A 144,179-nucleotide genomic window follows, 5' to 3' on the forward strand; every position below is an offset into this window, starting at 1 on the left:
GAGAAGTCTGTAGCCTACATAAAGCGAAAATATCTTCACCAACCTCATGTCGGTCAGATGGCTGATCTTCAAAATATACAAAGAACTCAATAACCTTGACATCAAACGACCAAATAATCTAATAAAAAATGGGGCACATACCTAACTAGAGAACTCTCAACAGATGAATCTCAAATGGCTGATAGACACTTAAGGAAATGCTCAACATCCTTAGTCATCAGAAAAATGCAGATCCAAACAACTCTGAGATTCCATGTTATATCTGTCAGAATGGCCAAGATAAAAAACAGTGATGACAGTTTATATTGGAGAGGATGTGGGGTAAGAGGAAAACTCCTTCATTGCTGGTGATAGTGCAAACTGGTACACCCGATATGAAAAACAATACGGTGATTTCTCAGAATATTAAGAAACAACCTTCCTTAAGAACCAGCAATACCACTTTTGGGCATTTACCCAAAGGATGCTCAATTGTTCCAAAAGGACGTGTGCTCAACTATGTTCATAGCAGCATTGTTTGTCATAGCCAGAACTTGGAAACAACTTAGATGCCCTTCAACCAAAGAATGGATATAGAAAATGTGGTACATTTACGCAATGGAGTACTACACAGTAGTAAAAAAAATGACATATTGAAATTTTCAGGCAAAGGGATAGATCTAGAAAAAAACATTGAGTGAAGTAACCCAGACATAGAAAGTCAACTATAATACATACTCACTCATAGTTGGCTTTTAGAAAACAAAGATAAAACAGCTTACAATTAACAACTCAGAGAATCTAGACAACAAAGGGGACGCTAGTAGTGACATACATGGATCTACATAGGAAGAAGAAAAAGACAAATTATACTGAGTACATTGGGAGTGTGGGGGTTACAGAGAGTATAACAGAAGAGGGGAGGGAAAGAGGGGAGCAGAGAAAAATGTACAGCTCATTAAAAACAATTAAAATCTCTGAAGTCACACTAAACTCTTACTTCTCCATAAGTTTCAATATTCTATATGTGGAGATTCATCATACATTAATTCTGTTAGATGTACTGAACATTCTGTAGAATAATAGCACACTCTAAAATTTATGAGACCACTTCTGTAGTAACAACCCAGATAGAGGAAAAAAACTCAATTTGGGAGGATAGAAGCTTCTATAAATAGTAAACTGAAAGTGTTAAAAGCAACAATTTTCCATTTCCTAAATTAAAGTTTTTATCTCATTTTTCTTCAGTTATGAGCAATAAATAAAGACTTCAGCTTTTGTCTGCTGGGAAAATGGAGACTCACCTTTTTCTCTCTTTGCACTTGAGCATACCTGGGCATCTTGCATTGGTAAGACAGTTGGTCAGGATTATTCCCATGAAAAGTAGAATCATTGATCTTGCAATTCCTTGAGTCTGAATTTGAGTTCTGACATATTGTAGCTGAATGTCTGTCCATTACATTTTCCTTTTACATGATAATGTGTGAACAGCAACGCATGTCTTAGTTCCTTAAATGTTCCCTGCAACAATTATGTGGAAATAAAAGTCAAAGGGTGTATTTTGGATACTATGACATATTCTCTGTAAAAATTTAGTCCTAAATTTTAAGAAATAGAAGTGGAATGGGTGCCAAATTATGATATCTGCCTTTCTAAGTTAAATATTAAATGTAGGGAGTGATGCATTTACTTCTATTGATGTGCCACATCTATAATCATGTATGTTCTATCATGTAAAGAATAAATGATCAGTGAATATTGAATATCACAATTTTGGAATTATTATTTGCATTGCTTCCTGTCTTCTCACAAATAACTGAGTGAATTATCCTTGCATACATCAATTTGAATGATTCTCTACTATTAAAATTTTGGTATTCTTTGGATCATCTTGATAATGAAAGCTAGTAACATTTACATCTCTGATTATAAATTGCCATTACTACTTGAGCCATTTTGGTAATAAAAATAGAAACCCCCTGTTGTATCTCTCCACATTTACATCTCTGAGACACACTGAATATAGGAACGAAGATGATAGTACTCTCAGTAACATTATTAGTCTCTGAATTAGAATAATTCATCATTGGCCTTTTCTCAGATCCTCTCCCACAAATTTGAACTGAAAATTACTCGGCATTAGAGTATTATTGGATCTCTCTCTCTTTCTCTCTCTCTCTCTCTCTCTCTCTCTATCTCTCTCTCTCTCTCTCTCTCTCTCTCTCTCTCTCTCTCTCTCTCTTCTGTCTCTACCCATAATTTAAATGAATACAAAAGTTCAGAATATAGTTGAATTACAGAATTACTTCCCTTGTTAATAATAAAATGCTGTCTATGATACACAAAAATATTACACCAAAATTACAATATTACACCCATAGACATTGTTTCTTATATAAAGTCATAGTAGTATATAAAATCATACAAAATAGAGAACAATTACTCAAAATTCCAAAACACTATAATTTATATTCTCTTATTTACAAATATTATTATAGTTTTTTATCTGACTATATATTTCAAGTTGTTGAAACTATATTCTCTTTTTATATATCAGTTTTATTGTGATTCATTTTTAGAATGAGCCCTTTATATTGTGTATACATCTGATTACCACTTTTGCTGCCAACTTAAAATGACTGCCTTATATGCAGATGAGAACTCCATTTTACATTTATTTTCTGTTTTATGAATGAAACTGGTTTGAAGGGTATATAATTTGTTTTTTAAGGGTGTCTTGCATTTAGGTTATAGTTCCATACTGTTTATCAAGTATATATAATTATAAGGTGTCTGGATCAGTGTTTACAGTTTTGAAACTGAATTAAATACACTCCTAGTTCATGAGATGAATTCCAAATTCTTTGTCATAATCACACATGTTCTAATGGATTAGATTTTCCTGTATTTACATAGAAGATGGCTGTTGTTAATTGAGAAACAAATGAAATAATAAAAATACTTGACATTTGACTTTAAAGAAAATATGTCTCTAAAAAATGAAACAGTTTTTTTTTTTGCTTATTAGAATTCAAAGCATATTGCATGTATACCACACAATCCTACAGGACAGGCAGTTGGAGAAAGATCAAATAGACCTCTAAAGGGTATGTTAAATCAACAGCAAGGGATGATAAATATCCCCAGAAATAGGTTGCATAATTCTTTATTAACTTTGAATTCTCTAAATGCTAGTGAGAAAGGAATAACAGCTTCAGAAAGACATCGAATAGAAAAAAAAACCTACAGAATTAAATTAGCCAATATACTTTAAAGATGTACTGGCCTCAGAATGGAAACAAGGACATGTGTCAAGATGGGGAAGGGATTTTGCTGTTGTTTTCACAGGAGGAGGAAATCTATGGATACCATCAAAATTGATACAGATTTGATTTGAACAAGAGACATGTCTTAATAAGAAGAGATTCATCAAAACAGCATGGCCATTTAATCTAAACTAACCTATAAAAGTAACATGCTTTTATTTATCAGATATAACTTGCCAAAAGAGACTCTCTCCAAAATTAGGGTTGGGGAAGGGTTTTGTTTCTGTCTTTTTAGGAGATTAAAGGTATCCAAATAAGGAATCTGAGGACCACTGAACAAATGAGACATCTGAAGATAAAAAACAATTATACAGAAAAAAAACTGTCTCAAGAAAAAGAGTAAATTGGCCTATTGATACATCACATTTCCAACAGGATAAAAATTTACAAATTGTCCCAAACGTTTGTTTCTGCTATTCTCTACAGACATATAATACAAATAGCCTTTCTGTAGTCCCAGTCTAATTAAAAATTAAAGCTGGCTTTGGCGTTAGAGTGTGTCTCTCTCCTAAATCCAAGCATGTTTATTAAAGTGAAATCCAAAATCTCTGTCTCATATCAGAAAAATCACCTGATATGGGATAGAAGAAAAAGCAAATATTTAGGGATTACTTTATTGCCACTAATCTCATAATCATTTGGTTTCATAGTTTTTCTAAGGTACACGATTTGTAAGATTAATAAGTATTTTCAATTTTTCATGATTGTCATATTGAGTACTAACTAATTCTGGAAAATGTTTTCATCTACCTTCCTGTACATGATTTCAGGTTTGAGTCTCTGTAAGTTTTCTGCAGTGAAGTATGAGCAATCCTAACAGCAACCTTTGAAGTCTTCATAAGGAGGATGGGGCCACACAACGATGACTCCTCCAAGACTATGTTAATACCACTAAGCTGAAAAGCACCACCTAAAGATTAGCTTTTGACTACAAACTGCTCAGAGCAACATCGGGTGGCTAGCTGAGATGATTCAGCCTAACAGACTACTCTAGCTGGGACTCAAGACAAGCCCTGCGCTTTCCCATTACACAGACACTACACAAGTGATACAGCTACCTCTTCCCAGACTTGACAATTAATTTTTTCTTTGCAGGTTCCCCAAAGATTTTGTCACCCCCAGACAGTAGGAAGTAAAATTAAGAATACAACACCTACATTCCCAAGAGGTTGGGTGTATGGTTTTTGGTCATTCAATGGGTTATGGATATTTATTGTTGTTGAGGGGGGATTGTTTACATGTTGTTATTGGTAATGGTCAAGACAAAAAGCTAAACAACAGAAATTTGATTCAAGGTTATTGTTTTGAAAAAAAGGGGGCATATAGATATGATAGGATAAAAGGCTAGATTATTGAATCTACTATGAAAAGAAAAAAGAAAGGATATGTATATTGTATAAAATATTTTATATTTATATATTTATACAAATTTAAGATTAATTTTGTTAGGGCATATTTTACATACATTTCTAATCTTGTTCAAGATTTTGTACCTATACAACTCATTTAACAATGTAATGAAAATTTCTAGTCCTTGAAAATTATTATTACAAGCTATTTACGATAACAAGGAGATGCAGGCTAGTAGTTAATCAACTATTACAATCGAACCTGTAGTCTGTAGCACAAATAATAAAAATGCAGAGACAAATATTGGTGTTTAATCTAAACATCCAAAAAGCAAAGCAGCCAGCCAGTGGCTCTTACCCTTACTTCCACCTGAGATGGTGATCCCGCCTCCACAATTCCTCAGAATGAGTCTGAGCTGAGACCTGTCTTCTCCTGTCTTACATTCCTCTCTAGTGCTGGGATTAAAGGTGTGTACCACTTGGCCTCTATGGATACTAGTGTGGCTACTGGGAATAAAGATGTGTGTCACCACTGTCTGTCTTGTAAGGCTCAATAGTGCGGCTACTGCAATTAAAAGTGTGTGCCACCACTACTGGATCTGTATGGCTGACCAATGGATGTTTTACTCTCTGATCTTCAAGCAGACTTATTTATTAAAACACAAATGAAATATCAGTACATTTACCCCTTTTTGTCTAAAATAAAAAAGGTTGTGATTAATATACAAAACTATATACAGTGAATACAATAACTATATAAATTTTGTCATGTAATAAATACATCAATAATATCTAGTCCATTTGCATTTAACAAATTCAGAGAAAATATTCCATATCTATCCTGTCTTAGTGAGTCCTAAGTCTTGTACCTAACCCTTTCTATCCTAATACTTTCTATCATAACTTGCTTTCTGCATCAGATAAAAAAAGAAAAATATAACTACCTAGGCTTCAACTCCTTCAAAGATACAAGAAGGTGATAATCTTAACTGAATAAGCAGGAAATGCATGCAAGTGACTTCTGAGAATTGTGAAAAATGACTGAAATAGCTGGCTGCCTGGACAGTCACCCAAAGTTCCTCGTCAACATTAGCACCTCCATCATCTGCCTACCAGCCTAGAATATCTGACAGACTTTTCTAGGAAGCAGGGTTTTGAAGGACTGTCCCACATTGTCTGGGAAAGTTATGGCAGTTACTCTCTTTTGTGTCCTGCTTTGAGGCAAGGACTTTTTTTTTTCTCAGTGGCTTACTATTGCTTCAGAGAAATCAAACTTTACATGGAATTTCTTTGATTCCCATGATCTTCCATGAAGTAGATTGGTGCTGCCAGGAACAGACATGTCTCATTGTCATAAAAAAGAAAAAGAACCTGTTATTAAAACATCTTAAATGCCAAATTCTGTAGATCTCTGAAATGTTTTAAGATGACCTGTGTATCTAAATTATACCTTTTTTGACTTTGAAAGCATATCTAATGTGACTACAAGTTTGATTATAAAAGGTGATTCACTATTAACCTTAGTTTCCATATTATCATGAACAGTGGGTAATAATAACTTTCAATGAGTAGAAATTTGCATTACATTGTTAAATGAGTTGTTTAGGTACAATACCTTGGACAAGAGTAGAAATGTGTGTATAATATGTTCAAACAAATTTAATCTCAAATTTGAATCAATATAAAAATTTCTATGCAATATACAAAAATTCAATCTAATGTTAAACATTTGAAACTTGTAGTTTCTTTTAAATGTAGATTTAACAATCTACCTATTTATCTCATCATATCCATATCCTCCCAGTTTTTTTTCAGAGTAGGTTCAATAATCTATGCTTTTATCTTATCATATCTATATCCTCCTTTTTTCTTTTCAAAACAAGAGCCTTGAATATAATTTCCTTTGCTTAGTTTTTGCCTGATCATTATCAAACAACCTTTAACTGATTCTCCTAAACAATGACAAATAGCCATAACCCACTGAATGTTCAAAAACCACCCACCCCACCTTTTGGGAATGTGGGTGTTGTGTTCTTACATTTACTTCCTGCTGTCTGGGGGTGTAGGTGTCTTTAGGGGAACCTCAAAGGAAAATTTAGGTTAGTTGTCAAGTCCTGGGAGATGTAGCTGTATCATTTGTTGTTCTGGGTTTGTATAATGAGAAAGAAACTGCAGGGCTCGTATCAAGTTCAGACTAGAGTAGTCTGTTAGGCTGAATCATCTCAGCTAGCCACCTTGAAATTGCTCCGAGTATTTTATAGACCAAAGCCGATCTTTAGGTAGTGTTTTTCATCTTAGTGTTGTTATCATAGTCCTGGAGGAGTCATCATTGCGTGGTTCCATCCTCTTTATGGAGACTTTTAAGGTCACTGTTAGGAGTGCTCATGGTTCACTGCAGACAATGACAGAAACTCAGACTTGAAATCATGTACAGAAAAGTAGATGAAAACTTTTCCTAGAATTAGTTAGTACTCTTTATGATCATTAATAACATGAAAAAGTTTAAAATCTGCATATATTAATCTTGTACCTTGAGAAAAGTTATCAAAGAGTCAATATAAAAACAAAGGATTATGAGATTAGTTGCAATAAAATAGTCCTTAAATTTTTGTTTTTCTTCTGTTCCTTAACAGGTATCTCTTCTGACATGAGACAGAGATTTTGGTTTTTACTTTAATAAGCATAATTGGATTTAGAAAAGGAGAGAGCCACATTCCTACTCCAAAGTCAGCTTTAATTTTTAATCGGACTGGAACTACAAAAATACCATTTGTCTTATATGCCTGAAGAACACAGCAGAAAGAAACATTTGGTAAGGTTTATGAAATTTTATCCTGTTGAAAATGTATTATACCAATAGGCCAATTTGCTCTTTTTTTAGACACTTTAAATGGATGATTTCTCCCTTTTCTTCAGATGTTTTATTTGCCTAGTAGTCTTCAGATTTCTTAGCTAGATATCTTTAATATCCCAAAAGACAGAAACGTCTCCTAGCACTTTGGAAGTTTGGAAGTCTATTAAGAGTCTGCAATCAATCTCTCCTAATTTGCACCTTCTTAGGTCTAATTTTTTGTAAATCTATTTTATAGCCTAAATAATTAATAGAATTTGCTCTTTATAATTTTTTCAGGAACAATTTGCAGTCCCCAACTAGGCAAAAATTTTCTTTGTTTATCCAAACATTCCTTATATAGTATCTAATTTGAGTGAGATAGCAAAATGTCATCTATGCAATGGTAAACTACAGATTCAGGAAATTGTGTAAGTATCATTTCTCATGGCTAACTTACAAAATATTATCACAAGGGGCCTATTTAACATTCCCTGTAGGAAAACCTTCTATTGATATCTTTTAACAGGCTGAGAATTATTATAAGTAGATACTGTGAAGGCAAAATTTTCTGTCTTTTTCTTGCGAATGTATAGTAAAGAAACAATCTTTTAAATCAATAACTATACGAGGCCATTCTTTAGGCGTTAGAGAAGGCAAAGGAGTGCCAGACTATACAGAGCCCATTGAATGAATCACTTTATTAACAACTCTTAGATCAGTTACCATTCTCCATTTTCCAGATTTCTTTTTAACCACAAATACAGGAGAATTCCAAGGGTTGGTTGATTCTTCAGTATGATGTTCTTTATAAAACATTCTAATATTTTTTCCCGAGAAATATTCTTTAATATATGTTTTTTTTAAAAGATGAGGAAATGATAATCTGAGTATCCCATTGCTATAACTAATCATGTCCCCATAAATTCATTGCTATGTTATCTACATATATTTTTAATATTTCTGTCTGTCATTGTGATCCTATGTATTCAACTCATCTCACACTCTGCTTTACCTGAGCTAAAATTCCAATCCCTAAAATCTACATGCTGAAGAAGCCAATTTGGATGACAAGGTTCTGATGAGATCATTATTACATATGGACCTTTGTCTACTTATTTGTATTTTTAATTTTGGTCTTTGTTCATTTATAGAAGCCAACCAAAAAAGTTTCTTTATGGATTCTCTTAAAGTTTTTATTCTCTCTTCTATAACTGTACTACAATCCAGAGCAGTAAGCTTTCTTACAATAAGCATTAGGCTCTTTAATTGCTCTTGGAAGGAATTTCCTCTATAATGGCAGGAAATGATTGTTCCTGATTTGGCATAGGGACCTGTATTAGGCCCCTTGCAGAGTTTCCCAATGGCAAAAAATTACTATTAATATTCCTTATTAGTCCAATGGTTGCCCTTGTCACACCTTCCACAAAATCCATAAGGGAGGGGCATTTCAAGTAGATTATTCTCAAGAAAAGCATTGTTTCTAGGAATGCTGTGTCTACAATCCATTTTATGGTGACCTTCGTTGCTACATTATAACAGTTGCCATTTTGATTTTTTTTCAAACCTCTGCAAATCACCTCTTGTATCTGTGCATCATCATGTTCATGAGATTCAATATTAATGTATCTCAAATCCATTCCTCCAACAATGATGATCTTAGCTTTAATGGCCTATTTAACCTTATGCATAGGGAATTGACATTTTAAAAAGCCTAAGATTCAATTATTATTTGTCTAACTTCTGAATTTTGTATCATTCCATTTACTGGTGAAATCAATTTTTGCTAAGAAATCCGTAAAGGCTTCCTTTGAGCCCTGTATAACTTTAGTAAATTACTCATTTTTTTTCTTATATTTTTTCTCCAGTTCTGTCCCAAGCATTCAAAGTTGCTACGTGTCATAAATCTAGGGTATGCTCAACATATTCAGCTTGATTTTGTATATTATCATATTCTGCTTGTCTTTTTTAATCTTGGGATATTTCTCTACCGCTAGTTTTACTCTGTTGTTCAATAATCTTAGTCTTTTTTATGAACCAGGTACTCCATTGTAATTGTGGACCAGGCTCTGAAATACCTTTCATCAATTCTATCCAGTCTTTAGGAATAATTCTATTACAAACTGACCATGACTTTAACATTTGCTTCACAAAAGGTTAATGGTTGCCATATGAGACTATTGCTTCCTTGAATCTCCTTAAATCTAACATTGGCACAGGAGTCCAGTTATCTGTAACAGAGCCTCTGCCATTTAGCAATTCATGTAAGGTAACTGGATATATTATTGTTGGTTGTCTGAAAACCTTAGGCTCTTCCTTTCTATTCTTAGAATGCAATGCTAAAATTGACTCTACATTAAATTCTTCTGCCTGGATTTGAATATTGCTGTAATCTGTATTATTAGTTTTATTTTTATAAATTCTATATCTTAGAACTCAGTTTAACCAATATTTTAGTGATAAGATAAAAATGATAAATCTTACAATGTTTACAACTGACATTATATAAATTCCATCTAAATTAGATATCCTCTCATTTAATCATTCCAGTATCAAACTGTCTAGCATATTATCATCATACAGAGACCCAAATTGCTCCATTATAATGTTTTTTTTCTCTCTTGTAATTCATTCTTCCCTTTAAGAATTCCCAATTGTCTTATCAAATCTGCCAATGACGTTGATGAAGATGTGAGGCATATTGCTGCTAGATAGAACAGTAAAATACTGACTGGATTTTAAGGCAGCTGCCTAGTTTGTCAGCAGCCTGAGAAGGGGGTTCAGGGAGAACCCTCAACCCATGGTGGAGAGAGAGAGAGAGAGAGAGAGAGAGAGAGAGAGAGAGAGAGAGAGAGAGAGAGAGAGAGAGATCTGAAAATCCACAGGAGAATGTTCAGATAAAGCACATGTGTTAGGTTGCTTCCTAAAGGTTACAACAACAACAAAAAAATCCCAAACATGCTCAGAGGCTTTGGGAAAAAAAGAGAAAGAAGCATAGCTGGGTGGGGCTGTAATAAAGGTGTGAGCCACCACTGCCTTGTCTCTACGACTGACCAGTGTGACTGTGTTACTCTCTGATCTTCAGGCAAGCTGTATTTATTAAAATACAAATGAAAAATCACTACAGTAGTCATATTAGGAATGTTTTTAATGTCAAACAGATATATTTTAGATAGACAGGTCATCTTAAACACCAGAGATCAATATATTATGGTATTTAACACCTTTTAATAAAATAGTTCTTTTTTATGTCAATGAAACATATCTGCTCCTAGCGGCAACAATCTTTCAGAGAAGATAATGGGCATCGAAGAAACTCCACATGGAATTTCTTTGTGGCAAAAGTAAGGTACTGGGCAAGAAAATGCCCTTGCTTGATTGCTGACAGTATGCTGTTTCAATAGGGCACAAAAGAAAGTGACTGCCAAACATTGTCAAGATAAAGCATGGCACCCCTTCAGAATATCCTGCTTCACAGAAAAATCTGTCAGATATGCTAGGCTTGTAGGCAGAAGATGGATGCTCCAACATTGTAGAGGAACATTAGGTGACTCTCTGAACATCCAACTATTTCTGTCATTTCTCACAGTTTTTGGAAGTCACTTATGTGAAATTCCTGCTTAATCAGTTAATTTTCTTTCCTTCTTCGTCTCTGTTTAACTGACCCAGAAAACAAGTTACGATAGAAAGTAAATTAGTACAAGACTTTGGACTCACCAAGATAGGATAGATATGGCATATTTTCCTCTGAATTTATCAAATGCAAATGGAGTAGACATTGTTGATGTATTTATTGCTTGTATATATTTTATACAGTTATTCTACTCACTGTACATAGTTTTTCTCATATTAGAAACAATATTCTTATTTTAGACAAAAGGATAAATATAGGGGTATATTATTTGTGTTTTAATAAATAAAGCTTGTATAAAGATCACAGGGCAAAGCAGTCAAACTAGTCAGATATACGGGCCAGGTCTCTCTAGTGGTTGACTCTTTTGCTTTTCTGATCTTCAGGTTGAATACCAATATCTGTTTCTGGGTTTTAATTATTCATGGTATACTTATCCTTCCATTCTCATTCATAAATTTTTCTTTTATTTACCAGTATATATTTAATTAAAATATAATTTCATAATTTTAGCACTTCCTTTTTCTGTTTACTGCCTCTCCCAAGTCCCCTTCCTTCTACTCCTTTATTGCTCTCTTTTCACTCTCAAACTGATAGCTTCTTCTTTATTGATTATTATCTTTCTCATATATATGTATGTACAAATATATGGATACAACCTTTTGCATACATTTTTATTGTTGAAGCATATATGCTTTCAGGAATGACCAATTTGTATGTAGGAAACTAGTTAGAGGGCTCCTACCTGGAAGATACTATCTCTCTCTCTTAGCAGTCATCAGCTGCCTATAGTTCCTTGTCTAGGGGTATGACACTGTGAGGTTTTCCCTCTTTAGTGTTAGCATTTCTATTAGTACTGCTATTGTTCAGATCTTGTTCATGTAGCTATTTCTATGATAGACTGTTTCATAGTAGACTTCCTTGTCCTCTGGCTCTTGAGATATTTCTGGCCCTCTTCCACAATGTTCCCTGAGCCCTAGATTCAGGCACTGTGATTTAGACCTATCTATTGATGCTACATGTACGTTGTGTCCAATTGTGATTTTCTGTGATGATCTCCATTTTCTGAAAGGAGAGGTTTCCTTGATGAAGTGTAACAGCTGCATTTATCTGCAAGTATAAGATTCAGGGAATTATGCTGGTCTAACAAAGTGGCAGTAGGTAGTCTCTTCTAAGATCTTCGAGTTCTCTACTTTCAGGAGGTTGATTATTTTTCTAGTATTAGTCATAATTTCCCTCCTGTTGCATGTGTCTTAAGCTGTAAGCTACCACCAATATGTGAGTGCCACTTACTATACCTTACGGATGTCCTGGCAGATTGATCATTGTTCTGGTGCATAGGCATCAAAACTTAGTAGGACTACTAATCCTTTTTTCTTTGTCAGGTATTTAGTATTGTGCATGGAATCTAGACCACAATATTCTTCACATATATTTTAAAAATCCTAAAATTCTTGTGGAACCAGAAATGACTCCAGATTGCCAAAGCAATCCTGAACAAAAATATTGATAATAGAGGGATTTTGATTCCAGATGTCAGGATATTATATGGAAGTGTGGTAATCAAAACAGTATGGTTCTGTAAAGAAAACAAACATGTAGAAAAATGGAACAAATCAGCCATTCTACACAAAGCAATTTATAGTTTATACCATTTTCTTTTTAAATGATCCACTGACGGACAAGTGACATGCAAATACCTTACTTGTGTAGACTGTTCTTTCCATGCTACCAATTGCAGTTAATAGACTCACCACATAGACCCTGGATAAGCCAGAATTACAGGAGTCTTACATGGTATCTGTGTCTCCTACATTCTACACACAAAACTCACCATCAGGTCCCATGAGTTTTAATTCTTATATTTTTTTAAACTATTTGTTGTCCCCATCCTTGTAAAGTATATTCTAATAGACAACATCATCTACTATCATGGACTGTAGTAGTACATCCCAACTAGCTTTTTTGTTCCTATTTTCAGCCCTCTGATTCTTACTTGGATTGTACCAAATATACAAATATTTTGGGTGTCGTCTGGTTGGAATAATTTCTCTTATAAAGGAAATTGATTTGAGATAACTGAAGCAAGTGAAAATTCATTAACAATATGGACTGATATTATAATCACTGGATTGAGAATATAGCATAGATACCAAAGGGTGGAAAGATACGCTGTATAATATTAGTATTGGAGGCTGTGACCATCTACAGAACATGCAATGGAAAGACTATGTGGGCTTCGTATTAGAAACAGTCTGATCTAAATATATTTTCTTAATTTGTTCACTGGTGAATGTAATATACAATCTAGAACACCTTTGACAATGATAAGGATGCAGAGAGCCACAGACAAGCACTCCTGGGCTGAGCTCCAGGAGTCCAGTTGAAGAGGGAAGAGGGAAGAGGGATTTTATGAGCAAGGGGGGGTCAAGGTCATGGTGTGGATAGCCCACAGAGACAGTCATGGGAGATCATGGACTCTGAACCAACAGTTATGGAGCCTGCATGGGACCGACCAAAGTCATTTACAATAGTGCAACAGTTTGTAGCTTTGTCTGTTTCTCAAGTTTCTAGCAGTGAGATCAGGATCTGTCCCTGGCACTTAGCTGGCTTTTGGGAACCTGTTCCCCATGCTGGATTACCTTGCTCAGTCTTAATGTGTGTGTGTGTTTGGGGGGGGGGGTGCTTGGTCCTGCCTCAACTTGACTGGTCATGGGAACTTCAAGTCCATGGGAAGACTGCCCCTTTCTGAATGGAGACAGAGAAGGAATGAATGTGGAGGGGAGTAGAAGAGAAGCAGGGTGGGAGGGAATAAGAGGAAATAAGGTGGAAACTGTAGTCATGATATAAAATAAATGAAAAAATAATTAAAATGAAAATGATAAGGAATGCTAATTATAAGTGGGCAAGGAAACAAGGAACAACCAGGGTTGACCCAGTAAAACCAGAATCTTGGCTCAATCTTACAAGTGGCATTAACTCTACTGTCTTGACTCAGAACAACCTGGCTGAGGTATTCCTGAATTCCTCTTCCATCCATAAGTACTGCATAACAGTGCGCCATTTGGTTTTCTGTTATTTGTTTTAAGATAGTATATTGGGAGCAATTTTTATGCATTGGCATATATGTAGTAAAATGTGTTATTCTTGTGACTGATGAAAAGAATTGTTCCCTACTATGCTGCTGCCTCCCTGAGGGCTCAGAGTTTCATTTACTATTGGATCTCCACAACTTTCGTGAATAAATGAAAGAATCAATGGATTATTATAAATTTAACGACATCTTGAGAGCAACTATGCTGGGATTACTAGCTAGTTCTGTTAGACTTTCACAAATTGATGAGCTTGTAAGTTTTTAGAAAAGAAAATATGATAATTGTTACAGAGGGATATTGTATTTGCAATGACTAAATAAGTACATCATACAGAAGCTGTCATTTTAAATTTTGAAGCTTTTGGAAGGAACACACTGTTATAAACAGGTGCTGTGAATAATTCCATTTGAAATAATCACAAGCAAATAGCTAGGTCCAGTTAAATCAGGCTCTAATCTTCTGCTTACAATGTTGATTTTTATGAATGACTTTTGTAGCTCTGGCTTCTTGATCTTCATGCAAAATTAACTTAACTGTCATCAAAATTTCATGGTCTATAAACTAAGCCTCTTCAGCTTGGTGTCACCCATGTGACATATTGAAGTATGACTAGAGATGAGAAAATAAGCTATAACAGAAATGAGAGTATGATGGTGGAGGAACTATGACATATGTGATAAACAAACAAAGTACAGAAAGACAGAAGCAAGTTATTTGCAAGCTAGCTTTCTATTGCAAAGACCTTTTACCCACTGTGGGAAAAATGATTAAGTTGAGAGCAATGTTAAAAATAGGACAGTATAGAGGTCGTTATTTAAGATAGGAAAGACCATTAATGAATAGAATCACTGTCAGTTAGACAGCAGCTAGATTGTTAAGAAAAATGTACCACCAAAGTAATTCTTTTCATAACTAAAGAAGAAAAGCTCTAAATTGGGACTACTGAATACATTAAGGAGAAGTCTCTACTTTACTTCCATTTGTTTCTCATAGCAGAGCAAATCAAATATCCAAAGAAAACAGCCCTTAGAAGGCATGTTAAAATATTTTCACAATATAGGGGTTGCTCCTGTATAGCACCTATCTGACTGATTTATCTTTGACTATTATGTTAATTTAACTGTTACTTTGGAGGTGAGCATTTCTACTTGTGTCAAGTTTAGTTCACCAAAAATCCCTTCAATATCCAGGCCCTCAAAATCCCTTTAAAATGTTATATTTTATACTATTAGTATTATATGGACTATATTTATAAATAAGTATTACTTATTAGCCCATTTCCTCACATAGAAGTCTATTAAATTTCCTTGTCTCTTTATTTACAAATAAAAAGACACTGAGTTCCATATTAAATTATTAATTTGAAACCCAATAGTTTGATTTTCTTTGGCTGATATTTGTAAACTAAAACACCATGTGTTAATTATCATATTTTGAAGATTGGAAAACAAATTCCTATTCTGAAATATTTGTCTTTTAGAAAAAAAATGCAATGTTTAAACCTAAACCACCTCATTGTCCACATATGAAACTATAGTTAATACATAATGTTTAAATACTTTTAATTTCAAAATCATTACTTTTAGCGTAACAAAAACTAAGACTATTCAACTTTGTGATTTCACTGAATATTCAGCATGGCATTTTTCTCCTATAGCAACACAGTCATCTTTTCTCAGAACCCAGCAACCTGGGAGAGATTATGTAGAAACTTGTCTACATGAGACACTTCATGACTTGGCTTACTGCCTGATTAGTGTGAGAGATAGGCGTGTTTTCCTCCTGCATACGTTTGCATACAAAGATATATTATTAGTATTCCCTAAAACCATGTTTTACTCAGTTGTCCATGATCGTTTTCTGTAGAATAGATGGCAAATTTAGGATCGGAACTTCATTTGGTTTTGATTTTTGATGAGAGCAATGCAAATAATTTCTGAATCAAATGTTGGTGATAAAAAGTAGGTGGGTAAAGAAAACTCTTGACTTCAACACCATGCTGCACATATATCCAAACTCGGACTTGGAAAGTCACTGGAGTTCAGAGGAGAATCATGTGGCTCTGCCTGGAAAGAGAAGGGAGCTGTAGAGAGAGCTTTAGATAAGATTGCACAAGGGGGCAAAAGAGGCAGGTGAGCTGACTGTTAAGCAAGAGTCAAGTCAAGTGAACTGGCCAAATGGAAAATCTTTTTGTTTTCCAGAGTGTTTTAGCATTTGGAAACTGGAACTGAAGATTGTGAACTCGTCAAAACTTTATAGACAGACTATGAAAATACAAAATTGCCAGTAACATTTTTCATTTTTTTCTTTTTTTTTATTGAAAAAATGTCTGCCTCCTCCCAGCCTCCCATTTCCCTTCCCCTCCCCCCACTCCTCTCCCTGTCCCTCTCCAGTTCTCCAATCCAAAGAGCAGTCAGGGTTCCCTACCCTGTGGGAAGTCCAAGGTCCTCCCCCCTCCATCCAGGTCTAGGAAGGTGAGCATCCAAACTGGCTAGGCTCCCACAAAGCCAGTACATGAAGTAGGATCAAAACCCAGTGCCATTGTCCTTGGCTTCTCATCAGCCCTCATTGTCTGCCATGTTCAGAGAGTCCGATTTTATACCATGATTTTTCAGTCCCAGTCCAGCTGGCCTTGGTGAGCTCCCAATAGATCAGCCCTACTGTCTCAGTGGGTGGGTGCACCCCTCGCGGTCCTGACTTCCTTGCTCATGTTCTTCCTCCTTCTGCTCCTCATTGGGACCTTGGAAGCTCAGTCCAGTGCTCCAATGCGGGTCACTGTCTCTGTCTCCATCCATTGCCAGATGAAGGTTCTATGGTGATATGCAAGATATTCATCAGTATGGCTGTAGGATAGGGCCATTTCAGGTTCCTTCTTCTCAGCTGCCCAAGGAACTAACTGGGGACATCTCCCTGGAAACCTGGGAGCCCTTCTAGGGTCAAGTCTCTTGCCAACCTTAAGATGGCTCCCTTAATTAAGATATATACTTCCCTGCTCCCATATCCACCCTACCTTTATCCAAACCATCCCATTCCCCTAAATTTCTCCCATGCTCCCCTTCTCACTTTTCTCTCCCCATCTCCCCTTACCCCCATCCCACCCCACCCACAAGTTCTCAATTTTTGCCCGGCAATCTTGTCTATTTCCAATATCCAGGAGGATAACTATATGTTTTTCTTTGGGTTCACTTTCTTATTTAGCTTCTCTAGGATCACAAATTATAGGCTCAATGTCCTTTATTTATGGCTAGATACCAAATACGAGTGAGTACATCCCATGTTCCTTTTTTTGGGTCTGGGTTACCTGACTCAGGATAGTGTTTTCAATTTCCATCCATTTGCATGCAAAATTCAAGACGTCATTGTTTTTTACTGCTGAGTAGTACTCTAATATGTATATATTCCACACTTTCTTCATCCATTTTTCTATTGAAGGGCATCTAGGTTGTTCCAAGTTTCTGGCTATTACAAATAATGCTGCTATGAACACAGTTGAACAAATGCTTTTGTAATATGATAGGGCATCTCTTGGGTATATTCCTAAGAGTGGTATTGCTGGGTCCTGGGGTAGATTGATCCCAAATTTGAGGAGAAACTGCCACACTGATTTCCAAAGTGGTTGCATAAGTTTGCATTCCCACCAACAATGGATGAGTATACCCCTTACTCCACAACCTCTCCAGCAAAGGCTATCATTGGTGTTTTTGATTTTAGCCATTCTGACAGGTGTAAGGTGGTATCTCAAAGTTGTTTTGATTTGCATTTCCCTGATCACTAAGGAGGTTGAGCATGACCTTAAGTGTCTTTTGGCCATTTGAACTTCTTCTGTTGAGAATTCTCTGTTTGGTTCAGTGCACCTTATTTTAATTGGGTTAATTAGCATTTTAAAGTCTAGTTTCTTGAGTTCTCTATATATTTTGGAAATCAGACCTTTGTCTGTTGCGGGGTTGGTGAAGATCTTCTCCTAGTCAGTAGGTTGCCTTTTTGTCTTAGTGACAGTGTCTTTTGCTTTACAGAAGCTTCTCAGTTTTAGGAGGTCCCATTTATTCAATGTTGCCCTTAATGTCTGTGCTGCTGGGATTATACATAGGAAGCAGCCTCCTGTGCCCATATCTTGTAGAGTACTTCCCACTTTCTTGTCTATCCGGTTCAGTGTGTTCAGATTGACATTGAGGTCTTTGATCCATTTGGATTTGAGTTTTGTGCTTGGTGATAGATATGGATCTATTTTCATTCTTCTACTGGTTGACATCCAGTTATGCCAACACCATTTGTTGAAGATGCTTTCTTTCTTCCAATGTATACTTTTAGCTCCTTTATCAAAAATCAGGTGTTCATAGGATTGAGGGTTAAAATCCGGGTCTTCTATTCAATTCCATTGGTCAACTTCTCTGTTTTTATGCCAATACCAAGCTGTTTTCAATACTGTAGCTCTGTATTAGAGTTTGAAGTCAGGGATGGTAATGCCTCCAGAAGTTCCTTTATTGTATAAGATTGTTTTGGCTATCCTGGTTTTTTGTTTTTCCATATAAAGTTGATTATTGTCCTCTCAAGATCTGTGAAGAATTTTGATGGGACGTTTATGGGGATTGCATTGAATCTATAAATTGCCTTTGGTAGAATTGCCATTTTTACTATGTTGGTCCTCCCAATCCAAGAGCAAGGGAGATCCTTCCATTTTCTGGTATACTCTTCAATTTCTTTCCTCAAAGACTTAAAATTCTTGTCAAATAGATCTTTCACTTCCTTGGTTAGAGTTACCCCAAAATATTTTATGCTGTTTGTGGCTATCGTGAAAGGTGATGCTTCTCTGATTTCTCTCTCTGCCTCCTTATCCTTTGTGTATAGGAGGGCAACTGATTTTTTGGAGTTGATCTTGTATTCTGCCACATTACTAAAGGTGTTTATCAGTTCTTTGGTGGAGTTTTGGTCGTCGCTTATGTACACTATCATATCATCTGCAAATAACGAAAGTTTAACTTCTTCCTTTCCAATTCGAATCCCCTTGATCCCCTTATGTTGTCTTATTGCTATTGCTAGAACTTCAAGCACTATATTGAAGAGGTATGGAGAGAGTAGACAGCCTTGTCTTGTTCCTGATTTTAGTGGGATGGCTTTAAGTTTCTCTCTATTTAATTTGATGTTAGCTATCGGCTTGCTGTAAATAGCTTTTATTATAGTTAGGTATGACCCTTGTATCCCTAATCTCTCTAAGACCTTTATCATAAAGGGATGTTGAATTTTGTCAAATGCTTTTTCAGCATCTAATGAAATGATCATATAGTTTTTTTCAGTTTATTTATATGACAGATTATATTGATAGATTTTTGTATGTTGAACAAGCCCTGCATCTCTGGGATGAAGCCTACTTGATCATAATGGATAATTTTTCTAATGTGTTCTTGGATTCAGTTTGCCAGTATTTTATTGAGGATTTTTGCGTCGATGTTCAGAGTGAGATTGGCCTGTAGTTCTCTTTCTTGGTTGAGTCTTTGTGTGGTTCTGGTATCAGGGTAACTGTAGTTTCATAAAAGGAATTTGGCAATGACTCTTCTGTTTCTATATTGTGAAATACGTTAAGGAGTATAGGTATTAGGTCTTCTTGGAAGTTCTGGTAGAATTCTGCATTGAAACCATCTGGTCCTGGGCTTTTTTGCTAGGGAAATTTTTTGATAGCAGCTTCTAATTCTTCGCGACAAACAGGTCTATTTAGATTGTTCATCTGGTCCTGGTTTAACTTTGGTATATGGTACTTATCTAATTTTTCATTATTTTTGAGACTTTGATTGTATCATTTCCCCTTTCCTTTACCCCCTTCAAATGCTCCCATAGAACCAAATTTCTTACAAATTAATGGCTCCCTTTTTATTAATTGTTGTTGCATGCATATATGTTTAGCTATGTACATTCTATATTTCTACATACATAAGTGTGTCCTGCTTAGTCTACAAAATGTTACTTGTTTGTACGTTTTCAGAGATTCCCATTTGATGTTGGATGACCAGTTTGTGTGCTGTTCCCTGGGGAAGCATTTTTCTTCCACTTTCTGCATTTCTTACTTGCCCATCATCCTTTGTGTATTATGCTTGCCTCTGCTCGCTTCCGCATGACTGTTGGTGTTGTCCTAGTTCAACTCACATTTATGCAGTCATATTGGTGAGACCTTATGGGTGTAGCTTCTGATATTACTAGGAGACACAATCTCACAGCAAACTCCCTGATCCTTTGGCTTTTACAAACTTCCCACCTCCTTTCTGCAATGTTCTCCCAGTCTTAGGTATGGAAGTAGTTTTGTAAATGTATCCATTGGGACTGGGGTCCACAGCTCTGCATTTGTATTCTAGTACTAACCGAAGTCACAGTCAGCTCATGTGTAAATTGAAAACTTCTGAGATGAATTTTCTGATTTAATATTCTTATGCCAAGTTGTTGACTGTATTTCAAAACATATGTTTGAACAATTAATAAATGGAGTGATAGAAATATCTTTAATTTGGTAAAAGGTTTACTCTGAGTCTTTAGGTTTTTACTTTGCCTCTGGAGATTATTATCAAAAACAGACACACAAGGTAGAACTATGCGTTATATTCCTTTGTCATATCATTCAGCAATGAAATGCCCATGTTTGTTTTGTTTTCACTTTCATTTACTTCTCTTCTGCTCATTCCCTATTTCAATATTCTCCTGTGCCCATAGACAAATGTTTATGGGTCAAGGTCTACATTTTGGTGTTTTTTTTTTCTGTGCACATCAAAATATGTGTTAATTTGTGTATAGGAATTTTAATAAACTGAAATATTAATTGTATTGTGCAATGAATCTCGTTCTCTCTCTTATTTTTGACACCATAATTTTAATGCCTGTGCAGATGTGCGTGCACCTACCTATTTGCTTCAAACTGATGCATAGTGATATGTCAAACCTGTCTGTCCCATCTTACTCATTCGTTGTACTTCCTGCTGCCTCAAGAATATTGTGATAAGTACCCTATAGCTGTAGTTTTACATACTCTGAGAGAACTGTTTTCACACATGTGTGAAATGAAAGCTTGGAAATGAAAATTTGGGTTTAGATTTTATAGATACACTTCACTAATTTTAGCACTTGCAGGTTATTTTTTAGAAATTCCCTATTTGTGTCTACTCTGTTTTAACAATATGTCCCTAATACAGTTATCTAACTATGACATGATGCATTTTTACAAAGATTACTGCAGGTTTGCATCCTAGACTTTCTTCTAGAAACTTGCTATTTGCCATCCTTATAAAGAGGGTTATTTCTTCCCCTTAAACCTAGGAAGGCTAAAGAAACATGACAAATTAATATTATGTGAGATGTGAGGTCATATCATTAAAGGTCATTTGGTGTCCACCTTGAATTTTGGAACACTTGCCATGGATCCTTGAGCTACCTTGTAAGAGGTTTGACTTTCCTGAGGCCACCATGCCATAAGAAACACCATCATAGCCTTTGTGATAAGCCACAGAAAGAAGGAGGGATGTTAGAAACTAGGATTTGCAGTGCCTTTTAAAATTTTAATGTAATTCATTATTATTATTATTATTATTATTATTATTATTATTATTATTATTATTATTATTTGGTCTTCATGAGGGTTTATATGTGTAGCCTTGGCTGTTCCTGAAGGTGAAAGCAAACAGGCAAAGAGCAAGAGCTTCCTTCTTCCATGTGCTTATATAGACTTTTAGCAGGAGGTGTGGCACACATTAGATCTGGATTAATGATCAGGATTAAAGGTGTGTCTTCCTACCTCAATGATCCAAAGTAGCTCTTCTCACTTCAAATTAAGCATCAATCCCTTGCAGGTGTGGCCTCCATTTTTTAATTTTAGCTATCCCAGATGTTAAATTGACAGATAAGAGGATGGCCAGAGAACACCAGAGATGTATTAGTCATTGCCTTGCAAGCACTGGTATTGCAAGTATGAGCCAGCATACCTGGCTTTTGAATGTAGAGGTGGGTGGTCCTTGGGCTTCCCACAGGTCAGGGAACCCTGATTGCTCTTCGAGCAGATGAGAGAGGGGGACTTGATCGGGGGAGGGGGAGGGAAATGGGAGGCGGTTGCGGGGAGGAGGCAGAAATCCTAAATAAATAAATAAATAAATAAATAAATAAATTGAGCTCAGGTCTTCATGCTTTTTAAAACAATATACCAACTGAGCTGTCTCCCTAGCTCATTTTATAGCTTTACTTTTTGCATTTAAATCCTTGATTTACTTGCAGTCCAATTTCTGTAAGTTGCTGTGTAGAAACCCAAGGCTTCCACCAATTCATCCTTTGTCCTTGGTTTGTATGTCGTGCTGTCTTTATTGAACATTACTCACATAGGTCTATTATGACTCACTCTTCTGCTCCAGTGGTCTATTTGTTCATCTGTGCATGAAAACCATTCTGTCCTTTTTATTATGATGATTAGTGTGCCTTAATATCTAGTAGAGCAAACAATTCTAAAATCATTTTTTTCAAAGGTAACTAAGTTATTTTTATAATTTTAATCTCTGGTACATTTTAAATAAGGTTTATACAAAACAAAGCCAGATTAAATCTTTATTAAAATTACTTTGAATTTATAGGCCAATTTGGATTTTTAAAAAGTCATTATGAGAGATGGTGGTAGCTCATGTCTTTAGTCTCAGCACTCAGAAGGCAGAGGCAGGTGGATGTCTATGAGTTTGAGGCTAGCCTGGTCTACAGAGCAAGTTCTGGGACAGCCCGAACTACACAGGAAAACCCTGTCTGAAAAAAGTAAATTAAGTTGACATTTTTAAATATTAAGTCAGCCAATTAGAAATAAGCAAGCTATTTATATATTCATGTCTTCTTTTATGTTGGTTCATAGAATAGTTTAGCTATAGTTGTCTTACGTAGTTGTAAAGAAAGTCATTATTACTAGAAATTTCTATCAAATTTGGTTTTCTTATTACTGTATCTTATTATCTGAATATATTTTTCTATATGGCAATACAGCATAGTATTATTATTTTATAAACTGATGTAATCAATAACTGCTTGATTCTCTTATTAGTCCGGAGTTCACATGTGATTTGGGTAGATTTTATTAACTTTATCATTAGCATTTGTGAATGATAGATTTATCTGTTCATAAGAAGGTGTGGTGGAATTAATTTCCTGCTTTAGAGCTCATGCATTTGAAATGCATTCCAAGAAAGGTAGCTTGGTGCCTCAGAGCATTATAGTATACAGATGGGCATTTTCTTGTCAGAAAGCTGTTATCTGCCAAAGGAAGCATATTCCACATGTTTCTCAAGAACACACTATAAAGTCCAATATAGTGATGTTTTCTGCAGTTGTGGTTCATAAAATTTAAGAAATCTCTGGAACACAGGCAAATTTGAAAGCTTTGTTCATTGCATTTTCAGCATGTTGTTTATTCCCCTCTACAATCTCTTCTCAGATACACCTGTCATTCCATGCCCACTCAATCTTGTGTCTTTATTTAAAAAAACAGACATGGAGTCCAGCTTGTGTTATCCATATGTTCTTTGGCATGTGGCCATTCACTGAAGCATGTTAGTCCCACCAGGAACAATATCCTTAAAGAAAACTTTGCTTCTTAGTCAGTAAAGATACTTTCTTCTCACTTCCTTTTTCCATGCAAGAATTTTATCTGCCTTGGGTTTGGATAGGTCTTGTGCATGCTATCACAGATACCATGAGTTCAAATTTAGAAAAAAAATTACAAAACTTCATCAATTGCTAATTGAACAATACACTGCTTTAGAGGACAAAAAAGTTTTAAAAGATAAAAGTCCATGTGAGAAATTTAAAGAATGAAGTGAGAGTTTGGGAAAATAGACAATTATCGAACAGAATAAATACTGTAGAATATTACTTGAGCAAAGAAGTGAGTCCCAAACTTTGTGAATATTCGAAGATAGGTCTGAGGACATGTTTACTTTCCTTTCGCTAATAAATCTCCCTTATTACATTTTTGTTCATTTTCTACACAGCATCTATTAAAAATATAAACAACACTTTCATGAGTGTAATATACTATTGATTTTTAGAGACAAAGAAAACTTGGATAAAGTTTTTCCAAACTTTTAAAGATATTCCAAAATATTTCAGATAGTGTGTTGATTCCTAACGTCCAGAATGGAGCATCCATAGAAGTCAGGAACCAAAAATCACTATGCATATGTTCGTCAACGAGTTAGATGTCAAGAGAAAAGATAGACTGAGAACTAATTTTGCCTATACTTTTATACTATTTTTGCTGTTATGGAGGGCTGTTTTCAGATAATTCACAGAGAAAGTAAAACTGATTATCTTAATATCTTAGTTCCATCTAACTTATTCTGATAGGTTAGCATCCAGTAAAAACATACATTAGTGTTTGAAAAGATAACTGAATGTAAAACAGACAACATAAGTAGATGTCCAATAAGGTTATCTAAAAAGTAAATCAATCCCAAAGTGTGAACCAGGTTCAATGACTCTGAGAAAAGTAGGAAAAATATTAAGTATTCCAAAGTATATGTGCTGACCTTGAAGCCCTTATTTATGATGACTACATGGGCATCTATTGCATTAAGTTTCCTTTCCTTTGGGAGTGTATGAGCATTCCATTACACAGAGCCAAATGGCAGTGTTCCCCTGAACTTTTTGCCCTCCTTGATAGATTTGAAGTTAGAATATTTACGCACCTCAAATTTTAGTAATGATAGTTTATTACTTAAAACCATTTAAATATGTCATATATATGAATATGTGTATATGAGATCAGCTTACTTTATCCACTTGGAAATACCTTTAAAATTTTTAAAAGGTTGCAATGTATTTTTATTCATTTATTCAAGCACTGAGTATGTTTGTTTACCTTCACGTATTTACCTTCCAATTAGTTGGCAATAACAACCCATTTACACTGAGGAAGATGTTGACATAAAAGGCAACAATTTAATGAAACTTTTTGCATAATTAGAAAACAGGATTAAACATGGTAATCTTGACATATTTCTGGTGCTGAAGATTATACTCAGAAAATAGCATATGCTAGTCAAGCACTCTAAAACTAAAAGACATGCTCTTCTTGCTTTTTTCTTTTCTTTTTTTTTTTTTTAGATGCTGCCTCATAGCTAAGAGCTGAGATTATGGACTACCAAGTATCACTGTCTCAAGACAAAGACAAAACAAAACAAAAATCTGAACAACCCCTCAATATTTGAGGAAACCTTTATGCATGAATTTGAGGACAGACTAAGGAGGGGAAAATGTCAAGATATATATATTTAGATAGATGCTCTGGGGAAGGATGGCTGAATCAATGGGAAAAGGAGTGCTACTTCATGATCTCTGGTATTTGTGACTATGTGAGACATCTCTGATAGTAGACTGTGCCTCACCCACACCACTTTTTACACACATAGGCATACATAAAGGAAAATATATACATTTTCTATACTAATTGATGTATTGATGTAGAGGAAAGGAACAAGGGGTAATATGGATACAGAAAGGTGAATTAAGAGAAGTATCTACCCAAGAATTTCTTCCTGGGGTCTCAGCTTGAAGTTATTTCTAACTCTTAGATATTGAGCTTATTATGTTTCCAGAAATATTAATGATAATTCTTTGTTGGTTCCAAACATGATATATACTTGAATCTTTATCTTATTTCCCCTGGAGGCAGATTTCTAGGAACTTGACACATTATTAGTAATAAAGGAAGATGCTATTACTATCTGGCAGACTAATTCCTACAATGTCATTTTTATTTGTAACCTTATAATTCTATCTGTCTATTGTGTTCCATCTACTTCATTTTAGGATTCACAAAGACACAATTGTATTCTCAAAGAATCTCTCCTCAGATTATTTTAAATTGTATTAGAACTAAACAAATATAGAAAAGATCTGCATCACTAGTCTTTGTCTTCCTGCTTCTTCTTCATTATTCAATAGAAGAAAAGTACCTGATATCCACTATTTACTTCATGATAGAAATAAGTTAGCCTAAAATGGTAGCTCCTGAGGACACTTATATTCATTTTGAATTAATAATTATGATTCTTTCATTTGTGGTGCAGCCTTTGCTTCCAATTAAACAAGTTCCGTATCTGGAAGACATGATGAATAAATATTTGGAAGAGCAGAAATTTCTCCAACTTACTTTTGTAAAATTAATGATATCACATGCATTTATTACATGGTGGAGTCTATGCTGTGTGGTGGAGAATTAATTCTTCATGAAATCTGTAACTGAGAGTGATTTTTAAAAGTAAATTTTAAAGAGGAGGGAGGGAATAAGTCAAGAACTTTATTATTTGGTTCTCTCTTCTTCCTGTTTATTGCATTTTGTTTCAAACAGACACAGTTTCTTTGGATAAGTTTCCTCTTTTGCCATAGTGTTTGGTTTCCACTGCCTTGGGAACTCAAGGTAGTTCTAGAATTTACAGAGTATTTGGAGAAAGAACTTCAGGTGGGTGTAAGGAACAGATTGTGTTATTGAGAAGGAAAGAGAAATATAACATCCAAAGGTCATTCCTGGTTGAGGATGCAGGTATATATATTGATTGTTAGTTCCCAAAAGGGTAGGCAACTAATTTGTTATACACTGTAGTAAAGTTGTACAGCATTCCATCACTTTGACATAACTGCCACCAATATTTGAGTTTTGTAGTAACCACAGGAGAAGCAGACACAAGCATTCCCTACTTTTTTTTTCCTACAGAGAAAATGCAAATGTACCATGAGCTCATTACTCATAGGTCATAATTATCACTAGCAAATTTTTACTTGAAAGCTATATTTCCTTTGATTATGCTTCAGTAGCCAAGTAAAAAATTCAAAAGTACTAAGTCTAATGATAGTATTATATATAATAAATTATAGAGGAAGTCTTTGGAAAAAGATAAAACTCAGTGAGGTTGCTTTTTTACCATGATGAGAACCTAGGTTCAATTCCCAGTGATACAATGGCAGAAAGAATTCTAGAGGAATCCAGAAAAACACCAGTAACAACACAAGATGTTTCTATTTCTTTTTAAAATAAGACTTCTATTGGAAAGTCTTTTGAATTTTAGAACACTTAGGAACAGCTGTGTAAGTCCATGCGACCGAAAGTGATTTATCGCTTTTGATTGTGTTTTTCAAGATACTGTACAATATCCATGACCCAACAGGGAGCAAGTTTCTAGTTGACAAGGGAGTCATTTTGTGTATTTAAAAATTTCGCTAAGTAGCTGTGAATGTAGAAATAGTACTTTAATCACTGATGTTAAACAGCATGGCGTGCTTTGTTTCTGAAGAATAATACAAGTCTTTTAATTTGGAAATGCTATTTATCCTCTTTTGGAAGAGCTACTACAGGTACATGGTATGTGACAGGCTTAACATGTATATGAGCATATGGTTTATGAATTGTTGAAAGCCAAACAAAACCAAGAGAAGTCAACCTGATGTTATTTAGTGAAACTTCTCAAACATTTCCTCTATCTTGATTTAGTCACAATCTATTACCATTTTCAAAGCCATGTCTTATAGATCATTGATTTGTTTCAAAATGGGAGAATGGGCTAGAATCCATCTTAAGGTCCACTTTATTAAGCAGCTATGTGAGAGTTAAGGAAAATACCTGCTTGCACTTAAATTAAGCATGGATAAAGTAGATAAGTGTTTTAAAATGAGCAATGGAATTGAAACAGATCTTAGTTTAAAAAAAAATAAATTTTGTGAAAAGAAATTCAAGTAGGTCAGATGCACTAACTAAAATAGCTGCAGCAACATATCTTACCAAGAAAGTCACAATGACATATTGAAAGATTTGATTGAAGGAGTTGTTGTTTTGTATCTTTGAAACTGATGTTCTTATAGTTAACCTCCTGGAAGTCACAATAGTGCTGTGTTCATAAAGCTACCGAGAACTCCAGAGAACTAAAGCTTTATTCTTTTCATGTGCTAATTCCTTTAGCTAGTTTTTATTTGAATGTGCTACAGTGGATTTATTGTGCTGGGTAATAAATTTAGGTCATAACAATATTGGGATTGTCTGTTAATATAATTTTAGTAGTGATAGTTATGACTATATTTTGGTTGAGGGTCTAATTTCCTGGTTATGGATGATTTTTTAAGCAATTTACTTTTCTTAAAATGACAAATCTATTTGGCCATAGTGCTACAAGAAAATATAGCAAATTTCTTGGTATCCATCCTTTTGTTAACAATATTATTTCTAAATTCTATATTGGACAGAAATCTAGATTAGTCACTATTCACTTTTTAAAAATCTAATTAATTGAAAATGTGCCTGAATTTTATTGCCCATCTGAGAATACTCTGATGAAAAGCAGAAAATTTAAGGCCTATAATTAACTACTTATATTTTTCTTCTCCTTTGAAGAAATGTCCTTTATGTTTTCTTCCAATTTGAAACTGATGAAAGTATCCTAAATCATGGGCAAGACTTAAAATATCAGAGTTGAGAATAGGGAAATTAATTGAGGCATAATTATTTAGAATATTAGTATTCAGATTTAGTATTAATCGCATAAAAGGAATTGTGTAACAATCAATGTTTTCTTACATTGTTCTCTCATTGACTTTGGGGTCTGTATATTTAATCAAGAGAATACTTGATTGTGTGTTAAATCAATCAAGTATCATGGACACAGTATATAGACTTTCAGTGGGCAATTATTATATATTTTACTTACTGACATCTATGAGGTCAATGAATGACCTTAAGTACTCTTAGTTTGAAGTTCTCCAAAGTAGACCTTGAGAACAGAATTTGTGTATGTCTCATTTACTCATTGTTGACTAACACAGCACTCTAAAGGTTAGTGTCTGAAAACAGTACTAGTATATGTTTTCTTTATGATTTGGAATTTGCCATGACTCAATGAGGATAGCTATGCTCTACTTGGGTTCTGATTCGGGAACTAGAACCATTTGACTACTCAGTCATGTGTGTTGTGTTGATGCTGGGTACTGACTAGACTCTCTGATGGGAACAATGATTAGTCTTTCTGTGTAGTTCAGATAAGCAGCTCAGTTTTAAGAGTGTCTCTCAAAACGGCCAGAGAAGATACTATTTTTTGTCACAACTTTGTTTACCTCTTCTGCTTTGATCATAAAATAGCCCAGATAAACAGTGAATGAATATTCGATCTTTAACTTCATGTAATAATATCCATTTCACCTTATAAAAATGTTTATGACAGTAGTTCTCTTTATTGTCTTTATTTTGGTTTTCAAGTCTTGAATTATTTCTTTCATCTGTTTGTTTGCTTTTTCTTGATTTTCTATAAGGGATTTGTTGATTTCTTCCATTTTCCATTTGTCTTTTCCTTTATTTCTTTGAGGAAATTTTTCATTTCTTCTTTAAGGGTGTCAAACATTTCCCTAAAGATATTTTTAGGTCATTTTCTTTTGTTTCATCTATATTTGGGTTTCACTCTTGCTGTTGTAGGGCCACTAGATTTTGTTAGTGTTGTGTTGTTCTTTGTGGTGTTGAGTGTGTTCTTACCTGTCTATCCATCTTTTCATCTGATTTGATGTAGTTGGGGCTGTGTCTCTGGTGATCAGTCTTCCAGGTGTCAGTGGATCCAAAGATCAGATGCTCCTCATGGAGCAGTCAGGGCCACGGTTCCAATTACCCCAAAGGTAATGTGGTGTTTGCAGAGGCATGCTCCCTCCATGGTTGCGCCCTTGTACCTACATCTGTGGAGGTCATTGTTTCAGGCCTGCTCCAGCAGAGGCCACTGGCTCAAGTCTGCTCCTATAGAGGTCTCTGCCTCAGGCATGCTCTGGCAAAGGTCACTGGCTCAAGCCTGCACCCTCAGAAGTCCCTGACTCACTTACGGTCCCACAGAGGTTTCTGTCTTGGGCCTGCTGCCTTAGCAGTTGCTCCCTTATACCTGCTCCTGTGCAGGTCGCTGTCTCAGGTAATGACAGTGCTTTCCCACCTTCCCAATACTATGACCCTTTAATATACAGGTTCTCATGTTGTGGTGACCTCCTCATACCATAAGATTGTTTTCATTGATGTTATTTCATAACTATAATTTTGCTACTGTTACAAATTGTGATATAAATATGTGCTATGCAGGCTATCTGATATGCAAGACCAAAGGAGTTTCAACCCACAGATTGAAAACTGCTGGCATGTAAGATGGAATATATTAGTACACTCTGCTGCTAGGCATAAGTAGTTGATTTAGGAGCTGATTATAGGAAATATTGTATGGGGGGATAGTAAAATAAGAGATGAAAAAGAGCCAATAAAAGGAAAATAGTGACCATTGTGAAAGGCTAGTACTCAATTAAAAAGAAACTAATTTTATTTTATTCATGTATTTTTATTTACTAAAAATTTCACTTATGCATATAGTTTTTAACAAGCAACTCTTGATAGATTATGTAGAACACTCACTAGGATTATGTTATGGGTGAATAAAATGATGGGATATTTATTCACCATGTATTAGTCTATATTGTTTAATATATTGAAGTGATGATGCTTTTGCCCTTCAGACTTGCCTTTCAGGAAGTTGAACATATTCCTATATCCCAAAACAATTCTTGGACTAAATAATGCAACTGCTCACTGTTGGGAGTATTTGACTTATAGGGGAACTATCCATGAAGTAGTATGCAACTTCTACATGGACTCTAGCAGTGATGGGTGAAGACAATGACAGCTTCTATCATTGATACATTTCCTAAGACCCATAAACTAACTTGTTATTAGGTTTATTTTGTGACATAAAGATGTATAATCAATTGTTGTCTTTTCTGCTAATGTTTTCTGCATTTGACTTTAAAAAGTAATGGTATAATTATCAGATGACCTCATTGCTATCTATTGAGTGTCTTGTTTTAAAAAATACCTTTATTGTGGTATTTTTATAATGTGTATGTATGTGTAGGTGGATACATATGGGTTATGTCACATGTGTGGATATCGGAGGACAGTTCATGAGATTCAGCCCTCTGCTTGTGGCATGTAAAATTCAGACATGGAACTCAAGTATGTCAGGCATGGGGCAAGCAACTTACTTGCTGGGTCATCTAGCTTAGCCTGTGGGGTATCTTCTTTACAAAGCTTTATGATGTTAAAAAACTGTTGCTATCTTTCTTGTGAACAACATGAATATGTTATAATACTAAGAAACAAATCTATGTAATACTGAGCTATGCTGGAATTTGGAGATATTATAACAACAAATTAAATAAGTGCTATGAAATCTGAAATACCCTGAATTCATGAATTCAGGGCTTTAGGTGATTTAGTCACTATGCAGAGCTTTCATGAATGATAGTACTGCCCTTACATAAGACTTGTAATAGAGCTGCAACATCCCTTTTTTTCATTTACCTTTCTCCATATGAGACCAAATCACACACCCTTGATACAGGATACAGTAGCACTTCCTCATCAGATTCCAAGTCCACTGACACTTTGATATTAAAATTTCAGTCTCCAAAATTCTGAGATATCATCTTGATTCCTTATCAATTACATATTTTAATTCTCATATCTTGTTATAGCAGCATAAAATAAATCAATCAGAACAATGCTCTTGGTTGCTGTTTAATGGTATCTAAGTCATTAACTTTCTTGAAGTTTGTATTTGCTTATCTGGTTAGTAGATAGTTATGATGTATAACTGGTACAAAAGAATTGTCTGTATTCTGTAAATCATGTTTTAAATAAATGTTGATTGGCCAGGCAGGAAGTAAAGGTGGGTCAATCAGACAGGAAGTATAAGCAGGGCAATGAGAACAGGAGAATTCTGGGAATTAGGAAGCCCATTCCTTGCAGTCCTGCCCAGACCACCAAAGAAGCAGGATGTAATCTGCCCCACTGAAAAAGGTACTGAGCTATGTGGCTAACATAGATAAGAATAATGGGTTAATATATGTTATAAGAGCTAATACGAAACCTTAGCTAATGGGCCAATCAGTTTGAATCTAATGTAGACTCTCTGTGTGATTTTCTTTGGGACCTACCAGCTGTGGGAACTGGGCAGGACAGAAACCTCAACAAAGCAGGCCCCCATGTTACATATAACTTAGTGGAAAACTATGAGAAGTATATAGGAATAACACTGTATAGCTGAGACACTAAAAAAATTTACACCCAGTAAATACTAGATGGATAAACATCACTTTATAATTTCTTTCCTTTTTTTTTTTTTTTGGTTTTTCGAGACAGGGTTTCTCTTTAGCTTTGGAGCCTGTCCTGGAACTAGCTCTTGTACACTAGGCTGGTCTCAAACTCACAGAGATCCGCCTGCCTCTGCCTTCCCGAGTGCTGGGATTAAAGGCGTGCGCCACCATTGCCCGGCCTCACTTTATAATTTCTGTGATAGGTAACACTTATTAGATATTTGTTATTTGTATTCTTCTTCCAGTAGAGGACCAATGTGCTTTGCTTAATTTTTACACTCCTATTGGTCATACTTATCTTACATGTATATGATATATTAGAACTGAAGGTTTTTGTGAAAGTGTCAAGTTTGGGGTCATAGATAAAAAAGATATAATCTCCAAATTCCCATTCACATACTCATGAATGTTGAAATCCATAAAATGTAAAATCCTGAAAATAGTAATCATGAGTAATTAAGAGTTCAATATTAAAAACCTGAAATTTGTAATTCTACAAAGTATAGTTCTTTGAAGAGAGAAGGATGCTATAAAGAATAGATGTTTATTTCTATGAAATGTATTAATGTGATTACTATGTTTGACATTAAGAAAATTTGACCATATTTTTAGGGCATTACCCTAAAAATGTAAAGAAAGTCATTACTATTCAAGATTTCAGTTCCATAATGAAGCTTAATACCTTTTAGGCTAAAGAAAAATATGTAAAATAAAAGAAGCATAGTGATAACTTATAAACTACTTCCCTGTATAGATTACCTATAATCTATCTCCTCAATATAGGCGTGTTTTTAGGACTGACCATTTGGTGTTGGATGAAGAATTTTTGTTCTCTTCTCTGGGAAAGACATTCCCTGCTCTCACTGTTCCTGAGTTACCTAGAAATTATTTTGTATGGCGTTCAGAGGTTTGTCCTTTGTTGTTCTTTTCCAGTCATGTTTAGGCAGCCATGGTGGTAAGGCTTTATGAATATAGTTTCTGGCATTACTAGGAGACACAGTCTCACAGCAAACTCTCTGATTCTCTGGCTTTTGCAATCTTTAAACCACTATTATAACAACTTGGATCTTGTAGAATTTGATATTATTACAGTTATAAAATTGGGTACCTAAAATGACCAGTTATAGTGATATGCATTTCTATATTCAACTCTCCACTTCATGAGTATGGAGTCTTTGCTTATAACTTTTAAAGTAAATGGCAATTACTGGTATGCCTGAATATTTTTTCTTGTAAAAGATTAAATAAAACAACAACAAAAAAGATTGATTTGCTGGCCGTTAATACCTATATCTTTACCCAGAGAAATACAGGCTTGTTTCTATTTTTGAAAACTCAGCAGTCGAGTGACTAATTTCAACATAGCTATATCAGTTTAAATGTGCCTTGGTGTAATTTTAACCACCCACACAGTTTTACTTTAGAAACATAAACATGTGGCTCTCTTTAAAAGTGCCACGCAGGTTCCTTCCTAACCCCATAATGGCTCCTGGTGCTAGGGAAATTCCCCAGGAATCCACAAGGATGACCCCAGCTAAGATTCCTAACAATAGTGGAGAGGCTGCCTGAAATGGCCTTGCCCTGCAATCAGATTAGTAACTGTCCTAGTTGTCATCATAGAACTTTCATCCAGTAACTGATGGAAGCAGAAGCAGAGATCCACAGCTAAGCACTGGAGTGAGATCCTGGAGTTTAGTTAAAGAGAGTGAGGAGCAATCACATGAGCAAGGCAGTGGGGGGGATCAAGATCATGACTGGGAAAATCACAGAGACAGCTGACCCCAGCTAGTGGGAACTTACAGACTCTGGACTGACAGCTAGGGAATCTGCATAGAAACTAACTTGGACCTCTGAATATGGGTGGCAGTTATGTGGCTTAATCTGTTGTGGGGTATGGAGGAGGGGCAGGCTGGCAGTGGGACCGTGACTTATCCCTGGTACATGAACTGACTTTCTGGAGCCCCTTCCCTATGGTGGGATACCTTACTCAATCTTGATACATGAGGGAAGGGTTTGGTTTGGTCCTGCCTCAACTCGGTATGCCAGACTTTGTTGACTCCCCAAGGGAGGCCTTACCTCCTCTGAGGAGTGGATAGGAGGCAGGAAGAGGAGGTAGAAGAATGGGATAGAGGGGGAAATGTTGGCATATAAAGTGAAAAAAATAAAATAGAAAATATTTTTAAAAAGTGTCACCCTTGGTCATTGCTTGTGCTTTGGAATTGTGCAAATTCAATTATGAAGTAACTTCCCAAAACATTTGGGCTTTTGAATGCCATTAATTTCTAATAAAAGAGCATAATTTACTAAATAGAAAATTCCTCTACTGAAATGGATAAGGAAAATGTGGTACATTAACACAGTGGAGTACTACACAGCAGAAAAAGATAACGACATCATGAATTTTGCAGTAAAAAGGATGGAGCTAGAAAACATCATTTTGAGTGAGGTAACCCAGACCACAAAAGACAATTATCACATGTACTCACTCATAAGTGGTTTCTAAACATAATGCAAAGGAAACCAGCCTACAAAACACAATCCCAGAGAACCTAGACAACAATGAGGACCCCATAGGAGACATACATAGATCTAATCTACAGGGGAAGTAGAAAAATACAAGATCTCCTGAGTAAATTGGGAACATGGGGACCTTGGTAGAGGGTTGAAGGGGAGGGGAGAAGCAGGGAGGGGAGCAGAGAAAAATGTAGGCTCAATAAAAATCAATAAAAATAAAAGAAGCGTAATTTCTCTCTATATATTTAACTTTTCCTTGAGACAGATCATCTCTCCTAATCTACAGATTCTTTCCTATAAATTTACCAATTTGTGGAGATCAGGACAGTGTCTTTCTCTTTCTTTTCTGATTTGTTTTTGAGTCTGGAATTCAGGCAGGGCTTGGCTGTTTGAGTATTCTTGTCAATGAGCTGCTGACTGAAATCATTACTCAGTGATAGTCAACTAGTAGTTAATTAATCTGACTTGAAAAGTTCACTGAAAATACTCTCATGCCTAGCACCTCAGCAGGCATGCGTGTAAACCCAGCATTGTTTGGATCACTTTTTCTTTTTGCCTTCCATGTATGTCCCAACGTTTTTTCCACCATGGTCATTAAATATATTTTATGACTAGTTCAGCGCCTCTAGAGACCAAGGTGGAAGCTCCTAAGTATGTGAAACAGCTATGATCAATCCCAGTAGAATGTCACTTCCATCCTTTTTGTTACTTGTGAAAATAGTCAGGCTTGCTTAGAGACAGGAAATGATAAGCCAGTCACCATCTGTTGATGAAAGGAGCATAAACTAATTTTCATCGATGTTTAATTCATTGCAGTTGAAAAGGTTGGAACTTCGAAGCATTGTTTCTGTTCAACTTAGGAGCATAGCATGAGGGATCAATGTGAGTATAATCAAAGGGAAGCTCTCAGGAAGGTCAGCTATCACAGCTATGAACCATATCATGCTTAAACAGAGTTTAAGGCCTACTGCTATGCTAAGACGTAAACCCTTGTTCACTTTCATCCTAACTGCGGGTATTTGAACAAGTTGTATAATCTTTTCTTATCTGATTTTTTTTAATTTGTAAAATGTGATGCTAATACCAGTTACGTAGAATTGAGAGGCTTTTTATTGCATGTGAGAAGTGACACATTAGCAGAATTGTACAATCATACATGAAACACGGCGAATGCTCTGTGAAAACAACAATTCAGCATTGGTGTGCAATTCATTTCTTTCCTGCTGCTGAGCGAATAGTCACGAGGGAGCCTGGAGTATAACCTTGATCAATTGCCTTATAAAAATGTTGATAAAGATCTCCTGACAAAAAAACTAATAGTGTTTACAAGGAAACTAATTCATGTTTATAGATTGCTTTGAGAGGGCACCTCTAGGATCATGTGGTAAACTTAATTAGCAGACATGGTTACATGGAACATGGCTCCCTAGAAAATGTTATGCAAGCTCTTATATACATCTGCTTGCACATGTAGATAGTCCTTGATCTCTGAAATGACAGCATATCTAACTTGAAGTACTCATCTTGTACTGCAGGCCAAAGAATGTAGTTTAAGGTAGGATGGAAGGGGTTGTGCATCCTCTTTATAATATTCTGAACTTCTCCATGCTTCGTCTATGTCTCTTGAATGCCCATACCTTTGAAATTATTAGCAAAGCATTATACATTATACATTACTGGGTAGTATATAAATCATGCGCATCTGATTTGGCTATCTGATCCTTGGCATTGTCATAATAAATGATGCTAATTAAAACAGTTTCTAAGATGATACACATAATTTTAATCTCTGTATTTTCCACAATGAAAAAACAAGGAAGAAAAAGGTGGCTTTAAGTGTTTTTCTAAATTCAATTTTTAAATTAATGAGGGCAGGGTATGCCATTCTTTTACGGGTAACTATAGTATCATGAAACATAACTTTATTATATTGCTGATGTGCTGGAGTTTCTTCTTAAGCTAGTTACTACTCTTCAAAATGGTGCAAAAAGAACAGTTGGGATATTAAAGGAACTGTTTTTACGGTTTGAGTCATATAATTGTTTATTATATTAGCCAAAAGGAAAAATGAAACAAGGCCTTGATTTAAAATATATGCAAGTACAGTTCCCATGTATTCTGGGCTGTGAATAAGTCCAAATGGTTTTTACTCTAAATACAAGTTGCTCTTTTCGGTTTTGAAATTTGCATTCACGTTTGCATATGGGTATGCCAGAGGTCTGAAGCTCTCCGCTATTCAAACAAAGACGTACTGATTAAATCCAGCCCACGGAAAAAAAATCTCCAGCTGCTCTTGATATGTAATTCATGACGCCTTTGCATCCATTTGCAAAAATATCATGTGAGAAGGCTAGGAACCACAGAGGTCACCTGCCTCTTTTCTCATCCTTTGCAAATAGCCTTGAACTATTGAATACCAAGACTCCCACAGAAGATTCATAAGAAGTCTCTGCTTGACTCTGTAAGCTTTCTTGGTATCAGAAAAAAAAAGCGATTATGTAAGGAAGAAGTCTGAAATCCTTTCTTAGGACAGAAAGAACCACTGGATGTAGGAATTTTAGCATGGCTGGAGTAGACACAATGCCAATATCACAAGGTATGACTTATTTGCAGAATATGATTGCACAAATAAAACAAAGATTCACTGGGAGATATATAAAGGCAAAAATCAATATTGTCAAGAACTTGAAAATAAAAATATCCTGGATATGTTGCTCTGCTGAGATATATGTAATAAAGACTAATCTCTTACGAAAAGGTATTTTACAGGTTTACCTCATTTGACCCATCTGGTGACACTCAGATGGACTGGACAAAAGGTACCCTTTGTTTTTTATAACTGAGAAATTAAGCCTTGCAGAGATTGACAGACCTAGGCTCATATGGTAGTAGGTGCCAGCCCACTTGAGGATCTTTGTATCGTTAAACCATGTCTATCACATAAAAGTCGTTTACCATACAAATGTGCTGAACTGTCAACAGAATTAATTCAATTGCATCAAGTTGTATTGAAGAACAGTTGCAGGTGCTTTGAAGGATAAAGATGACAGAGATGCACTCTGTCTTCTAACCTTGAAGAGGGAAAAGCAGCTTTCATTCATCTAATCTTAATTAAAGGTAGTGACTTGGTTTATCCAACTTTTAAGTAATATGAATTAGACATGCCGTGTATATGGATGTTAGAAAATGGAATAATTTCTTCCCTATTTGCACAGATGCCAAATCATCATGATAAAAACGATGCTTTTTTCCTCGTCTGAAAATGAATAAAAATATAGTTCAGTTCACTGTTGCATTTAAACCACATCTAGTCCAATATGACAAGTGGCTTCTCACTGGAGTCTGGCATAAACGTTTAGAGAAGAAATTGGACTTGTTGCTTGTAGATATTATTATCAATGTATGAAGACTGGGTGCCTGAACTAAGAACGGCTTTGAAATGCAAGTTTGCCCTTCTTATGTAAATCAGGCCTGGGAGCACTCATCTGTTTTTTCTGCAATACACATAAAGTTTTTTTGCAAGGTCCAAGGAGCATTCATAGTCACCAGCTATACTGGCAATAGGAATTCCTATAGAAGCCAATATAATGTATTCTGGCTTTGTCTGGAATGTTTCTTTCTTTCTTTTTTTTTTTTTTTTTTTGCTTTTTTTAAAGAGGGAAAACAAAGCTAAACTTAGAGATGTCAATTAAGCTAATGGGACAGGGAATTTGATATGAAATATTCCTGAATATAATTAAATAATGTCATATTTGATCTACATCTATTTTTATCAATTAGAAGCATATAATGTGTTTTAAATATTTGCCATATACTAAAGTTTGGTTAATAAGAGAGAAAGAGTAAAAAATAAACTCTATAAAATATTCTTATATGCAATAATGTATGAATAGAGCATTAATAAAAACAGGGCTTAGAAATATACAAAATAAAACCAAATAATAGTGACACACATCAAAGTTTATTTTTTGCTCATGTGAAGTAGACTGAACATGGCAGTCCAGGTATGGTATGTCAATTTTGCCTTCTCTTCCTAACATCATCTTTGGCACCTTAATTTTTGGCTTTAATCTGTGAAAGGCGTCTACGGCAATTTTGATCTTTACAACCCTGATTCTAGCAGCTGGAGGAGGAAAGATCTGATACTACACAAATCAGACCTCTTTAAAGAGTTCCAAGAAGGCTCATCTGCTGGTATTTGCTTTCATTCCCTTGGCTACCACTATCTGTAGTTGGCTAGGAGTAGCAGACTCTCTCCTTTCTTCTCACTTCTTGCTTCTTCATTAGCCTTTCTACCATTTTGTTATGAATTACTTCCATATATAATTCAATATTTCAGTTGTAAGAATGGGCATAGACAATCTCAGCTATAGATATTTACTTAATCAATAGTCTAAGTACTATAAATATTCTGCTAAATATTAGTGAACAACATGTTTGAAATTAAGAAAAATATAACTGTATAAAGGCTTAATTTTAACCTGATTAGGACTGACTTTTGATGTTCATATGTCTTGGGGAAGGAATGCTCATTAACTTTGCTTTGTCCCTTCCAAGATGGTCACATTTTGCTGTCCATTACTACATTTAGAAACTTTTACCCAAGTCCAGTTGTATCCTATGAAGTGATTTTCTTAGTTTGTAGTTTTAAAATTATTTCTTATCTATGTTAGCATATATATTAATAGGGTTCATTCTGGAGCCGTGGCATGCATGCCTTTATACTTTGATCTTTCTCATCCTCCTTTTATACTGCCTTCTATCTCTCCCCTCCACTTTCTGTATCTCTTCATCCCCTAAACAGTTCCCATGCATTCATGTCATGTGTATTACATTATTCTCTTTGTACTCCATCCCTGCATCTTAAAGTTATTTTCATCTTCCTTCCTTCTCACATTTGTGTTTTCATAACTATATGTATATATATAAACATATATACACATAATCTTCATATAAGAGAAAACATACTTGTCTTTCTTAATCTGACTTACTTTGCTTAATATAATGATCTCCAGTTATACCTCGTTTCTTGTACGTGTAATGACTTCTTTTTTTTTATGGTTAAATGTGTGTATGTTCCATGTTTTCTTCATCCATTCATCTCCTAGGCTGGTTCCATTTCCTGATGACTGTGTTAAACATACAGTGGTTCCAATTTCAGGTTTCTTTTATGATCTTCCAGACTCATTTCCATAGTGGCCAGACAAGTCTATATTCTTCACATCCTTATCAGCATTTCTTGTTATTTTTCTGGTGGTTGTTATTCTCACTATGGTAACAAAGAATTTCAATGTAAGTTTATTTTTCATTTTCTTTATGGCTAAGGATGTTGAACATCTTTTCAGTGACTAAGGTTTGTGAAATTTATATTGGCAGTGTGCATTTCTTCTCTGGATAACTATCTAAACCGTTTACTAGCCTATTTATTGATTGGGGGACTTAGAGTTTTGGTTTCTTTTTTTGGTGTTTAGTATTAAAGGTTCTAATATAGTCTGGATATTAATTCATTGTCTATTGTATTCTCATTCTATTGGCTGTCACTTCCTCATAGTGTTTATTTTACATTGCTGTGTAGATACTTTTTAATTTCATGTGATCTCACTTTTTTAATTCATGGGATTATTTCCAGTGCTATTAGTCTTTTTCAGAAAGCTTTCTTCTAGAAGTTTCAGGGTCTCAGGTCTTTGGTTCATTTTCTTCCCTTTGAATTTTTGTGCAGAGTAAGAGATAAGGGATCAAATTTTATTCTTCTTATCAAAATTGTTTGCATGACATACCTGGGAAAATTGAACTTCACTTGAAGAATTGCATTCACATATTGGCCTGTGTATTTGTCTATAGGATAGTTTGTTTTGTTTTATTGCTGATTGATGTGGGAAGGTCTAGCCCACTGTAGGGTAGGTTTAAGATATATAAGGAAGCTGAGCAAGCCAAAGGAAAGAAGACAGTAATTGTTTCTCTCTGATTTTTGCTTGAGCTTTAATCATGACCTTCCTGTTATATGTAACTTAGACAAAAAGGAACAAATAAAACTTTCCTCCCCAACATTGCTTTTGGCCAGTATTTTAAAACACCAATATAAGCAAACTAGGGTAGACATTTGGTCTTCCCAATACAATTTGTTGAAGATACTCATTTTTCCACTGTATTTTTTGTATACCTTTCTAAATAATTAGTTGGTCATAGCTATGGGGACTTATTTCTGTGTTTTCTGTTCCATATATCTATCTGTTTTTGTGTCAGTACCATGAAATTTTTGTTATGGTGTTTCTGTAGCATAATTTGAAAAATGGGTATTGGGATGTGCATTGCATTCCTCTTATTGCTTTGGCTGTTGGGGATTTTTTGTGTTTCCATATGAATTTTATGTTTTTATTTTCTTGTTCTGTGGAGAATGTCATTGAAATTTTAATGGAAATTGTTGCTTTTGGTGATACAGTCAGCTTCACAATGTTGATTCTGCCAATCCATTACCCTTGGGAATCTCCCCATCTCCCTGTATCTTCTTGTGTATTTAAAAGTTTTTATTGTAATGTTCTTTCATTTCTTTGATAATGTTTATTTCTAAATATTTTATTTATCATTTTGAAGGTATTGTGAGTGGCATTTCACCCTGAATTTCTTTTTTGTCTTACTGGTTTCTGTATGTTGATTTTGCTTCCTGCTGCTTAACTGAAAATATTTACTAGAACTGAAAGTTATCAAATGGAGTTATTAGGGTCTTTTAAGTATAAGATTGTCATCTGCAAATAAGGAGACTTTGACATCTTCCTTTCCTGTCCTGATCTGTATCATTTTTTTTTACAGCTAATTCTGCTAGGTTTGGCTTGTTCTCGTTTTTTATAGGACACTGAGTTGCATAATTAGGTTATGTAAGAGCTTTCTGGTTTTTTATGTAAGCTCTCATAGCTATAAAATTTCCTCTTAGTATTAGCCTAACTATATTCTAGAGGTTTTGTGCTTTCATTTTCATAGGATTCTAGAAATTTAATTTTTTCTTTTCCTGGTTTCTTCAGTAATTCACCAGTCACTTCAAAGTATATCCTATAATCTCCAACTACTTGTGTGGTTACTATAGATTCTTTCAATATTGATTTCAAGTTTTATTATCTTATGACCTCATAATATCCAAGAAATACATTAGATTACTTAATTTGTGACTTACAAACTGGTTCATTGAAGGGAAGATTCCATGGCAACTGAGAAAAAAATGTGTATTTATTTTATTTATGTTTCTATAGGTCCATTAGATCTATGATGTATTTCTACTCTGAAATATCTCTCTCCACCTCTCTTTCTCTCTCTCTCTCTCTCTCTCTCTCTCTCTCTCTCCCTCTCTCCTACCCCCTCTTCCTTTCTTTGAGGCAGTGTTCCATATAGACCAGCATGACTTCAAAATCATTATATAGCCAAACATCCTATTGTTTTCACCTCCCCATTGTTGGTATTGCAGGCATATGCCACTATGCCATTGGTCAATCAACTTGAAGATTTTACAGTGTTGTTTAAATATCAAGAATCTTTCTGAACGTTTGTGCTCATTATCGTTGTCTCATAAAACTGAGAATAACAACACTTAGTAATTGGTATGTCTTTTTGATAAACTAACATTTACTTATATAGAGAGATTATATCTTCTAACTTGTTTTACTTTCAAGTCTATTTTATTGGATACTAGAAAACAGCTGTGTCAATTGGTCTTAATGATCATGAATTCCTCTAATTTGTTTGTTTTTAAAAAGCTACATTTTGGCAGCAATGTTAAGAGAGAGGTTTGCTGTATATTGTGTTCTTTGTAACCAGCTACATACTGCTAGGACTTAAATACAGTTCTGTGCTTTTCTGGGTTTTAAGGATGCTGATGGGATATTTGATGTTAGATTTTGTAGGCTAGTTGGAAAGTTTTTTATAGTTTTATTATACTTTTGTAATGTGACTATGGCATATTTAGATTGTTTCTTCTCTGCTAATGTCTACTTGGGTTTCTAAATCCCCCTTTATCCATTTGTATATCTATTTATTTCTCTAGATTTAGAAAATTTTGTGTTAAAACTCATCTAATAAATTTATGATGTCTTTAGTTTGTTCTCAGTTCCATCTATCCCATAGAATTCTTAGATCTTGTCTCTTGATTATACAAGAGCATTCTTGAACATTGTGTTTGTGGTCATTTATTTTAGTGTTGCTTAATGATGCTTAAGTATAGTGTTTTATTTACTGTATCCTGTATCTGTCATATGCTTTCTTTTTCTTGGTTGTCTTTTGAAAATGTTTTGATTGTGTTTTTTTCCCTTCTAGGTTCAAAAAATTTTAATTTCCAAATTTTTATTTGCATTCTTTTTCAAAATCTTTGTATTATTACTCAGTTTTGTACTTTTATGTATTTTAGATTTTTTCTTTTAATTAGTATTATTGATTGTACATTCATTTTGAATTTTTTATTTTGCTTATGTTTTTCTATATACTAATGAACTTTGAAATTTTCATTCAGCATTTTATGTATATTAGTATCTTTGACTTCAGTATTTGAAGAGATATGGTCTTTTGTCAGGGTTACGTTAGCTTGGTGTTTTAGTATACTTGTTCGGAAATATGATAGGCTATGAATTTACCTTTCAATATTATTTGGGATGTCTACTTTTGATGGTTCAATTCCAAGTACCACTCATTATGGAAACAACAAACTGTTGTAACATTAATAACATCACAATGCAGAAAATATATAAGCACTCTTAAAATTCATTAAAGCCTCTTAATGTTACCATTGAGGATTAACTGGAAAATGGAAAAAAAATCTAATGGGGAATAAGCAGGAAGTTGAAAACTATTTTAGATAAATGTAAACCATAAAACAATTAAGTAAATGAAGGATATAGAAATAGAATAATAGCACAACAGAAGTAAGGTTAAATAAATAAAAGGGAAAAGCAAAGGATTAGAGCCTTGTAACGGAGCAAGAAAAGAACAACAAATTAGAAAAAGAAAAAAATCACTCAATAATGAGTTTTTTTTAAAAAAAAAACTGGATAAATATCAGAAGAAAAATAAAAGTAAAAACATAAAAAGCCAATATAAAATGATACTGAAATATACTCGAGAAAAGGGGGTCAACACAAAGAGGGGAAAGATAAAAGAAAAAAAATGAAAAAGAACTATCAAATTATGATAATGTGTGTAAACAAAATTAGATGAATGTGCTCAGCAAAATAAAAATACCTGTTCTTCTTAAAATATGGTGGAGCAAAATTTCTCCTAGAAGTATATAATAAAAAAAAAAAGAAAAGACGCCAACAAATGAAATCAGATCAAATGTTAAACTAGCTTCTGTCTATATGCATGCCAAACTTGAACTTGGGGGACTTATCTTTCCTATGGTTTTTATTGTTGCTGTTTTTCCAGAAAAAAAAAATGTGTCTGATGTTTGCTAGACTGTCTTCATTTTGGAAGCTCTCTTTCTTTGTTGTACGAGGAGCCTTTGCAGGCCACACTCAGTTTTTGAACCTGTGAGCTGAGCAGATTTGCATACCTTGAGATGGCCAATGTTATAGCTTGTTTTCCAAATTGTGTTAGGCCTGTGAGAAGCACCAAGCAACTGAGATTTGTACAAGTAGAGCATCTGTCTTCATTAGTCACACTGCAGAAGTGATGTTAGGTATCCAGGAAACCTCTGGAGCTTCAGTGACTTCAGGTTCTATAGCTGTGAGTGGTTGATCGGGGCTTCAAGATTTTGACATAACTGCTGAGCTCAGGATGAGAGTTACCCAACTGCAAGGTTATTCTCAGTTCAACGACTTTCACTCCCAATGGTAGAGGAGTAAAGTTATTTCTGATGCACTTCACTTCCTGAGCCAAACCTCCTGAAGTCTGAATTACTTTGCCCTTTGTCTTTTGGTCCTCCATAACAGCTTCAGACGGCTGTCTCTTGCCTTGGGTCTGTGGCAGATTAAATTCAAATTCCCTGTTTTCCCCCTCAGTTTCTATGTCTCCAGGATAGCTCATTTTAAAACAAAAGTTTGTCTCTCAAGATGGTGCCCAGCCATATATTCAAAGGATGCTCAATAATACCACAAAAACACTAGGTAAACTATGTTCATAGCAGCTTTATTGTAATAACCAGAACCTGGAAATAACCTAGATGCCCCTCAAATGGAGGAATGGATAAAAAAAATGTGGTACACTTACACAATGGAGTATTACTTAGCTGCTAAAAACAAGGACACCAGGAAATTTGAAGGCAAATGGTTGGCACTAGAAAAAGAATTATCCTTAGTGAGGTAATCCAGACTGAGAAATACAAGCATGGTATGTACTCCCTCCGAAGTGGATATTCGCTGTAAAGACCCAGAGAGACTAAGTAACAAGGAGGGTTCATGGAAGGGACACCCAGATCCTCCTGGGAAAGGGAAATAGAAATGATTTCACAAGTACAATGAGTGTAGGCAAGGATGGGAACATGAATGATCAGATTGGGGAGGGGCAAAGAGGGAGAACACTGAAAGAGAATACTGAACCTGGGGGCATGACAGGAATAGGTAAAAACTCAGCACAAGGGAATCACCTAGGAGGATTACAAGGAGGATCCCAACTAAGACTCCTAGCAATAACAGATACATAGCCTTAACTGATTATCTTTCTGACCAGGCAAGATTTCAAGTGGAGGGAGTGGGAAACCAACCCAGCCACACAACTTTTGACCTACAGACTATCCTGCCTATGGGATGTGCTGGGATTTTTGCCTATCCCCATTGTCATCAGAGAGGCTTCATCCAGCAACTGATGGAAGCAGATGCAGACCCAATGTCAAACAATAGCTGGAGTTTGGGAAACCCAACAGAAGAGGGGGGATGTTGAGTGTAGGAGACCAACGGGTTAAGGATATCACAAGAAAACTATCAGAATCAACTAACCTAGGTTCATAGAGGCTCACAGAGACTGAACCAACCATGACGAAGGCTACATGGCATTGGCTTATACACTCTTCCAATAAATTATAGTTCTATAGCTTGGTGTCTTCTTCTGGGGCTTCTAGCAGTGGGATCAGGGGCTGTCTCTGACTCTTTTCTTGACTTTTAAGACTATACTATTTATGATGGGTTACCCTGCTTTAATACATGTGGAGGTGGTTAGTCTTACTACAATTTGATATGTCATGTTTTGTTTATACTCATAGGGGCCCTGAAATTGAATCCAAGAACACATAAAAAAAAAACAACAACAAAAAACATTCTCCATGATCAAGTAGGCTTTATCCCAGAGATGCAGGAATGGTTCAACATATAAAAATCTGTCAGTGTAATTCACCATATAAGCAAACTGAAAGAAATAAAAACACATGTCATCTCATTAAATGCTGTAAAAGCATTTGATAAAATCCAACACCCTTCATGATAAAAGTCTTGGAAAGATTAGGGATACAAGGAATAAACCTAAATATAATAAAAGTAATATATAGCAAGCTGACAGACAACATCAAATTAAGTGGAGAGAAGCTCAAATCCCACTAAAATCAGGAAGAAGAGAAGGGTATTCGCTCTCTTTGTATCTAGTCAATATAATACTCAAAATTCTAGCTAAAGCAATAAGACAGCAAAAGGAGATCAAGGGGATACAAATTGTAAAGGAAAAATTAAATTTTCACTATTTGCAGAAGAGATAATAGTATACATAAGTGACCCCCAAAATTCTTCCAGGGAACTCCTACAACTAATAAACACATTCAGTAATGGGGAAGAATACAAGATTTACAAAAAAAAAAAAATAAGTAACCCTCAATGATAAATTTGCTGAGAAATAAATCAGAGTAACATCACCCTTTACAATAGCCACAAATAATATAAAATGTTTTGGGGTAACTCTAACAAAACAAGTGAAAGACCTATACTACAAGAACTTTAAATCTTTAAAAAAAGAAATTGAAGAAGATGTTAGAAAATGGAAAGATTTCCCATGCTCTAGGATAGGATCAACGCAACAAAAATGGAAATCTTACCAAAAGTTCTCTATATGCAATCCCCATCAAAATCTCAACACAAATCTTCACAGAACTCCAAAGAACAATACTCAAATTTTTATGGAATAAAGAAAAACTCAGGATGGCTAAAAGAATCCTGTACAATAAAGGAACTTCTGGAGGCATCACCATCACTGAATTCAAGCTCTACAATATAGAGCTACAGGAATGAAAACAGTTTGAAATTGATATAGAAACAGGCATGTAAACCAAAGGAATCAAATTGAAGACCCTGACATAAATCCACACAGCTATGAACACCTAATCTTTGACAAAGAAACCAGAACAGCATATTGAAAAACAGAAAAAAGAAAAGAAAGCATCTTCAACAAATGGTGCTGTCACAAATGGATGCCAACATTTAGAAGATTGCAAATGGATCCATTTCTTTCCTAAATAGAAACTGAGGAAGACAAGGGATTGGGGAATAGGAAGAGAAGGTGTGTGTGTGGCAGGGGGAGGGACCTGGGAGAAAGGAAGGGAGGGGAAACAGGTGGCCAGGATGCAAAATAAATAAATAAATAAATAAATAAATAAATAAATAAATAAATAAATTTTACAAAGATGATGCCCAGCTTCTGCTATCCATTTTGTGGATTTAGAAAATGTGGTCCATCAGCTTGTTGAGCAATCTACCAGAAGAATCGCTGTCACCAGCAGTGTCCAGCATTTCTGAGGCTTGTGAAGGCTCTTGGCTTGTCCTGCATTTAGAGCTCTCAGTTTCTTTCCAGCAGAGCAAATAGTTACCCTTTAGGGCAGTCTTCTGCTTTGGCTACCTTTGGAGGGGAGTCACACAGTTTTGTCTTCTTGGGAGTCTCTTATTCTTTTCATGGCATTTTTTTTTTACTGCCTTTGTGGATTCTGTTGTTGTTACTCTTTCTCTTTAGGATAGTCTTTTTTTTTTCTTTTTAAGGAACCTTGCTTTTAATTAATATAGAACATATTAGGTTTTATCAAGGAATTTTCAAATATACTTTAGTTTTGTTGCCCTTCCTTTTTTCCATCTTTGCAATCCCTCTACCTATCCCTTTGTATCCTGTTCCTTGTAACCCCACCCATTTTTACATTACATATATGCAATAGCCCTTTCTTTCTCAGTACCCTTAATGGTTTTCATTGTGAATTCTTCTGCTTTATTTCCACTTTCATGTCATATACACCATAAGTACATAGAAGCACTAAATATGCACATTATAACATTAGAAATAAGTTTTACATATGAAAGATAATATTGTTATATCTTTCTGAGTCTTAGTTACCCAGCTTACTTATAATACACTACTTTCTAGAGCCTTCTATTTTCTTGCAAATGACTTATTTTCAGTTTTCTTTATAGCTGAATTGGTGTAGGAGGTTCTTCTGTTTGTGTGTTTCTTTCATTGGTTGAATAAAGAGACTGCTTTGGCCTTTTGATAGGGCATCCCTTAGGTGGGTGGAGTACACAGAACAGAATGCTAGGAAGAAGGGAAGTATAGCAAACATCATGAAGCTCCGGCCTGAGATGGACTTAGGTTAGAATCTTTCCTGGTAAGCCACGACCTCGTAGTGCTACACAGATTATTAGAAATGGGTTATTCAAGATGTGAGAGTTAGCTAATAAGAGGCTAGAGCTAATGGGCCAGGCAGTGTTTTAATTAATACAATTTCTGTGTGGTTATTTCGGGGGTTAAGCTAGCCAGGTGGCTGGGAGCCACACAGGTGGCGGGACACGGCCCACTCCTCTCATTACACTGAATAAAATTCTATTGTGTGTATACTGCATTTAATATTTTTTATAATTATTTTTAACAATACTTTTATCTTTTTTAAATTTTATGCAATGTATTTTGAACATATATGTTCCATTTTTCCTCATTTCCTTTCATAACCGCACTCTCCACCCTTTCTCCCTTTACCAGACAACTTTGAAATTTTTTTTTTTTGTCCATTGAATTCACTCGGTATTGTTGAGGTTGTCACTGGCATGTGGTTAGCCTACAAGGGGTTTACATCATTAAAGAAAGCTGAATCTCCTTCTTCTATTAGCTATCAAATGTCAATAGCTCCCCTGTTGTAGTGAGATTTAGTGTCAATTCCCCTTCCCTAATCCTCAGACTTTCTCTAGCTTCAGTTTGTGCAGCTCTTGTGAATGCATTCACAATTTCTATGAGTTCATATGTGCAGCTGCCTTGTTATGTCCAGAAAATACAGTTTCCTTGATGTTACTTACTACTACCTCTGACTATTTTTTATATTTTTAACTTTTTCATACACTATATTTTAATCATAATCTTTCCCCTTCTCCAGCTTCTTCTAGATCCTTACCACTTCCCTACCCACCCAACTTCACATACTTTCTCTTTCAACACATGCAAACAAAGTAAAAATTTCAAAACAGTACACAATAGGCAAAAAAGGAGTTCATTTGTGTTGATATGGAGTATAGGTGATAGATCAGTGACACACCATTGGATAAAACTGACTCTATCTTTCTGAGAAGGAATCAGTTCTTGGTTGGGGTGGAGCTATGTGTTAACCTTTCTATATGATGTGCTTTGTCCAGTTTGAATATGTGCAAGTCCTGTGTATGCTACTATAGTCAGTGAGTTCATGCATACCAACTTTGTAAATTGTGTCTGGAAGAATCTGTTTGCTTGATGTCACCCACTGCCTCTTGCTCTTGCAATATTTTGCTCCTGCAATCTTTTGCTCCCTCTTTCTTGAGGATCTGAGCCTCAGGAGGAGGAATGTGATAATTTTGTCCCATTTAAGATGGAACTCGCTGCAGTCTCTTATTCTCTGCATGAGGACCAGTTCTGGATTTCTGTGTTAATTTCTATCTCCTGAAAGGGGAAACCTCTCTAATGAGGGTTGAGAGATAACCTGATATATGGATATAGCAATAAGTCATTATACTCTCATTTGTTGATAAGCAATAGGAATTTAGGTTAATTCCATTTCTTTGCTATTGTGATACTGCAGCTATACACAAAGAAATTCAAATATCTCTTGTTTCATTTTCACTGGCTCACACAGGGCTCAACTTCTGCTTTCTCAGAATCTACATTGTTTCCTGTCCTTTTTGCGACCCAACTGAAGATTGTGGTCATCTAAGTGTGAACATGGACCTTGAGTATAGACTCAGGTTGCTGAATGTTCCTATGAGGTCTTTAATGCTTCACTATTTATACATATTCAGAAATTCATTAGGGCAGCATCAAGGATAAGAAATTGTTGTGGGAGGCTGCTTGTTTCCTAGCCTCTCAGCAGCTCAGACCCAAAATAACCACACTGAAATTGTATTAATTGAATCATTGCTTGACCTATTAGCTCTAGCTTCTTATTGGCTAGCTCTTACATCTTAATTTAACCCATCTCCATTAATCTGTGTATCATCACAAGGCGGTAGCTTACCGGGTAAAGTTCCAGTGTCTGTCCCTGGCAGGAATACATGGCCTTCCTTCTCCCAGCATTCAGTTTAGATTTCCCCGCCTAACTAAATTTTACCTTGCTATACGTCAAGCCAGTCTCTTTATCCATTAACCAATAAAAGCAACACATGGACAGAAGGACATACTACACCAAGAAATGGTTATAAATTAAACTTCTATAAATGTGTGAGGTTAGATATGTTCAAGGGAATTGTTGGCCATACAAATGACTTCTGTTGTTTTTTTTTTTTTTAATTTTAATGGAGGGGCACCATGACTCAGAAGATTTTATTAGGTTATTGTTTTGGCTTCACAAGAAGAATAAAACTATGGGGTTAATAGTCTACTAAACATTAAAAATAAAATTAATGTTTTAAGGTTTACAGAAAAATATCTTCTGACTTTCCAAATTGATTTTTAGAATACTGGCTTTAAATACCACTTCAGAAATCAGGAGAAAGAACATAGAGTGAACATTGGTTTGCATCTTTGTGGATGCTCATGCCATTGGCAATTAGAATTGAACTACTGCAAGAATACATGATTGCAAGCTGGTAAACAGGAAAAGCAAGAATCAATAAAAAATTATTTTCTCAGAGTTCACCTTTAACATATATGTGGCTTAATTTGTATCCATTTCCTACAAGATTCTGGAGCATACTTATATGTTTTCCTGAAATACAAGATTCTGTTTATGAATGATAGCTTCTTTCCAAGAACAAAATGGAATGAGGCTGAGAGGTACTTATCTGCTTTTAATAAATTGTCAAAGACACAGTCTTTAGTAACAGAGATGAGTAAGACACTCATTCCACTGAATTATATGATGCTTTCCTTGCTACCTTGTATGATGGTCTGGTATCTCTTAGACAGTAAGGCAGAAAAAAAGGAAGAAAACAAAATCCTATGATATTTCATAAAAGATATTAGCATTAAAATTGGAAGTTATGTCATTTGGATGATGTATTTCACAAATACAGGTGTAGATAATCATCAGGCATTCTGGTTGATAACATTTTCACATTTTAGTTCAACTTACCTATTTTGATTTATCTTCCAGTGATACGGAAATGTATGATGCTGAAGATTGTTCACATCATTGACTATGTAAATTTTGGGCCCTATTTATGTAATGTACAACTTATTAGAATTCATGTAGTGCTTTCTTTTGTCAACATTCTACGAGTCTCCTGAAATGCAAAATAACTATGGGAATTGGAGATCTCTAAATTGCTATAATTCTAATTATTAGCAATGTTTTTTCTCACATGAAATGTGAGAAGAATTAATGTTCAGAAATTTTGGAATTATTTTCATTCTTTAGTTCTTTGAATTTTATATACAGAATAGTAGGAATAGCAAACAAAACAGAAAATAGAGTGATCTGTAAAGATTTAAAGTCTTTTCTTTTTCTCCATGTAGTTCATATAGTATTTCTAAAGACTTTTATAGACAAGGTTTAAAATTCCAAATCATTTGAAGTATTAGCTGAAAGAAATGGGAGAGGTTCTCTGAGAAGTAACTTAATATCATATTAATATGGTCTCTGAAGTCAGTCATATTTTTGTGCTTTTAATCCAAACACTCAAGAGGCACAGACAGGTAGATCTCTCTGAGATTATGACCAACCTGCTCTTACATAGACATTTTCAGGACAGCTAGGAGACCTGGTTAAAAACTTAGAATTATTTCTGAATTGACATACATTGAAAATGATGCTGAGGGCAAAAACAAGTTACTAAAAGCCATATGAATTTATGATTTTATTTAATGTTATGAATATTTCATCAGTAACATTTCCGTGATCTCACTCAATATAAAAACATAATAATTTTTATAAGTCACTAGTAATTAGCACAATGTATTATCAGCATAAACACTGACATATTTATTTTTAAGTAAGAAGTAGGAACGTACTTATGCATCCACATACCAGAATTCTGTTGACCATGTTATATTGCCAATAATACAACTTGAGAAAGACTGCATTTATCCTTCTTCTTCATTATTTTACACTGGAATTTTGATTTATTCCTGATATTATGTTTATTTTAATTCATAAAAATGTAATTCCACTTGGATATTTTATGGAAAATAACACTTTTTAATTTGTCTGACTAGCATTTTTAGTGAATATATAGCATAGAATTTAATGCATGAATTTTAATTCATAATACTCATTACACTACCGATTGATCTAAAAATTCAGGTCTTGGTTATCATGTTTTATTTTATAATGGCTTCATTGAGTGTTTTTCTTAAGGCACAAGAAACCCACTTATTTATTAGATTATATGTCCTAAAATCAAAAATTTTCTTTGTTCTATATACAGTGAGGGATAAGATCGTCAGAGAGATACCTTCTTGCTCACTACATTTTGGACATCCAGAGGCGGGAAAGGTCAAGTGGAACAAACATGCTGCTCAGGGTTTAGTAGGTTGAAGGACATCCACAAGTTATCTAAGGATTTCCTTTCATCTTCTCCTAAGCTCTTTCTCACCGTTTCACTGAAACTGAAGTAATTGTTCATTACGATTTGACATATTCTGTATAGATCTCTGCTGAGATCACTACACGTAGAATAGAAAAGGCACTACCAATGCTAGTCAGACAGACTCACATCATGGAGGCCAAGATGTCATTTCCTGAGACTAAAAGGTCACTGCTCTTCTTATTTATTCTTGCCCAGCAGGCTGCTCTGCAGGCCACCTGGCAAATGCAGTTTTCCTTCTTAGATCCAGTCTCAGTATACTCTTAAATGACACTCCAAAAATTGTGTGTCACACATAATTGCCTGTGTCAGTTGCCAATTGATTTTGTGGGTAGCTAGTCAGCTTCTTTGATTGGGGTGTAGAGTAAATGCTATCAAGGTTATTGCCTGATTTCTCCTTTGTGGTTATATATTGGATAGTGATCAGGCTTGAGTTGTCAGATTCAAGGACAAGAATATGATACAGTATGGCAGGAAAATACAGTTATCTAAGTTATTTTTTAAAAAAACTAAGTACACAAAACATTGCAATAGAGAATTTGAAAAGAGAGATCGAATTCAATGAAATACATATTTCCAGGACTTGAATGAATTTTGTTTCAGAAATAACCAAAGGAAGTGGAATTTGAGTATGATTATCAAAACAGGGATGAGAGAAGATATCCAGTTATAAAAAATAGAATATCAATATGAAAACTTGATATCTAAGGTGAATCCAAATTTCTGAACCTCATCTTAGTTTCGTAGTTGAACTTGTGTGCTATAATTATAATACCTTCTATACTCAAGACTTTGGAAAGATCTCAACAGCCTTCATGTGGTCATTAGTGAGTGATCGAACTGTTGGGGAATTAAGATAGATCCTATAGACCTGGCACAATGGAGCTGGGATAAGTTCTGATGACATTGTTAGTGCACCCCTTTACAACAGATGAAACTGCATAACTGTCACCCACATTCAGAGGGTCTAGTTTGGTCCAATGCAGGTTCCCAAGCTGTCAGTTCATAGTCCATGAGCTCCCACTAGCTTAGGTCAGCTATCTCTGAGGGTTTCCCAAACATGTACTAGACTCCCTTGTTCGTATGATCTCTCCTCCCTCTCTTCAACTGAACTCCAGGAGCTCAGCCTAATGCTTGACTATTTTGGAGCCCACTCACTTTGGTGGAATATGTTGCTCAGCTTTGATAATTAGGAAGGGGACTTTGTCCTTCCTCAAGTTGGTATGCCAGACTTGGTTGTCTTAGCCTCTCTGAGGAATGAATGGGGGATGGGAAGGCATGGAGTTCTGGGAGAGGGAGAAGTGGGGGAGCAGGAGAAGAGGAGGGAGGGTGAACTTGAGTTGCTATGTAAAATGAAAAGGGAGCCTAGCCAGTTTGGATGTTCACCTTCCTAGACCAGGATGGAGGGGGGAGGACTTTGGACTTTCCACAGGGCAGGGAACCCTGACTGCTCTTCAGACTGGAGAGGGAGGGGGAGAGGAGTGGGGGGAGGGGGAGAGGAGTGGGAGGCTGGGAGGAGGTGGAATTTTTTTTTCTTTAATAAAAAAATAATAAAAATTAAAAAAAAAGAAAAGTGAATTTTTCTAATAAAAATTTTTAAAGAAATAATATGCCTTAGAAGAATACATCTGAGTCAACCTCTCACCTACACACACACACACACACACACACACACACAGTGTGAGTTTGAGGCCAGCCTGGTCTACAAGAGCTAGTGCCAAGACAGTGCCAAAGCTACACAGAGAAACCGTGTCTCAAAAAACCAAAACAAGAAGAAGAAGAGGAGGAGGAGGAGAAGGAGGAGGAGGAGGAGGAGGAGAAAGAGGAAGAAGGAGAAGGAGAAGAAAAGAAAAAGTAAGACTTGTGAGGAGAGGAGAGGATAAAAAATAAACTTTGTTAGGATAAATGGAACAAATCCTGAAGATGATTGACAACCAGTAAGAAACAGTTATGGATTAGGAAGAAGCTCCCATTGTTAGTGTTGATATGCAACAGATGGCGACTGAGCCTCTTCTGATACTTGAATGATAAGGCAGACAATATTCTTTACCACAACGCATTAAGACAAGATAGCTCAGTGAGTAACGTCACTTATTTCCCAAACCCAAAGACCAAGTATTATCCCTGGGACCATTGGGGGTAAAAAGATGTGATTGTGTGCATCTTTCATTCATTTCGGTACTCTTATGTAGGATGGTAGGTGAGGCAGATCAATACTTGCCTAGAATCTCATGGGCAGCTATCCTGTAGTATTTGACATGACAGAAATATCAAAAGAGCTTCTGCAAAAATCAGGTAGATGGGCTGGAGACATGGCTCAGCAGTTAAGAGTGCTTACAGTTCTTCTAGAGAAGCCAGGCTTGCTCACCAGCATCCACGGTAGACAAATCACAAACAGATATGATTCAAGATTCAGGGGATCTAACACTCTTTCTGGCCTCTGCTGGCCAATACACTCATTTGCACATACCCCCAGATAGATACACATGCAAACAAGTAGTTAAAATGAAACCTGAAAAATTTAAGGTAGAAAGAGAGAAACAACCTCCTGAAAGTTGTCCTTTGACTTCCATATGTGCACTGTGGCACACATGCTCTCAATACTATGACAGAAATAAGAACAAGGATAAAAGAAAAATGAGAACAAAAACAGGAATGAGTATTTTAATTTGACTATGAAGGCAAGTGGGAATTTACATCCCATCTCAAAACAACTGGAGAACCGAATGTCCTTCTTAGTTATCTTGTTCTGTTCAAGTCTTCATTTGTTTCTGAGGTCTAATTAGATTATTAATGTTCTCTAGTTACTCAAATGCCACACAGAGAAAAGATAAGTACTGAAAATAAACTTGAGATTTCGACTACAAAATATTGGAAATAATTGTATTAAAATATCTTTGAAACATAAAGTTAATGACAAATGAATGTAGTTATGCTATTAAAATAGAACAAATTATTTTCTGACACTGCATAAGGATTTTGAAATTATATATACAAGAACAGACTAATTACAAAGAGCAAGTAAATAACCTCAAAAATGGAGACACGACAACAGAGAATGATATAGAAAATCAATCACAATATTAATTGTGAATAAGTTGTATTACATACAAAATCAAAATAAGACATAAAGGATTAATTTGAACTTATAAACAAAATAGTTGGGTCATCTAATGTTTATCAATACAGAATGAGACTCAGAGTTGTTTTTTTTTTTTTTTTTTGTATTACTGAAAGTAAAATTTAAAAGCAAATTGGCTATTACGGTCAAAGATAAATTTAGTCATCACAATCAAATCACTTAATTAAATAATAGCAACCACAGTGCCACAAACATCTACACAAATATATTCTACTCATATTTCTACATTCTACACACATTCAAATGTCTCTGTTCACATTTCACTTTGCACTGTTTCTTCGTTGATTTCCTGAGTATGCCGAACATGCACGTCAGCAGAGTATTACTCCTTTAGTCTAATCCTTTTTGTCTTATCTCAATATTGATCTTTCTGCTTACTCCCAGAGCAACTTAAATTAAAAAAATGTTTCATGCACTAGAATTGTGTGATTCAATAATGTACACAGGAAAGAAAAACAAACTTTATGTTTTGGAGAACAATATATTGTCTTAAGTCTGCATAAAATTTTATAACAAGTATGCACATTTGTAGGCACCACACTAGCATTCTAAGAGCAGTAAATACCTTAAAAGTTGTATAATAGAGTAGCTACATGGAAAATATACTCTGAATAATTCTTGAATCAGCAAGAAAATTTAATATGGCAGTAGCAATAATTTTTATTGCAAATACAAGCATCGAATTAAAGTTTTGGACAAAATAGTAAATAAACTTTCTTTCTGAATATGTTAAGCAATAGAAAATGGAAATATTAAAAAGGAACCATTTCAGCCTATGCCAGTGAAATTAAAAACAATGAACTAAAACAAAGGGGAAAATTTTGTAAAGCTGGAAATTATGAGCTAAGTTTCTACCATACTGAGCTCCATGAGCCAGTTGGACATCCATTTTGCAGATGTCTAGTGGGGAAATAATTCATTCATTTATACGCGAGCTATTTTTTGAAAGCTATTTTGTGTCAGACATTGAATGCGAAATGGTCTTTATCTTCAAAAATATTATTATGTAATGTGGGAAGGAAACAATGTACAAGCATAAACAATGCAATACTAAAAATGCAACTATGTTATACAGGTCTCCAGCTTGTGGTGTTGAATAGTGAGAGCAACTTGCAGAATGATGCAGAGGCAATGGGAATTTATCTGGCTTTCGGAATGGCCTTGACATCTGTTAATCATTAGTCTAATGTGTAGTGGCTGCAGAAGCTGTGGCAAATGAGTCTATTAGAAACACCCAAATTAGACAATCTGTAGGGAACAAGAGAAGATTTTAGAATTGAGCTGTTTATCCCAATATTAGAAGATCTCCAGCTATTGGCTCAGGGATTGGGTGTGGTATATAACACTGGGTAGAGGTGACTGTCACTGCTAAGAAAATGTCCAAATTTCTGAATTTCTATTCATATAAGTCAGACTCTGAGACATATATAGTGTGTGTGTGTAATAAGTTTATTTCTAATACAATGTATATAACATGTAAATCATGTATTCTATAAAGATTTTGTAGAGCTTATATCATACAGTCTGGATCTGATAGTCGTTGTCTATGAATTTGAATGTAATGAATTTGATTATACTATTTTCATATTCCTTTGATCTTAGATTTTATTTATGTTTTAGTCAATTGTATCAATGAAGTGTAAGTTTTTTCTATTTTGGTCATGACTTACCTAGTAGTTTCTTTGGTTAGTACATCAGGAAAGTATAAGCAGAAGGTTGACATTTTTTAAAGAAAGTTTTTTTTTCTATTATAGATATACCTTTCAAGTGTCTATTATCTGCACTGTCTTTAGCCAGTATTTCTGTTATGATTAATCAGGGTTGTTCCTGAAAGTCTCTCTTTTAAAAGCAATAACCATGTATTCCATGCCATTTCTTAATTATAAATGCAATCACTGTATATTTGGATTTCAGCTAACTTAATAGACTTCTTGGCATATGTTGAGTAAAATTATGGGATTCTTTACATTTGAGTGTGTAACAGACTATAAAGAGAAAACAAGGAATGACAGAGTTAACGTTTTTATTCAGATAAATGTTTGGTGACATTTGTTGGCAGCCTTGGTGGAAATACAGCAGTGAACAAAGAAGGCAGACTCCTCATTTTCATCAAGCATAATTTTCACTGAGATAATGGCCCACATGGAAAACAATCTTAATTTATAACATGCTCCTGATGCTAAAGTTATGTTTAAGAATTTGAACACATGCCACAGTAAAAGAGACTATCCTCTCTTGGGGCTTATAAGCTATTTTATGGGTAGTATGATCTAATGAATTGGTTTTGATTTTTACCAGCTGTCTTTATATGGACAAAATTTAATCTCTGGATGTGAAGCTCTTCTAAAATTCTTCTCAGAAATTTTCCTTCCTTTTTTCTTTAATCTGGTGAAAGTTTTGGTCCTTTATTATTATTTTTTTTTTTTGGCAGCGACACGGGTCATCCTTGAATTCACCAAGAATGCCCCCTTTATTGTGTTCAGGGGAAGATTATATAGAGATAGCCACACCCCAGCCAAACCCACCAGAAACCACTCTCCTGCCATCAGGAACTCCTGAAGGTCTCCTGCTCAGAGCAGCTGTAGGCACTCAGATCAGGGGATTACAAGAAATTCAGGATCTGAGGTCTCACTGCTCCCGACATGTCCCCCCTAATTTTTTTTTAATTTATTTATTTATTAAGGATTTCTGCCTCCTCCCTGCAACCGCCTCCCATTTTCCTACCCCTACCCCGATCAAGTCACCCTCCCTTATCTGCTCGAAGAGCAATCAGGGTTCCCTGACCTGTGGGAAGCCCAAGGACCGCCCACCTCTATCCAGGTCTCCTAAGGTGAGCATCCAAACTGCCTAGGCTCCCCTAAAGCCAGTACGTGCAGTAGGATCAAAAACCCACTGCGATTGTTCTTGAGTTCTCAGTATTCCTCATTGTCCTCTATGTTCAGCTAGTCCGGATTTATCCCATGCTTTTTCAGACCCAGGCCAGCTGGCCTTGGTGAGTTCCCAATAGAACATCCCCATTGTCTCAGTGTGTGGGTTTACCCCTCGCGGTCCTGAGTTCCTTGCTCGTGCTCCGTCTCCTTCTGCTCCTGATTTGGACCTTGAGATTTCTGTCCCGTGCTCCTCTGTCTCTGTCTCCTTTCATCGCCTGATGAAGGTTAATATTCATGAGGATGCCTATGTGTTTTATTTTTGTGAATCATTTAAGTTTCCTTATATAGTGGAATTTTTCTGCTGTATCTATCACTGACATAGGAGATAATATTATAAACTTACATCATATGTATACATTGTCATATGCATCTACAGCTTATAAGATGTATATTGTGAAAGCTGAAAGTAACTGATACAGGAGAAAGGATGCAAATTTAAGCTGTCTGACCATGAAAGCAGAAAATCATTGTGGACATTTATTAATACAATCTCAACACAAGCTTCAAATTATATATGCCACTAAATGCAACATATACTAAAATAAATTTCAGTGGGAATAAAGAACAAATACGAAAGTATATGAAATATGAGGTAATGACATTATATTTCCATGGTATTCTAGGAGGAAATGTTACATTTATTATTAAAGAAATTTGGATTTTAGCTATAAATCAACTAAAAGATGTCAATTTACCTTTTGCCTTTGAAATGTAATACAACAAATACTAAAGAGTTTATTAAATTCTCTATTAATATATTAAATTTATATGAATACACAGTTTACCTTTGAAGATATCGTTCCATGAAAAAAGTTCTACTTCATTTATTCTTGCAATGCAAAATGAAATAATTTGTGAATATTGCTTACATGCTTAAATTGTACAATAACAAAAGAAAAATGCTGATATAGCTAATCTTCGTGGAAGATTGGAAAATATTCTGGTTTTAAATGATAGTAATGTGTACAGTTCTCAATATATTTGGGAGGGGCTGTTAGGAAGTTTCTTATGATAAATGATACTTTCACATTGGTTCATGACTGAAGCAAGAACTTTTTACTTTTTAAACACTATAGAAAGTCACAATATGTCTTATGAATAATGGTCTCTGAACTTTGACTAAGTACAGTAAGCCTTAATACCTATAGATCACATGTATATACTATTGAGAAAATATTCTAATGAAAAACCTCAAAACTAAATTATATAAAAGTTTTTTAAGGCTTCTTGAATCTATGATACTTCCACTCAGATGATATACAAACATTAAAATTACAATAGAGAATATTGATCCATAGAATTATGTTTGCCACCTAAAACAAAATGCCTAAAACTGTATGAATCTCAGTTACAATGAGTGGAAATAGGCTATATATGTAAGATGAGAGGTTTTTGAAGTTATAAAATAAACCATAATGCTCATAAGCAATTTTCTGTTAAGTTATTTGTTTTTATAAAAATGAATCTTACCAGATAGCTCCAGGGAAGTAAGGATATTTCATTTCATATACCATGCAGATACTTCTTTTTTTGATCTTAAAAAAAAACTCTGTTTCTCTGGAGAACAGCTAGTCAATTTAGAAACTAATAGAGAAGCAAATTTCAAAACTTAAATGTATTGCAAAATGCTATGTTCTGCTAATAAAGTTTAAGTCTGAATTTTATTTTGCTTCAGACTCAGGAGAAATCTAAAATATTTTTTGATTAAATAAAATGGAGATTTATTTTTCTCTCCATGGATCTAAGTATATAAAAGTTCTATGTCTCTAAACTTCATATTTGGGTCTGAGGAAATGGTAGAGGTTACTCACCCTCATACACACTTCACAGATTTAGAGTCTAATATATTCTTGAGATTCACCAGTAGTAATCATTTCTATGTCTGAAATACCTTATGTCAAAGATAATTTGGTTGGAGTAACTAATAAATGCTGAGAATAAATATGCAAACTAAAAAAGATGTGATTATTTTTTAGAAGGCTATTATTAAAAGGGTTAATGATCTATAGGTAGTTCACAATAAGATGAGTCACTTGCTCATATCCTGAGAGTGTATTTCAAAAGTAATATTTTAACCATAGTAATGTTTAGAGACAGATACTCTTCTTTCTCTCTCCCTCTCCCTCCCTCCCTCCCTATCTATCTATCTATCTATCTATCTATCTATCTATCTATCTATCTATCTATCTATCTATCTATCTATCTACATAGAGGTCTACATTAATTATAAACTGTTTGGCCTATTAGCTCAGGCTTCTTATTAACTCTTTCTTACATCTTAAGTTAGCCTATAATTCTTGTCTGCATCAGCCACATGGCTCAGTATATGTATATATAATATCATTTTAATACACTGAATATGACATATGGCAAAATATTATATATTTTTCAGTGTATCTGTTGTCATAGTGGAACAATTCACATATTACATATTTATCTTAAGAAGTTAGCATGGCATTTATTTTCAGCTTGGTATATAGATGTGAAGGAGACTGTCTGATAAGAGGAAGTACAATTGAACCACATTGAAGAATTATGTTTACTCCATTGATCATAGCATAAGAAACAGGTTTTCTTGTTCTTGATTCTTTAACAAGGTTTACCTCTTGCAATTTTAATCTTGGTTAAACTGTGACTATGACATAGCCAGAGATTGTTTTTGTGACTCTACAAAAAATGATGGTGATTGTAATATATCAGTTAATGTCATGTCAACCATTGGAAGAAAATTACAAATTTCAGGTTTTGACATAATAAAATATGGATAACTCATTATCAGGCAGTTTTAGTTTTTCAGGTGATGGGAATGCCTGGACACTTTCTGTCTTGTGATTCTATTCTCTGCTATACTTTGCTTTCAAGATAACATATCAACGATGACTGGACAAGGAATGTCACACATAGGATGGCTTTTGTGCACCGATCTTAGATATAGCACATATCTCTCATAATATTTTATTGGACGCTGATGACCAAGCCAACCTGCAAGGAAACACAATGAAACTGGATGTCTAAGAAGAAGGATAACTAGGTGTTGTAGTCAACTTGCAGTTTCTCTAGGACCGAGCAGGACATTTCCATTTGAAGCCAAGGATGAATCACAAAGTTTTTATTTTTTACCCAGAAAAGTTCAAATTGTGTCTAGAATTTTGGCTTAGCCACATTACTCTAGCTAATTAGTGAAATGTGATTCCATGACAAAGTTTAAAGTTCAAGAGATGCTGAAAGTAGAATAAGAGACAATCAGAATCATTTGGAGTTGTTCATTTAAGTAGCATAAGGTGATCTGTGAAAACACTTGACTATGATTTGTCTGCAAATAAATGCAAACAAATAGATTCTAAACAGAATGCTCACTATAAGAATACCCATGGAACTAAAATTCTACCAAATATTTGAAATTGAATTTTAAATTAGCAGTGTGAGATCCTGCAAATACAATGATCAAGTTTATAGGTATTTTCCAGTCGAACAGACAAATGGACATAAGACTGGCTGTTCAATAACAATGTGGAAGTTTTGATACACGTGGACAAAAGTACAAAACAGTTCTAAACATAAGAGGTGAGATCTCTGATCATTGACTATATCCTGGCAAACCAATCCAAACACCCAAGATACTCTGTGGCTCAGGGCTGCATTAATCCATGAATAAGATCCCCCTGCCATACTGAGATAATCTTGTGTGTAAAAAGGAACAAAATCATTCCTTAACCAGAGGATAAGTCTGCATAGAAGAAACTGGGGGGAAAAGGCACTGCAGTGGAATAACTGTCATAAAATAGATGCATATAAAAAGGGGAGAAAAAAAACCTGTTTGGAAAACCAAGTCTGGTTTCCAAAAAATAGGAATTTATTGAAAAGGTTAAAAAAGGATTTGTGTATATATTCGCATATATATTAGAGTATTACTCAGCAGTAAAAAACAAGGACTTCTTGAATTTTGCATACAAATGGATGGAAATAGAAAACACTATCCTGAGTGAGGTAAGCCAGACCCAAAAAGAGGAACATGGGATGTACTCACTCATATTTGGTTTCTAGCCATAAATAAAGGACATTGGGCTTATAATGCATGTTCCTAGAGAAGCTAAGTAAGAAGGTGAACCCAAAGACAAACACATAGTCATCCTCATGAATATTAACCTTCATCAGGTGATGAAAGGAGACAGAGACAGGGGAGCACGGGACAGAAATCTCAAGGTCCAAATCAGGAGCAGAAGGAGACGGAGCACGAGCAAGGAAATCAGGACCGTGAGGGGTGCACCCACACACTGAGACAATGGGGATGTTCTATCGGGAACTCACCAAGGCCAGCTGGCCTGGGTCTGAAAAAGCATGGGATAAATCCGGACTAGCTGAACATAGAGGACAATGAGGAATACTGAGAACTCAAGAACAATCGCAGTGGGTTTTTGATCCTACTGCACGTACTGGCTTTGGGGGAGCCCAGGCAGTTTGGATGCTCACCTTAGGAGACCTGGATAGAGGTGGGCGGTCCTTGGGCTTCCCACAGGTCAGGGAACCCTGATTGCTCTTTGAGCAGATGAGGGAGGGTGACTTGATCGGGGGAGGGGGAGGGAAATGGGAGGTGGTTGCGGGGAGGAGACAGAAATCCTTAATAAATAAATAAATTTAAAAACAAAACAAAACAAAACAAAAAAAAAAAGGATTTGCGTAGCTCAACAAAATATCTGAGAAAAAAAGTTCTGTCCAACTTGGCTCAGAAATGTAACTGTGTGTTAAGTGATACTGAGCCAGTCCTTCTTTAATAAAATGTGTGCTATTAACTTCCTGCCCCATTATCTTTGAGTTACCTCATTACCTTCTAAGACCCTTTTAAAACATAACATATTGTAGTTAAAATATTTTTGATGGACTATTATCTGTTTCTTTTTTATCATCTTGTAAACATGGTTGTTTAGTTTACTGCAGTTTTTAAGGTCCTAGTAGAAATACAAGAGCATGTTGCATTTGGATGATGCTAAATGAGCGGAAATTGCTTTATAGGCAATTGGCCAGGACTTTCCAGTTTGATTAATATCTCCCATTATTATTGTGAAGCAGTCATTACATATAGGCCTGATTTAATGGAATTTCACTTTCTAGAAGAATGACTGTATAATGTCCATGTTCAACATGGAACTGGATCATCAGGCAATGTAAAAGCCTTTTTGTGCATGTTTACTTCCAATAATAGGAACTGATGTCAGCTTCTCAATACACACATGACTCTCCCACACATAAAATAAAGTCAGGGTACAAGTTCTATAGGCCTTGCAATGTTGGAAAAAAATCACAGCAGAGATTAGATGAACTATTTGTGAAAGCCTCATTGGGAGTTCCTGAATTCTGAGAAACGTGAATAGAAAGAAATGCTTCCAGAAGTGGCAAGAATAGGGATGGAGAGAGAGGATTGAATTTTTCTCTTCCTGAGTACTATTAAGTAATGGCTACATCTTCAGAAATTGGCCAAAGGGGAAAAAAACAAAAAACAGTTATCCCCCCATTTCGCTATGACACATGCAAAAACAAACAAACAAAAAAACAAAAAAAAATCCAAAACACCAAGAAGAAATGCTATAACCTTGTTTTCCGTAGTGAACAGAATTAGTCAGGATAAGCAAGAAATCAGTAATAAAAGAAATCATTTTGAAACACGTAGTTATAAGCTATTTTTGCTAGAAGGCATTGACTCCTCAAGGTAATGAGAAGCAGTACCACAACTGGATCTGCCACACTTGACACTAAGAAAAACCCAAAGTAACACACAAGTCAAATCTTTAAATTGTACTTAATTCAGAGAGCCAAAATATGCAAAGGCAGTGGGCTAGTATCCAAAAGATTTGTCTTACACCTTATATTTATCCAGCACATGATATACGGGAGATAAACAAAGGCAACCAATTATTCCAAAGGCAATCAATTATTCCAAAGTTTAGCCTTGCCCCCTGGTTAAATACTCAACCTTGCTACAGACTTTCATGGTTTGGGTGCTTTTTTTTTTCTTATTGTTCCTGCTCTCTGTGTAGCATGTATCCTTCCATTTTCCCCATGGCCATCTTTTTGTTTACCAGGAGGTAGGTGTAAGTACATCAAGGCTTCTTTTTTGTGCTCTTCTTGAGTTCTCCCTTTGGATGAGAGCTACAGTGAAGGTTAACTTGGAACAAACAATTGGATGTGTGTAGGATGTTTTACACAATATGAAGTAGAAATGTGTGCTTATGATATAAAGTACAAAGTGCCCCTATAAGGATGAAAACCTTGGCTTTCATTTTCTGTGTCTCCTTTAGGGTCAACTGGACAACAGCTCTGCACAATTATGCAGTCCTTGTCCTGGAGAGGGCCCCAGCCATCATTGTCTGAGCTGTATTCTGTCAAGGAAGTTGCTCCAATAAGTTATTAAATTGTTAACCTGTTAATTGTAGAGGATGCAGCCTCAGTCTTTTGGGTATGGTCCTCATGTGGTGGAGAAGTATCTATCTTGTCAGTTTTGGCCTTTTCTGGAATTCAGGGTGACTAATGAGGAAAGGTTAATTATGATAACTTATTTCTGTTCCTTCAAGACAAACCTGACAGGCTTTCACCTTGGTTTTTGTTACTATGTGCTCAATTGAAAAGTTGATTGCTCTCAGCAAATAAAAATTTCTAAGTGATGTTTGAACTAGATCATTCCTAGACTTCATTTCTAGATATGTGGAACTTTGAATAAAGAAAGAATTGGACAGTTTTGCATTGTCAATAGCTACCTGAATTTATTTGTTCTACCTTGGCAAGCATGTATTCAGATGGTCATTCATGAACAGATTTTTTTCCAAAGAAGTGCATTCATTTCTAAGATGTTTAGAAACACACCACTTAAAACTGTTTAAAGTAACTGAAAATGATGCTTTCTAAAGATATATTGATATTTGATAAGTACCTATAAACATTTTAAACACTCAAATTGGTCAATAACTTTGGTAGATTATGTAATGTGTGCTGTGTTCTGGAAATGGAATAAGCTAACATAAAAGGAGAGAAAAAAATTACTTACAGGTAGATGTTTTGCCCTCCTAAGAGCATTTGTTCCTGTCACCAAATTTTGACCATTTTGATCCTGTAAGCTTTTGATCAACACAGAGAGACCTATTTTAAAGAAGAAACATGCTGATAGCATGTTTAAAATTCATTTTACATTCCCTCACACTCTGACATGCTAGAAATACTGAAAACTATTTTCTTTTTCCATAGTAGATGTTATTTATTTGAAAATAAGGGAGGTGAAACTGTGGTTGATATGTAAAGTAATTTTTAAAAAATTAATAAAAATAATTAAATTGTGGTTTAGCTTTCTATACCTTTCTGAGTCTAGAATGCTAAAACCTATGGATTTGCAAGTTTTGTGCAGATGGTATCATATGTTATCAAGTAGAGTAATTCTAAGACAATATTTAGAAAATGCCACAGTTTTTCTACTGCCAGAAGTGGAATACTTAATCAGACTTTCCTGTGTGTCATTCTGACACCCTCAGGTGGATACAGTATTCCAACCGAAAAGAGATTAGATTAGCTATTGTTAAAATTCTTTACAAGAATGTGGAGGAGGTTCAAGCCTTGATTTAAAATCCAGTCTCCTTGGCATTAAAATAATGAATGACAGAATGGAAAAAAGGTACCTTAAAAACTCTATTCACACTCTCATTAAGAATACAATCTTTTCTTCACATGGGAAAGAAAACTGCCAATGATAATGACAATAATAAGTGCACAGTTCCTCCAAGCTCAAATGGCACAAAAATGCCCCTTAGTTGAAAATAGTAGGCATCTTTACCATTAATTTTAAAGAAACTTTGGATGTCAAGGGTGGATATAGGATACGACTGAAAAGAAAAACCATGTGATTAGAGAAATATATGAGTATAGAGTGTGTTTTGGTGCTTATTTTCTTTATATTGCTCATGAGCATAGCAGGAAACAGGTGACCAACCACAAAGAGTTGTTGAAGAGATTTCTTCTCTCATTTTCTTGTTATGAAAACTACTAATTACAAGTGCATTGGCAAGGTTAAGGAAACCAACTAATAATAGTCAAGTATTTAGCATTGACAACAACAAAAAGTTATTGCCACCTCTTGGTCTAAAAGGAAAGGGGATGAACTAAGTATTAAAACTAAATGAGAACTATAGGAATACCTCAAGGCCTTTGTCATAACATCTAGAATTCCAGATACATGAATTCAGAGAGTAAATACAGGAATAGACTTTCCAAGTTTTTTTACATTTGTATGATATCCTGTTGATGCTTTCAACTAGCCAGAGGGCAGGGAAGCCTTTCTGAGTCAATCCATCAAGGTCATCATCTTTGTACAGCAAGTCTTTTTGAGTCTCAGTCTCCTGTCTAAAACTTTCAAATGATTTTCAGCTTAACTCAGAGTAAAATCTTAAGTATGGTGACTATATGAACATATTGCATAAATAAACGCTATTCAAATATGGTATAAAATGGAGATAGCTCAGTAAGGAAAGTGTTTGCCTTGGAAGCTCGAAAACCAAAGTCTGTCTCCAGCACCCACATAAAATAGACAGGTAATGAAAGCTTGCAATACCTGTTCTAGGGTGGGTAGACACAGGTAGGACACTTGAGCTTGCTGGCCAGTCATCCCAATGAAATAGGTTAGTCCCAAATCTTAGTGAGAGACCTTATCTCAGAAAAGAAGATGATGCTGATAGGTGAAAAGTCAGTTGCCACTCAGGGTGATGATCTGAATTCAATCCTTGAAATTGACATGGTGTAAGAAGCGACTCCCGCGAATTGTCCTCTTATTTCTACATATGCACTGTGGCATTTAGGTGTTACCCTCCCACAAATATATAAATCAACACATTAAAATATATTTTATTTTAATTAGATGTCTAATGCCAAGTGGTTTGTTGTAGGAAGGAGGGCCCAGTTTTTCATCTCAGCCAGCTTAGACCCAAAATAATCACACAGGAACTGTATTAATTAAATTACTGCTTGGCCCATTAGCTCTAGCTTCTTATTGGCTAACTCTTACATCTTAATTTAACCCATCTCCATTAATCTGTGTATTGCCATATGACAGTGGCTTACCGGCAAAGTTTCTACATGTCTTACTCTGGTGGCAGATCCATAGCGTCTATCTGACTCTGCCTTTTTCCTCTCAGAATTCTGTTCCATCTTCCCTGCCTACCTAAGTTCTGCCCTATCAACAGACCAAGGCAGTTTCTTTATTTGTTCATGGTAATCACAGTACACAGAGGGGACTTCCACATCACCTACCCTTTTCTGTTTAAATGGAAAGGAAGGTTTCAACTTTAACATAGTAAAATTACATATAACAAAACAGTTATCAAGCAAGAATCACAGTTACAATATTTACATCTATTTTTTATCATAACTAAGGAAAACTATAGTATTACTATCGATTCTTCAACTCCATCAAAGACTCCAGAAGGATATAATATTACCTAAGTAAACAGGAAGTACATTGTAAGCAACTTCCAAAACTCTAGAATTGACAGACATCTTGCTGCCTGGACAGTCAACCAAAGTTCTCTGTCACATTGGGGCATCCATCTTCAGCTCATAGTATCCAGGATACTTTTCTACGAAGCAGGAAACTTCAAAGACAGTTCCACCTATATTGGCAGTTTGGCAGTCACTTTCTTCTGTGTCCTGCAGAATGTCTAGCAGACTCTTTTATGAAGCAGGAACCCTTAAGGATCATCTCACTTTAGGCAAGTTCAACAGTCATTTCTCTGTGGATCCTGCATGTCCAGTTAAGCAGTCCAGGCAACAGCAGTTTTTCCCCAAATGGTTAGCAAATTCCATAAGGAGCCTGTTCATTGCCCATCATCCTCTTGAAGTAGCTGGTGCTGCCAGGAGCAGATGTGTCTCACTGTCATGAAAACTCCTAAATTTTTAAAACATTTGAATGCCATATTCTGAAGGTCTCTGAAACATTTGAGGAATAACTAACAGGAATATATCACCATATATCTAGAAAACCTAATATTACTACAAGGTTGACTATTATAGATGACTGTCTTTTAACTTATATTTCTTAATTATACATTACCTTTTTAAATAAACTACACAATCACAATACCTTAATCAAGGGCAGAAATGTACATATACAGTATCACAAAATTTACCTTAAATTTGTATCAATAAACCAAGATCCATACCAATGCAAATTATTCATATCTATATCATATCACCCCTTAAATGTAAAAAAAACAATTATAAACAATATTTGGGAATATGGATATAGTTGTGTTCATACTACTTCCTGCTGTTTGGGGGCCCTGTTAATCAGGTCTTTCATGGTGTATCCTGTGGGCTAGATTCATCTCAATCAGCAGCTGGGCAAAATATTTTCTTTATTGGGGTGCTAAAAGCCACCTTTCAGGGGGCTTTTGTTCCATGAAACCGTATTTGTCTGATAGCAATCCACAGGTTCTCATCTTCTGTGGAAATAAGAGAAGAACCTCCTTTCCAAAGCAACATATCCTTAGACCCAAATTTGGAAGTCATGACACCTTTATAATATATATGCTGGTTTAGCTTAGCAGCCCATACAATAAAATGTCTCTCTGAACTTAGCTCATTTACAGTCAAAAAATTCAAAGATAACACAATAATATATATATAATCCAGACTCTCTGTGTATAGTCCATCTTTATGTGGCTTATTTTTGCTTACTCCTTTTAATCTATGACTGTCTATACTCTGTCTCTTTAAAGACTTTTTTTAAACAACTTTATTTTATAACTCCCTATACTCTTTTACTTCTCTCTTCCAAGCCTATGTACATTTATCCAAAACTATGACTTATCTGGATTTGTCTTTATTGCATATCTGTAATTCTTTACTGTCTAGGAGCACTTTTTAAATGATAAGCAGTTTGGTTGCTGCTGCTCTGGATGCTGACTCTGCCTCTCTCCACTTTTAATATAGTGGAATCACCACCACTGTTAGCTCTGGGGCAGCCAAGCAGGAGCCATGCTCAGCACCCTAAACCCGAGAATGAGCATGCAGCACATAAACCCTTTTTATCTGATTAACAGACCAGGAAGGAAGTAGAGGCAGGGCAACAAGAATTCTGGGAAGAGGAAGCACAGTCTACAGCTGTTATCCAGACACAGAAGATGCAAGATATGATGCCTTGCCAAATAAAGGTGCAAAGGCATGTGGCTAAAATTATGGGCTGATATAAATTGTAAGAATTAATTAATAAGAAGCCTGAGCTACTCAATCAATCAGTTTATAATTGATGTAGACCTCTGTGTGATTTTTTTGAGACTTAACAACTGTAGGAAACAGGCAGGACCAGAACCTGGTGGGACAGAAAACTCAGAAAACAGTTTGTTGTGAATATGTATGCATATTAACACTGCCAAATAGACTCAGTAGGTTATATATACATTTAACAATAATAGTTTTTAAAAGAGGCAATGAATTTGGGAGGAATTTCATGGGAGGAGTGTTAAGAATAATGCAGAAACAGTTCTCATGTGTGACATCCTCAAAGGAAATTATAGAAAAAAGGAAAATAAATGACTTGTGAGGAATGACACCCACGTTGACCTCTTTGCATCCACATATGACCACATATAAGCATATGCACTTATATACACATACATGTACATACATATGTTTAGTCCAATAAGATAATTTCTAATTTTGTATGTAGTAAAAATTCAGGGAGACTGTTGAGCCAATAGTAACAAAAAACTGAAGTTGTATGAAAATAGTACATTTTAGATTTATGAGATATTAGAAGAGTGAATAATTTTGGTAAATTATCTAGAATAAATATATAGATTAATTTATAAAAAGTGTGAAAGAAAAAATGAAGAACAAAATCATCTTAGTAACTTTAAGGGGAAAATGTGACAAAAGAGGCAAGCAAAAATAGAAAATTAGAATAAATAATAAGGAAAATACGAGAGCTTAACATTTGAATATGTGTGTATAGGTGTATCATAACTTATGTTATGAAATAGAACAATCTTTCCAAACAGAAGACAGATGGAATAATAATAATTTTAATGAACAGCATTTAGCCAAATAATTCCAAAGTCATATGTACAAAACCCACGAATACTGAAAATAAAATATTTGTATTATAATAATGCTTTACATTATTAGTTGTATTCAAGTAACAATGCTTTGTTATTTTAAAAATTACATGAAAAATGTACTCCAAACTGAAGAAAGTAGGTCGACTTCTTAGAAAGCACACGATAATCTGATTCTATTCTTAATTATTAAAGTTAATAATAATCAAGACATTGGTGGTACACACCTGCAAAGTCATATGTACAAAACACATGAATACTGAAAATAAAATATTTGTATTATAATAATGCTTTGCGTTATTAGCTATATTCAAGTAAAAATCTTGTTAATTTAGCAATTACATGAAAAATGTACTCCAAACTGAAGAAAGCAGGTCGACTTCTTAGAAGACACATGATCATCTGATTTTATACTTAATTATTAAAGTTACTATCAATCAGGTCATTGGCGGCACACACCTTCAATCCAAGAACTTGGGAGACAGAGGCAGGATGATCTCTGTGAGTTCGAGGCCAGCTTGGTCTTCAGAGTGAGACTCAGGACAGAGGTGAACAGAGAAACCCTGCCTCAAAAAAATTAAGTGTATTACCAAATTTCACTGAATTGAAGTTGCATAGAAGATTGTTCTACCATACTGTAATTAAGTTGAAATATATCTTAAAACACATTTGTTTATGTTTCAGGAAGCAATCAGAGTAGAAATAAGAATAAAATTATAATAAGAATAATTCATATTCCAACTTTTTTCACATATATAAAGCAACAGAGACATATTTGGAACATAATAAAGCGAGAGAATAAAAGCTAAAATAGATGAATTAACATCTAGTTTAATATGTTAGCAAGATACAAAGCCAAAGTAATGAAGAAAGTAAAGAAATATTAAGTGAATCTACTCAATTGGGAAAGTAAATAATATTTAAAATTCGTACACTTTAGTCCCAGACTAAATTAGAAAAAATGTGAACTTTTTACTCATAATGATAAAGAAATACAATGTAAAACTAAGCAATTAATAGGAAAAGCAAATTCCAAAAAGTTTTAAGTTGAAATTTTATTAGAAAAATATTATAAGAATGAGGAAAGACACATACTTAAGGACTATGTAAAAAAAATTACAAGGAAACCTTATTCACCAATATGGATGCAAAAGTTTTAACCATTTTATTAACAATGAAACCAATGAATTTGATCCTAGAGCACACATGGTAGGAGGAGAAAATTAACACAGCCACTACCTCCCATCACCCCATAAAATAAAGAAATAATGAAATATGAAAACAGTTTTAAAAGATCAACAGATAAAGTTAATTCTGAAGGAGAAAAAACAAATTCAACAAAACTGAACAATTCCTCACAAATACCAACTCAGCCAAACAGAAGTGAAAGAAAATTTCATAACCTGAAAAAATAAATTCCAAAATAGGGCTTAATGATGAAACAGTATCCTGCCAAGACTGCCCATTTTCATGACTCCTATGCAACATAATAGGAGAGTTACCCAGACGTTTTAAGTCAGCTGAAGTCAAAGCAGTTATAAAGGTAACAATGAAGAAACAAAACTACCATTCCCAAATGATGTGACCTTCTACTTACAAAAGTATATAAAAGAGCCTATAGACATATTATTGAAATTAATAAGGATGCTTAGCAATATTGAAACTCTATATAGCTGTTAAGGTTTGGCTTTCATGAAGAAACCTGAAGTCATATTGCAGTTATTTCTGTGCTCTGAGGAGCTGCAGAAAATATGGCAGCTTTCATTTAAAATCTTACGAAAAGACTCCATGTCTGTCATAACAACTTTAAACATTGTTCTTCTGGTTATTGTGGTATGTACATATTTGTACTGTATAGTACACTGATTTCATAATGCATACACTGTATAATGAAATCACTGAGGTTGACATTTCTATCCTAAACATTTAAAGGTATTACTAATACATAACTTTACATAATTATGAACCAGATAGATTATGGTATTTCAGTACCTGTGGTTATAGGGGAAATTTTAGTAGAGCCTTTCAACTTTTTCTTTCTTTTTTAATATTTAAAAATGCATGCTCTTTTTCTTCATACAATATATTTTGCCATAGCTTTCCCATATCCTTCCTGACCATACAAATCCACATCCTTTCTTGCTCCTGTTGTAAAAGGAGCGGTGGGCTGCATCCTGCTGCCTGACTGACTTAGACTCAGGCTGGCGGGCTACTTGTCATCCCAGCCAGACAGCTAGCTTATGCCCAAAATAATCACACAGAGATCTGTATTAATTAAATTGGTGCCTGTCCCATTAGCTCTAGCCTCTTATTGGTTAACTCTCACATCATGATTCAACCCATTTCTAATAATCTGTATATCACCATGAGGCCGTGGCTTACCGGGAAAGATTCAACATGTCTGACGTGGCAGCTTCATGGCAGGTGGCTCTCTGCCTGCCTTCTTCCTCCCGGAATTATGTTCTGTCTACTCCACCCACCTTAGGGCTGCCCTATCAAAAGGCCAAGGCAGCTTCTTTATTCAACCAATGAAATCAACACAAACACAGAAGGATGTCCTACATGATCTCTCATTAGAAATTAAACAGGCAGCAAGAAAGAGAAAAAGAAAGGAAGGAAGAAAGGAAAGAAGGAAAGAAGGAAGGAAGGAAGGAAGGAAGGAAGGAAGGAAGGAAGGAAGGAAGGAAGGAAGGAAGGAAGGAGGGAGGGAGGGAGGGAGGGAAGGAAGGAAGGAAGACCAAACTAAAATAAAAACAAATCCAAATGGTGTGAAACAAAAAACAAATGAAAATGAATAAAAAAACACATACAAATGCACACACACACACACACACACACACACACAATTTCACATACAGAAATTCCATGCATATACATAATTAAAAACCATAAAGTATACATAAAAAACCTATAGGGTAAAAAAGAATTGTAAGTCAAAAACCTCTAAAATTATCAATGATTATCTGATCTTGATTTTTTTTCAGATATTATATATGAAGAGTTTATCTTTATCCATTTCTTTTAGGTTTTCCAATTTGGCATAGCACAGATTTTTTAAACTATATTCTATGATTTTTCTGAATTTCCTAGGTATGTTGTTATGTTCCCCTTTAGTCTTTAATTTTATTAACTTGAATCTTCTCTCTTTGTTTTTATTTAATTTGGTTAAGGGTTTATCAATCTTATTGATATTCTCAAAGAGCCAGCTCTGTTTCATTGATTATTTGTACTGGTTTAATTTCATTTTCATTTTATTGATTTCAGCTCCAATTTTGATTATTTCTGTCATCTACTCTTTTTGATAGTATTTCTTCTTTTTGACCTAGACCATTCATATGTACCATTAAGTTAATAATGTGAGATCTCCAAGTTTTTGTTTTAATGTATTCATGTAGTGCTATGAACTTGCCTCTTAGAATTACCTTCATTGTGTCCCATGGGTCTGGTTAGGTTCTGTTTTCATTTTCACTAAATTCTAAAAAGTTCTTAATTTTTTAATGATTGCTTTCTTGGTCTATTTTTCATTCAGTAATGGACTGTTCAGTTTCTATGAAGTTGTAAGCTTTCTGATGTTTCTGTTGTTCCATTCCAGCTTTAATACATGATAGTTTTATATGATGCAAGGTGTTACTTCAATTTTACTGTATCTGATGAGCCTTGCTTTGTGTTTAAGCATGTGCACAGCTTTGGAAAAAGTTTCATGAGGTTAAGAGAGGTATATTCTTTTGTATTTGGGTGAAATGTTCTGTAAATATCTATTTGGTTCATTTGATTTATGACGTCACTTAGCTCCAGCCTTTCTCTGTTTATGTGTGTTCTGGATGACCTATCTAGTAGTGAGCCTTGAGTATTGAAGTCATCCACTATCACTTTGTGAGAGTCTATGTGTGATTTAAGCTATAGAAGTGTTTCTTTTATGAATTTTGGTGCTCTAGTGTTTGGCGCATAGATGTTCAGAATTATAATATTTTGTTCCTGGATTAGTCTTTTGAGATATATATATTCCTTCCCTATCTTTCTTATTAATTTTGGTATTAACTTTAGTTTCTCAGATATTAAAATGGCTACAACAGCTTGATTTCATTCACCGCTGTGGGACAATGGTCTTGTACCCTGTAAAGATTTGTCACTTATATTGGTTCAATAAAATGCTGATTGGCCAGTAGCCAGTCAGGAAGTATAAGGCGGGGCAACCAGGTATAGGTGGGGAGACCAGAATAGGAGAATTCTGGGAAGAAGAAAGGCTCAGTCTACAGTCATTTCCCAGACACAGAGGACACAAGATAAGAATGCCTCACTGATAAAAGGCACATGGCTAACACAGACAAAAATGATGGGTTAATGTAAGATATAAGAGTTAATAAGAAGCTTGAGCTAATAGACCAACCAGTTTATAATTAATGTAGGCCTCTGTGTGCTTCTTTGGGACTGAACAACTGCAGGATCAGGCAGGAAAGAAACCTCTGTCAACAATTCACTTAGAATACCTTATTCCATTCTTTTACCTGAGTTGCTATCTATCTATGGTTGTAAGGCACGTTTCTTTGATGCAGCAGAAGTATGGATCCTATTTTCATGTCCAATCTGTTTGTTTGTGTCTTTCTATTGGATAATTGAGAACATTCATGCTGAAAGTAATCTATAAGTAGTGTTTGTTTATTCCTGTTGTTTCATTATTTTGGTATGGGATTTTCCCCATCTTTTGATCTGCTGGTCTGGGATTTTTAATTATTTGTGGTTTTTTTTTTTTTTTTTTTGGTGTGGTTAACCTCTTCTGATTAAAGTTTTTCTTCTAACACCTTTTATAGAGCTGGTTTGTAGATGGGTACTTCTTAAATTTGATTTTTATTATGGGATATGTTTCTTTCTCCATCTATTGTGAGTGAAAGTTTTGCTGGGAATCGTAGTCTGTGCTGGAAATAGTAGTATGGGTTGGTTTATGTGGTCTCTTAGAGACTGCAAAACATCCATTTAGACCTATCGGTCTTTTAGAGCCTCTGAGAAATCAGATGTTATTCTAATCCTTTGAAACTTTTAACATTCTTGATTCTGTACATTTAGTGTTTTGACTATTATTCATCATGGGGACTTTCTTTTCTGGTCCAGTATATTTGGTGTTCTGTATGCTTCTGTTTTATTGATAGATATCTTCTTTAGGTCAAAAATATTTTCTTTTATGAAAATGTTGAAAATATTTTATTTGTCTTGAATCTGGGCTTCTTTTCCAGCCTCCATTTTTATTATTTGTAGATTTGGTATTTTCATAGTGTCCATGATGTCCCAGATTTACACATTTATCTTTTTTGCAATGAAGTTTTTAGATTTGGCATTTTCTTTGCCTGAATTTTTTATTACTTCTATCTTCCTCAATGCCTGAGTTTCTTCCTTCCATCTCATGTACTCTGTTGGTGCGCCTTATCTCTGAGGTTTTTGTTTGACTTCCAAAAATTTTCAGTATCAGTTTTACCTTAGTTTATGTTTCCCTTAGTGATTCTGTTTCTATTTTCATGACTTGAGCTGTTTTCTTCATTTTATGCCACTATTTGTTTCTGTTTTCATACCTCATTAATGGATATATTCATATCCTCTTTTTAGGTCCTTGAATATATTCATAATAGTTATTTTCAAGTCCTTCTCTTGTGCTTCAGCTATGTTGCATTTCTCAGGACCCACTGTAGTAGATTTTCTGAGTTCTGGTGAAAACATATTGTTCTAGCTATTCATGTTTGTGTTTTTGTGCTGGTGTCTAAATATCTGGAGTTATAATGTTTGAGGTGGTTCTTGGTATTGATATTTCATATTGTCTTTGTTGAATAGGTGTTTCATACCTTGGTTTTGGTTGCTCTCTCTGGATTGTAAGAAAGTGTGCTGGCTGTGGATTATACGGTGCAGAGTCATTCTGTAGGTCAGTGTGTGACAGAATGGGTGAGAAGAAAAGGCTAAGAGGGGCTGTGGAAAAGAAGTAGGGGATCCTCTCCACATCAAGCAGCTGGGTGCCCAGCGAATTGGAGGTTTGTTAGTAGGAGATGTTCCTGCAAGTAGGCTGCAGTAGTACAAAGAATATGTCTGGAGAGATAGGGATGAAAAAAACTGGGGGATTCTTGGTCTGTACCAAGAAATGGAGTTTCCATTGAATATAGTTAGAGTGGAAAGAGGGCACCTGCAAACAGGCTGCTACAGGATTAAAGGTGAGAATGAAGAGTTCATAATGGAGGATATGAAAGATAGTGATAATTACCTAGTAGAATCCCAGAGGCCACAGGGGATCCTTAGTAGAAAGTGTTTCTAGGCATTGTCAAATGACACAAATAAATGGAGATTAGATAGAAGAGAAGGCAGAAATGGAACACAGTAAATAGGTACACTAGGTTCACAGCAAGAGGCAATGGGGTCCCCAAGGAATCTACTTGTTATTTCTTAATTGGCATTGTTTATAAGATGAGTCAGAGGAGAGTTCTAAATGACATATTAGGCTTAAAAGTTGCTCTTTGTTTAATCCTAAATGTAAGTTAGCAGGGGAGGTGTTAATTGAGAATTCTGAATGAATCAGCAAACTTTACTTTGTCTTCTGTATTGTGATGACGTATTTTATTCTACTATTTATTATATTCTTTACTTTTTAATTTTTGTATTAAAAATTCCACATACAGACAAAATTGTAATGAGTCTTTCTTGTTTATCACTCAGTTTCAACAAGTGTCAATTTATTTGGACAGTCTATATCTGCAACTACTTATTTCATTTATTATTTTGAACAAATTCTATACCTTACATTATTTATAAATGCTTCAGCATAATTTCAAATAATAAAGATCCTTAGAAGAACTTCATCTTTATTTCTTTAGCAATGTTAATACTTTTATCATGTTAAAATAAAAAACCCAATTCTTTAAAATCAGTGTTCAATCTTTCTACTATTGCTGTGGAACAATCTTTTTGTGCACTGTGAGTATTTCTTATTCTCATTGGTTTAATAAAGAGCCAAATGGCCAATAGCTAGGCAGGTAGAGGTCAGGCAGGACTTGTAGACTCAAAGAGACCATGAATATGAAGAAGGGAAGAGTCTCCAATCAGAAGCAGAGGAAGCAGGAAATGAGCATGCCACGCTGAAAATGTACCACCATGTGGTAGAATGTAGATAAGAATTATGGGTTAATTTAAATTGTAAGAGCTAGTTAGTAACAAGCCTAAGCCATCAGCCAAACATTTATAACCAATAAGTCTCTGTGTCAATTAGTGGGGAGCCAGTGGTCCTGACCAAAAAAAACCTCACCTGTAGCACGAATTCTAATTGGTCTTAATAATTAAAAACCTGGAGTTGGATATTGAGGTAAATGCTAAAAGATCAGAGAAGTAAAAGAGCCAGCCACCAGAAATACCTTTTACCTCTAACTTATCCTCAAAGAAAATGGGCAAGATCCTGTCTCTCCTGCTTATATACCTCTCTCTGCCTAGCCATATCCTTTCTTGTCTCCACCTTCTAATTCTGGGGTTAAAGGCATGTGACTCTCAGATACTGAGATTAAAGGTATGAGCTATCACTACCTGACTCTGTTTCTCTTTTAAAATGAATCAATCTTGTATAAGGGTGGCCTTGAACAGAGATCCATAGTCACCTATATCCTGAGTGCTGGGATTAAAGGTGTGTGCCACCACTGCCTAGCCTCTACAGCTAACTAGTGGCTTAACTCTGTACTCTGATTTTCAGGCAAGTTTTATTTCTTAGATCACAAAGAAAATATCACTACATACACCAGCCTACTGCAAAATATTAATTAAAAGTGTTCTGTAGCAATTTCATGTATTCATATAATGCATTATGATTAGTGTTGTCTATGGTGATACCTTGTTTGTGTTTTAACAAATAAAGCTTGGCTGAAGATCAGAGTGCAGAACTAAACCATCAGAGGCAAGCAATGGTGGCATACACCTTTAATCCCAGGACTCGGGAGACAGAAGCAGATGGATTTATCTTACGTCAAGGTCACCCTGGGCTACACCAAATTGATCCAGTCTAAAAGAGAAACAGCACTCACACAAAGGTGATCCTAGCACTTGGGATCACACACCTTTTAATCCCAGCACTAGGCAGGTGGAGACAGGAGAGATATGGTTGAACGGAGAGAGGAACCTAAGATGGAAGGAGACAGGATCTCACTGCAGTCAGTCTGAGGTTGCAATCTGAAGAGGCAGTCTGAAGTTAGAATTGCCCTTTGGTCTGAACATTGGTAAAGGTAAGAACTCTAGTGGCTGGCCACTCTGCTTCTCTGATCCTTCAGCTTCATTGCCAACAGCTGACTCTGGGTTTCTATTATTAAAAACAATTAACTTAGAATTTGTGCTACAATTGCCCCCAACCCTATACTCTTTTTATCTTCCCTTATCCATGTCAACCTTCTCTCATCACAAGTCTCTTGACCATAATTCTTGCCTTTTGATTTAGTTTGTGACCTCATTTAGAGTTTAACCAGATCTTTCTGTGTGATCATATGCTTAGAGATGTCCATTGTGCCATGACAATCTGACCAGTGGGTGAGACTCAAGACAATGATTGCCCTCTTTCAGAATCTATCAACAGCCAGCGATTCATCAGCAGTTCAAGAGGGAATGGTTTGGCCCTATGAGTTGCTCCCCCATCTATAACAAATTGTTGTCAGGGACAATCTTGCATAGGCAACCATAACCGTTTTGAGTTCATGATTGCAATTACTATGTCATGTCCCAAATCTATGGATCTGGTAACATAGTAGAAGGGGTGTGAAAAGAATGTTAAGAATTAGCTGAAAAGCAGAATGAAGGGTTATGAAATAACTTATAACCTGGAGCAGGCTTATTAGGATACTTGAATCCAACTACTCTTTTCTTCTTTTCTTCCTTCCTTCTTTCCTTCCTCCCTCCGTCCCTCCGTCCCTTCCTTCCTTCCTTCCTTCCTTCCTTCCTTCCTTCCTTCCTTCCTTCCTTCCTTCCTTCCTTCCTTCCTTCCTTCCTTTTCTTTCTTTGTCTCTTTTTACTTTGCTTTTGAAGCACAAAAGTCTGGTGTTTTACGAGAATGGCACAGGTGCAACCTGTTAAGGTCTGACACCTACATACAATACTTATGTATCCCAATTAAGTCACTAATACAATATATTCTGAATTTATTATACAAACTAGTGCTATAGTTTGAATTTTCAATGAGTCTCAGAGGTCCATATGTCCTTGGATTTGGACCTCAGCTTGGTAATACTGCTAAATGGTAGAACCTATGAGCTAAGTGGCCTTGGAAGATAGGAAGTTACTGAGAATTTACCTTTAGAGGTGATATTGGAGTGCCAATCTCTCTTTTCTATTTATTTTTTGACTGCTATGAGGAAAGTAGTTTCTTTTTCCCAGTGTTTCCAGCATGATATGCTGCCTTGGTACTGAAACTTTGAAAACTAAGTAAAAGTAACATTTTCTGTTTAAAGTTGATTCACCTCCGGTGTTTATCAGGGTAACAGAAAGCTGATTAATGCACTCAGTATTTGTATCTAATATAGAATATTTCTCATTTCATATTCTTTCATCTTTTGAAGCAAATTTTGAATTCTTAATAAGAGTAACAAGAAGAGGCAGAACTATATTAGGTAAAAATATCAAAGCCCTTTGGTAGTTGTCTATACTATAAGACCTACAGGTCATAATGACTTCAATTTTGATATACATTTAAAAAAAACTAAGTAGCTCCCTGTGATTTAAAAATTTTAAACATCATAACTTGGCCAACATTCAACTTACAAGACATTTCATCTTGTAGCTCTTTGAGAACTGTTCAGATATGTAGAAAACAAATTTAAACTTCATTGTAAAAAGTGTGTTTAGCAGGCAGTTGCTTTTTGAGCCTTAACCACTGCAGCCTCTTTTTTTTTCACAAAATTACAGTTAATTAACATAAACTGAAGTACAGTATTCTCAGTTACATTTCATATAGGTTTAATTCATGTTTAATATACATACACCTAAATACACATTTATGTATAGAAAAAGCTATCACAGTTTTTATAGTACTCTTTAAGCCATAAAATAGAGATGTGGCTCTTATAAACATGCATGTAAATATGAACATACCATTGAAAAATGGACAGGCTACACATTTAGACAGTAGAATGATTGTTACCAAGCTCATAAGCAGTGGTTAACGTTCTCACAGGAAATGCAGTAGCACACCTTTCCTACAACCAGGTACTTCAGATTCCACACAAATGACATTTTGTTTTTAAAGAATCAACTTCCAAAGGAAAACTTTGCAATTGAAATTGCAAATTACTCCTTTCTTTGCACTAAACATAATTTTAATAGTAGAACAATCATTCAAATTGAAGAGTACATCCTGCAAAGTTTTTCAGCCTAAGGTTGAAATGAAATATGTAGTATCCCCCAGAGTAATTCTTGAGAATAGCAGTGTGTTCAGCCTTGACTAGTGAATCATTAAAACACATGTGCTAACATTCCACATTTCTTTTAATTGACTCTTGACAGTGAATAGCAACCAACTTGTAACTTAAATTGAAACCTATTCCTCAAAACTTCTTCTCCAGCTGGTCAGTCTTCAGGCTTTATCCTGTATACCTAATGCCATTGGGATGTGTTTTTAATCTACAGAAGATTTATATTTTTTCTTTTTAAATATTCTCTTGGGGTTTTTTGCTTCCTTATTTGTTTTACCACATAACATCTAAATGCTAAGGATTTGAAATTTTGAGTTCTTATGTATTCAAAGAGAATATACATGCTGAGTGTCTTTCAATTACTAGTTTTTCAAATACTCCTCTTTTGTCAGTTTCCTAAATGAGCAGATAATTAAAATGACATAGTTTTCAATAATAGTGGATTAGAAGAAAACTAATTGGCAACGCTGTTTACGTGCCAGAAACTTACCATATTAAATAGAACATAGGCTGAATAAAGACTACAACAACAGACCTACCAGAGTGGACTGGTAAAAACCTTTGGGGGACTCAACCATACAAATGAATTAGAGGCAACTGAGAAATGTTCAGAGCAGAAGAAATAATCTTTTGCAGGGGAAAATCTCCATCTGGTTATCCAATACCAAATGCTCAGTCCTGAAAACGTATATAACAATAATATACAGACTAAGCAGGTTATATATTGGAATATGCTTGGGTATAAATACATATATTTGCACGCAATAACAATGAACAAAAAAGACGTCATGAATTTGAAGAAAGGAGGCAGAGATATATGGGAGGGTTGGAGGAAAGAAGGAAAGAGGAAAAATGTAATTACATTATAATCAGATATTTTATTTTATTTTTTTATTAAAAATTTCTGCCTCCTTCCTGCCTCCCTTTTCCCTCCCCCTCCCTCTCCAGTCAAAAGAGCAGTCAGGGTTCCCTGCCCTGTGGTAAGTCCAAGGTCCTCCCCCCTCTATCCAGGTCTAGGAAGGTGAGCATCCAAACAGGCTAGGCTCCCACACAGCCAGTACATGCAGTAAGATCAAAACCCTGTGCCATTGTCCTTGGGTTCTCATCAGTCCTCATTGTCCGCTATGTTCAGAGAGTCCGGTTTTATCCCATGCTATTTCAGTCGCAGTCCAGCTGGCCTTGGTGAGCTCCTAATAGATCAGCCCCACTGTCTCAGTGGGTGGGTGCCCCCCTCGCGGTCTTTTTAAGTTAAAAAATCTATAGCAAATTTAGTATTTATGTGTCATGATGAATGTAGCCAATTTGACAGTATCTAGAATTAGCTATAAGATGAGCCTAGAGTATATGCCTATTGGAGATTCTCTTGATTATGTTAATTGGGGTGGAAATAAAGAAATAAATATACATTGTGGGGATCACCATTTTCTACCTGGGTTCCTAGTCTATATAAATAGAGAAGGGAAACTGACCATACATAACATGCAGCACCCTACCCATAAATCTTCCCTTTCTGTACAAACAAAGGCCCTCTTTTTTTTAGACTTTCTCAGGTCTCATGTGGATGAACATGCCACACAATGGTGCCATATGTCACTAGAAGTATTATCTGTTCCCCTGGACTGGTTTCTCTCTGGCCACCTATTCCCAATTAAACACTCTGAGGTTTAATATCGCTTACAGTTCTTTGGCCAATGGCTTAGGCTTCTTATTGCCTAGCTCTAACTATTAATTTATCAATTTCTAATAGTATATATTTTTCATCAGGCTTGTGACTTGCTGGAATTGTTCAGGCCTCTTTTTCCTTTGGTGGCTACATTGCATCTCCTCAACTCCACCTACTCTCTGTCTGTATCTTTGCTTGGACATTCTGCCTAATTTTACTCTGCTAAGCCTTTGGCCAAAATAAATTTATTCATCAACCAACAAAAGCAACACATCCCACATCAGACACTGCAATTCCCAGTGTCCCAATGTTATATTTCTCCCTCCTCCTTTTCATTTTTACTGAGCTATTAAAATCTAATGGAGTTCTTTTCACATAAATTCTTACAAAAATTTAAAGGATATTTACAAAGAAGCATAAAAGTATTTCTGAATGGTAGAACTGATTAGGGAAAATCTGCATACTTAGACACAATAGAAAAAGATATGAGGATAATAGTTGAGGAGACATTCAACATGGCAATAATTTCTAGCATGGACACAAATAAAATCAGAAAAAAAATTATTTAAATATTAATGGTTCATTGCTTTGATGTGTTACAATTTACTATTATTATAGTTTTCTTTGTTATATAATGTGAAATGACTCACTTAGAAAATTTTACTGTTTTTCTAGCATTGTTATATATCATTTTATCACCATTATTTAAAAGGCTACTTATACCATGTTAAGTATTTTTAGTATATTTTTATGTCAGAGAATATAGCTTTTTTCCTCCTGGTTCACTGATTCATGTATAAAATACAGTAATGGTTAAATTTTCAATTAATGTGGTTTTATGTTTTAATATTTGAGCAAACAGATCCAACTTTCTCTCCTGTTCAAAGATTTCTGGCTTTGAATTTATTTTTAAAAGTGATCTTTAAGTCATTTTGTTAGTACCCAAGTGTTACATTGAGATTTTTCTTGCTATTTTAACCTTCTGGACTCATTTGGGGTAAATTATCATTTTGAAACTAATAGTACTGCTAGAACAGAACAACTTGTAGCTTTCTGTTGATTTTGTATTCATTTGTATATTTACATAGAGTATGTGATTTCATTGATGTACATTTATACATATATGTATTTAATCACCAATTCTATTTCTAAATTATGCATATATTTTACTCAATGTATAATTTAATCTTAGTCCTGAATATTTCATAACTGGTTATTTGGGGCATGTGGAGAAAAGAATATTTTTAATAACTTATACCTTGCCACCAATTTGAATCTCTTACTAGTTTTGCTTTCAGATAACTCATAATTTCTAGAAAGATGATCATATCATTTATAAATAGTCACAGTTTCGTCTCTGTAATATTTAATTTTCTTGGTATTTTTTCATGAAATTTTCTAGAACTTCTGAGACAATATTAATAAAAATAATTATTGGACTGAATTCTTCAGAAACCCTTTAATTCAGTGTTCAAAATGTTTTTATATGTCTACTATATTTCAGTCTGTAATGTTAATGCAATTCAAATAAAAATTTCAACAATATTTTTATATTTACAAAATGGTTCTAAAGGTCATTTCAAGAATAAATGCATGAAATCATGAGGAATTTTAACTGGTTAAAATGAATAAAATCTTTGTATTCCAGCATGTGTTAGTCAAAAAGGAACTTAAATTCTACTTGGGATCTGTAGACAAAAAATACAATTTGAGATAATAATATATAAGACTAAGAACAAATTTTAATTGAGAAATGTAAAAATGTAAGTGAAGACTGAAGATTCTGTAATAAAATTGTAAAAAACAAGTAAATAATATATAAAATATTATTTTAATTTATTCTTTGAGAATTTTATTTATTATGTTTTGGTCATATTCATCTTCCCTCCAATTCCTCTCAGATCCTCTTCCCACCTTCCTACCTATACTACTAGCATCAATTGTTGAAGAAGCTTTCTGTTCTCTAGTTTATGGTTTTGGCTTTTTTTTAAATAATCAAATATTATAGTCACTGAGGTTACATCTGCTCATGCTTGGTTCTTTCATTTTGTTCCATTGGTCTAAATGTCTGCTTTTATTTCCATTTCATATTGTTTTACTTGTGAAGGCTCTGTAATATAGCTTAATATCTGGAATTGTAATCACTCCAGCATGGTTCTTTTACATAGGGTTGTTTTGGGCTTTGGTTCCTTTTCTGATCCCATATAAATTTTAGAATCATAATTTTTATTTCTGAAATAATTAGATGAGGATTTTGAATGTGATTGTATTGAACCTGTATTTAAATTTTGGAACAATTGTCATTTTCACAATGTTTATTATGCCAATCCATGAACATGGGGCATTGCTCTATTTTCCAGTATCTTTCCCTATTTCTTGCTCTCCTTCTTCAGAGATTTAATATTTTCATTGTGAAGGTCATTTATTTTCATTTTTAGGTTTATTACTTGATATTAATATTTTCTTTAAGGCTATTATAAATGGGAGTGTGTCCACGATTTCCTTCTCTGTATGTTTGTTGTTGATGTATAGAAAACTATAGATTATAGAAAATTCACCACACTGGTGAATTTATGATCTCTAGAAGTTCTATGGTAGATTTTTTTTTTGTAAATAGATATTAGACTATCATGCCATCTGCAAGTAGTGATAGTTTGACCTCATCTTTACCTATATCTGTCCTTTTAATTTCCTTCTTTTGCCTTATTATTTTAGCTATGCTTTTGACTTGGGATTCTTTTCCCTGATCTATCCTTATAATTTGAAGTTGGTTGTTTTTCATGGTGTCTCTTATTTTCTGTGTGTTCATTTCTTATGTTTTTGTAAATTCATATTTCTTGCTTATTTGTTCTTGATCAGTGAAGATGGATGCTAAAAAGTAATCCCACACTAGCTCAGAACTGAGTACAACAAAGAGTTATTTATTTAGAGGTAGACTCACAGATCACAGTCCTCTGCTCGAAAGGGAAAACATCAAAAGAATCTAGCAGCTGAAAGAGAGAGCAAGCAACTGCTTTACATTGGTATTTATAGTATAAAATGTCATCCCAGCACGGAGGTGGAGAGGCCGTGGCGTCCAGATGCGGCGGAGAGGCACCACATTCAGGAAGAGGCTTTGGGGGACCGGCACAGCGGCAGCAGACCAAGCCGCGGGGACCAGCGCGGAGGCAGACGCAAGCAGCGGGGACAGGCATGCAATAAGGAGAGCAGATCGCCCTACTACAATTAAATCAAAGAGGTAGGCTTCTGGTTAGCCAGGTCACTGGCAAACAGGGAGCCTGGTCCTGTCCTGAAGACCCTTCGGAGGGGTGAGAGGGTTCTTGGCCTGTGGCAGGAACCAGGAAACAGAGCGAGGGCATTTCGTAAGCGGAGCCCTTGGCCAGCAGGGAAACCTGATCCGGTTTTTAAAAGACCCATTAGATAGGATCAATAGGAGGAGATGGGCAGGCGCCAAGGCAAGAATTTACCCAATAATCTGAAAAACAACATGAAAAACACCAGAACCCAATGATCTTACAACAGAAGTATTTGAACAACCTAACACAGAAGAAGTGGAAAAAATTGACTTTATGAATGCAATAGAGTCCCTTAAACAACATGTAAAAAATGCCCTTATAGAAATGGATGAGAAGTATAACAAAAAGTTTGAAGAAATGAGTAAATACGTACATGATACCCTGGTAAACCAAGAAAAAACGATCAAACAGGTAATGGAAACAGTTCAAGAATTGAAAACTGAAATGAAGGCAAGGAAGAAGATACAAACTGAGGACCAGCTGGATATGGAAAATCTAGGTCAACGAGCAGAGTCTACAGAAACAAGCATAATCAATAGAATACAAGAGATAGAAAGAATATCAGATGCTGAGGACACCATAGAGAAAATAAACGAACAGATCAAAGAAAACAGCAAAGCCAACAAACTCTCAACACAAAACATTCAGGAAATATGGGACACAATAAAAAGACCAAACCTAAGAATAATTGGAATAGAAGAAGGAGAAGAGTCACAGCTCAAAGGCCCAGAAAACATTTTCAACAAAATTATGGAAGAAAACTTTCCCAACATAAAGAAAGATATTCATTTATATATTCAAGAAGCATACAGAACACCAAACAGACTGGATCAAAGAAAAACATCTCCTCGCCATATAATAATCAAAACACAAAATATACAGGTTAAAGAAAGAATATTAAGAGCTGCAAAGGAAAAAGGCCTAGTAACTTATAAAGGTCAACCGATCAGACTTACACCTGACTTCTCTATGGAAACTATGAAAGCCAGAAGGTCCTGGATTGATGTACTGTAGAAGCTAAGAGACCATGGATGCAAACCCAAACTACTATACCCAGCCAAGCTATCATTCATTATCAATGGAGAAAACAAGACATTCCAGGATAAGAACAAATTTAAACAATATGTAGCCACAAATCCAGCCCTACAGAAAGTAATAGAAGGAAAATCGCAACCCAAGGAATCCAACACTGCCAACACTGCCTACAATAACTCAGGCATCTAGCGACCCTTCACCAGCACATCTCAAAGAAGGGAGACACACAATCTCTACTACCAAAAGCAATAAGAATAACCGGAGTAAACAACCACTGGTCATTAATATCACTTAATATTAATGGGCTCAATTCACCTATAAAAAGGCACAGACTAAAAGATTGGATATGAAAACAGGATCCAACATTCTACTGTTTGCAAGAAACACATCTCAACCACAAAGACAGGCACCTACTCAGAGTAAAGGGTTGGGAAAAGGTGTTTCAAGCAAATGGTCCTAAGAAAAAAGCAGGTGTGGCCATACTAATTTCTATCAAAACTGACTTCAAACTAAAATCAATCAAAAGAGATCGAGATGGTCACTTTATACTCATAACAGGAACAATTCATCAGGATGACGTCTCAATCCTGAATATCTACGCTTCCAATATAAAAGCACCTACTTATGTAAAAGAAATATTACTAGAACTCAAGGCAGACATCAAACCACACACACTAGTAGTAGGAGATTTCAACACACCTCTCTCTCCAAGGGACAGGTCAATCAGACAGAAACCTAATAGAGAATTAAGAGAATTATTGGAGGTAATGAAGCAAATGGACTTAACAGACATCTATAGAACATTCCACCCAAATAGGAAGGAATATACCTTCTTCTCTGCAGCTCATGGAACCTTCTCAAAAATTGACCACATACTTGGAAACAAAGGAAACCTCCACAGATACAAAAAAAATATCAGTGTCCACCTGTGTCCTATCTGATCACCACGGATTAAAGTTAGAAGGCAACAACACTGCTACCCCCAGAACGCCGACAAACTCATGGAAACTGAACAGTCAACTACTGAACCATACCTGGGTCAAGGAAGAAATTAAGAAAGAAATTAAAGTCTTCCTTGAATTTAATGAAAATAAAGAGACAACATACTCAGACCTATGGGACACAATGAAAGCAGTGCTAAGAGGAAAGTTCATAGCACTAAGTGCCCACTTAAAAAAAAAAACGGAGAATGCATACATTGGGGACTTAACAACACACCTGAAAGCTCAAGAAAAAAAAGAAGCAGATGCGCCCAGGAGAAGTAGAAGACTGGAAATAATAAAACTGAGGGCTGAAATCAACAAAATAGAAACACAGAAAACAGTCCTAAGAATCAATGAAACAAAAAGCTGGTTCTTGGAGAAAATCAACAAGATCGACAAACCTTTATCCAAACTAATTAAACGACAGAGAGAGAACACACAAATAAATAAGATCAGAAATGGAAAGGGGGACATAACCACAGACACAGAGGAAATTCAGAGAATCATTAGATTTTACTACAAAAACCTGTATAACACAAAACTGGAAAATGTAAAAGAAATGGACACTTTTTAAGATAAATGCCATTTACCAAAATTAAACCAGAACAATCTAAACAGACCTGTCAGTCGCGAAGAATTAGAAGCTGTTATCAAAAACCTCCCTACCAAAAAAAGCCCAGGACCAGATGATTTCAATGCGGAATTCTACCAGAACGTCCAAGAAGAGCTAATACCTATACTCCTTAATGTATTCCACAATATAGAAACAGAAGGGTCATTACCAAATTCCTTTTATGAAGCTACAGTTACTCTGATACCAAAACCACACAAAGACTCAACCAGGAAAAGAATTACAAGCCAATCTCACTCATGAACATCGACGCAAAAATCCTCAACAAAATACTGGCAAACCGAATCCAAGAACACATTAGAAAAATTATCCATTATGATCAAGTAGGCTTCATCCCAGAGATGCAGGGCTGGTCCAACATACACAAATCTATCAATGTAATCCACCATATAAATAAACTGAAAGAAAAAAAACATATGATCATTTCATTAGATGATGAAAAAGCATTCGACAAAATTCAACACCCCTTTATGATAAAGGTCTTGGAGAGAATAGGGATACAAGGATCCTACCTAAATATAATAAAAGCTATTTACAGCAAGCCGGCAGCTAACATTAAATTGAACGGAGAAAAACTCAAAGCCATCCCACTAAAATCAGGAACACGACAAGGATGTCCACTCTCTCCATACCTCTTCAATATAGTGCTTGAAGTTCTAGCAATAGCAATAAGACAACATAAGGGGATCAAGGGGATTCGAATTGGAAAGGAAGAAGTTAAGCTTTCGTTATTTGCAGATGATATGATAGTATACATAAGTGACCCCAAAAATTCTACCAAAGAACTCCTACAGCTGATAAACACCTTTAGTAATGTGGCAGGATACAAGATCAACTCCAAAAAATCATTTGCCTTCCTATACACTAATGATAAGGAAGCAGAGAGGGAAATCAGAGAAGCATCACCTTTCACGATAGCCACAAATAGCATAAAATATCTTGAGGTAACCCTGACCAAGGAAGTGAAAGATCTATTTGACAAGAACTATAAGTCTTTGAAGAAAGAAATTGAAGAAGACACCAGAAAATGGAAGGACCTCCCTTGCTCTTGGATTGGGAGGATCAACATAGTAAAAATGGCAATTCTACCAAAAGCAATCTATAGATTCAATGCAATCCCCATCAAAATCCCATCAAAATTCTTCACAGATCTGGAGAAGACAATAATCAACTTTATATGGAAAAACAAAAAACCCAGGATAGCCAAAACAATCTTATACAATAAAGGATTGTCTGGAGGCATTACCATCCCTGACTTCAAACTCTATTACAGAGCTACAGTATGGAAAACAGCTTGGTATTGGCATAAAAACAGAGAAGTCGACCAATGGAATCGAATAGAAGACCCTGACTTTAACCCACAAACCTATGAACACCTGATTTTCGATAAAGGAGCTAAAAGTATACAATGGCAAAAAGAGAGCATCTTCAACAAATTGTGCTGGCAAAACTGGATGTCAATCTGTAGAAGAATGAAAATAGATCCATATCTATCACCATGCACAAAACTCAAGTCCAAATGGATTAAAGACCTCAATATGTTCAGTCCGAACATACTGAACCTGATAGAAGAGAAAGTGGGAAGTACTCTACAGCACATGGGCACAGGAGACCACTTCTTACGTATAACCCCAGCAGCACAGACACTAAGGGCATCATTGAATAAATGGGACCTCCTGAGACTGAGAAGCTTTTTTAAAGCAAAGGACACTGTCACTAAGACAAAAAGGCAACCCACTTACTGGGAAAAGATTTTCACCAACCCCGCAACTGACAAAGGTCTGATCTTCAAAATATATAAAGAACTCAAGAAACTAGACCGTAAAAGACTAATCAACCCAATTATAAAATGGGGCACTGAGCTGAATAGAGAATTCTCAACAGAAGAACTTCAAATGGGCAAAAGACACTAAAGGTCATGCTCAACTTCCTTAGCATTCTGGGAAATGCAAATCAAGACAACTTTAAGATACTATCTTACACCTGTCAGAATGGCTAAAATTAAAAAAAAAAACACCAATGATAGCCTTTGCTGGAGAGATTGTGGAGAAAGGGGTACACTCACCCATTGCTGGTGGGAATGCAAACTTGTGCAACCACTCTGGAAAGCAGTGTTTCGGTTTCTCAGGAAATTCATGATCAACCTACCCCTGGATGCAGCAATACCACTCTTGGGAATATACCCAAGAGAGGCCCTATCATACAACAAAAGTATATGCTCAACTATGTTCATAGCAGCATTGTTTGTAATAGCCAGAACCTGGAAACAACCTAGATGCCCTTCAACGGAAGAATGGATGAAGAAAGTATGGAATATATACATATTAGAGTATTACTCAGCAGTAAAAAACAAGGACTTCTTGAATTTTGCATGCAAATGGATGGAAATAGAAAACACTATCCTGAGTGAGGTAAGCCAGACCCAAAAAGAGGAACATGGGATGTACTCACTCATATTTGGTTTCTAGCCATAAATAAAGGACATTGAGCTTATAATTCATGTTCCTAGAGATGCTAAATAAGAAGGTGAATCCAAAGACAAACACATAGGCATCCTCTTGACTATTAACCTTCATTAGGCGATGAAAGGAGACAGAGAAAGAGACCCACATTGGAGCACCTGACTGAAATCTCAAGGTCCAAATCAGGAGCAGAATGAGACGGAGCACGAGCAAGGAACTCAGGACCGCGAGGGGTTGCACCCACACACTGAGACAATGGGGATGTTCTATCGGGAACTCACCAAAGCCAGCTGGCCTGGGTCTGAAAAAGCATGGGATAAATTTGGACTAGCTGAACATAGCGGATAATGAGGAAGAATGGGAACTCAAGAACAATCGCAGTGGGTTGTTGATCCTACTGCACGTACTGGCTTTGGGGGAACCTAGGCAGTTTGAATGCTCACCTTACTAGACCTGGATAGAGGTGGGCGGTCCTTGGGCTTCCCACAGGTCAGGGAACCCTGATTGCTCTTCGAGCAGATGAGGGAGGGTGACTTGATCGGGGGAGAGGGAGGGAAATGGGAGGCGGTGGCGGGGAGGAGGCAGAAATCCTTAATAAATAAATAAATTTAAAATAAAAAAAATGTCATCCCCAAGTGGGCAGGCAACTTAAATTGAAAGATTTCCTATAGCACTCCTCTTTTGTTTCAATAAGAGAGTTCTAAACCTAACATCAAATTATACACAATTAGAACAAACATCAAGTATAAAAATTAGAATTACAACCAGCATAAACAATATCAAGTAATAAATATGTGATAAGTATTTCAATAATTATTCTATCCTAAAGAGTCTAAGTCTTGTCTTCAAAATAACTTGGCCACGTCATGAGAGGAAAGTAACTATGTTTATCTAGTCTTCAACACCATCAAAGACCCAAGAAGGGAAATAATATTACTTGAGTAAGCAGAATGTGCAATCAAGCAACTTCCAAAATGTAGAACAAACGACTTATGTCAACAGAGCCCTAAGTTATTTAAATGCCATATTCTACAGCTCTTTAAATTGGTTTAAGATTACCTATGTAGAATACAATTTTTATGTATCTAAAGTACATGGTTAGTCTAACAATAATTATGACAAACATGGATGACTATTGACCTACAATTCCTAATACGTATATAACTTAAAGACTAAGACTTCATATTAGAACATTAAACAATATTTAAACAACTGTACAACAAATGAGGACAATGACCTCAAAATGTAAGTATCTTGATCAGAGGCAGAAACATGTATTGCAATATATCCTAAAAGTGTATCAATATACAAAATATCATAAACAGTGGTAGAAGTATGCATGCATACACTATGACAAAATAATTTTGCCTAGGTATATAAATATTTAGATGAAAGGAGGAACATATTCAATATAATTTGAGTTCGTATCAATATACAAGTATCTATACCAATATAAATTGTCTATAAATAATAGCTCACAAGTATTCAGTCTATTACTTAATTAGTAGTGTAAGCTCACACTAATCTACTATCCCACCTAATTTCTCTTTTTTATTCAAAGAGATCCCTGAGTCTACATACTCTTCCCCCAACCCTCAACCCTAAACCAATTATAATCAACCCCTAAATGATGTTTTTAACTCTGAGGACAAACTTTGTTGGGAGAAGGGACATAGTCTTCTAGAATTACTTCCAGCTGTCATGGGGGCCATGTTCTTTCTATGGGATCCTGTGAAAGTAAAATGATGGTTAAGTTTCAAGATTACTGTCTGATATAATTGTAAATAGTCTCTGAGTATTCAGTATTGTTTTCCTGAGGATCTTATTTGGAATTCTGGCCAGAACGTTGTAGAAAGGTGCACCAATTCAGCTAACCAAGTTGAAATCATCTTGAGCAGCCGGTACCCAAAACAGGTCTTATAGTAGCGCTATCAGCATCATGATATCATATCAACCAGGTAGAGTCGTTATTGTGGGGTCCCATCTTCCTGGAAACTTCAAAGATTACTGCAGGAAAATTCATTGTTCATTATGGAAAAGTTAATTATTATTTAGATAGACATATATTCAATGAAAAGTATAATAGAGACAAAATATGTATGAAAATTTTTTTTTCAAAATTCTTTCTTCTTTCTGTCCCATACCAGATGGCTTCTAACATGAGACAGAAACTCTGAATTTTTCTTTTAACAACATTCTTGGAGTTAGAGAAGGACAAGGCTGTTGTCCAACTCCAAAGCCAGCTTTGATTTTTAAATGAGTCATGACTATTATTCTAGATTATGTTCAGAGATTCTTACCCTCAGATGACCTGTCCTCATAAGTCATAATTCTTTTTGCTTGGTGATCCTATCTAGAAAATTATCTTTTCCTCTTTAGACATCTAGATGTCCGGGAACTCTTGAATTTTTGAAGATGAGTATTTTCCTGCAAAGACAAGAACAGAACCCTGCCCCAACCCTTATGAGGTTTCCTTACCATCTGTATGGTTGTCACCTCTGTGGATGAACTGATATTTCTCCTTCTCAAGAGATTTCTCTCTTTCAAACTGTATCTTTATTAATTTTGATGGTATTCATAACTTTTCTTCTCCTGTGGAAATAAGAGCAAAACCCCTTCGCCAACGTAGTACATCTCCTGGTTTCCATTGTTAGGTCAACACATCCTTGAAATACACTGACTGATGTAATTCAGAAGACGTTTTTATTATCCAACACCACTTTGCTGCTGTAGTTCCTTTCTCACTAGCATTAAAAAAATTCAAGGTTAATGAAGCATTATGTAATTTATTTCAGGACGTGTTTTCCATCCCTTTCTGTTCACTTAACATATCATTTATACTTTGATTTGATCTTTTTATAGCTGCCTGGCCTGTAGGATTGTTTGGTGTACCTGTAATATGTTTTATATTATCATAAGCAAAATACTGTTTCATTTTCTTAGAGACATATGCTGTACCATTAGCTGTCTTCATTTGTTCAGGTATACCCATAATGTCTCCAACTTCTAATAAGTGTGTGATTACTGAATCAGCCTTTTCACACCTCAAAGCAGTTGCCCATTGAAAACCTGAATAAGTGTCAATGGTGTGGTGTACATATTTTAATATTTCAAAATCTGCAAAGTGGAACACGTCCATCTGCCTTTTCATTCCTTTGAATACGTTAGTCCCTGCAGGTAGCAGTGTTTGATTAAAAAAAGATCAAGTCTTTATAATCTCCTTAGCTTGTTGCCATGTAATAGAAAATACTTTCTTTAAACCTTTGCTATTGACATGATGTTTCTTATGAAATTCTGAAGCCTTCAACACACTTCCAATCAATAATTGATCAATTTCTGTATACCTTGTGCTAGAAAATCTGGCAGGCCCATATGGGATAGGATGTGTGTTATGTGTATGAGACAAAGCCTATTGCTGATTATATCTTGATTCTGTATGAATAGTGAAGTCAATTCTGTATTATCTGGTATAAATTCAGTGGTTTCAATATGCAAGAAAACTCTTTTTTGCATATTGTGAATCACTAACTATATTAAGAGGTTTTTTAAAATCCCTTAGTACCACGAGAATAGCATATAATTCTGCATTTTGAACAGAGTTATAAGGGTTTTGTTTCAACTTACTTAAATATTCTCATTTCTAATCTGCCTTTACTGATTTACTTGCATCAGTATAGAATGTATGGGCTCCAGTTATTGGTGTGTCCAATACAATGTGGGGAAGGATCCAAGTAGTTCTCTTTATAAGGTTAATTCTATCACTTTTGGGATAATTGCTATTAATCTCTCCCAAAAAACTTAACACAAGCTTTTTTCCAAGGTTCATTGTCTTCCCATATTTTTTCTTAATTTAATCATTAGTGAAAGGCAATATAATCTCTGCTGAGTCTATACCTGCTAGTTAACGAAGTCTCAATTTTCCTTTTATAATTAATTCAAAGGCTTTCTCCACATTAGTTTTTAATTTTTTTATTTGGTTTATGTGGTTTTAAAAAGATACATTCTAAAATAATATCCCATTTTTGCATTAAAATTCCTGTAGGGGAAATTCTCAAATGTGATATGACTAGAATACAATTAAGATTTGGATTCACCCTATCCATATGTGTCTCCTGTAATTTTTCTTTGATGACAATCAATTCCTTTCCTGCTTCAGCTGTTAATTCCCTGGGACTATTTAAGTCTTTATCACTATCTAAGGTTTTGTTTAAATAAACTATTAGAGCACGTGTTATCCCAACAGCTAGTTGTAGACTGGAAATGTCTTCTAACAATCTTTGAAAGTCATTAAGAGTCTGCAACCAGTCTCTATTAATTTGTGCTTTTTGTTTTTTTAATTATCTGTAAATCTGTTTTCTAACCTAGGTAAATGACAGAATTTCCTCTTTATTTTTTTCAGTAGCAAGTTGTAAAACCCATTTTGACAGAACTTTCTTTACTTCTTCAAACATTTTTTCTAAAGTATCTACATTTGAATCAGGTAGTAAAATGTCATTCATGTAATGGTAAATTATAAATTTAGGAAATTTTTTTACATATTACTTCCAATGGCTGACTTACAAAGTATTGGCATTAGGTGGGGCTATTGAACATTTCCTGTGGGATGAGAGTCCACTGGTATCTCCAAGCAGGCTGAGAATTATTTTAAGTAGGCACTGTGAAGGCAAATTTTTTCTGTCCTTTTCTTACGAAGATATAGTGAATAAACAATCTTTTAAATCAATAACTATAATAGGCCATCCTTTTGGTAATAGAGAAGGCAGAGGAATTCTAGATTGTAGAGGCCCATAGGTAGAATTACCTGATTGACAGCTCTTAGATATGTCACCATTCTCCATTTACCAGATTTCTTGTTAACAGCAAATACAGGAGAAATCCAAGAGCTGGTTGATTCTTCAATATGGTGAGCATCTAGTTGCTCCTGTACCAGCTGTTATAAAGTCTGCAGTTTGTCTTCTGTTAAAGGCCATTGTTTAACCCATATTGATTTCTCAGTTAACATTTTTAAAGGTAGGGCCGTTGGTACCTCTAAAGGTTTGCTAGTTGCTTTGTGTTCTTGTACAGCCTGAATGGCTGGTGACCTTTGTATACAGTATCTTATAATATCCTTCCCAGAAATATAAATTTCTGGGACTGCAGGAATGTTTATCGGGGTATTCTGTTGCTGCAGCAGGTCATGACCCCATGATTTCACTGCAATATTAGCAACATATGGCCTCAGCCTTCCTCTCTGTCGTTATGGCCCTCTGCATTCAACCCATATTGTGCTTTGTTTCACTTGAGATAGGGTTCCATCTCCTAGGAATTCAACATCTGCCTCTTGAAGAGGGCAATTTGGATGCCAAAATTCTGGAGTAATGATACTCATGTCCATACCTGTGTCTGTCAAACCCACAATTGCAATATCATTTATATGCACTCTTAGCTTTGATCTTTGTTCATTTATAGATGTCTGCCAGAATATATGTTTTCTATTTCTTATTGGAATATTTGATTCATCCTCCATTTTATTCCATCATCCAGAACAGTATAGTTTTTTACAGAAGACTCTGGATTTTTTAATTTTTTAATTTTCCTGGTGAGAAATGTCCTCCACAGTGACTGGTAATTACTGGACCACTTTAGACTTGGGAACCTGTGAGAGCCCCCCCCCCCAAAGAATTTCCTGATGGTATCAGGTTGCCTTGTCTGTCTTTTGTTGATCTGCATTCATTGGTCCAATGTTGTCTGAGGTTTCTGTCCTCCCACCAGTTCCCACAGCCATTTGGCCCCAAAGAAATCACACAGAGGTCTATATTAATGATAAACTGATTGGCCCATTAACTCGGGCTTCTTATCACCTCTTGTAACTTTTATTAGCCCATTATTCTTATCTATGTTAGCCACATGGCTCAGTACCATTTTCAGCGGGGTAGGTCACATCCTGCTTCTTCGATATATGGACAGGACTGGGGAGGAATGGGCTTTTTCCTTCCCAGAATTCTCCTGTTCTTATTGACCAACCTCTACTTCCTGTCTGGTTTTTCTGCCTATACTTCCTGCCTGGCTACTGGTCAATCAACATTTTTTTTAAAAAAAAACATAATTGAACAGAATATAGACAATTGTGCCACACCAGTCCAATGTTGGCCTTTGTCATACTTTCTACATAGTCTAGAAGGTTGATACCTTTTATTTTTGCCATTCCCAGAGGAGACATTATTTCTAGGAATTCCTTGTCTACAATCTCATATGTCGTATTCTACCACAATTAAAATATTTGGTATTTTGATGTTCCCTTATACCTCTGGAAATTGCTTTTCCTACCCAAGTTTCAGTGTTATAGTCAAATGTCTCAATGTTCATTGTATGCAAAATTTATTCTTCCATTGGTGCTAATCTAACCTTTAAAGTCCCAACTATATTTTTGCATTCAAAGTTGGCATTTTCAAAAGCCAGAGATTTAATAAGTACTCATTAAACATTTGGGTCTGTTACTCCTGTTTATACAGCCTTAGTTAATCTCTGTAAAAAGTCATGAAAGGGTTCTCTCTGGCCCTGATTAACCCTGGTATATGATTCAATTTGATTTCCTAGTTCTTGAGTTTTGTCCCAAGTATTTAAGGCTGCTTTGTGACATGTGACACTACAGCTTGCTTAATCTTTTTTAGACCATACATTCCTATAGGTATCCATCTACCTTCTTTTGGATCTTTTTGGGCATTCAGAATTTGATGCTTTATCAGAGTAGATTAAAGGGTAGGACGCTAAAACCCTGGCTAAGTCATCTCTAACTGGTACTGGTGATGTTGAATCCTGTCCCTCTACCTTCTTTCCCTGTTCATCAGCTCCAATAATTTCCTCACTCATTTCAAATCTTTTTACCACTGTCTTTTGTAAAGCCTGAGTCTCCTGGTCTGTATAGATTTCTAGTGATTTAATTCAGGCACCTAGCCTCTGGTCCTTATTCTGCACATGTGATTCCAAAGTCTCAATTTATTCCTTTAAAGATAACATCTCATTCTTGGACATTATTTGCATAGCATGCAGATTGTCTTCCTGGAGATATACCCTATCTCTTAACATATCATAACTTTTTAACAGATTTTTATTGTCAAATTCAATAGTATGAATTTTTCAGATAATTTCTCAGTACCTTTTGACATGGATTGAATTTTGTCCGTCAAATTAATGTTATCCTTTTTAATAGTATTATTTTTTCAGGTAAATTTTGATTTTTGCTGGTATTAATCCTGTCAGTAGTATGGTTAATAAATTTTGCATGGTAATTGTTGTAATAAGGAGCGGCGGCGGGCTGCGTCCCCAACACCCCAGCCGCCTGCCCGGCTAGCTTATGCCCCGAAATAATTACACGGACACTGTATTCATTTAAACACTGCTTGGCTCATTTCTACCTAGCATCTTCTATGCTAACTCTCCCACCTGGACTAGCCCATTTCTTATCATCTGTATAGCACCGGTCTTACTGGGAAGATTCTAGCCTAAGTCCATCCTGGGTCGGAGCTTCATAGTGTGTGTCTTCCCTGGAGCAGGTAGCATGGCGTCTCTCTCTGAAGCGTCTGCTCCCCAGCGGAGAGCTGTCGAGTCTGAGCTCACTTCCTCTTCCTCCCAGCGTTTTGTTCTATCTACTCCTCCCACCTATCTTCTAACCAATGAGAGCCAAGCAGTTTCTTTTTATTCAACCAATGACCTTCCTCCATCAGGTAATGTTGTCTTCAATTATATAACTTTCAAATTTATTGATTTGTTTATTAATCAAATAGTTATCTGTGTTTTGAGATCCAGTAAATTGTCTTAGGTGTAATAATATTTAATGTCCAGCAGATGTTGCAGTTACAGAGTCATGAAAAGCTCTGCAACTGGTGGCAACATAAGCAATCTTGTGCAGCGTTGGCTTTCTGCCTTGGTGCTGGTCAAATACTCACAAATATTCTTTGTTCGACAAACCACAAGCAATCAAACCAACTCCCTACATAGAGCAAAGAGTCCAGAACTCACGAGCAGGGAGCACAAACCAGAAGCCATGCAAGTCTCCGCGTGGCAGGGAATACACCAGTGGTCATGGTAGGGAATGTGCATGAGCTTGAGAAATTTCCAAGTTACAGCACACTTAGCTCCACTCTGGAATGGGTTTTACAAAAAACACTTAGTAAGTGAAAGCAAGCCAGGTGGGCAGGGGTGGGAGACCTCCTGGGCCATGGATCATTTGGGCCTTTTGGACTGGTCTAGCCAGTAGGTGAGGAATTATGATCCCTGTGGGGTGCCAGATGGAGATGGACACTAATAGAAATCTGACACTAGCTCAGAATTGAGTACAATAAAGGGTTATTTATTTACTCACAGATCACAGTCCTCTGCCAGAACAAGAAAACAGCAATCAAATGCAACAACCAGAAGAGGTAGCACATAAATGCTTTACATTGGCGTTTATAATATAAAAGGCCATGCCTAAGTGGTGGGATACTAAAAGGCTACTGGCTGAAGGATTTCTTATAGCTGATCAGGGGTTTCCAACTTTCTTAATGCTTCAATGCTTTAATATGATTCCTTATGATGTAGTAAACCCCAACTATAAAATTATTTTTGTTGCTGCTTTTCATAACTATAATTTTCTATTTTTATGAATTATAATATAAATATCTTGATATGTAGGTGCTTTTAGATGACCCCTATGAAAGCATCCTTCAGACTCTGAAAGGGTCACAACTTTCACGTTGAGAACCACTGGTCCAGATTCTCTACTTTGTCCTCATATCCTGACATTCTGTCTTCTCTAGATTACTTATATTGCTTTCCTTTTTCTAGTTGGACTATTGGATTTTTCATTTCCATCTTCATTTCAGTCTGAGTCCCCTTTAATGTTTCTATCTCCTTACTGAATTCCATTCATTCTCAAGTCCTGGTTTGTTTTTGTCATTTCCATTAGCCTTACATTTGTATTCTCTTGAGCATCACTCAGACATTTGTTCATCTTAAGCTTTTTTTGTTTGATTTCATTTAGCAGCTATTTCTTTGTATCTTCTTTAAATTCCTTGAATACTTTGATGATGTTTAGAATTGTATCTTAAAATATGTGTCCTGAAGTTCATCTAGGTAATGTTATTGCCACCCTTTCTATAAGACTGGTAGAATTTGGAAAGAAGATACTGTCTTGATCTTTCATATTGTTGTATTCTTGTTTTGATGTCTGGGTATCTATATTTCCTTTGTTGTTAGTGAGTTTGTTATCACTGAATAGGTTGTGGAGGAAGAGTAAATGTGGAGACAAGTTGGGTCTAGAGATTGGATTTGGCTTAGGTTGAATGAAGTCAGGTGGACAGCATAGACTAGGATGGTATACAAAATGTGCTTACTGTTCTAAATCTGGAGTGTGGGAGTATATCTGATTAGAAAGACTCAGAGTTAGAATAAGTATATCATATTATAGAGACTGGAGTATGACTATTGGGTGTGAAAAACATACCCCCTCCAAAAAGATGGAATGCAGATGCTCCTCTACCAAGGGTAGGTACCAGATAATGTAAAAAGTGAAAGATAGATATTTGTTATTTAAGAATATTCCACAGGTACTCCAAATTAAACACACAAATCTAAAGATATCATATTAAGAATCATATATGAGTCAAATCATGAAAAAAGCAATATTTGTCTCACTGAGTCTAGGTTATTTTATTCAGGAAAATGATTTTATATTTTCATTAAGACACTAAAAACTTTGTTCTCAAACATGGAGAATTCACACGAGTAGTGACAAGAATGTTCTTACCTGATTTCTAGCTTTCATAGTACCAGAAAGTGCTATGCAGGCTGCTCAGAGAGCAAAGGTAAGGCAAAAAAAATTACTAAAACAAAATAAAATAAAAATACTACAAAAATGTTGGAACTGATTATTTTGGTGTTTTAAACTTTGTCTTAATATGTACTGTATACTGTCTTGGGAGTGTATTTTTTCCATCTCAGCTTTCCTAGAACTTAAAAATCAGGCTTGTAATACCATGCCTAGGTTCTACAGCAGATTTCTTACAATTCTGTTTGACCATTTTATTTTTAATAATACAACAAACAGTTTCAAGGAAAAAAGAATGTTCTTATTTGTAGATCACAGAATTTTTGATGGTGACAGTTTAAGATGTTTTAAAATTATTTTTAACTTAAACTATTTTTCATTTTATTTATTTTTATTTTTAATTATTTTTTCATTTATTTTACATACTAACCACAGTTCCCACTTCCTCCTCTCATCCCATGTCCCACTCACCTTCCTTCTAACCCTCCATCCATTCTTCTAGCTCCATTTAGAAAGGGGAAGGCCTCCTATGGGAGTCAACAAAGCATGAAACATCAAGCTGAGGCAGGACAAAGCTCCTTTCCCTGCATCAAGATTAGGTGAGGCAACCTAGCTTGAGAATTGGATTATTTGTAATAACCAAAATCTGGAAACAACCTATATGCCCCTCAACCAAAGAGAAAATGTGATACATTTACAAAATGGATTATTACTCAGTAGTAAATGCTGTCTGAGTTTTTTGTCCTGCCTGGTTCCTGCAGTTGTTAAGTCCCAAAGAAATCACACAGAAGTCTACATTAGTTATAAACTGATTGGCTCAGTATCTCAGGCTTCTTATTAATTGTTACAAGTTATATTAGCCCATTATTCTTATCTGTGTTAGCCACATGGTTCAGTACCTTATTCAGTGAGGCAGTCACATCTTGCTTGTTCTGTGGCTGGTACAGGACTGCAGAGATATAGGCTTCCTTCTTCCTAGAATTCTCCTGATCTCATTGACCCACCTCTACTTCCGGTCTGGTTGTTCTGCCTATACTTCCTGCCTGGCTACTGGCCACTCAGCATTTATTTATAATATAATTGACAAAATACAGACCATTGTCCCACACCACTATCCCCTCTTTTATTTTTTAAAAAGAACTCTGAATCTAATATATTTTGTTTAGCTTTTATCCTGACCATTAGCCATAACAACTTGTAACCAACATTTAAACAAAGGAAAATATCCATAGTCCATTTGGGGGGAATATGGGCATAGTTTTCTAGGCTACTTCCTACTGGTTGGGGGTGCTGATAGTCTATGGGGACCTTAAGAAAATTTAGAATTATGATCAAGTCCTGACTGGAATATCCTGTGAAGCTTGATCATCTCAGGCAGCAGTCTTGAATCTGTTCTGGACATAGAACTCAGATATCTGGGCCATCTGTTCCTACCAGAGATTTTTCAGGTGGACTTCCTTGATCAAACCTGATTTTTCTTAACTCTGAATGAATCCACAGCCTCTTATTTTCTGTGGAAACAAAAGCAAAATAAAATAAAATAAAAATAAAAGCAAAATAAAAGAAAGATACCCTTTGACTTCAATTTTAAAGTCAAGGTATTTTCAAAATACCTATCTTGGATTAATTCAGCATTTATCAAGGTTTTTGGGGGGTGATGCTCAATTTTTACATTATTGGGTTTAATTTTGTTTTTCTTATATTTATATAATTTTGATTTATATATTTTTATGTTCAATATTTTCTTCTTGGTTAACTACATGTGAAAACATTGTGGAACTGGGCATGGTAGAAGCACTAAGCAAAGCCACCTGGGCCTTGCCAGCTCCTTGATGGGGGCCATATTGATGTTTGTGGCCCATGTCACCACTGAGGGCCATATAGATGTCAATGGTCTGTTCTACAGTCTGAAGCCACATTGATGTCTATGGGCTATGCTACCACTTGGGGCCACATGTGGTAGCCAGAACCTGGAAACAACCCAGATGCTCCTCAACCAAAGAATGGATAAAAAATATGGTCGTTTACACAATGAAATATTATTCAGCAGTTAAAAATAAACAATAATGGTGGCATGCACCATGGAGATTTTGGGGCCTATGCTGCCAATGAGGGCCATGTGAAAGTCTGTGGTCCTTCTGCAGCCTGCAGCCAGTGTTTGTGTTGATGTCTCTGTTACCACTGAAGGCCATAAAGATGTCCATGGTCTGTGCCTAAATCCATGTTCTTTTACATGGGTCATACAGTCACCAGGGGCCATACTGATTTGAGTGACTTGTACTGCCATTTAAGGCCATGGTGATATCCAGGCTGTGGGGCCACTGAGAGCTATAAAACAGCAACAACAACTACTACTAATGTCACATTTGTGGAAAAGTAGATATGATCTTGGTTAGGAAATAATAGTTAAAATATTTAAAGCAATGCCACTTGGTCATTAGTAAATGAGCTGATAAAAATAGATTTGGAACGTGAATGGGTATATCTGGTTTTTGTAAGCTATTTTTGCTCTGAAAAAGAAAACTTAACAAAAAAGGCATGAAAATGCTCACAAAATTAAGTTTGGCCTCAGTTTAAGTATCATTCAGTTAAAAATGCTCCCAAATTAAATTGCACGGCTTTCCTAAATTGATGAAATTTCGACCAGTAAAATGTTGCGGCAGTGTGTATGCCACTACACTACTAGATAAAAGAATCCAAGCCTTGGTTCAGAGATTGAAATAGAAAATGGAGCAGCAAGGCTCACTCCTTTGACCCCAGCACTTGAGAGGCAGAGGAATGTGCATCATCTCTATGACCCAGAGGCCATGAAGGCTATATAGTGGTTTGTAGGACAACCAGGGCTATTCACAATGATTCTGTCTCAAGAAGAAGAAAAAAGGAAAACGGTTAACTACTCTGTCTCTGTGGAGACTTGTATTTCTTCATTATGTTTCTCATTTCCACTTTCAACATGTAAACAGTAGATATTTTTTTAAAAGCTCAATTTACCTAGTACTGCTGGCTTCATGTCTTCAGCCCTATGAGACAAAGGAAAAGGAAAGAAACATAACAGAATGCTTCTGTTCACCTGGCACATTTTTAAAGCAGAATATTGATAAGAATGTTTCTGTGACTGTAGAATCAATGGCAGACAGCACTAAATGGGATTTTTAAGATCAGCTAATTGCATATCCCATTCACACAATCCATGTACATTAAAAATGTATTCTTTTATTATACAAGTCATATTCAGTTTATTTCTTTTTATTTTCCCTCATTTTCACAGAATGTTGACTTTTATTATAGTACCTACTATGTATTTTAATCATCTAAGAATATTTTTCTGTTGAATTATATATTTTGTGGTCTATATCTGTTTTTTTAGTATTATGATGTTAATTGAATCATTTACACAGATTATTGCAGTATCCTCAATGGAGATTTTTTTTTTTACTTAGAATTAATATGATTGGATCATTAAAATACATGAACTGTGGGTTTTGGTTGTTTTTTCACTGTCTCATGCAGAAAGTTAAGAACTCATTCTTATGTTATAATCTAATGTTAGAAAACATATAGTCACAGAGACAGTGGATATGAGTCAGGTGGTAGAATGCATGATTAGAATGTATAGGGTCCTAGATTTGAATATCAGCATTACATCAACTTTAAAAGTTGGAGACCAGTCTTGAATGTATAAGACCCAACCTCAATAGACTAAAATAAAATAGAAACTGTTATTATTAGTTAGGGCTACTTGGGTTCTAGCTCTGTATGTAGTGCCAGTGCCACCTTGACATATTACCTTCTTGTGAGACAAGTGTTTTCCATTTAGAGACAAAAGGGTATGACAAAATTTCAAGTCATTTTTCTAAGATCTTAGAAAGGGTCTTTTTTTTTCTGGAGACACATCCATGCTCAGGATCTATATATTTATAGACAAACATCTCAACATTAAATTTTCTTTGCACCTGTACACATCTTCATTCCTTAGATATTTTCATAGTTTGCTTTCAAATATAGATAAGGAAATCTTAGAAATCATAAACAGTACTGAACGGCTTACTGTAAAGAACAGGCAAAAGCACCTGAATCATCCATTTGCAAAAAGGAAAACAAGTGGTCTACCAAAAAGAACTCAAGATCCTAAAATTTTCATGTGGGGAATGCAAATATATCATACATACTACTTGCCTGGCTGACATTCAAAAGGCTGATGATGCGGAACGTTGATAAAGGCATGACATACCTGCAAGTACAGCCCATTCCTGATGCAGTGTTAAATGACAGAGCTATTTTAGAAAATAACATCTTGAAATATAAATTCATACTTAGAGTACTTATTAGTCTAATTATTTGTTGTAGTCAATTAAGGACTAATGTAGTAATTCATATTTTTCTATAAATAGGATAATTTGGAAAAGACTCCAAAATCAGTGGTACCAATAAGAAAATTATTGTAATGACATTTTTGAAAGGTTATAGTCTTTCTGTGTGGCATTGGCAGAAGGTCACAGAGGTTGACAGAGGGGATGAGAAAGAATAATTAGACTTAGCCTTTTCTTTCTTTCTTTCTTTCTTTCTTTCTTTCTTTCTTTCTTTCTTTTTTTCTTTATTTATTTATTCATTCATTCATTCATTCATTCATTCATTTAACATAAAACCCAAAGAGTTTGGCACAACTTTGGGCTATTTAAAGACTGAGGGGTGGGCCTGGTAGCACATACCTGTAATGTGCAGCCTTGGGAAGGTTAAAGCAGAAGAACGGATAGGCTCATTTCAACAACATAGAAGGGTTCCAGGATAGACAGCACTGCATAGTAAGGCTTTGTTTCAGAATCCTAAAAATTAACAGATAAATCAATAAATGATTACCAACTTCAGGGAAAACTTTGCTTAAAATGCACTCCAAATTCCTTCTAAGGTGAATGTACACAACCACCTGGTTTTTCTCTTTTTGCAAAAAAAGAAAGAAAGAAAGAAAAGAAGAAAGGAAGGAAGGAAGGAGGAAAGGAAGGAAGGAAGAAAGAAAGAAAGAAAGAAAGAAAGTCATGTAAATTTATAGGACCTTGTTTTCTTTGTGTCCACCATCTGCTCTAACTTTTGCTTTCTATTTCATCTTCCTCAGGGTTCCCTGAGCTCTCAGAGAAGGGATTTGATGGACATATCCCATGCAGGGCTGAGTGTTCCAAAGTTCATCACTCTCTGTGTAAAGTCTGATTATTATATTTGTACCCATATGCTTCTGGAGAAATCATCTATGATAATGACTAAGCAAGATATTTATCTATGAGCACAGCAGAATATTATTAGGAGTTATTTTATTACATGGTATTTTTTAGACAGGAATTATTTGATTTTACTCTAGGTTCCTGGGGTATCTAGTGTCCAGTTCTTGGTCACCCAAGCAGTGCCAGTTATATGTTCCATCTCATGGAGTTGGCCTTTAGACAAACCAGTTACTGGATGGTCACTCCCACTAAATTTCTGAGATCATTATCATAACATACCTTTCAGGCAGTACACCATTGTAGATAAAGGGTTTGTGGCTGGGCAGATGTTTATGTTTCTCTTTTGACAGCTGCAGAGTTCCTTCCCATAAGAAAGATGCTGGAGCATAGGGGTGAAGCCTCTACGAAAGCACCAGCTTGACACCTCCATCCTTCAGTGGGTTGTGTAACAGTTTTACACAACTGTTTTGTCTTCAGCTATATGATCTCTCTGTCAGTTTGTAGAAAATAACCCATCGTCTTGGTTGGTAGCAGCCTAGGTTGTTTGAGGATTTGTTTGACATCCTTTTGGACAAAAATTTAATTAGATGCAACCCAATTCTAGTATTGGAAGCTTTGTTTGGTGACAAGAGATGGGCAGATCGAACTCTGTTTTCCCCATTATTTGGTGATTTCATTTAGTTCACTTTCATATATGTAGACATTTTAGGAAGTTTCTAATATATTAGGTTTCCACAGTACCCCTCATATAACACTTAATTTTAACTGTCTCTCTCCATATTCCCTTCCACAATACTCTCTTTTCTCTTCTTCCCACTTGATCCTACTATTCCAGTGCCTCTCATCTATCCATAGACAACTATTCTATTTCTATTTCCTATTGAGATGTATCTGCATCCCCTCATCACTTACTCTGCTCTTATCGTCTGTGGTTCTATGGTTTGTAGCATGCTTATTATTGACATCACGACCCATTGTCTTTGATGACTTTAGTAGTTCTTCTAGTTTTAGATTGAACATCATGTTCCATGGAAATCTTTCCTAGCTCCAAAAGTCAGAGGCTAGAGCCACCTACCACAATCATTAAAATATTTTATTGTGATCATATTACTTACCATAATACACGTATACATGACTTTTAAATGATTCAGCAATTTCAAATGCTAGGGACAGTATGAAAATAAGGAGCTACAGAAAAAATGATGTTTAAAACTGAGAGGTGATTAATGTCTTTGGTAATAGCATGTGTGCTTCAGAAGGTCATATACTATTGGCCACTTGTGGGCCAGCTTTGAATTGTGAATTAAGAATACAGTATTTCTGAGGGAAACACTATTAGGAACGGGTTGAATGTTTAATAGTCCAGGTACGCATCCCATTTTAATGAACATTGAAATTATAGTCATGTTCTACATTTTCACATTAAAAATCCCCACATTTTATAAGCATAATTTATTTCAGAAATTTAAATGTTTTTTTATTGATAAAAGGACAATAAAGAAAGAAAAAAACAAATTTCCACCTCCTCCCAGCCTCCCATTTCCCTCCCCCTCCTCCCACTCTTCTCCCCCTCCTCCCACTCTTCTCCCCCTCCTCTCACCCCTCTCCCCTTCCCCCCACTCCTCTCCCCCTCCCTCTCCAGTCCAAAGAGCAGTCAGGGTTCCCTGTCCTGTGGTAAGTCCTAGGTCCTCCCCCCTCCGTCCATATCTAGGAAGGTGAACATCCAAACTGGCTAGGCTCCCACCAAGCCAGCAGATTGCGTAGGATCAAAACCACGTGCCATTGTCTTTGGCGTCTCATCAGCCCTCATTGTTCGGCCTGTTCAGAGAGTCCAGTTTTATCCCATGCTTTTTTGGTAGCAGTCCAGCTGGCCTTGGTGAGCTCCCAGTAGATCAGCTCCACTCTCTCAGTGGGTGGGTGCACCCCTCGTGGTCCCGACTTCTTTGCTCATGTTCTCCCTCCTTCTGCTCCTCATTGGGACCTTGGGAGCTCAGTCCAGTGCTCCAGTGTGGGTCTCTGTCTCTATCTCCATCCATCGCCAGATGAAAGTTCTAGGATGATATGCAAGATATTCATCAGTATTGCTCTAGGATAGGGTCATTTCAGGTTCCCTATCCTCAGCTGCCCAAGGAACTAAGTGGGGACCTCAGCTTGGGCACCTGGGAGCCCCTCTAATGTCAATTCTCCTGCCCACCCTAAAGTGGGTCCCTTAACTAAGAATTGTGGTTCCGTGCTCCCCTATCCAACCTTCCTTTATCCCGATCCTCCTGTTTCCCCAAGTCCCCCCTCCTTCCCTTCTACCTTTTCTCTCCCCATCTCCCCTTACCCCCATCCCACCCCACCCCCAAGATCGCTAAGAATTGGAAGCTGTTATCAAAAACCTCCCTACCAAAAAAAGCCCAGGGCCAGATGGTTTCAATGCGGAATTCTACCAGAACTTCCAAGACCTAATACCTATACTCCTCAATGTATTCCACAATATAGAAACAGAAGGGTCATTACCAAATTCCTTTTATGAAGCTACAGTTACTCTGATACCAAAACCACACAAAGACTCAACCAGGAAAGAGAATTACAGGCCGATCTCACTCATGAATATCGATGCAAAAATCCTCAACAAAATACTGGCAAACCGAATCCAAGAACACATCCGAAAAATTATCCATTATGATCAAGTAGGCTTCATTCCTGAGATGCAGGGCTGGTTCAACATACGAAAATCTATCAATGTAATCCAGCATATAAATAAACTGAAAGAAAAAAACCATATGATCATTTCCTTAGATGCTGAAAAAGCATTTGACAAAATTCAACATCCATTTATGTTAAAAGTCTTGGAGAGATTAGGGATACAAGGGTCATACCTAAATATAATAAAAGCTATATACAGCAAGCCGACAGCTAACATCAAATTAAATGGAGAGAAACTCAAAGCCATCCTGCTTAACTCAGGAACACGACAAGGCTGTCCACTTTAGCCATACCTCTTCAATATAGTGCTTGAAGTTCTAGCAATAGCAATAAGACAACATAAGGGGATCAAGGGGATTCGAATTGGAAAGGAAGAAGTTAAACTTTCGTTATTTGCAGATGATATGATAGTGTACATAAGCGACCCCCAAAACTCCACCAAAGAACTTTTACAGCTGATAAACAGCTTTAGTAATGTGGCAGGATACAAGATCAACTCCAAAAAATCAGTCGCCCTCTTATACACAAAGGATAAGGAAGCAGAGAGGGAAATCAGAGAAGCTTCTCCATTCACAATAGCAACAAACAGCATAAACTATCTTGGGGTAAATCTAACCAAGGAAGTGAAAGATCTATATGACAAGAACTTTAAGGCATTGAAGAAAGAAATTGAAGAGGATACCAAAAAATGGATGGACATCCCTTGCTCTTGGATTGGGAGGATCAACATAGTAAAAATGGCAATTCTACCAAAGGCAATTTATAGATTCAATGCAATCCCCATCAAGATCCCATCAAAATTCTTCACAGATCTGGAGAGGACAATAATCAACTTTATATGGAAAAACAAAAAACCCAGGATAGTCAAAACAATCCTATACAATAAAGGATCTTCTGGAGGCATTACCATCCCTGACTTCAAACTCTATTACAGAGCTACAGTAATGAAAACAGGGTGGTACTGGCATAAAAACAGAGAAGTCGACCAATGGAATCGTATAGAAGACCCGGATTTTATCCCACAAACCTATGAACACCTCATTTTCGATAAAGGAGCTAAAAGTATACAATAGAAGAAAGAAAGCATCTTCAACAAATGGTGCTGGCACAACTGGATGTCAACCTGTAGAAGAATGAAAATAGACCCATATCTATCACCGTGCACAAAACTCAAGTCCAAATGGATTAAAGACCTCAATATCAGCCCGAAAACACTGAACCTGATAGAAGAGAAAGTGGGAAATACCCTACAACAGATGGGCACAGGTGATCGCTTCTTAGGTATAACCCCAGAAGCACAGACATTAAGGGCAACGTTGAATAAATGGGACCTACTAAAACTGAGAAGCTTCTGTAAAGCAAAGGACACTGTCACTAAGACACAAAGGCAACCTACTGACTGGGAGAAGATCTTCACCAACCCCGCAACAGACAAAGGTCTGATCTCCAAAATATATAGAGAACTCAAGAAACTAGACTTTAAAATGCTAATTAACCCAATTAAAAAATGGGGCACTGAACTGAACAGAGAATTCTCAACAGAAGAAGTTCAAATGGGCAAAAGACACTAAAGGTCATGCTCAATTTCCTTAGCAATCAGGGAAATACAAATCAAAACAACTGTGAGATATCATCTTACACCTGTCAGAATGGCTAAAATAAAAAACTCCAATGATAGCCTTTGCTGGAGAGGCTGTGGAGGAAGGGGTACCCTCATCCATTGCTGGTGGGAATGCAATCTTGTGCAACCACTGTGGAAGTCAGTGTTTCGGTTTATCAGGAAATTCGGGATCAACCTACCCCTGGACCCAGCAATACCACTCTTGGGAATTTACCCAAGAGATGCTCTATCACATGTCAAAAGCATTTGTTCAACTATGTTCATAGCAGTATTATTTGTGATAACCGGAACCTGGAAACAACCTAGATGCCCTTCAATGGAAGAATGGATGAAGAAAGTATGGAATATATACACACTAGAGTACTACGCTGCGGTAAAAAACAATGACTTCTCTAATTTTGCATGCAAATGGATGGAAATAGAAAACACTATCCTGAGTGAGTTATCCCAGACACAAAAAGATGAACATGGGATGTACTCACTCATAATTGGTTTCTAGCCATAAATAGGGGTCACGGAGTCTACAATAGGCGAACCTAAAGAAGCTGAGTAAGAAGGTGAACCCAAGGAAAAACATATAGTTATCCTCTTGGATAAGGGAAGTAAATGTTTTTTTTAATAGGTGACCCAAAGTTAGATCTAAATTCATGTAAACCAAGGAATCTTTCCTAGGTCTCTGTGAGTAATATGACATAAATTCGTATTTATGAATTATGAGAACTCTTAGGCAGTGTTGTGACATCACCAAAGGGTAAAGACTTTGTGCTTGAGAAGCCATTTGCTGATCTGCTCTTTTGAAAATGTCACGTATGAGTAAAAAGCAGCTTTAGCACATTCCTTTTAAAAAATATGGCTCTTAGGCCCAGGAAATTTACCCATCTTGTCTGTGTTGGTTTTCCAGCTTGCCAATATACAAAATGAAAAAAGCCCCCTGGGGTATGAATTACTACTATATGTGTGAAGTGTCAGAACTGGGCTGTATTTCAAGTATGCCTGAGGTATCCTTCTTACAAATTTTAGTGACACTGGTCCATTTTATTCCATGAAATGCGTCTCACCAAAATTCGTAGAGCATAGCGTATGTGTGATAAAAATATTGGGGATATAATGCAAAGGATGTAAATTTTGTACAAGAAAGAACAAGGTCATTTTAGAACAGTTCTCAATCTACATGCCTCTTCCTGATTTTAAAAAGAACTAAAATGAATTGGAAACAGAAAAATACTTTACAGCCATGTTGCATTTAAATGTGTTATAAAGGACAATGGCTACTGTAAAGCGAGTCTGAAGTGAAACAAAATATCAAAGTGAAACAAAATTACAAATAGACTTAAAGGAATAATATTATTTAATATTATTTATCAGGACTTTTTTGTCGTGTCTTTTTTTGAGACAGGGTTTCTCTGTAGCTTTTGAGCCTGTCTTAACTCCTTTAGACCAGACTGGCCTCAGACTCACAGAGATCTGCCTGCCTCTGCCTTCTGAGTGCTGGGATTATAGGCGTGCACCACCACTGCCCCACTAGGACTTTTTATTAACAATCCTTTATAGGTGTTTTTGAGATGACTCAGCAGTAACAGCACTGGCTGCTCTTGAGAGAAATCTGGGTTCACTTTCTAGTACCCACATGGTGACTCACAATCATGTGTAACTACTGTTCTAGGCTGCTTCTGACCTCTGAGAGCACCAGATATTTACATGTTGAACATAAATACATTTAGGAAATTGCACACACACAGACATACACACACACACACACACACACACACTAAATAACTATTTTAAAAGTCCAATAAAAGTCATAAAATTTATAATATCTACAATTCACCTGTAGTATATATGATTTACATTTATGTAAACATATTTTGTTTGCAAAACGAATATATCATTTATTGATATGTTTTGAGTATCTCCCTAGTATCTGTAATGAAATCTCCTGCTAATTGAAAAAATAATATGTTTATTAATAAGTATTATGTGCCTAGTATGTACTAGGAAATGTTGTAGTTACTAATATTTTAATGGAAAAGACAACAAAATCCTTGTTTTGAGAAATTTATATTTAAGGCAAAAGCTACACAAAGAAAAGGTAATAGTATATAATTTAATAGTAGCTAATGATAATAGACATGTAATAAATGAAAACCTGGTGCTTAATTAGAAATTCCAAAGTACAATGTTTTAATTGGTCTAGAAAAAATGCATATACTAGAAAGTGTTTAGCACGGACTTGACAAGGGAGGTCTATTTTAGAAATTAAGGGTTTAAAATTCTATCACATACCTAGGAATTTCTATGATTTCAAACTTTGGATATTAAAGAATCACATGTCATAACACAAAGATCAATTAATATTATAGTAATTCTCAAACACACTTTTGAATTATTTATTAGTGGTTTATAAGGTAAACTCAGTACCAAACTATCAGGCGTGGAGCCACATATACAAGTAACATTACACAGATTGATGCTTTACCAAATCATATTTTGTAAGTCAATTAGAATAAATTTGCAGGCAAAACAGTGTTAAAACACATGTAAAAAAGAAGTTGCATGCTGTAATTTCTAAGCTAGTTAGCTTCAAATTTTAAAATATACTTTGTACCTTTACTGTAAAATTTCTATTGAAGTTTGTATGAAGATATATATTCGTACATATTAAATTCTGTGAAAATTATTACAGACAAATTAGATAATATTTGACTTGTATCTTTGGGTATATATCATGATTTATTTTTTTCCTGTTTTGATTTCCAAATTTAGATATTGATGTCTTCAGAGTATAGTTCTCTTTCTCTTCATGCGCTCATTCTTCCTTTTATTCTACACTGTTGATGTTGACTATTGTATGTTTGTGCAGAATTGGATCTCGATCGATGTAACAAAAGGATATATGTAACTAAAGGATATAATGTATTACACTTATTTTTTCCTCTCATTTTTTCCAGAGATTAATGTTTGATTTTTCTTAAAGCTACTCAGGTCAATCATTATTGTTTCTTTTATCTTTGATATTGTAATATTATTACCACATTCCCTTCTTCCATTTCTACTCGGCAAATCCTCTCATAGACTTCTTCTTGCTCTGTTTCGAATTCATGGCCTAATTGTTCCATAAATGTTGTTATGTATATGTATGCACATATATATTAGTAAATCTAACCTATTCAGTCTATATAATGTTACTTGTATGTATATTTTGGGGGCCAGTCTTTGATATTGGGTAACTTCTTGGTGTGTGCTTCCCTGGGGAAGACTATTTTTCCTACTCTTCACCATTCCTTAGCTGCCTGCAGTTCTTTGTGTAAACTTGAGGCCTCATGGACTTTCCCTTGTTCACTTTGACATGTCTATTTTTGTCCTTGTTCAGCTCATGTGTAGGTAGTCATGTTTGTAAGACTTTATGGATATGGTTATGGATATTACTAGGAGATAAAATCTCAGAGCAAGCTGTTCCTCTGGCCCTTATAATGTTGTTTTCCTCCATCTTCAGCACTTTTCCCTGAGCCTTATATTCATTGGTGTTTTGTAGATATATACATTAGGATGGAGATCAAAACTCTGCATTGTGATTGATCATCATTTTTGTAACTACAACTTCTTCAATCTGTATAATATCACTTGTATGTGTATTTTCAAGGATGGCCATTTGGTGTAGGATAAACCAATTGGTGTGTTCTTCCTTTAGGGAAGACTATGTCTCCTGCTTTCAGGATTCCATAGTTGACTGTAGTTCTTTATGTATGGTTAAGGCTTAGTGGGCTTCCCCTGTACTTGTTCAGGTCATGATTAGGCAGTCATATTGGTGGGGTTTTGTGGGTGTAGCTTCTGAAGTTACTAGGAGACACAATCTCACAATCAACTCCCTGGTGCTCTGGCTTTTATCAGCCCTTCTTCTGCAATATTACCTTAACCTTAGGAGAAGGAGTGTTCTTCAGATGCATCCATTAGAGCTGTGATCCACAACTCTGCACTTTGTGTGGTTGTTGTTTTCTATAGTGGTCTTCATCTGTTGCAAAGAGGTTCTTCCTTGCTGAGGGGTGAAGACTGCACTTACTTGTGGGTATAATGAAAAATGTTTACATTATTGTTAGGGATTGTGCTGGTTTAGTAAATTAGTTATCGTAATTCTCCCAATCTGTGACTTTACCAACACTGAGTAATTGGATAGGTTTCCAGTACTAGGAATGGTTTTATTCTTATTGAGTCAGTCTTAAGTTCAATTAGAGTGCTGTTGCTTTCCATCAAGGTATGCCAGCTACTACTGTACTGTTAGGATTACCCTGCTACACTGGTAATTATTGTGGTTCAAATTCATAGTGACTGAGTAGCAGTTTGCTGATTTCCTCCTTTGGAAATTTTCATGGTGCCTTCTGTTACATGCGACAAAAGCTAGTCCTCAGGAAGGAAACATTTAGGTCAGTTCTACATTAGGAGCCTCTGGGCCCTTCTTTAGAAGTACATGATGTCTTCCCTCTAATCCTACCTTTTGTAGCACTTTTGCCATGGAGACATGTTGGATTTTGTCAGTTTTTTTTCCTGAATCTACTGAGATAATTCTGTTATTTTTGTCTTTTATGCCCATTTATGTAATTTAGTATGGTAACTTGTATTCAATGAACCCATCCTTGAATATCAGAGATAAAGCCAACTTAGGAATGGTTTATTGTCTTTTTATGTATTTCTATATTCTGTTTGCAAGTTTTTATTGAGTATTTTTGGGTCTATGTTCATCAGTAATATTGGCCTGTAGTCTCTATCTGTCTGCCTTGCATATTTGACTGATACTGACTTGGTAGGTGGAATATGGAATTGCTGCTTCTCTTTGTTTCTCTCTTTGTCTCCATCTCTGTCTCCGCTTCGCACCCTCTAGTCTTCCTTTTACCCCCTTTCTCCCCCTCTTTCTTTCTTGTGATTAGTTTTAAAAGGATTGACTGTAGACTTTTCTTGAAAGCCTGATAGAATTCTGTAGTGATTTTTCATTGGTCTACAGAATTCTGCTCTGAATCCACCTGGCCCTGGACTTAACTCTTTTTTGTTATTTCAATCTTACTATTTCTTCCCATTGACTGGGTTTAGAATTTGCTCTTGTTTTTATAACTTTTGTATCATCATGTCCCTTCTTTCTATTCTTTCTTTCATGATTTTGCTGAAGAACTGAACTATACCGTTCACTTGATTTGGCATTCTTTTTCCCCATCTATGCCTCAAAGTTTGACTTTTTTCATGGTGTTGTACAGTTCCCATGTTTTCTTTTTCTGTTTTTTTAATGTTCCTATGTATTTGATCTAGAGCCTTTATTTTATTTTCACATCCTGATGTTTTATCTCCTGCCTGATTCATTCTACTTTTGTAGATTCTTTGAGTTTTTTTAGTTGAGCTGTTGGGTTTTTTAGTTCAATGTTCATTTCATCTGGGTCTCCTCCAGTATTTCTATCTCCTTATTGAATTTAATTCTCAAGTTCTAGATTGTTTTTGGCATTTCTATCAACCTTATGCTTATATTTTCTTGGGCATAATTCACTCAGGTGTTTATTTACTTAAGCTCTTTCTCCTTGATTTCACTGAGCAAGTGCTCCTTTGTGCCTTCTTTAAATTCTTTGATGGAGTTTATGATTGTTCTCTTAAAATCTGTGTAGTGATTTTCTTCTTGGTAATTCATCAGCAAACGTTTCTCAAGGACTGGTAGATTTTGTAGAGAAGATACTCGCTTAATCTTTCCTATTGTTTATGTTTTGGCAATGAGGACTTCTCTGTTTGACTTGGACAGAGCAGAATATGGGGTTGGCTTGGGCCTAAATATTTGAAATTCTTTTGGTGAAATTAGATCAGGTGGAGAAAAGCGACTGTGATGGTATATAGGCTGTGCTTCCTGGTCCAAGCCTTGATTGTGGGGGTAAATCTAGAAATAATTGCTGGAAAGGTTATATTTGGTATGAAAGGGTACTATGGGCTAAGAAGTAGGTAGAGTGGATCCTGGCAGAGGTGTAGAGATGGGTTGCTGTGCAGGTAAGGATGTCTAGTCAAAACCAGGGCAATTGATGTGGGACCTGTTATGGGTCTGGCAAGTTCAGGAGAAGACATGGATGAGAAAGATCAGGGAAACTCACCAGGGTACATCCTGGAAACATATGTGGGAGGTCTGGCTAGTTCAAGAGGTTCAACGGGCTGCAGAAGGAGCCTATGGTTTCTGACAGAGAGTACAGGTTCTGGTAGAATTCTAGAGGTGCTACTCATGTTTTTCTGTACTTGTCGTTAACTCAGTTCCCTTTCCTAATTATCTCAGTTTCTCCTTAACACACACAAGCGACTCAGGTATTTTGTTAATTCTTGTTGGTTTGTTTGTTTCTCAGCTTAAGTGGAAGTTTATTTAGCAAACCTAGGTTATAGTACACTCCAGAGAAATGTTGAAGTTTTCTAATCCAAAGAAGTGGGGAATGAGTCCCTTAGATTCTACATTGTGTGTTCTTAACAAGCATCATGTTGCTTAACTGATAGGGTTCTTGTTTAGCCTGATCGAAACCTCAGATTTGATATCCCCAGCTCTACATAAGCCAGGAATGGTGGCACGCACCTGTAATATCAGAATGAAGGGGGTGCAGGCAAATATATCAGAACTGCAAAGTATTCCTCAACTAAATAGGTATTTTAAGGGTAGCCTGAGCTACATGAGACAGATTCTAAGAAAACTGCTTTGAAGTAAAAGAACAACTGTTTATAAATGAAGAGTAAGAGTGGCAGACAATCAATGAAGTTGAAAAAGAAGGCTGGGGTGCTGCTCAGTGTGAGAGCCCAATACTGACCACAGTTCTCGCATGGACTGTTGTTCCTGTAAGCAGGAAGATACTGAAAAATAAAGGCAACACAAAGTCAGTTCCTTTCAACTTGAAAGCAAATATCACCGAAAAGATGTTTACTTGGACTTTAAAACAATATTTTGGCAGGCTAAATAAATCAACCCCAGTGAAATATCTAGAGTTTGTACATTAATCAGCAAAGGGCGCATCATTTTTGTTCCTGCTCTGTGACAAGAGTTTCTCAACCAAGGTAAAATCTTTTTTTTTTCCTAAGAGACAGAGAGGTAAGAAATATCTGAGACAGGTGCATGCCCAGATAAAAGAAGTAAATGAAACCAAGGACCCTTAAGCCTGAGAAGATAGGAGAGTTAATACTCAACATGATTTAGCGTAGTGTTTACCAAAACTGCTTTGTAGTTGTCTGAGTAAATGAGTAGCCACAGAATCCCTTGAAGGTTTCCTTTAAGACTTGAGGGAGTACCCAAATTTTCAGCTCTACTTCTGATAGTGAGAGAATGGTCTCAAAAATTATAAAATAAATATATGTTTTTACATTTTTGCCAATGATCCCTTTGTTGCTAACATACTTCAGTTGATTACTTGAGATAATTCTTGGAGAGTTTATATGCTATTGATTTTCAATAACATTTTCGAAGATCAGTGAGATCAAAAAATTTGTGTTGGGCTATGTTTCAAATTAGCAGCATCCACAGATGAACCTCCAGTGTCTCGGGGGACAAAGGCAAACAAATTAGAAAAAAGCTACCCTTGAAGGTGGGTGATCTTGGGAAGGCACTGAAGAGTTCAGAAAGGAAGAACATCAGAGGTTTTAAAGAGAAGAAGAGAGGGAGAGAAAAAGCACTGCAATATGAGCATATCATTATAGCCTCTCAGAGGGCAGAGGAGTAAAGCAAAAAGAAAGAATAATTAACCGAAATTTCAGTAAGACAGAGACACCTCTGTTTGGGGCACTTGGCAGAGACTAAGCACTTTTAAAATCTGTTAAAAATCAATATTACTCTTTTTTTGTTGTCAATTTCTTTGTTAAATACTCTTTGAAAACATCTTTCTTTTATGAACTGAGTAGCGTATATAGATCAATCTATAAACCTTTGTGTCTGAGTGATCCCTGCATTTTGTATTCCTTTTTTAATGGTTTTATTGTTCTTCTTTGGTATTGAACATACTGCAGTAACTAAATGAAAATGAAGTGATAAATGATAAAATTTCGAGTTCTAGCATATCATATGAATTTTATGTTGGTGTAGCTAAATAGACATGTATCATGAAAATGACTTTCCTTCAAATGTTTGGATGCACTGTGTCATTGCCTTCTGGATTCTTTTGTTGCTCTACAACTCTGAAGTAGTTCCATTTCTCTTTTTATAGTTGTATGTATTTATGAGTGTTTTGTCTGCATGTTTGTATGTGTACCATGTGTATATCTGGCACTCACAGGCTACAGACGATGAAGGTACAAGATCCTCTGGGACTAGAGCTACAGATGACTGTAAATAACCATGTGGGGGCCAGGGAACCAAACTGCGCTTCTCTGCAAGAACAGTGAATGCTCTTAATTGCTGAGCTGTCTCTCTAATACCAGTAGTCTCATTTTTGATCCTTTGCACATGACCTGATTTCTCCCCCATAATCTAAGCTTATTGTTTCCCCAATCTTCTTTTTTTTCTGAGCTGCATTGAGTATATGTATGCATACCATATTCATTCCCAGAGCAGAATCATACCAGGAAAAGACAGCAGATGCCTTGGAACTAGAGGTATAAGGAGAGTCATGCAGCATCATGTGTGGGTGCTGGTATTCGTGCCTGAGTCCTCTGGAAGAGCATCCAGTACTCTTAATGGTCAAGACATCTCCTTAGTACGTGCCTGGCCCAGTGTTCTTAATTTCAATGATGGTATATATTTGGTGATGCCTTGATTTTTATTCTTTCTTGTTGTGTGGTTCCACCTGGAGATGCATCTAGAAAATTTTACTGAAGTATTTTTGATGATTTCTTCTCCTTTACTGTGTTTCAGTATTTCATATCTGTATGAAATTTTACTACTGCTGCAACTTTTGGTATACTCCCCCCTCTCATTTTTTGCTTCTATCTTAGATTTGAGGATTTTCGTATTATTTTTGTATTGAGGATAGAACTCAGGACCCCATGTAGGCTAGGTTAGCACTATACCAGAGGTATGTATGTTCCAGGCCTGATTATTGTAGAATTATTAAAATGTTTCTCATTTCTCAGAAATGAACCATCCAGTGTCTTCCCTGAAGAATCAGAACCTAGTTGCTGACTACAAAAAAGAGGATGGGCAGTCTCAACAGTCAGTAAGTGAATGTCTCCTTATTTATCCTTTTTAAATTTTGTTTGTAAATTCCACCATGATAGTTGCTCTTTTCTGTCTCTACATTTACATCTTCAGGTTTCTTTACTTTTCTTCATGTTTTAGGAAAATGACACCTACAGGCATAGTCAATCAGAATTGGGATTTTTCCCTTAAAAAGGAACTGTCTTTGTTAGGGTTTCTATTGCTGTGAAGAGATACTATGACCATGGCAACTCTTATAAAGGAAAACATTTAATTGGAGTGTTTTACAGTTCAGAGATTTAGCTCATTATTGTTATGGCAGAAAGCAAGGCAACATGCAGGCAGACATACTACTAGAGCTGAGAGTCCTTACATGTTGATCCAAAGGCAGCAGAAAATGTACTGACTCACTGGGTGTGGCTTTAGTATTTATGAGACCTCAAAGCCTACCTCCAGAATGACACACTTCCTCCAAAAAGACCACACCTCTTATTAGTCCCATTTTCTTTGGGAGCAATTTTCTTTGAAACTACATGACTATTTTTCTGTATCAAAATATGTGGAGAGTCCCTTTCCTATAGCCACATTTTTTCCCCACTGGCTCATAGGTAGGTAGTAGATCTCTCTCCTTGCATTTCTAGCCTTGACAATGGTAACTACCTCCTGCTCTTGCTTGCCCCAGTTAGCTTACTACACATCACAAGGAGATTGGCTCCTCTTGTAATAACCAAAATAGAAATACTTAGAATTATACTTAAAGTTAAAACACAGACATTCTATTTCAGAAAAAGAAGACTGAATCTTGAAAAGTATGTTAGTTGCTGTTTGGAGATGAATATGTAGAAAACAAAGATACATTTCCTTAATTCAAGTGTGCTTGAAATAGAGTCTCTTTCATGGAAGTTTGTGTGTTCACAACTTTACCTAGTCTGTCAATTGACTAAGGCAAGACAAAGAGGATTAGTATGAGTGGGAAAAACACTAGGAAAAACCTCAAATTGAGTGACAGATAGGACCTACAGATTTTGAATACCACTGCAACAGAATTTATGTTGCATAAAAGTTGTAGTGATACTGTTCTTTAATTTAAATACTACCCTCTTGCGTTAGCTAAAGCAAGTTATAAAGAAAGACATGATAAGAATGTAGTTAAATAACTCTTGGGAACAACAAAAATGTATTATGTGAAGCATTGGGAAAATAACCTCTTTTATGTTTGAAAGAACTTTAGTTTGTCATTACTGTCTGAAGATGTCTTGATTAGCTTTTCTGTCCACTTATCTGATCCCAAGGTCTGTAATTACTAGGACGTGATGACTCTCTGTTGCCCTCCTTTGTGATGACCATTTCACCTTTGTTGGGAGACAGGACTCCTGGATGCTATGCTTATATCACTCATAAATACACCTTCAGTAACATCTCTAAAGAAGCCATATGGGAAGTGGTTTATATTAAAAGGTTTTAAATGGAAAATGTTGCATAAACATGATTTGCCTTGTCTGTCAAGCATATTACCATTTTTTCCCCCATTATACCAGCTGCATTTTACATTGTGATTAAATTAAGGTTAACTGAAAGGTCCGGTGTTTGAAGGTTGTTTATTAAAACAATTATTTTCTTAAGTAAAAAAATGTTAATAGAGACAAGGTCTGTAACTTCTGCCATAGAGAAAATAAAGCAACGATCACCTTACAGATGCCAATGATGGTGAATTTTCCTATTCACAATGTCTACCAGGACCTTGTTATTCCATGTGTGGTCTTTTGATCAGATTCTGGGACTGCATCTGGGAAATTATTAGAAATTTAGGCACTTGAAATTCTCCTGCATGCTGTACATTATGTATGCATTTCTGTGATACACTGAGGGAAGCATTTTAGCATTGAAGACACATGCAAGTAAAGAGTGAATGAGTATTCTTTGAAATTCTAACCTGCTAGCTCACCCAAGAGGATCATGTTCTTCAGCAGCATGAGTATTTTTACAAAAATCCATCAGCAAATAAATCTTTCCACAGGTTAAATTTTGTTAAAATGTTGAAAAGATATACATGTTACGACAGATAATGTCGTAACTTGACAATATGCAATTGAACTCCTTGTAAAAACAACTTTTTGATTTTCCTTTCACTCTGATCTTCCCTCATGACATATGTGTGTTCTTCATGTAATGATTCTCTAAATAATTTTCATGCTTTCTTCTTCTCTAAAAGCCACAGACCATTTCATTCATGGGTTGAGGGGATCAAATAAACTATCTTTTTTCACATATCTCTAATTTAAACTGGTTAAAAATAATCAGTATAGTTTATATCACAACTAGAATAATCAACATTTTATGCTAAAGGAAGATTAGCTTGATATTTTTAAAAATACACTTTTTTATTCTTTAAGATACATGAAATATGCTAAAGTAATGTAATTCTTTAAGGGGTAATTGTCCTTGTAGCCTGGGCTTCCTTGCATTCTGTTTTCTATGTCAGTAAATACATATCAATTATCTACTATGCAATATGAATGAAAGTACAAAGAATAAACATCTCTGATGTTGTTGCTCAGAATTTCTTGCTCAGAATTTCTTGTGGATGAAGGTCAAATGTGCTATAATAATACCATGTTATAAATGTTGTAGCAGTTTTGGCAATGCATGATAGAAAACAGAAGAAAATGATCTAAATGAGTCTTGGAAATCAGAGACTGATTCGTGGAAGAGGTGACTGCTTTTGGCATCTTTTTAGTGCATGATTTATGATATAAATATGCACAAATGTTGGCTTGTGCTTTTAGAGAAGGTGGTTCAATGAATCTGTAAGTAAAGGCAATCCTAATATTGGCAGGTATGATTAGACTGAACTCTGTGTAAAGTGAAATTTGATGGATAGCATTGCAATAAAATGAATTATGTTAACATGATAAAACAAAAAGAACCCCCCCCCCGAATCAATTTTAATGATTAGCTTTAAACTGTTCATCCTGCACCCAAACCGTTGCAGGATTTGTTGCAGTGGAGACGGGGAGCATTAATGAGATATTCATAGTGTCAACACTGACATATGCAGCTGACAGAGTTCATTCATCCTCGTTATTTCATCTACTTTTCACAGTACCGTCATGAGGCAGGCATTATTTGCATTTTCTGGTTGAAAAACGTTGTCAAAGTAATTGCAGATTCTAGATAGGAACTTAGGTTGACAACTTTTATTAAACTTTCATGGGGGTCTGTGGTGGTCTGAATGACAACGTCCTCCATACCCACGTGTAAGATCATAAATTTAAATGTTTGGTTACCAAGGGGTGACAACATTTGAAAGTATTAGGAGGTGTGGCCTTGGAGGAAGTGTCTCTCTGGGGTGGACTTTGAGGTTTCCCTAAACCCATTCTAAGCCCAGAGTCTGACTCTTTCTGCTGTGTGTGGATCCGGACAGAGAACTCTGTGCTACTTTTCCAGCATCACGCCTGCCTGCTTCCTGTACTCTGTCATGCCCACTGTGATAGTAATGGACTAAACCTATGAAACTCTATGTTAGCCCTAATTAAATGTTTTCCATTATAAGAGTTGCTGTGGTCATGGTATCAGTTCAAAGCAATAGAAACCTAACTAAGACAGAGCCTTTCATTCTAGAAACTAGACTCTTCTCTACCCTGAAAACACTTCACTAGCAATATTTTCTGAAAGTCTGGTGCCAAAAGCAGGCCTCCTTTTGAGAACAGAGTATATTATAAATCCAGGTTGCATGTTTTGTTTTTCTTTTTCTTGGGACTAATCACAATGACGTAATGAAAAATGGGAAAGAAATAGAAGAATTGAATATCTCTCCAAGCTTTAAACATGGCTGGATAATTTATCCAGGAAGAAAGTTTAAAATATGCAAAAAAGAGTTGGATTTCTGTGGCAAGGCCAACTTGAAAAATGACTGTAGGACCAACGTACTGGAGCAATGAACAGAGCAAGCCTCAGCTAAGGAACCCTTCTTTAAGCAGTATCCGTTCTCAGTAAAGGATGGGGCATACACAGAGTAGCTCTCATGGTGCCAAGACCCTTAGATTCTATGGTTGGCTTTGTCTATATCAGTTGGGTGAAATTTGAACTGTGATTAGAACATATGTACAATGGGAGGGATTAGTAAGACACAGGGAAGATGGAAGCTCTGCAGCCACAGTGTAATAGATGCTACTAAGTGGCAAACCCCCAAACCTAGGCATGGTAGGAAGGTGTGTCAGTTGTATTGTTACTGTGCCCAGGAAAAAGTATGAAACAAGGAACTTGGATTTCTGAGGGAAAATAACATTTTCTCTTTTCAAAAGGGAGGCCTACTTGTCTCCAAAGACTTTCAGAAAATATAGCTAGTGAAATGCTTGAAGGACATAGGAGATTCTTATCTCTAGAGTGAAAGGCTCAATGGAAGTTTAGAAGTCCAGACTTTCATAGAATGACAACCTAGGCATGACAGGAAAGGGACTCATTTGGTCAGCATATGAGGGGCTCGGCATTACAACCTTAGCACTGAAAAAGTCAAATAAAGCAAAGTCCCCAAACACAAAAGCAAGAATAAAAACCAAAAACAAATAACAACAAAAAATAAAGGTAGCAGGCCAGTCAAGTCTTCATCAGATTTGATGTAAATCCTGTGGCAGTACTTGCAGTATATACAGTCATGGCTCTATGAATGTCCATATCTTAATGTCCAGAATTTTTAAAATGTTATTTTACATAGCAAAATGAACTCTGTAAATATGACACTGTATTAGTAATTTGTCTAGTTTCTGATTCAAACTCATTTAAAGCAAGATGGGTTTATTTCAGCTCAGAGTGTGCTGGTGCATTCCATTTTGGTAGGGAAAGCCAGAAGGCAAAAACTTTTTCATGCCTGAAAGTGTAGGGTGGGAGTTTGATCACATTCGGACAAGTTAGAAAGGAAAGACAGAACAGGAAATATGGCTGCCCCATAAAACTTAAGGATAACCCACCCCCAGAGTGGTCCCCTTTTTCCTATTAACCCCACCTTCCAAAAGTCCCACAGTCTCCAAAAACACTGTCACCAGATGGGAATCAGATGTTCAAACACATGGGTATATGTGGGGTAACATTTTACTTCCAGAACACAACAGACACTGAGGTTAAGGGCCTTGAATTGTAGTTGACCAACACAAAATGAACTCCATGTTTTCTTTTGTTTTGGGGGGTGGTATTTTTTATCTTTTGGTTTTTTTTGTTTGACTGTTTTGATTTTCATTTTGTGTTTTGAGGGGAGGAGTTCACTGAATGGATCTGGGAGAGGAGTGGAAAACATGATGAAGACATTATATAAGAAAAAAGTTTTAAAAAGGATTTGAGATGGGAGATATTTGGGATTATTCAGATGGATTCAACTGAATCAGATGATTCTTTAAAATCAGAAAAAATTCCTTTGTTGTAGTCAGTGATAAAGATGGCAGTTGGGGAATGATTCAATGTCCCGTTGCTTATTCTGAGATGCAGGAAGCTATATTTAAGGAACTGCAGTCTGCCAAGAACTTTATAAATGAGGAAATAAATCTGTAGTAGATCCTCCAGAAAGGAATATAGCCCTGCTCACAATGCCTGCTTTAAAATTGGTTAAGACACATGTTGGACTTCTGACCTACAAAACATCAAAATAGTATATTTGTGTGGCTTAATCCACTGCATTTCTAGTGATTTGTTATGGCATCTGTATAAACTAACGTAGACTTGCTGATGGTTTTGAGACAAAGATTTTAAGTCTCACAAAAGTAATGATTTCTATCTGTCCATCCTGCCTTGGACATATATCAAGTGTTTATAATTCTGCCTAGAAATTAGGCATGAAATATTAGCTGAATTAATTTATTCATTGGTCATTCTATATGAAACTATTCACTAATTACTTAAGCATATATGCATATGTGTTTCTGTGCTTGATATTGTATATAAATATAAAAACGTAAAGGGTAATATTTTTTATTAAAATCCAAGTCAAGAAACTTACATAAGTCTCCTGTAAGAATGGAAGAAGATGGAATGATAGCCTGATGGTCATATCTGGTCCATTGTCTATATTTTGTAAGTGAACTTTTGTTGAAACACAGTTAAACTCATTATTTTACATAGTGTGTTAGTTCACTTTACTGCTATAATAGCAGAATCATGTTGTTATATAGCTATCACTGAGATCATATGTTTCAAAAATCCATAAATCATTACCAATTACTTAGATTCTTTTCTTTTTGAATGGTAGGCTTTGTACTTCAGGCAAAACTATACTCTTGATTCAAGCTCGTGTTATCTTTCCTATAGAATTAGTATGGCAGGATTTATCTCTGAGGTTGGCTATAAGAAATCTGAACCTGGCGGACAATGAGGGCTGATGAGAAGCCAAGGACAATGGCACTGGGTTTTGATCCTGCTGCATGAACTGGCTTTGTGGGAGCCTAGCCTGTTTGGATGCTCACCTTCCTGGACCTGGATGGAGTGGGGAGGACTTTGGACTTCCCACAGGGCAGGGAATCCTGACTGCTCTTCAGACTCAAGAAGGAGGGGGAATGGAGTGGGGGGAGGGGGAGAGGAAGGGAGAGAGGGAGAGGAGTGGGAGGAGGGGGAGGGAAATGGGAGGCGGGGAAGAGGCAGAAATTTTTTCAATAAAAAAAAGAATAAAAGGTTGAATTAGAAATAAATGGAGACTTTCAGTGTTTGATACAGGTGACAAATTCTGTAAATAGTGCTATATATTTTTATTGCTTTTATTGCAATATACATTTTTCTCTGCTCCCCTCATTTTCTCCCCTCTCCCCTTCTCCCATTTCCTATGACCCCAACACTCATAATTTATTCAGGAGAACTTGTCTTTTTCTCTGTCCTATTTAGATCTATGTATGTCTCTCTTAGGGTTCTCTTTGTTGTCTAGGTTCTCTGGAGTTATGGGATATAGACTGTTTTTTCTTTTCTTTATGTCTAAAAGCCACTTATGAGTGAGTAAGTCTTTCTCTGTCTGGGTTACCTCACTCAGTATGTTTTTAAAACTCAATGTGGTTGTTTCTAGAACTATCCACTTGCCTGCAAACTTCAAGGTGTCTTTATTTTTTACTGCTTGAGTAGTGTGCTCCATTGTGTAAATGTACCACATTTTCTTTATCCATACTTCAGTTGAGGGGCATCTAGATTGTTTCTAGGTTATTCTGGCTATTACAAATAACGCTGTTATGAACATAGTTGAGAAAATGTCCTTGTGGTATGACTGAGCATCCTTTGTGTATATGCCCAAGAGTGATATTGCTGTGTCCTGAGGTAGGTTGTTTCTTAATTTTCTGAGAAAGTATCATACTGATATCCAAAGGGGCTGTACCACATTGCATTCCCATCAGCAATGGAGGAGTGTTCCCTTTACCCCACATCCTCTCCAGCATAACCTGTCATTAGTAATTTTTATCTATCATTCTGACAGATGTAAGATGGAATCTCAGAGCTTAGATTCTCCTAGTTAGATTTTTCTGATCCTTAGCTATCAAAGAAATTCAAATCAAAAATAGTGCTATATTTTTCACAATAATTTTTGGGGCAGTTTAGTTATACCAAACTTAAAAATCATATTGAATCTATAAATCAAATTGAGATATTCTGAAAATATTTTATGTTCTTACTCATGAACATGTAATATATCACCATTAATTTAGTTGTTTGACTTTTCAGAGTTCTATTGTTTTCTTGATAAAGATTTTTAATGTATTTTATTAGATTTATTAATGGTTTCAGCAGTAAAAGCAAACAATTTTGTATTTTTATTTTATTGGTTATCCAGGGTTGGAATATAGTAAAGTTATTAATTTTTATGTTGATCTCATATACTATGACTCTGTTATAATTATTTATTACTTCAAGAAGTTTTTGGTTAATACTTTCTATACTGATAATCATATCATTTGTGAATAGTGACAGATTTTTTTTTTAATTTTTAAAAATTTCAAATCTGTACATTTCTTGCCTCGCCTTGCGTTGTCTTACTATATTACCTAGGGATCTGCAATGAAGGATAAAAACATCAGACTGAGGATTCATACTCTGTTCCTGATTTTAGTATGAAAGCTTTTAGTTTATTACAATCAAGTATGCTAGTTCTAGCTTTTTGCAAATGTTGTTTATCAAGTTGAAACTGTTTTTCTCTATTTCTTGTTTACAGAGAGATTTTTACCAAAAGTAAATGTCAGATGTTGTCATATGTTTTCTGCATCTCTTGATAAGAACATTGCAAATGATTTTTAACCTGTTGATATAGTGCAATATTTTCATTTACTTTTAGTTGTTGATCAAGTTCCAGTTTTTTATTCCTGAGAAAAAAATCCCTCTTTGTTATTATATATTACTGTACATTCTTGGATTTGGTTTGTTAATGTTTTGTTAAAGAATATTGCACACATTTATGAGAGAGATTAATCTTTATTTGTCTTATTTTTAATGCTATAATATAATTTTGACAACTCTTTCTTCTCTTTCTTCCTTCCAAACACTCCCATGTGCTCCTTCCTGCTCTCTTTCAAATTAATTGTCTCCTTTTTCACCAAAAATCATTGCATATATGCATATATATATATATATATATATACATATGTATGTATATAATCACTAACATAATTGCTAAAATGTGAACTGAACAAGCATGACACCAATGGACAGGCCAAAGCTGATCTTTTTACTCTTGATCATTTTCTTTTCTTTAAAGTTTAGTTCCTATGAAATGGAACAGTATCTTTTATAAATTAACATTGGTGTAACTATCAATCCACTGATTATTATTCTGTTATATTTAAAGTCGATTTGCATGTAGATAACATAATTTGATCTTGTCTTTGTTCTTCTCTTGCAATTTATTTTAATCTGTCCACTTGGACCACTGCCACACAAACTGCTTATTGATGTGATTGGAATGTGCTTTTTTGTATTAATGTTATTTATTTGCTGCCATTGTTCTTTGTTCTCTTTTTTTATTCTTTCCTCTCACTGCCTTTTAATGTGTTCAGTTGGGTACTTTATATGATTCTATTTTCTGTCTTTTCATGTCAATTTTTGTTGTTATTTAATTATTTTTTAGTTTTTGTCCCATAGTTTGCAAAGGACAATTAATTTAACTATTGTTTTAGGTAACTTTATACTATTTCATGTGTAGAGTATGTATATTATGACAATTAATCCTATTTTTTCTTTTCATTATCTATATCATTGTTTTCACTCATTTTACTTATATGTAAACATGTATACTAGACAACATGCATGCATACCTATAAGGTATACAGTATATTTATAATGAAATACATTTTTATTATTTTGAATAAAATGTTATTCAATTAACAAATAATAAGACAGAAGTTATTTTCCACTCACCTATTCTTTTTAAAACCACATTTCCTTTCCTTATATGAATATGAGTTTCTGCTCCATATTAACTTTTTTCTCTAAAGAACATTTTATGAGACTTGAAAGTCAGTTTATTGGAAATATTGTTTTACTGATGCTTTCTATACAACTATAGATATGCACAACGCTAAGTTCATGTGAGATGACTTTCATCATCATGAGCTATCTAAAGGGACTCTGGGGCTGTACAATAATGCTGGATAAGACCTACCGAGATTGTTATTTAATCACTGTATAGAATCATCTCTGAAAATTTTGAGAATTCTCTGAAGCGAAATAAAGGATGATCAAGGATGAAAAGTCACAATCAGGCTTTCAATTAGAGATATTTTACTGAAGAGACATCACTTAGAAACCATTATATGACAGCACAATTTTTTTATCTTGTCATCTCCATCATTTAGTAGTAAATTACTTTCTCATCTTGGCACCCCACTGTTCAACTTTTGCTCTGTTGTTGCCTTCCTTCACTTTAAAAATCACCTGTACCCTGAAGTAAATTGATATGTATTTTACGAAGGTCTGCTTAAGTATCACTACTTTCAAAATCAAATTCCCAATTCTCTAACCCAAAGGTCTGTAGATGCCTGAATATAATTCCAAGTTAATGAGTAAGCCCAATAAAAAATGTTGACCTACTTGAATATAGAATTTGTATGGCTATATATTAACTAAATATCTATATAATATATCAAATGTATTCATGGAATTACACATGAATAACTAAAATCATGTGTACTGCTTTGTTCTGGTTCCACTGTTTGAAACAATGTAATTCAAATGTTGTCTTAATTACTGAATTCATCCCTTTTGGTCCTCCTACATGTTTATTGAGAAGATACATACTGTCTTTGCTTCTATCTGTATTATTTAAGAAGTAGTACTATTTCCTTAATGCTTGTGCTAGAAATTATAATCTAAATTGCAAAAATTTATTTCTGTATGATGAGGGCAGTACTTCATTCTTTTCTCTTCTTTCCCTTAGGTATATATTAATGATTTCCAGAAATCAACTGTGTTTCATCACTTGTACATATAAGACTATATGCCCCAGGATTAATTACTGATTTTGTGTCAAATCGATTTTCTTTTCACACATTTGATTATTTTAATAGAAACCGGGTTGATATTTATCTAAAATGGGTATCTTACACCCGAATATATCCCCAAATCACCTGAAGTGCATTAATGTCTTCAAGCAGGGAACTCTGGGATATGGTCCTCCCTAGTGTTCTAGTTTAATTGGTCTAGAATTGAGCTTCACAATTATTTGAAGCTGCAATACTTGAAGAACCTCTGACTTATAATTATTTCTCAAAGTATAATCCCCAGATTTTATTTACTACCAGTGTGAGGGGGCACTTTTGAAGTAGTGTAAGGATTGTTTTACATAGTTGTCACCTTCTACCATGAGTTCAAGGGATGGAAGTCATGTTGTCATGTTTTTGTGCTTTTACTTGCCATGATAAGCAGCATCAGACTCACCTGGTCATTTGCTAGAAAAGCAAATTCTCAGAGCCCATCTTAGACCTACTAAATCCCATAGTCTGGAGTAAGGCCCAACAATCTGAGGCTTAGTAACCCTGCAGGTGATTCTGGTGTGCACTTAAGTTGGAGACATATGGTAGAACATGTACTATACACATATTTATAAGGGATGTAATATAAACCAGGTGTAATGTGGACATAAAAAATTTCCTTATATTCATGCACATGTAGTAACCTTGAGTTCTAAAAATTTCCAGTGTACCTCTTTTAGGTATTGACCCTACATTGTATCACATGATATTTCTCACGTTTTCTTCTAAAGCTAGGCTAAGTATCTGAGAAGGATACAGGATTAAAAAGAGTTAAAATGTGAGAATAAAGAAGGAATGAATAAACTAACCATGCACAGCATTGATTAGAAACTTGAGGTCACCAAAGTAGAGTTTCTCTCAGCCTCTCTCTGTCCTGAGATTTACTCTTCCTTTTATGCCTCCTCTTTCTTCCTTCTGTTTCCTCATTCCATAGTCATGTCATAGAAACATAAGTCAATATTCTAAGAATGTTGTGGCTTCTTTCAAGCACTGGGTTGTTTAAATCATAAAATATAACCAATGTTGTGATTCTGAAAGGGTAACCAAGTGTTTTCTGCTGGGAAACACCCACTTGCTGTGGGGTTATGGAGAGATGTAAACACTGGATGAGTGTTTGGCCATTTGTACTGTATAACATAGTACCTACAGGTAGGCACTATATAATTAAGTATTGTGTACTAAAAATTTGTTAAGAGGAGCACAAAAAATCTTTGGGATGTAATGAGCATGAAAGATTATCACCTAGAATGTATACTTATGTACAAACAGAAAATTGTATGGACTATGTCCAAGTTCAATGTCACATTTGAGTTGAAAAATAGTATTTAAACAAGGTATAGCTGAAAATGTTGATTTCAGGAGGAAGACATCTCATTAAACTATCTTAGAGCCTAAGTCCAAGTGAGCAAGACCCTTAAAATAGAAATGCATTTCAGTAACAATTTTAGAATTTATCTACACAAACTTCTTTACTTGCAAAGATAAAAATGTAATATTTTAATGTTACCTCAAGTCTTTAATTTAGAAGTTGTTAACATTTTGTTTTTACAATAGAAAAAAGAATCAATAATAACTTTAAAATACCCTTGAATTTCCTCCTGCTCATTTATCTTCAATATCCATGCTATCTGATTTTCTTTCACTGATACACTTTTTCTTCTAATAATTGACTTCTGAGATTAACACATTCTTTGAAGCATAGAAAAAAATGAAAATTTGTCTCCTCTAGAATAGGGTGAAATACTTTTCAAGAGTGAGAAATGAAATGATGCAGTTACTGTTTCTAAAGTCAGTAACAGATTGTGTTGGTAATAGAGAAGAGCCAGTGAGATACTTTATGGAATTCAAAGTTCTGTCTAGGCCTTCTCTGCCACATATAGGGTGACTATTCACTTGTCATTCAAACATTACCATCTTTTTTAAATTTTTTTATTTATTTTTTAATTTATTTATTTATTAAAGATTTCTGCCTCCTCCCCACCACCGCCTCCCATTTCCCTCCCCCTCCCTTGATCAAGTCCCCCTCCCTCATCAGCCCAAAAAGCAATCAGGGTTCCAAGGACCACCCACCTCCATCCAGGTCTAGTAAGGTGAGCATCCAAACTGCCTAGGCTCCCCCAAAGCCAGTACATGCAGTAGGATCAAAAACCCATTGCCATTGTTCTTGAGTTCTCAGTAGTCCTCATTGTCCACTATGTTCAGCAAGTCTGATTTTATCCCATGCTTTTTCAGACCGAGGCCAGCTGGCCTTGGTGAGTTCCCGATAGAACATCCCCATTGTCTCAGTGTGTGGGTGCACCCCTCACGGTCCTGATTTCCTTGCTCGTGCTCTCTCTCCTTCTGCTCCTGATTTGGACCTTGAGATTTCAGTCCGGTGCTCCAATGTGGGTCTCTCTCTGTCTCCTTTCATCGCCTGATGAAGGTTAATATTCAGGAGGATGCCTATATGTTTTTCTTTGGGTTCACTTTCTTATTTAGCTTCTCTAGGATCGCGATTTAAGGCTCAATGCCCTTTATTTAGGGCTAGAAACCAAATATGAGTGAGTACATCCCATGTTCCTCTTTTTGGCTTACCTCACTCAGGATAGTGTTTTCTATTTCCATCGATTTGTATGCAAACTTCAAGAAGTCATTGTTTTTTACTGCTGAGTAATACTCTAATATGTATGTATTCCATACTTTCTTCATCCATTCTTCCGTTGAAGGGCATCTAGGTTGTTTCCAGGTTCTGGCTATTACAAACAGTGCTGCTATGAATATAGTTGAGCATATACTTTTGTTGTATGACAGGGCCTCTCTTGGGTATATTCCCAAGAGTGGTATTGCTGGGTCCAGGGGTAGGTTGATCCCGAATTTCCTTAGAAACTGCCACACTGCTTTCCAGAGTGGTTGCACAAGTTTGCATTCCCACCAGCAATGGATGAGTGTACCCCTTTCTCCACAATCTCTCCAGCAAAGGCTATCATTGGTGTTTTTTATTTTAGCCATTCTGACAGGTGTAAGATGGTATCTTAAAGTTGTCTTGATTTGCATATCCCTGATCACTACGGAAGTTGAGCATGACCTTAAGTGTCTTTTGGCCATTTGAACTTCTTCTGTTGAGAATTCTCTGTTCAGCTCAGTGCCCCATTTTATAATTGGGTTGATTAGCCTTTTACGGTCTAGTTTCTTGAGTTCATTATATATTTTGGAGATCAGATTTTTGTCAGTTGCAGGGTTGGTGAAGATCTTCTCCCAGTCAGTGGGTTGCCTTTTTGTCTTAGTGACAGTGTCCTTTGCTTTAAGGAAGCTTCTCAGTTTCATGAGGTCCCATTTATCCAATGAGGCCCTTAATGTCTGTGCTGCTGGGGTTATACATAGGAAGTGCTGTCCTGTGCCCATGTGTTGTAGAGTACTTCCCACTTTCTCTTCTATCAGGTTCAGTGTATTCAGACTGATATTGAGGTCTTTAATCCATTTGGACTTGAGTTTTGTGCATGGTGATAGATATGGATCTATTTTCATTTTTCTACAGATTGACATCCAGTTTTGCCAGCACAATTTGTTGAAGATGCTCTTTTTTTTCCATTGTATACTTTTAGCTCCTTTATCAAAAATGAGGTGTTCATAGGTTTGTGGGTTAAAGTCAGGGCCTTCTATTCGATTCCATTGGTCGACTTCTCTGTTTTTATGCCAATACCAAGCTGTTTTCAAAACTGTAGCTCTGTAATAGAATTTGAAGTCAGGGGTGGTAGTGCCTCCAGACGATCCTTTATTGTATAAGATTGTTTTGGCTATCCTGGTTTTTTGTTTTTCCATATAAAGTTGATTATTGTCTTCTCCAGATATGTGAAGAATTTTGATGGGGATTGCATTTAATCTATAGATTGCTTTTTTTACCATCATTTTTTAAATAAACATGCAAAACAGAGCCCAGACCTTTGAGTCCTTAATTACTGTTGAAGAAAGATGTAGGGAAAATGCAAAATTAATGACATATACACTGAATATTCATTTCTTGGTAATATTAAAAGAGAACAAATTCTGGAGGTGGCTCCATTTTTGAACAGTTTTCCTTGGGAAATGCTCCCAGTAATAGTGTTGTTCCATTAGTTTGCATGAGTTGTGAATTAAATTTCTTTTTTAAAATGTTGTTTAACAGATGCAGAAACAAAGAGAAACTTCCAAGTGCCCAAAACAGGACCATCATGGACAATAAAATAGAACAAAATTGTATTATAGACCAACATATAAACCAAAATACATATGAATGCAAATCTCTATAACATATTCCCCATTAAATGTAAATAAACATTTATAAACAATATTTAGGAATTTGGCTGTAGTTTTCTCCAAACTGCTTTCTACTTTTTGTTAGGTGAAGTAATTTTTGTTAGTCTTCATGGAGATTTGGGGGTGGGGGTTCTTCATCCATCAAACCTCATTAGTCTGAAAGGAATTCACAGGTTCTCATCATCTGCAGAAACAAATGAACAACCCCTTTTCCAAAGCAACTTAATCCCTAAACCCAAATTTTGAAGTCAAGATACCTTTAAAGTATATATCTCAGCAGCCCATACAAGGAATATCTCTCTTACTTAACTCTTTCACAGTCAAAAATTCAAGGAAAACACAATAATATACATAATCCAGACTCTCTGTGTATATTCCATTTTTATGTGGCTACTTTTTCTTACTCTATTAGTTTTTCTACAAGTTTACTCTGTCCTTCAAAGATTTTTTTTTATTTTTTTATAAAACCCTTTACTTCTTTTTATAACTCTCTATACTCTTTTACTCTCTCTCCCAAGCCTATGTACATTTTTAAAAACACACTGTGAGTCATTTAGAGATTTTTCAAAATCTGAATTTGTCTTTATTGAGTATCTGTAATCCTTTTCTGACCAGGACCACTTCTTAAACTGTTAAAACATGTGGCTAGGACTAAGGCTGCTTTATCTTTTGGCTCCTCCCAGTCCAACGTTGTTGAGGATCATTCACTGCCTCTGCAAACCATGCTCATAGTCCCATTTTAAGGCACACAGTGAATCTATGTTGCCATAAAGCAAGTTGTAGCACTCTGCTTCCAAACCCCATTTAAATGCTCTGTAGCCAGACCTCCTGTAAGAGTCAAAGTTTTTCGTGCAACTAGCATGAACCAGGAAGTCTTTTTAAAGAAGCCATGTAGATTTTGCTGCTACTTCTGCATCAGGAAACCTTCTCTTAAAAGAGTTGTGCCTCTGCTTGCTTCTAGCAGAGTCCACCTGAGAAAATGCTGTTACCAAAAGGCCATGTTTAACTCTACTCGTTTGTGTCTAGAATTCCTTTTCATAAAAAAGATTTCTTAAGTTTTATGTGGATATAATCATCCATGCTGGTGCCAAATTGTTGTCAGAGATCGCTAGTTCATTTCCCGATCGCCCTGACTTGAAATAATCACACAGAAACCATATTATTTGCAATACTATTTGGCCAATAGCTTAAGCATATTTCTAGCTAGCCCTTACATTCTAAACTAACCCATCTCCGTTAATCTGTGCATCGCCATGACATCATGGCTTACTGGCAAATTTCCCAGCTGGTGGCTTACATCTTTCTCCTCTGATTCCAACTTTTTTTCTCCCAACATTCAGTTTAGTTTTCTCACTTAGCTCTATTCTGCTAAGCCACTGGCTGAAACAGCTTTATTCATTAACCAATAAAAGCAACACATAGACAGAAGAACTCCCCACATCATAACAATTTTAATTATGATGTTACATGGATTCTCTCATGTCTGGTGTCCTTAATGTGACCCAGGTTCTATTTAGAGGAAGTTAGGAGGCAGAAGGAAGTATCAGTGGCTTTGCCTAGAAGCTCTTACAGAAAAGCTGGTAGAGACACTCAGTGATTCACATTCATGTGAAGAACAGCCTTGTTGTTCAGTTCCAGCTTCCCGAGTCTCCAGGGCACTGAAAAAGGTAGAATCTAGGGATCTCATAGAATACTTCTGAATTGAGTAGAATTTACCATGTATTCATGATATTGGTTTATTTTGGGTGTCCTTTCCAAGATTTCTGAAGACCTCTGTTCTTTATAGGTCAGATAGAAAAGTTGACTCCCCAAACAACTTTTTTATACCAAAGAAAGGACATTGTGAATATGGATGCAAATATTTTTTAAAAGAATCATATTTTTCTCTGCATCCTTCTAAATTCCTCAGGTATATTTCCTGTTCTGCAGTTTTGTTCTTGTCTGCTATCAGTACTTCCATTCTTCAACATATAGAGTTTGAAGAATGCAATGAATCGAGTAAAAGGGCATTTTAATTTATTTGTTTCATCTCATTTTGTCATCAAAATTAAGCTATTTTAACCATCTCACACATGGATGAATGTACACAGAGACATACATTTAGTGATTTACACAAAAGCCTAGCTATAACTTTGTTTCATTTGTTCTCTGTTGAGGCTGATAGAAATTTTATTTGTATCCCTAAAGCATGATTAATAAAAACTCAGAGAGAGCAATTGGGATTCAACCTGAAGATCTAAAAAGTAAAACAGCCACTCACTGACTCTTACCTTGACCTCAGTCTGAAATGGTAATCTTGCCACTTGGAATATCAGAAGGAGACAAAACTGAGAGCTGTCTGCACCATTTTATATTCCTATCTAGGACTGGGATCAAAGGTGTGCACCACTGGGATGCATGTACCACCTGATTTCTATGGCAATTAAAGTGGATACTGAGATTAAAGGTCCGTGTCATTGTGGCTACTGGGATTAAAGGTGTGTGTTGCCATAATCTGGTCTGTAAGACTGACCAGTGGGACTATTTTTATCTCATATCTTCAAGAAATCTTTATTTATTAAAATACATTTGAAATGCCACTACAGATCCCACACCTTACAAGCATTTCCAAGAAGACCTGACCCCAATTCTTTTATGATCTCCATCACTTTTGGGTTTCAATCAGTACCAGCGTTGCTTAGAGAACTTTTCTTAAACAATAAGATACTGAATAGAGACATATAAAGGAATGGTGAAGACATACATATAAAATCAAGAAACTTTATAGAAATCAGGTATTTATACATTTGTATAGGGCCTGTTTGAGTGTGGTTTGTGTTGGTGACTGTTTAGAGCAGTCAAACAAAGTAAGATCACCTCCTAAAATAACCATGTTAAAGATACTCATGAAAAGTATGTATAATTTTGCAATGGTCATATGAAAAAATGTGTAAAAGAATATTCTCAAAGGCCTCACTACAAAGGTTAAAGAAAAGTTTTACTTTAGTATCTCAGTGCCAATTATTTAGAATTTGCAAATGAATATAGTTTCACTATTTTTCAATGCATTCTCTCTCTGTCTCTCTGTCTCTCTGTCTCTCTCTCTCTCTCTCTCTCTCTCTATATATATATATATATATATATATATATATATATAGTGTGTGTGTGTGTGTGTGTATAGCATAAAAATGATCAAAAATAAAACAAACCTTGAGCTATATAAAGACTTTAACCTGCCTATCCCCTGTAAATGAGTATGTCTCCAAAGTTACCTACAACAGTATAGGAAAAGTGTGGGCAGATGATAAACATGTATATACAGATTTGGGAATTTAAAAAAATATATATTATAACAGTTCATGCTTCAACTGAATCTCAGATTAATATGTTTATTCACGGATATTACAAAATTGGTTGCTTATATATTGTGATTAAGCACTCATAAAGAAATGACTATTGCTAAAAGAGCATGAATTCACTAAGAATAAATAAGAGAAAACTAAATTCTGGTTCCCTCTTATGTCTGAGTTTTATATAGAAGAAAAATGCATATACATCAAATTTTATTTAATTATGTTTTTCACTAAAATGGTTTTTTAAACTGTGTAAGAAAAAACAAGAAATGTTGACAGGATAATATTTAGCTATGTGGATTTATAAGTTGTCAAATAATTCCATCTCCTTTCTCTATTTCAGGCATTCTCCTTCCTTCAAAACAAAATCCAAAATATCTCTGCCCTTGATCTTGTCCTCCTCAACATTTAAATGATATGTATAATGACATAGAAGGTTTATTATCAAATTTGCAGATGACATAAATCTTGAAGCAATAGCTAATACACTGAGTAACTGAGTCTTAATTTAAAACAGTCTTGACAGGCTGAAACTCTGGCCAAAGCTAACGAGATAAAATTTAATGGTTATAAATGTTAAATCTTATATATAGTTTTAAAAACATCTGTACTATACTGGATGGGAGAACATTTGGCTTGCAAGCTATTTCTTTGAAAACTTGACAATGGGTTTCTGACTACAATGTAAGTTTCCACCTTCCACTGATATAATGCCATTTGTTGAGAAAAAAATTATTAGATATCTACTGTGTGCCACTGACATTTATTATTTTACTTCAGTCTCATGACAGCTCTCTGTATATGCCTGTGCATGTGTGTATGTATGTGTGTGTGTGGTGTTCATATGTGAGGAAAACAATGGAATTATCTACTTAAATGTTTCTGCTAAGTACTAGACCCTCAATTCAGGGTCAGCTCCTTTGTTTCTAAATTTAGTGTTGTAACATATCAATAGATTTTCACTAATGTGCATCTCTCAAGCATTGTCGAATACTGGCTGAATTAAAATTTGAAAATTTTTGTTTTTATCTCATTGCTAATTTTAAACATAGAATTGAAATATGACCAAGAAGATGCAGGTGTCCTGGGTCAAGGTTGCTGGTGTTTTCAGGGTAAATTGTGAGAAACACTGCTGTGTATCAACCCAGCCTCAAGTTACTGAAATGAAACAAGAGAAACATACCATTGGGGGACACTAGGTGTCTGGACTATGGCCTGAGCAAGTGCCATGGGATATGATTTTGGTCAGGACTTTCAGTAACCATAAATAATTGGGTTAGACCACTCCATAGGAGGAAAACACAGGCAGATATAGCCTACTAGTTTTACTTTTATTTTTATTTTAAGAAAAGACTATCCATAGTGGAATTGTATTGGAAAGAAACTAAGCCTTAAGATCAGAGGGGAGTTGGGGATAAGGAACGGGAGGGAGGAGGGATCATATGAGCAAAGGGGGCGGGTCAAGATTATGATGAGGAAATCCACAGAGATAGCTGACCTGAGCTAATGGAAGCTCAAAGATTCTGGACTGACAGCTGAGGATCCTGCATGGGACCGAACTAAACCTTCTGAATGTGAGTGATTTGTTCTGTTGGGAGAGGGTCTGGTAGTGGGATCAGGACTTATCCTGAGCCTGAAATGGCTTTTTGGAGCCCATTACTTATGGTGGAATACCTTGCTAAACCTTGATATGGGGGGAGGGGTTTGGTCCTGCCTCCAGGTGGGATACCAGATTTTGTTGACTCCCTAAGGGAGGCCTTACTCCCTCTGAGAAGTGGAACGGGGTGGGATGGGGGAGGTGAGGCAAGGGAGAATGGGGTTACTGAGACTAGTATGTAAAATGGAAAGTAAAAACTTTTTAAATAAAACATATTTTATTAGTCTCTCTCTGTCCTTTTATTTTTAATTCCACCCATATTCACATTCTAGATTATATATACATAAATAAGTCAATCACAGGGAAAACTCTGGCTATCATTGAAACAATATATTAGCTAAATTATAAATAAACCTTAACAAGCTACAGTTATTTGAAGATTGCCTAGTGTGAGGATGGGCCTATTTTTCTTTTCTGTCACTCTCAGCTACAGTGGCAGGCTGAAACAGTAGCTGATCAGTTACCATGGTTTCCAGTGGAGGGAATGTAGCATGTAATTATTGCATACAGCTATCATTACTAAATTCCGTATGTTATCTGATGTAGCTCAATAAGTAATTTGATTTGTAATTCTAGGTGGGTGCAACTGCTTACAGAGGAGCATCTTAAAGAAAATTACTTAATTTTGTATAGCTTACATATTGAGGTCATTGACAAATAAAATTTGGTAGTTGGCTTAATTGCTTTTCTCATATTACAAGAAGCCCCACTAAAATGAGGTTTCAAATTTGCCTTTATAGGTAGTGTTGATTAAGATACTAAATGAAGCAAAATGTTTCATTTGATTATAGCATGGTATTTTAGTGAATCTTACTTTTTTAGATCTGTACACTTTTTTGACAGTGCAATACAAATGAATGCTTATGAATCATGTACTAGAGAAGTAAGAGACTTTTAAAACAATCTTCCTTTTTCTCTCTCTAGATTCCAGAGTAAGTTTCCCCAATTTGTCATTGAGCACTAACTAATTAAGGTGTGGTGTTTGCATGGGCCTTTCTCAGTGCTGAGCATATTATAGCATATAAATTGTGGATATAAGGATAATATTTCATTACATGATCAAGAGAAATTCAAAGTCTTTCTATTTATATCATTATCAATTGAAGATAAGTAATTTCAATTTATTTTAATAAAAAACAACCAGACACATGTCCGTGTTAAGTGTCTTGATGCTGTCTATAACTCAAACTCTTGATTAATTTCTCTCGTCACTTGCTTTCAGTATTACTGTGCGAAGAAAACTAAGGTCTTAAGTAAGTCACCAATTGATACCAGCAAATGGAAACTGAAATGACTGATACAAATTACTTTTTATGAGCGATGTCCTTCTGACATATTTTGAGTTCTTTAGGAATAACTATCTAGACTATTTGTAGAAATGTTCCTATATCAATCCCTATCTGATATATTTTTCGTTTGACTTTCTCAAACATATCTCACTATTAAGTGTAAAGGATTTGAAATAATATTGAGTGATGTAACCCAGAGCCAAAGACCATCTAACAAAAACCCCAACCAACATCAGACATAAAAAGCCCTCTTTTGAGTTGTTGGTCAGGTTTGTCCAAGAAACTTCCAAAACATATAGCCTATTGCTTTTGCCCTTAGTTGCTTAGCAGAGTTGGAAAGTAAATCTCTGTTGCTAAAGACATCAGGCATTTCAGAGCCCAAAGATAGTGACTTGAATGCCTCCTCCCTGAGCAGTAGCAATTACTTTTGCTATTTTTTATAAAAATACACCGAGTCTACTTAGTGCTAGCTGTGTGGCATAGGCATGGCTGTAGGCCAATCTCCTGGAAAGTGGATAACTGTAGGGCTACATCCCTGATGGAAACTAATTCACCATTCATTCAGCAGCCATCTACCTTCTTCTAAGGGTGAAACTTCATGAGACCCAATCCATTTTGACAATTAACGCAGGAAGAAAAAGCAAACCCTTTCCAGCAATCCCTGTTTTGTTTGATAACTAATGACTCATTAAAATATATTGCAATGGTGAAATTCAACTTCAGCTTTAAATGATGCAGATAAACTGCACTTCTAGATTTAAAGTGAAGGGCAGTGGATACACTAAACAGAGATGGATTCTTAATGCACTGTGCTTTTACGAAAAGGATTAAAATTTAGAATGCACCTGTTTATTGAAAGTAAACTTCCATGAATTTCATATATTGATATAAGTGGCAATTTTACCTTCATATTCATACAAGTGTATCTTTCTCTGCTCCCTTATGAACTTACTTTCTGTATTTGGGGGTGCAGTTCAAGACAGAGATTCTCTGGGTAACTTTGGAGGCTGTCCTGGAATTTGCTATATAGACCAGGCTGACCTCAACCTCATAAAGGTCTGCCTGCCTCTGCCTCTAAAGGCGTGTGCCACCACTGCCCAATCCAATTTACTTTCTAAGTAAGGCTTTGAGTAGGAGTGTTTTACAATAAAACGTAATAGTTAATCAAACCTACAGTCAAGATCAGCACATGCAGAAGGTCTTGTAGGGTTTTTTTTTTCTAGGAGCTTCCCTAACTCATGAAGTTTAGCAAGCAACAGACCTTTCCTCTAGGTAAGTGGTTCTCCACTTTCCTAATGCTGTGACCACTTAATACAGTTACTCATGCTGTGGCAAACCCCAGTCATAAAATTATTCTGTTTCTACTTCATAACGGTAATTTTGTTAGTGTTATGAATCATAATGTAAATATATGATATGCAGGATATCTGATATGTGACCTTTGCAAAAGGGTCATTTGACCACCAAAAGGGTTGAGGCCCACAGGTTGAGAAGTGTTGCTCAAGGCTGTCAACTTTCCAACTAGTGAAGCATCAGACATTGATATGAGATTAAGCTGTGTTACAAAATACATTTTCCAAGTACTCAGAATAGCTTGCCTTTCCTAGTATGAATAGAAACTAAACTGGTTATCTAGAGTTATTAGATTTCTTTACTTCTAATCCCAGATTCTCTTGTAAGTGATATCTTTAAATGTGCCACATCATATGAAGGTCAAGCAAAGGCCTTGTGTTTTCAGGAATCCTAATTGCACATAGTTATTCTGGGGAGGATAGAGTCAGATTTTTTTATTATTATGGTTATTATCTGTTACATCTTCATGGAGAGGACATTTGTCAGTTAGCAGTGAGAAATTTAAAAAAGGAAAACAAAGAATTCTGAGGCATTCTTGAATAGGATAGTTGAAAAAGATGGATGTTTAGACTAAATCTGTAGATGTCCAACTGACAGAATTTTGTAGATTATTTGCAAATGAATCACAACAGTTAATATTTTCTTTTTGACTCTCTGTTCTTTGTTGTTTTCCCTTTCACTCTACAATGCTGTGGCAGTTTGAATAAAGGCTGCCATAGACTCATACATTTGAATGACTGTCACCAGGGAGTGCAACTGTTTGAAAGCTTTACAAGGATTAGGAGGTGTGGCTTCATTGGAGGAAGTGTTTCAAAAGCCCATCCTGGTCCAGTCTTTCTGTCTTTTTCTGTCTCTGTCTCTCTCTGCTTGTAGATCATAATATAGGGCTGTCAGATGCTGCTCTAGCACCTTCCTCCATGCCATCGTGCTCCCTGCCATGATGATAATAATTTAAACTCTGAAAACTGTAAGCAAGCCCCCAATTAAATACTTTCTTTTTTAAAGTAAGAGTTGCCTTGGTCATAGTGTCTCTTCACAGCAATAGAACACCAAGTAAGACACAACCAATCAGAATTCTTCTCCAAGAGCTGTATATAGAATTTTAAACAATACATTATATTAATTTCACAGTGATGCCTTAAATAGTAGCACAGCTGCAGTTGCCATTGAACCTTGTAGGAAATAACCTTGCAGTTTTAACTGTTATTTATTCTTACAGTGTTTGGGGATTTAATTATATATGGGATTTGCTTTAACTTAAAAGAGTATTTATATAATCTGTATTAGTAACTCTAAATCCAGAAGTTAAAAGTTATGACAAGAGTTCATATTCTGATAATGCCATTTTTGCTCATACCTAAAGTTTTTAATAAAAATGAATTTTAATGGGGGCAAAACTGTTCTGACTTGGGTTTCAAATGTTTGTAGACTTTAGATAAATGGAATTGTTCCAAAGTCACTTAGGGACAGAACAGAGTTTTTTCTTAATTTAGCTTTCAACAATGTTGTTTTCTTTAAAATAGGAAAGAGTTCTATGACAGTGTTGGTAGGAAATGTTTTCTCTTCTCTGTCTTTTATGTCTCTCTCTCTCTCATGTTTTATTTTAAGCTTTAAATTATACCAGTGGCATGCTAGAAATGGTTCCTATCACTCTGTCAAAACCAATATTTACTCATCTATTTTCAGTGTACAGTCCAATGCAACCATCTTGGGATTATTTATACACTCTAATAGGTAACAAATTGGAGATTTCCTTTTTCTGCTCCAAGACAGACATCTGGTAAACATTTCCCAATATATTCTACTCATATCCTACAAGCAATAATCTTATATAGAAATTGTCCTAGATATAGTAGAGCAAACTCAAAAGAATGGATAATCATACCATTTCTAAAGTTAAAATACATGGAGAAACTGAAATCTTGATAGAAGCTAGATGAAGTCA

The sequence above is a fragment of the Microtus pennsylvanicus genome, chromosome X (genome assembly GCF_037038515.1).
Source record: "Microtus pennsylvanicus isolate mMicPen1 chromosome X, mMicPen1.hap1, whole genome shotgun sequence".
NCBI classification, from domain to species: Eukaryota; Metazoa; Chordata; class Mammalia; order Rodentia; family Cricetidae; genus Microtus; species Microtus pennsylvanicus.